This window comes from Leuresthes tenuis, unplaced genomic scaffold (genome assembly GCF_036924035.1).
Source record: "Leuresthes tenuis unplaced genomic scaffold, fLeuTen1.0.hap1 SCAF_4, whole genome shotgun sequence".
Taxonomy (NCBI): Eukaryota; Metazoa; Chordata; class Actinopteri; order Atheriniformes; family Atherinopsidae; genus Leuresthes; species Leuresthes tenuis.
Window position 1 is genome coordinate 18072032 of NW_027325358.1, and position 144179 is coordinate 18216210.

The 144179-nt window shown below is 42.6% G+C and overlaps 4 protein-coding genes across 5 annotated transcripts; 1 reads left to right on the forward strand and 3 right to left on the reverse strand.

Moving 5' to 3' along the window:
• Positions 1-15753: 15753 nt before the first annotated feature.
• Positions 15754-19273, reverse strand: lsm6 (LSM6 homolog, U6 small nuclear RNA and mRNA degradation associated). The gene is made up of 4 exons (XM_072383827.1): positions 19202-19273; positions 18675-18780; positions 18464-18577; positions 15754-15862 (listed from the first exon to the last, which is right to left on the reverse strand). The coding sequence occupies exons 2-4, from the start codon at positions 18766-18768 to the stop codon at positions 15828-15830; spliced, it is 243 nt and encodes an 80-aa protein (XP_072239928.1). The 5' UTR covers positions 18769-18780; positions 19202-19273; the 3' UTR covers positions 15754-15827.
• A 12853-nt stretch (positions 19274-32126) lies between these two features.
• znf827 (zinc finger protein 827) lies at positions 32127-96048 on the forward strand. Of its 2 annotated transcripts, XM_072384897.1 has the most exons (15): positions 32127-32449; positions 53677-54954; positions 57534-57706; positions 57989-58472; positions 64992-65270; positions 75144-75386; positions 77949-78003; positions 78172-78272; positions 82065-82202; positions 83456-83627; positions 84548-84714; positions 87019-87228; positions 88307-88484; positions 91183-91233; positions 91532-91743. In XM_072384897.1, the coding sequence occupies exons 1-14, from the start codon at positions 32407-32409 to the stop codon at positions 91229-91231; spliced, it is 3570 nt and encodes a 1189-aa protein (XP_072240998.1). In that variant the 5' UTR covers positions 32127-32406; the 3' UTR covers positions 91232-91233; positions 91532-91743. The 2 variants fall into 2 exon arrangements, with proteins under 2 accessions (XP_072240998.1, XP_072240999.1); XM_072384898.1 differs by lacking the exon at positions 91183-91233 and having other exon boundaries at positions 32130-32449; positions 91532-96048.
• Positions 96049-109511: 13463 nt separating this feature from the next.
• mmaa (metabolism of cobalamin associated A) lies at positions 109512-119789 on the reverse strand. The gene is made up of 7 exons (XM_072384902.1): positions 119777-119789; positions 118975-119401; positions 117914-118036; positions 117572-117742; positions 116916-117001; positions 114682-114831; positions 109512-110788 (listed from the first exon to the last, which is right to left on the reverse strand). The coding sequence occupies exons 2-7, from the start codon at positions 119378-119380 to the stop codon at positions 110492-110494; spliced, it is 1233 nt and encodes a 410-aa protein (XP_072241003.1). The 5' UTR covers positions 119381-119401; positions 119777-119789; the 3' UTR covers positions 109512-110491.
• A 2278-nt stretch (positions 119790-122067) lies between these two features.
• Positions 122068-140637, reverse strand: smad1 (SMAD family member 1). The gene is made up of 7 exons (XM_072384903.1): positions 140531-140637; positions 133472-134041; positions 127860-128123; positions 127654-127770; positions 125555-125776; positions 125085-125341; positions 122068-124716 (listed from the first exon to the last, which is right to left on the reverse strand). The coding sequence occupies exons 2-7, from the start codon at positions 133869-133871 to the stop codon at positions 124573-124575; spliced, it is 1404 nt and encodes a 467-aa protein (XP_072241004.1). The 5' UTR covers positions 133872-134041; positions 140531-140637; the 3' UTR covers positions 122068-124572.
• Between the last annotated feature and the right edge of the window lie 3542 nt (positions 140638-144179).

Genomic DNA, 144179 nt, shown 5'->3' on the forward strand with positions numbered 1-144179 from the left:
GGAAGAATCCATTTACAATGTGTGCTTTATAACATCTCCTTGACAATGCAGTAGTGGATTAGAGACATTTGTGATGAATCTTTTATAAAGACTTTTTCCCCCCATCTTTCTTTTCCATGTGCAGAGGCTTTCTGGGTCCTGGCGCGCCACATGCACATGTGTCTGTTCGGATGTCACCGCAGATAGGGAGAGGAGATAGCAATGGCTGCTTACAAAAAAGGAAAGAAAGAAAAAGGAAGAGGGAGAGTGACACTGACTCGTCAGAGTGGGGCATTAAAATTTATCTTCAAGTCACAATAGCTGCCACGATAGCGGCGTGAAACTTTCCTTTGAAACTGAACGTCACTTGTCCTCTCAGTCATCCACAGGCCTCACAACCAAGACAAGCGCTCTCTGTCCTCATCAATTCTTCACTGCAGTTTTGACATTCATTTCGCTCATTTGCATAACCATATAACTCCGTTTGAGCACAGCATTCCCTTTTACTCCACCTAAAAATGCAGCTTTAAAATTAATGTTAGGCCAAAGAAATATATAAATATATCCCAAAGTTCACATGATGTTGTTCTACATTATTCCCCTTGAAAAGCAATTTTGTTCATACTTACCAGCTACTCAGGCTCGACGGCTGTGGAGGTGCAGCTACACACTAACAAACACGGACATGGTTGTCTGGCTTCACCGCCGTCTGCGTGTCTACTCTGCGTTGTTACATTGCAAGAAGCAAACTGAAAGCTGCAGTCCTGAGCAACCAAACACACCTTCTTTTTTTAATGCTCAAAACTCCAGTGAGCATTCAGCAGACAAGTTCCCTTGTACCACAATGAGTTTGAGGATGATCGCCTTATTTTTGGGGTATTTGTGGACAATCTTTTTAAAAGCAGCCCTGCGTCATCTATGTGATTCGGTTTTGAATAAAAGCGGGGAAAAAACCCTGAATAATGAGTTTAATATCTCATCAATAAATTGATAATAAATAAAGGTCAGTGTGGAGCAGAGAGTCACTTTTTTTTTGTCATTTCCCTATCTATTTTGAATGAATCCTTTTTTCAGCTTGAGCTCAGATGTTTTCTTCTCTTCCATTTTTGCACTTTTAAACTCTCCTGCGTGCGTGTCCATCTGAAAGGGACAGCAGCAGCCCCGGAATATGAGAGCGAGTCAATGCAAATGCTGCATGGAAAAATATTAAAAATTGATCACCTTTCTATTTGAATTCAAGGTAGGCATCACTCTCCATAAGCAGGCCTGTCTCTTTAAATCAGAGGAACTGTCACTTGTCTGACTGCCTGTTTACAAAATATGAGGCTGAAAATGAGACCTGCTCCCTGTGGACAGGCTCCTTGTATGAATATAAATTATGAATATTCACTAAATAATTTCTGCCGTTTAATAATGTACAACTTGATGAAATTCACTCACACTGTGAAACTGGAGAATTTTAGTAAAAGTAGATGCAGTAAATGAAAAGGTACAATAGGGGTTAGAGTGTTGTGTGTGGCAGAGAGATACAGGACAGGTTAGAGGCCCCGCTGACCCTGTTTTCACCTCACTGAGGTCATACTGTGCAGGTGGTAATGCACTGGGTGGTCAAAGTCATTCTGAATATTACATTGCCTGGCTGCTACTATATATAAAATTATTATCAAATGATAAATTAACAAGTCCTGTTTAAAAAAATAAAAAGAGGGACTAAATAAAACTGTATTTACAGCCATAACAGATCATCAGTGGCATCGGTTACGGCCTGACTCTGTCAGGGATATGTGGCCTTGGGACTCTGGAGGAATCAAAGTGAGCACCACCGATGCTCTACTGCCTGGGTGTCTTCTGGCGAGAAATAGGGTGGAGAATTGATAAATGGTTCATTATGAAAATCCTTGTGCCAAAGCTAAAACTGTAATTAGCCTTAATTGGCTAATTGGGTAGAATTGGTGGATGGCATAAGCGTAATTACTTCCTCTTTCTCTAAGCATTTAGTAAAAAAATTGAGTATGTAGCTGTGACAATGACAACCAAGTCTTTTTTTCTCTCTTAACAGGGTGATAGTAACACAACCTGTTGTGAAGGGGAAGTTTTTTTTTGCTACAAGTTTCTATCAAACTCAAAATGACTACCTTGTTTTGTCAGTTCTGATTCTCACTTTGTTTTTCATTACTGCTTCAACTAGCTGTGCTGCAGGCAAATGGCTAAAACAAACAAACAAAAAAAAAACAACCTAAGGAAGTCCAGCCTTTCCTCCAACCTCCTGATTCACACCACTGAGATGGATAGCGGGAAGACCTTCCCTCTGGTTTGAGAAAGGCAGTTAAAACAAGAGTTTTCTGTCCTCCCCAAACCTCCTTTCTCTCTCTGAAACACCAACACAAACTCACACTGAGTATTAGAGCAGCTCGGCTCAAGGTGCTCAGACTCTCTGCTAATAACACCATCTAGAATTCACGCCCTCCAAATAGGTTAATGTGTTTTTGCCCAGAGGGCCCTATCTACTTCAACAGCAGAAAACTCTCTGCACTTCCATTAAGCTAGAACACTGACGCCTATTAGCTGCTTAGGTGTGTACAGGGCTGGAAGTGAGAATACGAGTAAAGACACAGTTTGTGAGTGTTTGTGTGTGCTTGCTTGTGTGTGTTTGGACCACAAAAGTGCTCTGCAGAGCTCTGAGGGTGTCACTACCTGGAGCTGCACAGTGTGGTGTGTTAACTGCTGCAGAACAATGTTGTGGCCCCTGACAGCTTGTTAAGGCTTCACTGTGTTGTCTGCTGGGCCGTGTATTAGCGCCCGGCAAAATAGCACATATATATATAAAATCACCCATACACACACAGTAGTTGTTTGTTGAAGAGAGAGTGTGAAAAGTGAGCTGCACATGGGTGAAATTTCGTGCTGAGCAAACCAATAAAATAGCACATTGCATTCGCTTTCAATGCATCGCTGATTTGTTTGCTTTTTTAAATGTCCAAATACTTGATCCCTGATCTGTCCTTTCATTGAGTAGTTGTAGTTTGATTGGTGATTCCATACATTGAACTCCGTGAAAAGAGTCAATATATGAGTTAATTCATCACTGGCGATTTTAATGTGAGCAAAAATATCTATATTGTTATCTTTTTGTTCAAAGTTTAGATGGTATGTTTTATATGCCTAATAATTTATTACACCTCCTTGGAATTAAGTGCTTTTTTGGCTGCAGTATGACAGCATTCAAATACTGAACGCTGTGAAGTAACAGTTTTTCAACCACCTTCATAGACATATATAGTAGTGCATTTATTTTTCACAATGACAAGACAAAATTGGTGGGAAAGAACTAAAAGTGTTTTGTCTGGAGGTGAATGAAATATAATGCAGAAAGGAGCACTGTTGGTTTGCATAGAAAGCAGATGTTGATGTCAAAGCTTCAGTTTACATGTTGGAAAATGTAAGAAAAAGGGTAGGTTCAGTTTCAATTTTACCTTCAAATTAAATCTTAAGGAAAGTTCAAATTAGAAAAATGACAAATTTGGAACATCAGAAGTATATTTGAGCATTATTGATATCCAATTAAGTAGTTCAGTTTTAGCTTTTTCCACTTTAATCTCTCAAGTGTCACCTTTAAAACAAATCTAAATCGAGACTCTCCGATCTACTTTCAAATACATTTGTGTTCCACGTTTGTCCATAGGAAGTTACAGCCATGAAGGGTGCTGTCAAGAGAGCACAATGTGGCTCTGTTTGGGAGGTAAGCTGAGGAACGTGCACCTTAAACAGGTGGTTCTGCCTAGCAGTCCAGCATAATCACATCTGTCAAAGTTAAACTCAAACAGTACACCTTTGTCTGAGGTCTCTGATTGTGTTTCTTTTTCTTGACACAAATTTTAACGGTTTTAAAGCTTTTTTTTTTATTCATTTGATTTTGTTTTTCACACAAAGATCAACTTTTCTCCCACCATCACTTTGGCATTTCTACTTTATGATCTCAACTTACGGTTCGTAATGCTCAACCATCTCAGTGTGTGCAAAGTTGTCTCACCTCCTATAGGCGGCACGGATGTTTTGTGTAAGCCTGACCCCTAGTGGACATATCCTCCACCCACGGATGCACAGCTCTGACTTCTACAAGAGCATGAAACACAAAACAGTCAAAGGGAAACATCTATAAAACTTGTATAAGTTTTGTTAAAATGAATAAATCATCTATTTAGATGTTTTTGATTGGATTTCACAGCAACACATGTTCTGAATTGTTTTGTAGAAAGCATTCTAGTTAAAATGCCTCAGGCCCTCCGCACTGGTCTGCATCTGTAAACATTTAATTGTATTTAAAGTAGTCTCAGACATTATTAATTTTGTTTGATACCGAAGTCAGTAACAGTAACTTAACAGTAACTTAATTCTCTGAACTGCAGATCTTCTGGCTTTGACAACAATAACTTAGACACTGAGTAGGCATTAAAATCTGAATAGTTCTCAGATATGCAATGCATATATTTGATGAATTCCATGACTGACTGGACCAGACTATATCATGGAGAGTAAAATAGATCTGACCAACTTAGAGACAGCAGAACTAATTAAATGGATAAAAGATATATATGGGCTCCTTAGAGTATCTAAAATTAATAGCAGACCAAAGAACTTGCCTCTAAGCCACTTCATTCAATCTGCAGCGTTTCCCTGCTACAGTGTGCTCAGTGTTGGAGGGCAGAAGAGGCTGACTTTGTGTTTGTGTAAATACTATACGTGCATTTAACTGTGTATCTGGGCTTGTGTGCGCAGCCGATGAAAGGATAAAATTTCTCTTTTGTGTGTTGCATTGTCACGTCTGCATTCATCTGCATGTCCTTTTACTTGATCTGCAGTATTACAAAGCCTCCGCACTCAAGGCGTATACAGATATACGTGTAAACACGAATAACCTCGTTGAATGTGCACATCTGACCTGAACACATGAAGGGGTGTGAAAAGAACTGAATTTAAAGTATTTCTTCTCAACTCTGTCCTGTATCCTGTCATTTCATTAACTACCAGAAAGCAATGCTTGTGAAGAGTGGAAAAACAGTAGGTACAGTTTAAAGGGAAGCTGCAGTTGACGATTAATTACTGTCACTGTTGATTAATATGATAGTTGTTGTCACTATTTTGACGTCTTAAGTAGGGGGAAAAAATCTATTTCAGTAGTATTTTGAACAATTTGATTCAATTCGACATTTGATAAGGTCTATTTAGCACATAAAGCAATTAACAAAAAAAGCATTTTTAAAAGACAGTTCTTATGATCAATGATCATTTCAGCTCTAGTCATGTGTGCTGTACTATAGATGTGCTCTCACCCTGAACTTGATTTATTTTAGGAAGAAAGAGAGTGAAAAGAGAGCCAAAGCATGAGGTCACACCAGTAGTGGGAGTACTTTTTGTTGACCCACTTTGACTTTTCACTTTTTCCCCGCGATCCAGTGAGATTTTGGATGACAGGTGCAGACTCGATGATTCCAACTTACAACTCACCCAATAACATTTCCCTTTATTAAGATTCCAAATGGTGTTGTGCCTGTTGCGAAACACTAGCTCTCGAAGAGGATAGGAAAGAAATCAAGACTTATTACTTATTATTGTGTTTCTGATGCACTGTGATCTCAGATACATCGTGTCAAGGTGCTCAGACATCTGACTGATAAATCCTCTGTAAAACAAGAGTTTTAGATATAGTATAATTAAACTATGTGTAAATATGCTTTTGGAATTGATTAAAATCACACAAATCATGCTCACAGACAAACATTTCCAGAAGGCTAGTCAAAGTCTTGTCCGGTAGGGAATCATATCTCTGCAGGTTTTGGTGTTTGTGCTCCCATCTGGTGCATTTTGTGCCTCTTGAAGAATAATTGTTGTTAACATAATCCACCACTAGAGGACACGCGTGTGAGAAGTCACTTCTGCAGTTATCAAAGGAGTGGCGAGCCCTGCCAACTTGCCTGGCCTTGACCGTGCACTTGGGAAGCCATCATTTATTTTTGGAGCCCGAGGCTGCATAGCTGCTCCGAGACTGGCAGAGGGTGAGGAGGGTAAGGAGGGAGGAAAAGATGCAGGGTGAGGGGAGGGGAAGCAGGGAAACTCATGCCAGCACCAGTGACACAAAAAGCATTGTCCTGATTTAATGGCTGTGAAGTCTCGCCTCCCACTGGTCCAAGGAGCTGCTGATGCTTAATTAGGACGAACATTCATTCAAAGACACACAACAAATGGCACGCATGCACACGTACACCTCAGCCACAGCCACGCCAGCCCTCTCCCAGCCCGGAGCAAAGATGATTCAATCCAGCACTGCTGTCACAGGAGATGAGTTATGAGGACAGGATGGGTTCCTGTTGTAGCCCGACGCAACATACTCGCTCTCTGTCCAATATGGAGACCATTAAATTGTCACCGGGCTTTAATGTGAAGAGTTAAACCTCTGATGAGTCATCAAGTGTAAAATCAAACAGGCCCATGGTCTATGATTCATGAGTGTATGGGGAGATGTTTCTGTAATGACAAGATTAAAAAGCTAAAGAGCAGCTAGGGAGAATTGATCCTCAAATATGCTTTTTATGCTGCCTGGTATAACACTATCACAGAGAGTTGATGACATACACAAATGACTCAACTGTTATGACTTATGCACTCATGGTATGTCATCTATTACAAGGTAACTGGAGAGAGACTAAATATTTTCTTTCGTTTTACTGTCGGAATGCTGTTATTCAATCACACTGGGTATAACACTTATTAAATCCATGGAGGGACACTGTATCTACCATGTAAATATATAATGTATTAATTGCAAAGTTTCATCTCTATTCAATCTTTAATCCAGCATGTTTTCATTGAATGACCTTGGTCATAATGATGAACATTGATTGCCTTGTACTGATAATGGGAACCTGTGAGCAGCACATTGAGAGACTGAGAGGAATAATAGCTGTGTGTCACGTGTCATATGACTGTTGGCTGTTTATTATTTTAATCCAGGGCTCAATCCAGGCCCCTTTTTGCACGGGTTTCTGTTGTCTTAAAAAGAGTATCCTGCTCATTCTGTTAAACACTACCGCAAACTACTATTTTTTTACGGCACCTTTACTCAGAGAAATGAGGATGCAAGGCAAACTCATGTGCAAACCCCCCACCCAGATGTATGCCAAAATGTTTCTTCAGTGGATTTACATTCAAATGTATTAAGATTCCCTTCTCCATTATCTGAAAATGCACATTTCTTAATTATTCATCGCAAGGCATTGAAGCACCCAGGTCTTTTAAATTTTTCATTTCTGTTCAGCTTCAAACAGGAGATCTTGTAGAAGGGACCCAGTTTTAGGGTGTGGGAATTGCTTCGGGGTGAAGCTGACAGGATTTTCAGTCTCGAGGCGCCTCTCGCTTTTTCATTACAGCAAAGCAAAGGAACAAATCCAGGTCAATTAAAATAAGGAGCAAGAGGGCTGAATTGCTGGCTGGGAGTGAAGTCAGCACCAATGCCTGCCACAAGAGGGCACAAGGGCCTTAGATATGTCTTGAGAAAATAAAAAAAAAAAGATACCTTAGGGTAATACAGTGCACCAGCCAGGGGACCGGTGGCGGCCTAGATAACATGCACGCAACCACAGCCTCACTTTACACTGTTAATTTGAAGGTTATTTGAGCTTCTCCGAGACAGAATATGACATCAGTTGTCACAATAAACAAAGGGAAAAATGATGTAAGAATATCTTTCAAGTTGTATTTTGTATGCAAAGATAAAAGCCCTGCACCATCACTTTTTGCTCTTCATAAAAGCCTATCAGATGGCTCCTCATGTAGGTCTAACCTTTATATGTGTGTTGCCTATAAAAGCTGCTCCTTCTATCCTGTGTGCATGTGTGTGCATGTGTGTGTGTGTGTGTGTGTGTGTGTGTGTGTGTGTGTGTGTGTGTGTGTGTGTGTGTGTGTGTGTGTGTGTGTGTGTGTGTGTGTGAGCCTGACAGCATCCCATCTTCACTTTCCATGATGGTCATTAAAAACTCTCAAAGCGACACGCCCACGTAAAAAGCATCAGGGGATAACCTGAGGAGAGTCACTTTGATTTTAATGGCCTCTTGTTCCTGCACTGTGCTGCACAGAAAATCATATCTTGATGTGAAAGGTGGTCTCCCATGTCTGCCTCTTAATATGTTGTGATGTAACTATTCATGTGCTGCACATTTTCTCTTCATCTGTCTCGCTCACACACACACAGCAGACAGAACTAACCCAGGCCCAAGACTGAAAGGCTGTAATTGTGTTTATGACATCGCCCCGACTCCGATGCTGGCTGTAGTCCAAGGTATGCGTTTGTGCCTAAGAAGTGCTCTCGTATTAGGTAAATGTGTGTGCGTGCAATTGAGTGTGTGACTGTAGCCTCCTTCTGACCTTCCTGACGGCCAGAGATGGGCTGAAGTCATAACTCTTCTGTCGGGCTTTACCCTTGAGCAATATCACTGGCAGGCTGAGAGCAGCAAGTCAAACCTTAGAGCTTCCCCTGCATAACTTTAGAGACCACACACATACTTGCATAGGCTCCAGAGTGGCACATGCAGTCAAACTTTCTGACAGTCAAAGCAAACTGGAAAGAAGGGGAAATAAGCTGCTGTTGGCTATAAGGGGCTGTTGTGATGTTTGAATTTTTGCATTTACTGTTATGATTAGATAGCACTTATGCTCCACTTGTCCTTATGTCCTTTTTTTTCCCCTTCTGCTAGGATTTTGCTCTGCAGATGTATGTAGGACCATTATTATCGGTATCTAGCATACCATGCAGGCACATTTATGATTTACGTACCATCTATTATTCCCTGTCTGTTAAGACTTAATCTAGAAAGGTAACAAAGGGGACTTAGTCAACAAACTTTGCTGATGGATGTGAAACTTTTGTCATTGCATTTTATGATTTTGGTTAATAAATTAAATATATTGCATCAAGAACATGACAACATGGTGCACGTTACTTCGTTCACTCGGTGAACTTAATATCTATTGGTACATATAGAAGGAAGTGTTAAAAATGTACTTAACAATTACTTCAATACAATTGTAGCAAGATAAACTGTATTAACAACAAGAGTGGGTTAGACATGTCGTGTCGAACTCAGTATAGATAAGAAAGATAAGATAGAGTAGAGTTAGAAGCAACTTGAAGGCGATCAGATGTGGTGTTAAAAAAGGAACAAAAAATTGAATTAAATAGAGAAAAGGCCACTTTTTAAAAAGTCGAGCTGGAAATGAGTCCGCTGAGAAATAGCAGTAATAATTCTTCATTCACAGAACACTGAGCAGAGATGCTCCACTATGGTAATAGATGTTTTCAGCAGACTCTGCTCTCCCAGCTTCATCTTGCACTAAGCCTGTCTTTGGTGTTGTCCGCATTCTCATAAATGTTGGACAAAATGTTGTGCCTGGACAAAAGAAGGAAAAAACAAACAGGCAGAACCCACATTTATTTCTGTCTGTGTGTAAATCTTTCACTAACATCTCGTATTGATGATGGTAGTGTCGGACCACACTTAAAGTCCTCTTTAGCACATTCCAAAGATGCTCAAGCTCTGGACCCTGCGGTGGTCAAAACCACTCTTTCACAATTTGAGACTGATGGCACTTTTATCTTGAAAAATCCCAGTGTCATCTGGGAATTTAAAAAGAAAAATCTATTCATGGGAAAACCTGGTCATTCAGCTTGTCACCTGACCTAATATTTTTAACCTAGACCTGATCAACTGAAGCAACTCCAGATCATCAGGCTGCCCCCGAATGCTTGTGCAGTAGGCTGTGCACCCATCACTCCAGAACAGGGTAAATCTTCAGATCACATGAGCTCATGGCTCCAGTTCTTTGTGTTTCCTGGCAAACTGAAGCCTTTCTTTCTATGAGCCTCACTGATAAGTGTTTTTTCTTAAGGCTACACAGCTATTAAGTCCCAAAACTTTGAGTTCTCTTTGGATTCCGTGTGTGTCTTACTTTGAGTAATAAACAATGATTTGTTTTATGCTATACATTATTTTCAGTTTGCTTTCATTAAATGTGAAGTGATTTCTAATCACCACATTTTCTTCTAGCCTTGAAGATGATGGTTCACCGCTACCCTTTCAGGTTGTGATGATTCTTTGGAAGGTTCGGATCCCAGTTTCAGAGTGAAACAGAGTTTCCTTAAACTCACTGGTTTAAGGAATGAGATACCTCTCACTACATAAGCTATGGTTAAATAACTTGCCGCCAGCTCAAACCCATTAATCACTGCTCTAATTTCCAGTGGGAGGCTCTTACCTATTTGCTTTGTAAAATCCAGGTGGTGATCTTTAAAGGGCTGTTTATAATCCAAATTGGAATACACAAAAACTTCCAAAACATTATCATTCTTGACTAAGCGTTCCCCAATTTTTTATTTTATTTTTTTTTAACTAATATCCCTGAAGAGATAGTGAAACAGCTCATGTGGACTGGACTGGTTTTACAATGTGCTCTTCTTATTCTTAGCGTGAATGTCACTAACTAAGTCTCTTACACACATGGAGACCTCATAACTATATTGTGAGAATGCAAACATCCATGACCTAACTCTACAGTCCCTCTAAGGACACGAACATACAGTCCTAATACATCCATTTTGGAACCGGTTTGAAATAAGACTTCTTTTTCTTTTTCCCAGAATAATGAGACAGAACAATGAGACAAAAGACCACCACAGAATAAATCATACACAACAGCGCCCTAAAAGTACTTGGATCGTAGCATTTGATTCTCCTGAATGCACAGTAAACATTTCCACTTCCTCAACATTTCATTCAGTGACACACCAACAGCCTTTGTATGTTAGTCTGAGAGGAAACTACAACAAAAGACTCGTGCATTACCATTATTACCATTATGGATGCTTGCCAGATACACTCCATATTACTTTGCATGACAGACAAATTGGCAATGAGAACACCAGTGTAATGAAGGCTAATTGCCCGAGTGCAGGGTTACTAGGTATTTTGTGCAAATCTTCTATGCACAGTAGTGAAACTTGGCTGACAAACAGGACAAGTAACAGATATTTTTTTTAAGCAAACTGTAATGGGAAATGGCTCTTTTACAAGAGCTGCTCACCTCACATCCACTGACTCCTGGTCACAAGCACTGATGAGCTCATCCCTAAAAGAAAGACTCAAGGCCACAACTGATGCAAGAAACCGATGTCAATATGCATTCATGACAGTAGACTTCTATTCTTTTATTGTCTAAATTGGACTTAAGAAACCCTAAAAGGTCAGCTAAACAACATTTTTGAAAATGATCTTTAAAGAATTAAATATCTACCGGAGATAAGGTCGTAGATTATCTAAGCAATTTGAGGCACGTCCAAGTCAAGTCTTGCTTGTAAAGCGAATTAAAAGTCTTTAGTGTTTATAAATTCTAACTATTCAAATGGCAGCATGTCTGGCCTTCAGTTGTCAAAGCTATTGTGAGATGATCTTTTTTGTAAGGTTGAGATGTAAAGCACTCACTCCTTTAATGATTAGGATAAAGCACTAAATATTTTATCAGTGCGACTATGAAAAGCCTGCCTGTTGCTTCTACTTTTGAACTCTGCCAGCTTCAAAACTGAGAGCAGAAACCATAGATACATTAATCTCTCATGTTGCCATTATCCATTTCTCAAAATAGCGACATGCATTACATGTGCGCACATGATGATCCAGCAAGCAGACCCTTGTGAGTTGGCTGGCAGGGTAGTGGAGGTGTAAAAGTCAGTGACCTGTTGTTCCCAATAAGAAATAGCGGTTTACTCCTGTGGATACTGCCATTCCAATGGCTTGTGAGTCCCATGCTTTTTTGATTTTAAATTGTCATTCTTAAGTTTCTTCATCAAAATTACTTGGGAAGGATCATGTTTTTCAGCAGCCTGGCATGCTTAAAGACATTAGAACATTATGAGTTCAAGTAGATTTTTGATCTTGGTATAGTTCACAAACTAATATCATCTTAAGATTCATGTAGTGGCAGCCATGTAGTTTTTGTCTATGTCACAAGTCAAGTCTTATGTCAGCGAAGGTCTGACTTGAGTCTCTTGCTCAACCCCATTAGATAACTAATTTAGTCTTATTTCCATCATATGAATTGAATAATCCTCAATAAAGATACAGCAAAGTATGTTAGAACACAAAATTAGCTAAACAATTTTGCTCTGTCTAGAAGAACGACTGTGACATGCTTTGTATTTCACAGCCATCCAACTCATTGTTGCTTAAGGAGATCAGGTCACGGTCAATAATACATTGTGTTTAACATTACTAAGCAAGTGAGTGTGTTTCCAAAATAGACCCTACTGTTTAGGGACAGCTGCAGGGTCTTTTGTAGTCGAGGTTCAAGGACTCATATGGAGCATATCATTCAATTTTTTTCCTGCCTTAATCCTCAGTAAGTCTGTTACTGCTCACAGCAACAGACGCACCCACGGTACATAGAGATTGCTACTGTATAGAAGTGAAATCATACTGGTCTCTAGCCTCTGGAGGAGCACCTAGTTACCCTTCCCTAACCTTACCATCTGCATCAAGCTGCCATTTGGAGCCAAGATAAATCGCAGAAGCCTCTGTCCGTGCTGGGAATAGAACTTTTCCAGATAAGGGGGTCAAGGGTCACATTTCTGGCCAAGGTTGACTGTCCTCAGGGTCTAAATAAAGAGCCTAGGAGTTGCAGAGCAACACAGGCTAGCACAGGCCCTCACACTCAATTAGGATCAAACAGCCATCCAACTTGAACTTAGATTGAGGCTCCTGGAAAAACAGGGAAGAAGAGCAGGCAACCTTGTGGATCAAAATGTCAGCGAAGCATGTAATGCACGCCTCGTCCTGTAATGTGGAGGGAAAATCCATCACCGATTAATGGATTAATCTACCAACAAGAGCCCTTTCATTTCATAATAAGAAGGAGATGCTTTAAAATTCAGTTGCTGGTTGTTAGGCTGTTTGTCAGGGATGTTTGTTTATTCTGCTCAGACCAAATAAGACCTCTGACCCAGCCTGCGGAATGCGAGAGCAGAGCCAGAGAGCGGGAGGTCACCGCCATCGTTTACATCCTAAACACATGACAGGCTGTCAGACGGAGGTCAAAGCTGGTCAAGTTCACATCCTTATACAAAGTGAAGAGGGCGGCCTCTTTATACATGCTAAGACAAACAGTTGCTCACGTCTATGCATGCAAGAAATCCCACCTCTATTGAGATTATTACAGTTTTTGCACAACATTTGTCAGATAAAGCGGTCACTTTTAGGGCCATGATTCATATGCAATGCAATATAGTGCAGCTGTATCATACCACAACAGAGTGTTTACTACACCATTTTGTCTCATGCAGGAAAAGTAACTAGAGATAAATTGCTTGAATGCCCCCCCTCGATATGTGAGGTAGTGTTCTCTCAGCTGAGTCATAAGAAAAGATCCACTCTGAATACATTTGCATTGAAGGTAACAGATACTTGTCCTTGTTCAAAAGAGAATCTAGCACAGCCAAACAAAATAACCGTACAGATTTTTGGGTTGTCCTTGTCATCCTTTGATCCCTTGTGAAAAGGCTGGAGTCATGCTGCAGTGATCAGTCAGGGTCAGATCCTACTCCACTTTCCCTCCCTCCTTCTCTCTTGAGTCTCTATTGTAGTTTTGCTGCTCTGGCAGTGGGTGGTGCTGTAAGACTTGAGTCTCCCCGCCACCATTTCCTCCAAACATAACAGGGCTGTCACCTATTCTACCCTCCTTTGTCCTCTCCATCACTCACCTCCAAACGTCAACGCTGAGCTACTGCAGCATCTTCCTTCAGCCCGGTATTATAGGGCGAGTGGGGCCAGTGCCCTACTCAAACAAGCCTGAATGAGAGAGGAAAGGCATCTTGCAAAACAACTACGTCAAGTAAACGAAGTTTGAGTTTTTTTTCTTTGTAATCATCAAGACACCTTATGTGTCTGATCTAGAAGAAAAACAAGAGGGTTTGGAAATGATTAATTAGGCTAAAATCAGTATTAATACACATGTAAATGCCAAATAAGGAAGTGGCTGCACCAATTCAAGTTTTTCATTCTAAAAAGCATAGTTTAATCGCATATCTGCCACGAGGTCTTTTGTGTGAATGATATTAATTGGGTTCCCGGCGAGGCCACACAGCCTGAAGCTCAGTTATGATTCCAGTGGGTAAATATTTGTCTGTGCTAACCCTCACTAGGTGCCATAATGATTCTTTGTGTGTTGCACTGTGTACAGCAGGCTTCCGTGTACATATCACTCAGTGCCTATGTCCGTCTGTGTCTGTGTAGCAGCTCAATCACCCCCCTCCACCCCAACATTTTCTCTACAGCTGCAGCCCGGCAGAGTTTGATCAATAACGTGTCCTTCATTCTCAAGTCAGGCCTGACCTTGGCAGCCTTTTGTCTCTTTCCAGGGGCCAGAGTGCGCATGTACAGGTTGGAAAACAAGGCTCTCAAAGAAAAGAAAAAAAAAAAGAAAAATGCACCCTTGGAAGAAGAATTACCCACGCTGCCTCCACACTACAGCCCTCTTATGAAGAACCTAATGAATCATACATTTACAGCATTATCTTTGCTAAATGAGGTGATGCTGCTTCTGAACTGATTTGCTCATTTACCATAAGCCACAATGAAATGGGTTAACTTCAGATTGCTTGCATATGCTGCCGCATTGATTTTCACAGGTCGAAGTCACCAGTGTAAAAATCCAAACCTGGCCAAACAAAACCAATGTTCAGCTACAGAGGACAAAGGGTAGGCTGTGGGTTCGGAGTCATTTTAAAAAGGGCTAAAAGAAGGAGGGCTGCTGCAGAGGCCAGTGGGAGTCAATCTGACAGATCCGTTTACATGTTAATTCGGCCTGACACAGCCTGCAGGTGGCATCATTTATAGATTAGTCCTGCGGTCACATTCTCCTCTGTACCAATATGCATTTGCATTGTCTGCAAGGAAAAAAAGATTCTCTGAAGATGGGTATCGGATCCGTCTGCGGCTGTGCACCGAAATGAGCAACAAGTTACATCTGTGTGACGGAGTGTTCGGTCACAGGCTAAAGCTCCTCGATTTATTCAGGCGGATATCAGCAAAGCCTTAAACAACGTCACTGGAACATTTTCTCTCTGTCCAACAAACGACGCTGACAACTTTTAATAATGTCATGAATGTTTTCCTTTTAAAATTAAAAGGCTGAATGAGAATCAAAGAAGAGCTTTGATTCAGAGAAAAATCTGTGTTTTTATTTGAGATCTTACAAACCGTCTAATGATGAGAGCATTTTCACGCGAGCCATTCGTTTCTGGTGTCTGAAAGCCAGCTGCATTAAGATTAATGACAAAATTAGCATATATTAGGACTGACAAATGTTGCTCTGATCCGCTTGGAAGCTCGCTGGAAAAGAGTCTTCGATTTGTACTGCTCCAGGAATAAACTGAGGGAGTTATTTAGCCAAAAAAAAAAGCTGAACCAACATCGTGGAATCCTGACTGGCATCAAGTTAAATCTAAAGAATTTTCTCTTCTTTTTTTTCTCCTGTCCGAATAACTTTAGGATAAACCATTGCTGTTTAAATTGTTCATCACTGCCTGGCTGAGGTACATCCACAAGATTATTCCATCAATATATGCAAGTTTGAATCAACGTCTTGGTTACAAGCAAGCGTTCACCAAATCAATTTATTAACTTCTTCCACTTTTACAAAATAAAAACTTCAGGCTTCACAAAACCAAAAATCTTAAACAGTCATCTTCTGAAACGTCACCAAAGGAAAAAAAAAAAAAAAAAAAAAGAAGATAACAACAACGATCTTCACTACATCTTCCTTTTCTGGGTACTGATGTACAGAACTGTGAGAGGGAGAGAAGAACAAATGAGGACAAAGCATTAGTTTGTGCACTTTATCTTTTGTGACGAACAGTCAGTTTTTCAGAGGTCGGTCAAGATTAAAAATGTTCAAGCTTTGAGTGATTGCAAGTAGACGCATTACACGACATTAAATTCAGTCTATTCTACATCACACAACATTCCTGGTGGGTTGCCCCACATAAACAATTTAATTAGTGAAATCAAATTCACCGCAGCAAAGAAAAAAAAGGGTGAAAAAAAAAACTGCTGCAGTGATGCGTTCGTATGGAACTGAGAGCTGGCTCCAAAATACAGTATTTTATACAACATCCGACTCTTGATGCTCAACACTCTTTGAAGACACCCCACCCTTCACTTCCTATGGTTGGCCACAAGCAGGTTATCTGTGGGAAAGCACTGACCCACAGCAGCACATCCCCCCCCCCACTTCATTCACATTTCTAATCTTAAGGGTAAATTGTTGAGTTGATTTGCTCTGGGCACAGGCTTCAGGCTGAACTGAAAAACAGACTGCTGCTCATAACTAAGCCTAAATTCATCCACCTGCCCCACTGTGACTAAAATAGTCCTATCTAGAGACCAAACTCCACTGGCCTGCATGATTCACATTCACGATTGAATCACACAGCAGATACAGTACCTGAATAGTGTCTGGAAAATGTAGAAGAACAGAGGAAGATGAGGACCACGGTTTAACAAAAAAAAAAAAGGAAAAAAAGCAGTAGTTCTGAGTCTTACGGGGAATCAAGAACTAATTAAACCATCTCTACCCACAAGATAATGTATAATTATTATGTATAACCTTCTAATAAGCTGATGCTGAGAGATTAAATTGAAAAGGGGCTTATATAAAGGGATTAAACAAGCTACAAACTATGTTATATTGTTGCTATTTGAAAGTCCCTGACAGAATTTTTTTTTTTTTTTTTTTAAATTGTGACAAAAATTATATTAGCGATAATTATGATAATAGTTTCTGGATCTTCTTCAAATATATAAAAACCCAAGACCCTCAACTAACCATGTCATATTTGACTAACTGTATATAGAAGTTGAGGTAGATCCAAAAATTCTATTCTTCAGAATCTTTCACTTAAATCATTCACAGCATGTGTCTGCAGTCATTCTTTTTGTTCACCAGCCAGATTAAATAATTGGTGAACAATGCTGTAAAATATTCATCCGATGACAATTATCTCAAAGTAGCATTTAATAGACCCAATTTATCGGTGGACTGAGTAATCACTTATCAGATCACGTGATGTCATAGCCCTGATTAGGTATTTTGTGTCACTGCCTCCATGTCTCCAGAAATTATACAAAGAAATACCGTAATGTTTCTGCAATGAATGAAGCCTGGGTAGATAAACACCATAAAGATACATGTAGAAGAATCTAAATCAAAAGCACACCTCAATGAAAGGTGAATAAAAAAAAATCCTAGCAAAAGAAATTAAATCCAGATCAAATGACTTCTAAAATGAGCCCCACGATAACATTTTAAGGTGACCTCATAGGCCAGTGATAATATTTTTCAAATTTGTGGGATTTGCTACAAGAGTTGCAAACTTGTTAAAAATTAACTATCAATAAAACGTTTAAATATACATCTTAAGAGAAAGAACTTGTGATTTAATGCTAGTGTCTCATCTGCCCAATCAGAGTCTATAAAGACGCAGCGCAGCCAACTCATCACATCAGAAAATTTCATGCAGGAAGAAAACAATAGTTAACATATGCAAAAGTTTTCTTTGAAATCAATTTAGCACAAAACTATAACAAAACTTTACTACTGTTTGTTGCACAGTGCCATGCCTACTACCTTCTCTGAAGGTGAGAAATCCCACTCAACTTAAGAGTGAATTAATAAATAATAGTTAGGAACATCTTATAACAACAGCAGCAGCAGTGTGCTCTCTCCAAAACACTGAACTAGCTGAGATAATGGCCTTAAGGGATTTAACCAACTGCTTTATATGCTCACAAATGTATGTGCTGCTAAAGGTAAGGCTTATTCAACATTATTTCTTGGTGAACAGGCGATGAAATTTATTGATCAATTTGATATTCGTAGAGTAAATTTCTCTTTAAACAGACATTGTTAATTTGCAATGATTATTTATAACACACTGATCGCAATAAATGTGAATTTTGTGCTTCTATAATCCCTCAGAAGAAAGTGAGACATCCGGTGTATTAAAATATTAACAGTGGTACACATTGCTGAGAAAGAGTAGATCATTTTACTTAATGAGTCTAAGTGTCCAATTCTTTATACTTTCACATTACCTCAGGTGCATGTGTGTAAAGACGTTTGTTGACATTCTCCACTGTAGTTTTGCATGTAGTTTTCAAATGTATGGGCTATTATGGAACTTGTATGCCAATAACTGTCTATGATATCAGGTTTTATGGCTGGCTGTGCAATATTTAATATATATATACAGAAAGCCTATACTTTAAAATCAAGAACATCTATGTCTACAGGAAATTTTAGGGCAGGTTGTCTTAGAGCACCACAGTGATAATCATTAAGACTTGCAGTGCCTCAAACTTTTAAGTGCCAAAATGTAAAATCTTACCATTGTTTCCTCTCAAAAAGGCATCCCCATACTTGTTCTTGAGCTGTCCATTGACATACTCCTCTGTCTGCTCTATGGCAATATTCATGTATCCATCGAGACAGGCCAGAACACCTGCAAAATGACAAACACAAGCAGTGGCTCTCATTAAATTCTCCCTTCAAGAGCATCGTAAAGAAAACATTAGGCTATGACCTACTAGTTTCGTTACCTCTGTAATCGACACCAGAGTTCAGTTTGACTACCACTGGTCTCCCAATTATCTGCTTTAGGAAGTCACTCGGGGTCTGCTTTCGAAGACTCATCTTGGCTGCGATCTGAGAAGATTAAGCACAAAGTCCTACAGTAGCAGTCATAGCAATAAGCTACATTAGCATCGTACGAGCTAATTCCCTCATGCTCGATGTGTGTTCGCTTCATTTATTAAACTAGATGGTTCATTTTCAGGGGAATATACAATATAAATAAATATCTCATAGTTTCATTTGAAACAACGTGATAATACTGAACAGAGTACTCTGAGCAAATGGGTAACGTTAACGGCAACTGCTAACGCAACTAACGAGCTAATAGATAACTCTTTAGAGTCTGCTAACATCTAACAATGTAGGAGGTTAATTCAACTTTTAACTACAATGTATAAGTATTGTGGTATCAAAACGAACCACCGTATAAGGCTAATTAAAAGCCTTTTGGCTTTAATAACAGGAGCTACATGTTTGCTAGCATTTCACTCACCCACTAGACGGTCTCCAAACGATTGTGTTTGGCGTGCTGCAGTGATTAACCAATCACAGACGTTTATCATACGGAAACCGCGTGAGGACAAACATGTAAAGGCGCATCAGTACCGCTATAGCTGATGTACTGAGGTAACTATTGATAGTTCGTTAGTCAAACACGAAGACACTAAAGGTTTGTTGTAATTTGAGAGAATAGCATATGGCATTGTGTTTAAGACTCATTCTCAGTAATTAGAATTAAAAAAATAAATTAGAATTGATCATTTTTTCAGGAAACTGTGATCAAATCCTGGATGTTTTATAATTTGGAAGTGAGTATTTTACATTTGTATAACTTGATATTCAGATCAATAGATCATTATGACATAGAGATGTATTTACCATCAAATTATACTTGGAAACATTAAAAAAAAACATGTTGGAGTTAGGGCAATTACGGCTTTAAGAAAAACAGGCTTTAAGGTAAAGAGTTACTGAAATGTCTTGGCGAGATTCACTGAAACAAAATGTTAAGTTTAGTGCACTGATTAAATGTGGCACAGTTGGTAACAATACAAATGTAACTAGAGAGATGGAAGGACCATTGTTTCACGGACATCAAGGTAATTTTAATGCAGTTCAATTTATACTGCATCAAATAAGAACACAAATCATCTCATGGTATATCGTGAGGTCAAGCCCTTATAGTATGATAGAGAGAGAGTCATTCACTCAGAGCAGCCACACAGCAGGCTCTGTATCTCATTATCAGATGGGAGACTTTGTCGCTTTGTTTCTGTATGCAAGTTTTTATAGTGTGGCATCCGCATAGCCTTTCAAACTTCACCTGCCTTTTATTGCAAACTCATTGCTGCTGGACAGATTCAGACTGAAAGTTGTCAACAAGCAAGTAGAACATGGTTGTAATGTTACTGTACAGAGAGATTCTTTTCCAGTTGTTTTGATAATTAATCATTTGAGTGCTTTTTCAACCAGAATTTGAAAAGAAAATTCCTAATTCAAACTCCTGAAATGGGAGGACTTTCTACTTTTCACTCAAATTTGAGTGCTTTGAGATGTGTGTTGTTGATTCTTTATAAACAGTAAAGAAATCATCACATAGTGTTGGGAAAATTACTATAAGCCCTATACATATATATGTAGACATAACAATGCAATTAAACGAAAGACTATAAAGTACTGTACCATTCTTTGTCAAGGAAGAGGAAAGAAAGCTAATCTCACGGGTTGTAAACACTCCATCTACTCAAAACAAAAATAAGCTGACCTTAAATTAAAAAGTGCCAAGCAAAAATCAATTATAACATTTTCAATATGATTAAGATTTTTTTATTTTTTTATTTTGCATGCAATATTTTGTTCAATTCTTTTTAAATCCCATTATTATGCTACTGGTAAGCTGTGTTGTGGAGAATAGGAAAAAGTCTATCACTTGATAAGTCCTGGTTGTTGGGAGCATGACCCAAACACCGCACAGCTTGGGAGGTACATGAAAAATGGTGTAGGGGGGTAAACAGGGATGAAAGGGTGAGGTGAAAGATAGAGGAGGATAGAGGGCGGGCGGAGGTGCCGGGACGTGTTAGTGGAGAGAAAAAGAAAGGGAGACAGAGAGAAAGAGGGGGGATTGAGAAAGGTGGAATCATAAAGTACTTCTTGTGTGTCTAGACAGGCTGCTTGTTAGCAGGGCATGGCTAGCCCTGTGGAGGCTAGAGGTTAATTTGGTATCTGCTGCTGTGTTAAACTAAGGTCAGTACTACAAGTCCTTAAGTCATAAACAAGAGTGGTTAAGAGCCGTGTATACACCTAGGCACCAGTTAATGAATATTCAATGAAGTTTTTTTTTTTCTCCCCTTGTCCACTGCTCCTTTTGTTGTTGCTCGCTTTGAAGAAAAAAATTTGGAAGGAAAAAAATATAAACACACTTTATCTCTTTGGCTCTCAAAAAATGACCTCTGTGCACTTATATTCATTTGTCCTTTGTTATCACAACATAGCTTTGGCTGTATTAAAAAAGTGTTTTTTCCTAGTTGAAATTTGGCATCCTTGTCACGGACTTCTGTCCTTGAATGAGCCAAATGTAACTACCTATCATTTGGTCGCTCAACACAATAAAACCAGTGATGTAATAATAATACAGTATTATTCCAAGCTGATAACTTTGTGGCTAAAATAAATCTTAAAAATAGAGCCAAGGCTGTATCCCCGTGCTTATGAGGTGCAGATCTTCTAATGTGCTGCTTTGTAACTACGCAGGCAACGAGAAATTGTTTTTGAAGTGAGCTCTCAAAGACAAATTAAGGCATCCAGTGGGTTCTGAGTTAAGTGTGTTTTCACTGTAAGCAGCAAAAAAAAAAAATCCTCATAGAAGTTAGCTGAAATTGGGGTTAATTGCAATCAATGACACTGTGATCTAAAATCGTGGTTAATATTGCATCCTATATTATCACAGATTGCATGTCAATGATGGTCATACATTCTGCTGCGTATGAATTATTTAAAATGAAAGTGTGTGGGAGTGCATATCTGAAATGCCAAGCCTTTTTTTTTTCCTACCCTGAAACAGATAAGTGCAAAAGCATTAGAAGACTTTGTCTTTGCTGCTGGGTTCAAATCAAAGTTGACAGGTGATTGTCAACATCTGAACTATATTGTGTATTGTCAAAAGAATGTGTGGAAAAACATTATGAGCATTAGTAACTATAACTATAGTCAGGAAATGAAACAAAGAAAATTTTTTAACTGTACGTCACAGAAAGTGTCTCCTCCCTGATTGTATTACTACTAGCTTAGTATAGATACGTTTTCTTTACAATGTATGGAAAGTTGAGAGTGTGAAAATAACATTTGAATACATTCTTCCCTTGCATTTCAGTCCTCATAGTGACCATTTAATGAATAAACTACAAAAAACGCATCCCAAATAATTTGGCTCATAGGTGTTGAAATGGCACCTTTGATTTAACCAGCTGTGAATGCGGAATCTTCACAAATCACATTCAAATTGTGATAAAAACGTTTTGAGACTCTAAAAGAAAGATATACAGATATTTGCATTAACTCAAAATGTTCCGTTTCCCTGTTTTTTTAATTGAATGTACCTCTTCACTTTCTTTTTTTTGGAGTAATACTCATATAAGATCACCCTTTTGCTAATCCAATTAATTATGTTACTAATTGTGAATACTGCCATATTTTTTTATTCAGTAAATGAACTAATTTATTTAGTTAGTTGACCTAAACTGGTCACCAGTGAACTGTACAAACCCTTCAATTAGTAAATAATTCATTAATTTATTCACTTTTATCCTCATTTTCCCATTTTCCCAAATCCAATTAGTGGTATTTCAATATATAATAAGATCACACTTTAGCAGATGTTCTTAGATAGCAGATGTTTTGTGTCAAAGTGCTTTGAGCAGGTTTTCTGTTTAATTGTTTGAAAATGTTCATCTTTGTCACGTTTTCTGTTGGTTCGAACTCTCGTTACTTTAAAGTTGAATTCAAAGCTGCTATAATCAAAACTGCCAAATTAGAAATGGATCAAACTGCTGTGTTAAAGACGAAATAGGTTGACTGTAATGACTAACCCCACAAAGAATTATTTTCAGGCTCTGCGGTTCCAATCAGCTTCGTGGAGGATTTTGCTCTCTTTCTGCTCGTTGTTTGTGTTTTATTGTCCACAACTAACTGCTCCTAATCAGCAGTGTTTTCAGTCGAAACAGATATCTGTGTTCCTTGGAAAAGAAGATTCTAAAAACCCACATATACTTTCTGGGAGTCTGTGATTGACATAAAGTTATTATCTAGATTTTATTCAGAAAAGAAAAAAAAACATTTCTAAAACTACATGAAAGAAAATTAGCATGAATATCTGTACAAACAGTGAGTGCACATTCTTTAGACAATGCTCTGACCACCCAGTAAAGAGTGCTCAGCCAGAAACCACAACATCAGGGCTGTCAATTGACAGACAAATCCTGTCTCCATCTCCAGACCCCTTAACCCTGAGGGATGGGCTAGTGAAATAGAAAGATTATGGTGACGGGAGATGCTATTGTAGGTGGGAAATGGGGGACTGGACTGAAGCAGGCGAGGGCTTTAGGTGAGTAGGAATAAAGAGGAGGGGGCACATCCCTCTTGTATCCTAAAGCAATATTCAGGACGGGAGGTAGAGGTGGGGGTTGGCGGTGCAGGATGAGAAGAAATTCTAGACTTCATTGACCCTTCTGTGGCCAGGTTTTCTCTTGAGGTCAAGCTTGATATGGAGAAGATAATGGAAAAGCTTGGGGGAGTTTTCAGAAAAAAAGAAAAAAAAAGATAGGTAGACAGAGTACCCCTGTTCTTGCGTCTGTGTAATCCCTTACTGTATGGAGGTAATAGCTTGGAAGTAATGGGAAACCTTTCTGCCAGCAAAAGGGGCCTGGAAACCTCAGTTGCATGGTTTGATGCTTGTATCTGTTGCTTTTGTTGCACCGAGGGTTGTTTTAAATGGCTGACTTGTTCAAAGCTCTTGTGAGTCTTTCCATGCTTGCCGCTGTTTCATTTCGCTGTACATCAGTAAAATGAACACCCACGGTAACCATTCTGAATCTCTTCACCATTGTAGGTAACTGCTAAAGTGTTCAAATTTGTATGCATTGGTACTTTGCCCACAGAGTGCAACGAGTGTCCCTGTGGCTTGGGTTTTGCTCCATATTATTTCCATGCCAATGACACAGCGCTCACTTAATAACTCAGCTGTAAGCACTGAAAGTTGACAGTGGTTGGCCGACCTAGAGGCCCCATGCCGAGTACAGGGGGTGGGCGCAGACTAGGTGGGATGTAATCACTCCCTGTAATTTGGAGGAAATCCACAGAGCTGTTCACAGTCAAGATGAAAGCCCTCCTCTTGTTCCGTCTCTTCATAGACACCAAGCTTCAGTGCTTCTGAAAAGAGTGGCTCAGAGAACCAATTCTGCCTGGTCGGTATCCCCTGAGGGTTAGTCCTGAGACCATCTCAAATCAGCAACAGCCCTGGAGCCATGTTCTTTCCCCAAGGAGTGCCACAGCAGCCAGACAGTCAGACTGCCCATCCTGCGCTGAATGGCCCAGGCGCAGCCAGCCAGCACACAACTCTCCTGAGATCCTCCTCAGTGGAAAGAGAGCTCAGTGGAGCTTATGCTGCAGACTCTACTTATATCAGGCTACCTGTCTGTCTGTCCTTCTGTCTGACACTGTCCCATGTTGCCTTATCCGCTCATACTTCTCTTTATTATCTCAAGCTGAGACAAAGAGGGAACGCAGCACATCCAGCATGTTTATTTATTTATTTATTTATTCATTCAGGGAGGGGACAATGATTTTTCTTCATTTTTCTTACTGGCAGCTATTCAACGAGCTTGTGCATTTGTCATACATTTGTCCGTTTACTTTATAGTCTAGATGACAGTGAACTTCACAAGAAAATTTGACTCAAGCCATGAGCAGATTGCCCAGTTTGATCACTTTGTCACACAACGCCATCCTACCAAGTTGTCAAATAGACACTGTAGTGGTTTTGCTTGATAGATGGTGAATGGTGCTTATACAAGGAGCCACTCCAGTGCGCCCATAAATATGCATCGTGACATTTGGAACAAAGCCGCTCGTCCTCTCTTTCCTGATGAGCTCTGCCTGCATACTATAACATATTGCCATACTGTCACACCTTGTGTTTCATAGCCAATCTCTCTGTTCATCAACTTGGCAGATAACCTCTAGATGCTGACAAATGATATGGGGGATGGCATTAGAGCTCTATTGTATGCAAAGCCAGGAAGCAGTTTTCCAACACTGATGCTTACACAAGTAATTAATGATTAATGCTTGTTATCCTATGATTTTTTACACTGTATAGTCATATGAATATTTTAGAAAATATAAATAAAAAAATAAAAGGTCACGGTCTGTGTGTTAATGGCCATGTTTTCCTGATAGCATGGGGAATAAGTCAATCAAATGCCTCTATTCAACAACAACAGGTTAGAGGTGGGAACACGTTTCCAGAGAACACTCAGAAACACTCCTCACTCTTCTCAGTGCTGCATTAGGGATATATCTGGCCTCTTTCTCCAAACACTTCATTGCTTTACAGGGGAATAAATATCCAAGACAGCCAGAAGCAGTTCCTTTCAAATCCCACACACACACATATCTCTCCCCTCCGTGTTTCTCTCTCGTTCGCTCCCTCTGTCATTTGACCAGCAGTGCTTCCTGCCACCGAGGACCTGTGACTCAACAGCCGGAATACAGCAATGTTCTTTTGCTCACCCTCTTGAATATTCATAGCAATAAGAGGACTGAAGCTCAGACCCATCCATCTTGTATCCATCCGCAATTATATGAAAAAAAAAATGAAAAAAAAAAGAGGCATGTGTGCGTGTGTGTGTTAGGGGGTTTACAGGCTAGTTCTAGATATCTAAGTGGGTGCTGTGGGGGAGAAGGGGGGTGGCAGGGCTGTTTTACACTAATTTCTTTATCCCTTTCACAGGAGTGCCATGTTACAAGAGAATTCCTGAGGCGAGCCAATGGCCCGATAAATCTGCCGGAGCCTCTCTCAATTTGTCTCAGTGGAATGTCAGCTGGCAAGTGCCCAGACTCTGAGAACCTCTTTTCACAATGCGCCAATCTAACAGACGAGATCCCATGTTGGAGCTACAGTACAAGGACTGGCATGGATAAATTGCCACGTGCCTTATCTATGTCTCTTTATGTCTAACTGTCTGAGGTCTCGCTCCTCTGAAGGCCACTTTCTCGCAGGCCCGACAGTTAACCTAAACGCCTGAGCGGGTGACAATGATAAAATGCAGGTGTCGCCAAAGAGGAACCCGTGATATGACACAGATGCTGTGTCAACCCGTCTCACTCCACATGACCTGCGGTGTGAACAGAAATTGCTCTGTTTGGTGTCGTTCATCACTGTGTGGCGCAGTCTCCCACATAGCTCGGTGTCCAGGTGGCGGAATGGCAGAGTGGGAGAACAGACCATGTTGGTGTGAAGATGCAACAACTCTCGCTCTCTTTTTCGCTTTTTCTCCATCTCAGTCCCTCCCTCCCCCCTTCCCCTCTCCCTCTCTGTATTCAAACAGATTGCTTTAGCACTCTTTGTGCTCTATTTAAAGGTTGTAGGTTAGGAAACAACAAGATGACACCCCACCTGTACCCCTAATTGAGTCGTGACTCATGTACGTATTCATCCGTGTATTTAAAATAGAAGTATGTGTCCATGTATACAGACTGGTAGGGATGAAGTTGGAACAATCCAGTTATTTTAAAAGATAGATAGATCGTTTTGCTAAATTAAGTTTAATCCAAATGTTTCATTCATTTCTCATTGACTGACGGCAGGTAAGTGCAGCGGGACATTGAATTGATTGCGTCGTCATACCATGCAGACATTTTTATTCTGTGGTTTTATTGTAGTACAATTGAATGAAAATTGAATTTGTGCATGTCTGTTTCATCAAAATGTGGCAATCTGAGCTTATTAAAAAAAAGTCTTTATTTCATCAAACAGATAGCATCAACTGATACGAGGCTAAATTAAAAAGCAAGTAAAAGCAACAACTCTGAAATTTCAACACCGCCAACCACACAAGCGTATTTAAGGGGTTCATGTTACTGCATGACAGTTGGCATGGCTGTTAAAAAAAGGCTTGTGCCAAGTGAAGCTGCCAATGCTCAGCATGGCTGGTTTTAATATTTTAATGTGCTTCATTACAACATTATGGTCCAGATAGCCTTTCTGGGGTCCAGACAATTGTCTGCAAATGAACAAGATTACATGACAAGCCCTAAATGACAGAGCTGCCCACTGTTGCCTGCCCCAGCCAGTTATCTGATGGTAGCCTAGCAACAGATCCCTGACCTGGCTTTGACCCTCACCGATAAGGTCAACACCTGAAGGCTCTCTCATTGGAGGGCTGGCTGGGAGAGAGGTGGAGCTTGGGGATGCAGGGAGACAAAGGACTCACAGAGCAAGGGCAGCCTCTTCTGCATATAGTTCCCTGCTCCTTGCTGGGGGAAAAAATGTGTGTGCAAGAGAAGGCCAGACCTCTTCACTCAGGTTCAGTATATCTGTCTTTATGTGTGAGAGTGCTTGCGTCAGAGACAAGTGAATCATACGAGACTGGTTAAAAAACAAAAGTATCCAAATTTAGACATCAGTACCTTATTTTTAAAAGGGTCAAAAATGTTTTCCCCACCCCTCCACAGGAGGAAAAACAGCAGCTGTAACTGATCATAATGAAAAGGGCTGTGGTGACAAACAGAAGCATCACATTATGAAGGAGGTGCTGAATGTGAAATTAATCGACCAGAGCATCCTACCCTGTCAGACATTCCCTCTTCTCTGTCTTCCGTGTGTCTGCACAGATACAAGCCTCACTTGGTTTAGCAGCAGCGATATGGAAGTTAATCCAAATTGTGATAGTGGTGATATCCTATTAGACCATGGCAATAAAATCAAGCTGAGACTGGTAACACATTACAGATATCAGAACATGTTCAGCTCACTCCATTACAACATGATGTGACATTAATCAGCAGGGGTCTTCTTACACATGCATAGAGGCAGAAAACAAACATGCAACTCCCACACACTGATGTGCAAACGCTGAGAGTACATCTCGAAAGAATACAGATTGGAGCTCAATTTGGGCTTGAAAATACACTAAAATATCACTGTATATAATTCTGATACACGGTAAATAAAACTTATAGTTAAGCTACCAGGAGCATTGATGGAGACAATGGAGAGCAAGGTTCTTTTGTAGTTACTTTTGCTCATCCATCACTGGGAATAAAACAACTGTTATGCGCTCCTAATGTTTTTTTTGTACAGTTGAGTTGGACATGCCTGCATTTAAAATCTGTACATCCCTCTAACTTTCAGATTAAGCGAAGTTTTGGCACGGCAAAGATGACTGTTTAGCCCATCAAATTTGGCACTAAAATAACTTCAGTCCCTGAGTCAAAGGACCTTCACTTCCCTCCAGGGCCTTTTCGCAAGACCTCTGCCCCAGTTCACTCAGGGCAACTTATGCTCCTCCTTTCTCTGCGCATGTGGAAGTGTGCATGTCTGTGTTTTAACTGTCTCCTTACTGCGGGGAAACTGTTGAAGGTCAAAGGGCAGGAAGTTGGCCACCTGCCTCTGTCACACTAGTAAAAGTAGTTGAGCGGTGAGAGAGGAAGTGGTAACAGGAGACATGGCAGAGAGTGAGAAAGCACTATACTGTGTGTGCACTCTTTTGTCTGACGACTGAATTTACAAAGTACAAAGTGGGTTGCAGCATAACAGCCTCACAAGATATCTTTTTGTTTTAATCTAAAATGTCCTGCTCTTTCTGATGTCTTCTCACTCACTTTTTTCTCTGTGTCTCTGTGAAAGTCTGTTTATCTGATCTGCAGACGCCATGCCTGATTAAACAAAACAACTGTGATAATCTTTTGAGTTCCCCGAGACCACTACTGAAATACCTGGTACAGGGATGTCTCCATTGGTATTTGCCGGAGGCGACAACTCTGCTCGCACCCTGCACAAATGTGCCAACCGAAGACGAGAGCATAGCAGGCCAGAGGGCAAAAAGGGAGTGAACCACCTGCTTCTGTCACACTGTCAGGATGAAGGCAGATGAGTGCAAATGGGGTGAAGAGTGTGTCTGTGTGTGTGTGAATGTTGGGCTGTGGATATAGTGTAGGAGGGGGACAGGTGGCACGCCGGACACCGCTGGCACCGGCCACCCCAGGATTTATCACTCAGCGACAGTCATGGCTGGGCAGGGGACAGATGTTTCTGTTTACCCCAGGGCAACATCTGACTGCCTGAGCCTAACGTTAGCCCAAACCAGCCTGTGGCCCGCACAGGACAAGTCCTGCAAGGACTCAGGAGAAAAAGAGGCAGCAAAAAGAATAAACTGGAGAATGCACAGTCCAGCCCCAAGGCACACAAGGAAGTTTGTTCATTTCTCTCCAGTCTGCTCTATCCTAAACGGAGGCACCTGAAACTCATTTAGCCTCAATAACTCTTGAACCACAGTAGGTAACCATTTTAATAAGTAGTACAAACAAAAACATCAAATATATGCTGGTACAAGAAAAACAGCGCTTGTTGACCCTGAATTTATTCTGCATTTATTCAGCTTAGCAAACAGAAATACCCAACCCCTATTCCATCATTTATGTACACATATATAAATCAAATGCAAAAGAACACATCTATACAAGAAGTTCAAGCAGGGGAAACTCGAGAGCATTTATTAGCAACATAGCGAGAGCACTCATCCCCGGACCACTGAGGAACGACCTTTAGGTTCAACCCTGAGTGAGGTCATGTCATTGTTGCCATGGCTACTATCAGCAGACTGCCCTGTCGCTTGCATTACCTCAGCTGCCTGGCATTGTCAGGGTCAGAGAACAGGCTGTGACCTCCCCATGGTGACAAAACTCGTTGGAGAACAAAAACACCACCAAGGCAAACACTGGTACCCCGCTATGGCTTATTTGCCGTTACTGTAAATCGTTATTGGAAACGATGGGGACCAAAGGCAGTAGTTTCATATTTCTGCCCTGATTTGTGTCTGGAATAAGTCAACCAAGTACACTGTGTTTGACCACAGAGGGAGTTTGCTGTCATTAATGATCTCTAATGTGGTGTAATAAGTGAAGGCTGGACACGCAGAGCTAGACTCAGCACAGATTAAGCTCAGCATGGAGCACCTGAAAGAAGAATTTCACTCGCAGGTGGGGCGTTTAATTCCAAATGTGGAAAGCATTGCTCAAATAAGTCAAGGAACACACATTTATCTGCGATTCCAGTGGGAAGTACAAACTGGAGGTGCAACACCACTGACTGTATGGAATAATAAAATGCACTGTAAATCACATATGCACTGTATCTGAACCAGAAAATGTCTTTGTAATTGTATATACTTTAAAAAAAAACACACCCTTTCCATCTATTACTCAATTATAGCCACTGTGTAGGACTGGGACATTTGAAGATAAAAATACCCCGAGAAGTAGCTTAGATTTAGAAATAAATAAAATACTGTATGAGTTATTGAGATCTTTTTTCCCGGGCCACCTCAAGGATTGTTAGAAAATGTTGTTTTCTGCGTACTTTTGCAAAGCAAACAGCAAAAGGCAAAGGAATCTAAAAGATTTTGATCTTTTTCTTGCACTCTCTGTTCACAGCCCCTGTCTACAGACTGTCCAATGGCATGTGCAGGTGATAACACAACTGTTTGCTCAACTAAACTAACCAAAGTTTAATAAAACAGCAACATAAATCATTGCTATGTTCAGTTTCACCGCCAAACATGATCCCCCTCAGAAATTAAAGCCCTAACAGGGATGTCTTCATTATTTTGTGCAGCAGATGCAATAATAAATCGCTCTTTGCTATTTGAGGAACATGCTTGTCCACTCTCCTCCTGATAGGCCCCATTTAATCATGTTGTTCTGTTTCCTAATTAGCAGAAATGCAAAGTGTCTTTGTCACCTGTGGACAGCCAAGAGGGCTAATTTGGGCTTTTCACTAATTGCCACGGTAACGAGCCTCCTGCGCCTCCGCTGGGGGTGGGTGGAAGGCATGGCAGGAGGAGGACTGGAGGATGGAAGGATGGAGGGATGAAGACACAGCTCTCCTCACACACGGCCGAGGTGTGAAAGAACGCGGCAGGCCAACAGAACGCAGCCTGGAGGAGTCCAACAGCAGGGAGTGGGGGACAGCCTGCGCTGTGAAAAAGCCCCAACACCCAGCCGAGAGGGAGGAGGATTCAGCTCTGGCCAGTCTCCCTCTCTCGCAACTTTGATGAGGAGATGACTGCATTAAGTTGGATAATTGTTGCAGATTTTTCTAGTGCTAACACCTGTGATTAAGCCCTCGTGATTTAAGAAAGGTTCTCACACAATGTCCTTTTCTGTTCTTATTATAGACCAATTCTAGGAATAACTCAGCGGGCAAGTTTTAAACAAACAGCTTAAGATGTATGAATCATGCGCGTGACAAATGAGTCTTGGATGAGTTGGACAAAAGGAAGTCAAAGCCTATGTGATGACAATGGTGATTTTCTCAATGAAGCCATAGTTTGGTTTCATGTAACTAGATACGTCGTAATTCACGATGAATTGAAGTAGAACAGAAACTTTTCAGGAGGAAAAAAGCTTGCGTGTGTTTTCTAAGACCCATAAACAAACAAAGATTAACAATAATACTGTTATTACAGATGAATCAAATAGCCTAATTATTACCATCACATGATGCACATAGCAGCAGGAATTCAAGGCACACATTTGCAAATTCTATCCGTCAACTTTAGTCAGTAAAAAGCCTGATATGCCTCCCCAGCGTTTGGATTTTATTGTGCAAGTGCTAATTTGAAATCATAATAAAGATCTAGTAACACTGGTGAGTTGTCTGTGAAGTGTTTCCTCGATGAACGCCAAACCCATGTCTAACATCTCACTACTTTATGCATATCAAAGGAGTCAGAGCTGAGATTACTGGCATCCTTTACATACATGATCATCGCTCCTCGGTGTTGCGCAATTTTATTTATTTATTTATATATATATTTTTTTTTTGAAGAACAAGAAAATCCCATCTTCTCTCCGTTAATGCGAGCCGACTCCATTAATATGGCCCCTCTGTTGAATAGTGTCTCTTTGCGTTTTCAAGTATATTTTCTTTCCAGCAATACACCCTGAAAGCTTGGGGGCACCTTGTCCGTACGCTGCTCTCGGGGGCGAGCTCCTCCACTGTGTGCGTGCGCGCGAGGCTATGTTTGAGTGTGAGAGAGCGTGCGAATGTGTGCGAGTGAGTGAGCGCGCGCGTGGTCGTGTGTGTGTGTGTGTGTGTGTGGCGCGTGTGTGTGTGTGTGCGTGCGTGCATACGCGCGTGTATCTGCTCTGCTGTTGCTGCCCTTTGATCCCTGCATTAGTGTTAGTTAGGGGCTCGGAGACACACTTGCACCGAGAGCAGCCATAGTCAAGACACGGCAACAACAACAGCGGCACCTCCTCCGCCTGTGTTCCCATTCCCCAACAATACACTTTAAACCGAGCAAAGCCAGGTGCACGACCAAGTCCCTGCCATCACTGGCGCCTCCAGTCTCAATGGGAAAAACCTTTTTTCTTCTTATCCCTAAACAAGGACGAGAATGTGATTAAAAACGGGGGAAAATGCCAAGGAGGAAGCAGGAGCAGCCCAAGCGCCTGCCTTCACGTAAGTCGTTCACTCGTTTTGTGCTATTTTAACGGCTCTCCGTGTGTTTTGCGCAGTAGTTTAGGGTTATAGAGGTGAAACAGACAAAAGACTCGGCGTAGGTTATTTCTCCCTTTTTAGGTCCGAGCAAGGCAGCCATGTTGTTGGCGATGGGTAACGTTAGCAAGGCAGTGAGTGGATAAATGATACGTGGCTTTAATAAGAGTAGAATCGATAAAGGTCCGGTTCCGCTAAAGGTTGCGGTCAGTTGGCATATGTGTCGGTTGTGTGTGCGGTACAACGGCCGAGCGTTTTCGGTAATGTGTTCGCCTCTGCTTGGTCGCTTTTCGGGTAGAAAGGGGAGGATCTGGGAGTCTGGCCGCAATAAAATGAAGGGTCAGTCGGATCAGACAAGCCAGACTCAGGCTACCCATACCCCAGTGTTCCTGGTTAGCAATAGCGCTATCTACCAACGCTTGGTAAACTTCATTTCCTCGGCTATAAACGTCTTAACTTTCGCCTCAGTTTTTGCTGCTTCAAATCGGGAACCGAATTCGCTCGCGCTTGTTTATGGGTTCACTTAAAAAAATTAAAAAAAAAATTTAAAAGTGTGGGGAGATTCTTTTCTTTCCAAGCCGATGTTTTTTTTTTTTGTTTTTTTTTTCTACCCCTCCCAGCTTACACGAAGGCTATGTCAGAGCCATGGTCGGTCACCTGAAGTTCAGGGTTTTTCCCCCCTTCCCTTTGCAGCCATTCATTGCAGACAGACTACGATCAATAACGCGGTTAGAAAAAAGGAAGCGACACTTATGCGCTACGACGTTGCATACAGCAACGCTGTGCCGGAGCAGAAAGCTATTATACTTTCCAAGTTGTTTATATTGGTCGAGGTTCGTACACTTTTGTGCATTTGACCCTCCGTATCTTCGATTTTGTCCCTTTATCAGCTCAGATAATGAAACGCTGCAATAACACAGCTCGGCCACTGGAGGATTCCTTAGATGTTCGTGGGTAATGACAACGATTATTAGAGTGACATGTTGTTTTTTTTTTTTGTTTTTTTTCTTTCTCTCCCCTTCTTCTCTTCATCAGTTCGGTTTAATACACGTGTAAAGCAAACGGCCCAATTAGTCACATTGATATGGAAATAGAATGAATAATTGAGTGGCTCGCGTCTAAATGAATGAAGACTTGATGCGTTTGTCGTCTTTATTTCTTAAATGTCACACCGCGCCAGCTGTTCAACATCATCGCTAATTTAGTGTTTTTTTTTATTTTTTTACTGCTTATCCAGCACTCAGGTGTTTGACCGGAGGTTGAACTTGGGGGGGAAATTGCAGTGGTTAGTTAGAGGCATAAAGGTGGACACGAGGTGACGGTGGATGCAGTGACTGGGTCTCTGTGTGAGAGTGTGTGACAGTGAGTCCTCTCTGATGTGCTGCATCAGAAGTGTGGAAGTCACACGGATGGACAGCAACCGAGCAGGGTTTGGATGTATCATATATATAAAAAAATAATAAATAACCCACTGGCTATGCTCATCATCTAGCTGACTGTGTCCCAGCATATTTAGTGCATGCTGGATTACAGAGAGAAGGCACGTTTTCCTTTTCTTTTTTTTTCCCCCCTCCTTCAGTCAACTTGCCTTGTAATTTCTCTGAATGGTTCCAGTTTGTTTGCGCGGCGTGGACCATTGATTCACATTCGCGTCCTCTTCCTCGCAGTAAATATTTGTTGTTTTTGTCAGTGGTGCCACTTCATTTACAACGTGTTGTCATTGTGGCGGTGGCTTGTGTACAGGTATTTGTTTTAGTGACATCCACTGCTCGCGTTCAATCATCAACCTTTTAATATTCATAGGGATCAAATCCTGATCCTAATGAGGCAAAGTGTTGTCTCTGGGTCCCCGGTCGAAGGTAAGGTGTGGAGTGTTGTGGTTAGGCTCAGGTTAGAATATATACACACACACGCATCATAGGCTTTTGTCTGTCTGAGGCATATGAATCATTTTTGTGATATGAATCCATCTTTAATGATGTTGCACATGTTTCAGTACAAAGTTCCCACCCAGGAGGGTAATGTTGATCAGTTCATCCATTCATTTTCTATACTGGCTTTATCCAATTCGGGGTTGTGCCTAACAACATCCAAAAATACTCTTTATTGACACTACTTTATTTCCCTGGAAAGAAATAAAGCACCACTTTTTGTCAATGACAGTGTCTCAGGATGGCCCTTGTTAGCCTGAGAAGATACAGTGAATATTTGCTGAAAATCAACTGAATTCTCAGTTAAGATCACTGAAAAGTTTCAACTTATCAGAAAACCGGTGGACCTAAAGTAAGAGCCAACAGCGAGACTGCATGCAGGAGCTAAAGTCTGTCTGATTTCATACGACTGTAATCTAAGAAGCTCAGGTGAAGTATGTACGAGTCAAGCACGAAGACCAATGCTTTCTGTCTTTTTCAGCATAAAAAAAAGTCTAAATAAACCCGTAACAATATTTCAATTAACCTGCTTCGTAACAGGTTTTGCAGATTGCATTCTCTTCACCCACGTATCCGTGCTTTTTGTGTAGGCATTGTGCCGGAGCGCTGCTGAGCCTGTGCTCATGAGTTGAATTAAAGTCTTCTGTGATTTTTTTTTTTTTTTTTTGGTGTTGTCCCCCTCCCCTCCCTCAGTCAACAAACTGTCAGAGAAGAGTATGAATTTGTCAAAAGATTTTTGCGCTTTGTTTTGGATCTTCCCACTCTAGAATGGAAGTGTCACCTCTTGCCAGCCGCTGTCAGTCTGTGTGTTTTCATTATGCAGCCAACAACAAGCTGGTGGTGTGCCAGCCAACAGGCACAGTATCGAGCTTCAAATCTCTTCATCTGTGGCGAAAAGGGGAAAGCTAATACACTGGTTTTAATGCAGAAGGTGCTTTATCTTCGCGAAGATCAGGATATATGGCTTGTGCTGCCCAGTGCGCATCGTGTTATTGTCAGTGGCACAGCTTGCGAGAAGAGAGACTATTCTTTAAGTCTGCAAGCATGGCGCCCACATGTAAAAGTAAACACACAACTCTGTGTGTGCGTGCGCGTCTATGGGTCTGTGTTTGTGTGTCTGAGGGTACATAAGCTGGCTATGGAGGTCACGGTACAGTATGGCGCCTTCACTCTGACAAGCAAACATGACCTTTGGTGCCACAATGGAAACTGCCATTCCTTTTGACCTTGCACCGTCTTATTGTTTGTGCAATTTTGCTGCCTTATTACTCACTCTTCGAAGTTGGGAATGTTTAATTACTAATGATTTAATTTGTGTGACTCTTTAGTTTAGAAAACAACAAGTCGAGTCAGTCAAAATCAGGCTAAACGATCGGCATTGTTTTGTCATGTTACATGGCACAATGTGCAAGGACGGGTTCTGGGTTCATTAGATCGAAGGATCCCCTTCACATGTTTCTAACGGTCAGGACCATTCATACCACGATCCTTGGTGTGGATTGTCTTTACAATCTTGGAGAACAACTTGTGTTCTTCTTCTCTGCTCCCCTGATTATCTACATTTAAATGGAGATGTTGGGGCATTTCAAGACATAATTCTGCTCCTTTTCTGTCAGCCAATAGCTCAGTGACAGGGTGGCTCTCCACCTTACTGTAATGGTGGGTTGCTGGCTCCCTTCCACTTGCTATGATTATAATGACCTTGGTGGGACTGGGGCTTAAAAACATTGGATTACGGGGAAAGGAAAATGAGAGGAGGTTTCCATTTCCCTCTTGGCATAAAGTCTTCGGGCACTTTCTGCCAAGAATCCCCACCTCACCACCTCGGCCCTGTCCCCCTCCCTGTGATTTTGATCGGGCCGGGGCGCACCGGTGGCGTCGGGTGAGTCGAGCTCAAGCGAATAATGATACACAGCCTTGAAGTTGGAAATGAATTACAGGGGGGGATGAAAGATGCTGGATGACTGGAACTGTATATAGTCTTAGAGAACATAGAAATCTGTTTCCAATAAGCAGTCATTTTCTGTGGGCAAACTCGACTCTGCCATTTGTATTGTATTTGAAAGTAACGGGAAACACAGACTGATGTAAATGATGTTTGTTCGGTAGGGCTTAATTGGCCTGCTCTCGCAGAAGTAGCTAAGCCTTAGGGCTAGGATCAATATTTATACATAAATGTTAACCTTATTTGCTACTTCAGACGATTGGCAGGGCACACAGACAAAAGCTTTTATAGCACTTAGAAATAAAGGACTTTTAAAAATCAAAACCTTGTCTTAGCTCGTGCTTTAGACAAGAATAATGTAGAACATGCTTTTGCAAAATAACCCGCTTCACATGAGTGTTAAAACCTTTATTTGAATTGGTGTTGTACTTGTATAATACTAAGGCCTGAAATAGGTCTTATATGGGACTAAATGTTGGTGCAGAACTGAGGTATTGAGCCTGTTTTGTTTAAGTTTAACTGTGTAGCCTGGCCGAATTTACAGTGACGTCAGTAGTAAAGTAGAAAGGTTTGTGCATCAATAACCAGGTTCTTGAGCTTCAGCGGGGAATTCCCACAAACTTAGCTTTCATAATGGTAAATGGACTGTACTTGTGTCGGGCTTTTCTTGTCTAGTTGACCGCTTAAAGGGCTTTTACACTACAGGCCACACTCACCTAGTCTCACACACATCTTACAGACAACACACACATTTCATCACACACACACCGATGATCAGAGGCAACGCAGAGTCCAACATGTGGGGATATGGTGTGAGGGAGCCGGGAATCGAAGCTCTGACCTTCCAATTGGCGGACGACTGCTCTTCCCCCTGCGCTGCAGTCACCCCATAATGTGAGAGGGGCCTGCACACATTTACAGCGATTTCATTAACGTAAAACAAACAGGCAAGGTGTGCAGAACGCAGAAGGAGGGAACAGAAACACTGCAAGATGCACGGGTTTTATCCGTGGTCTGAGAGATTCTGCTGCTGTTTCAGAATCGCTTCATATTGTACAGACAGGTTTGATGGATATGAACTTGAAGGCTTGGGTTTTGTTAGGCACGGGCATCCAGAGCTTTAGCTCCACAAAGAAGCAGCAGAACTATTTACTAGCTGGAGCAGTAGACTGCGTTTTGCCTGGCACACGCATATGTAGAGCACCGCGACTGAGAGAGAGCGAGCATGGCCGGTCACTGTTAGCATCGGATGGTAGCTACGTTGTGTCTGTGGATGCAAATGTGGTAAGGTGCGTGCGAAGCCACATGAGGTGAAAGATGACTTGTGTCATGTTGCTGCAGCAGCAGATGAGACGCGATAGAGCTGCCGTTTCATCTAAAAGCTCTGGTTAGTGAAGGAAAGAGCTCTTCTCAGGTAGCTAGTCCACCTCTGTGGTTCTCACACATCTTTAGTCACAATGCACATGAGTAATGAAAAGATCAATTGCCAAAGCACGCCTTTATAAATGTGTAAAGACGGATTATCTGAGGTTGGGAAATTCTCATGCTACAACAGTTAAGTAGAAGTGTAGATAAAAATGAACCAAATAAACCAAAAAGAGTTTGATGAAAAATAATAGCTCAGAAAATAAATAACCCAAGAACACACAGCAGTAGTTCAGAATGGTTTGTTCACTGAACACAAATCATAGCAAAAAGTCAGTTTAAGGTACACTGTTGGTTTGCGCAATTAAATGTTTAAGTGTTCCATGCCATGGACATGAGTACAGAGGGTCCGCCGGAAGAAAGACGAGCTCTTTGATGCAACTCAGAGAGATGAGCAGCAACATGCAGGCACAGCGAGGTGCGTCAATCTTTATGCTCAGAGTATTCCCAATGATGTGTAAAAATCGTCATATTGCCCCTACTTGGTCATGTAATTTTAACTACCTTCTTATATCACGTGTGTGTGTGTGTGTGTGTGTGTGTGTGAGCGCAGGGTGTTTGTCTGACTGTGGCTGGAGAGTAAACGTGATGCTGCTGTCATAACATGGGAAGTATAGACAGTTCTGCTCGGCCTTTTGAACTATTGCTAAATTCCTCTTACGAAAAGATCCTTCGGATCCTCCACTTACACTGCAGTTCAAAATCTGAGATTAGGATAAGACCAGGAATCTGCGGGTGATCTCAGTTTGAAAAAGCCAGTGGAATGGTTCCGTTAATGTGGTTGAGATGTTGCAAACAAAGGAACGCCATTTAGAGTGTGTATGTCTCTCGGTGTTTTTTTTCGAACAATTGCAGGGGAATCCAGTTTGCCAACTCGACTGCAAACTCAAAGCATGAAGCACTTGTAAAGCACCCTAACAGCGTGAAGTATAAACTAAGCGGGGACAGATGCACTGATGGAATTGCAGCATGTCTGCCAGCAGCATTTGGAAGACAGGAATCTGCTAGGAGGTCTGCAGAAGTGAGTGAAATTACAATAAAATTCCACACAGCCGACCATGTTGTGAAAAACAAGAGCCGCCATTCGCTAAATTCAAGGATCAGATATGTTGGATTCGGAAAAAGAAGCTCATCGGCGGGAACGCTGATAGGTCGGGCATTTGGAACGACATGCATGTAGCAAACTGATTTATGTGATGCTTGTACATTTTGTTCAGTACTCCTAAAAGCTTCAGGAGTGCTAATGGTGGGAAAACTTAGCATGGAGCCCTGTTGAGGTGGGACATCATCCTTGCAGATGCACAACCATTGTTTCACGGTGTCTTCTATTAGGGGTGATATTCAGTGGGGAGTGTGGAACGTATGAGCTGCATAAAGGCGGTCTGAGCTTTGAAGAGCAGACCTCTGGCTGTCACCTAAAGTATGCGAGTCCAGGTAGCTTAACTCTTCTTTCAGTAATTACTGCTATGAAAGCAGATGAGATGCAGAGCTGGAGTATCTTTCCATTTTTTTTGCACCTCACCTGTTTGGGGTCATTATAGATTTCTAATACCAGCTCACAGAATGAAGTCGTACATTTACCCGGTCAAACCCATTATTAAGCTGTTAAAGTTCTTTATAAGTTAGACAGAGCTGAAACTGCAGTGACTTTTTTTTTTCTTTTTGGTTAATTCCTGAGCAAGAGATAAGTGTGTTATAGCAATCCACTGAGCCAGAGCAGCAAGGGGTCTTTCTTCCTGAAGCATAAAGTGCACTGCACCAGCTTCAAGATGTTCTGCTTTAGACTTCCCGAGTGAACTCGGAGGGGGAAATTTTGTTAAAACGCAGACAACACTTCTTTTTTTTTTTTTTTTTTTCATATCAGCAGTATGGCAGAGGATCAAGCTATTGCTTACTTATCTTTAAGATGAGCCATGCTCCAAGCAACACCAATGACAGATGTGACACCGTGTGCAGGCAGCTGTGCAAGGGAGGGAAAAACAAAAAGGAGCTCCATTAACCTACAGCTCTTTGAGAGAGGGACAAGGTCCTGCAATCCTGCAACCTTGAGCAGTTTTAGGAAATTAATTAGTAGCCACTGTTTATCACGAGCAGGCAATTGACATTTCTGAAGAAAAGAAACAGAATTGGTTTGTCTGAAGATAAACTTGTTCAAGAAAATTGTTGCCGTTGGAACATCTCCAGTCCCAGGTCAACCAGTTGTGGGTCTTATGTACGTCTAGATAGAGATGCCTGATTTAGAAAAGGTCAAAATAAGTTATGTATGTGCAAAACGATTGCATGAAATAGGCTTAGATGTTTGCGGTGGCATGACCCTACTGAAGGAAAAAAAAAAAAGAGAGAGACTGGGATTTAAGTCACTTTGTTGTGGTGTAAAGGCTGGGTTTGGACAAGAGCCGCTGTAACAACATTAAGTGAACAACCTTTTTCATTACATCCATTATAAAGTAGTTCTAAATCAATTTTGGTCGATCGGATAAAAACTTTGCTCAACTTGTTTTTACCTTTTGCCATGAAATCATGCAAAACCGAGAACTGAAAACTGTGAAATCAAACTCAGGATTGACTTTTTTCCCCCTCCTTTTGTAGACAACAACTTTTCTTTGTTTCAGGCCACTGCAAAGAGCCCTGAATGTTTTCAGCAGAGGTATTGACAGAGTGTGTTTGAGCGGCTAGTTCCTTTATTTCTACCTGAAGTTGTGTCTGTGTTGTAATAAAATCTTTCCCAGTGGCAGCAAAGAAACACGAAACTACTTATTCTGTTAGTCGTGGCATTACTGCTGGCAACTTTAGAGCTACATATTAATGTTCCGTTGTTAAAGTTGAATTCAGATTGCAACAAGACAAAAGAAGTTACCTGTCCGTCATCGAATATTTTCAAAGTTCCTTCATTGAGCAGATAATCCTCTGCCGTACCAAACCAGGCAACAGGAGCTGTCTTAAAGCCTCCTGTACAGTACCTGCCTGTATGCCTGGTCGCAATCAGAACCCCCCTCTGTGTGGAATGGAAGTGCCTCAGTCTCGGTAACGATTTTTTTCCCGTGTTGACAAGTCACAACATGGAGATCTACAGCTCGGAGAGCAGCCCTTTGGCTACGCAGAGCCCTGCTTGCACTGAGTAATAGCAATCTCACAGGAGTAGCAGGCTTTCAGCTGGCAGCAGTTCATACGGAACAGCTCGCCGGTGCAGCTGGGAAAGACGGAGCAGAGTGGAGAGGGAGAGAGGAGCTGGTGGTGGTGGTAGCAGTGGAGATAGAGGGAGGGAGGAAGTGGAGAGGAAGAGCTGTTAAGAGCTTTGGGCGGTTTCTCTGTTGTTGTACCACACAAGTGCATCCAGGCCCTGCAGGACAAGCCTTTAACAGGCATGAGGGATGGAGAGCATGAGAGGAGTGGAGGAGGCGGCAGCGGAGGAGGCGGTGGTCTGGGCAGCTGAAGCCGGCCAGTCGTGCCAGACGCCTGCTCTAAACAGGGATGTGATTTATTGTTTGCCTCTGTATCACGTTTCACTCTTAGAAAGACACACTGAGAGATAAAGAACATTCTCAATTGTTTTAAAAGAAAGAGCATCCCCTCTGGGCTGTGGAGAAATTCCTGAGCATGTGGTACATCATTAAGTAGTGTTTGAAAATGGGAAAAATTTGGCACAAGATGTTATGGTTTTCACTTTTTGATTTCTATAGATTGCCCTTTGATTATTGCTATTTGACTGTATTACTTGCTACATTGGCGTAGTGCACATTAACTGTCCACAAAGCTGCCTTTGAAACATTTGAATTTAATGTAGGTCATTACTGTACGTATATTTGCTAAGAGGCTGGCCAACACGTCGATCTCTGTCGCCCTCGCTGAGCACAGTTTGCATGGTGCAGTGCTATGAGATGACCTCACTTCCTGTGTGGGTAGAGGAGAGGGCAGGAGGCCTCTTATGCACACATGCACACACTTTTCCCTCCTGAAGCACAGCCTGGCTTCAGTTAGCCAGACTAACCCCTCTCTCCACTTTGTGTGGAAGCATTTCAACTTTGCACTTTGAGCCAGACAAGAGTAAGAGATGGGCTAATGTCTTCAACTAGTTGGGCTAACAGCTGTGTGTCTGCAGCTTTTCTGGACATAGGACCAGTTCACTCGAGAGATTAAAAGTACGGAGAAGGCTTACGGCGTGGGTTTGGGGGGGGGGGGGGGGGGGGGGGTTTTCTGCTGCTACAGACACACACAGCATTGTAGGGCCATGAGGCAGTGACAGCTCTCTAGGGAAACAATATATCACCTCTAAAAGGAGAGTGGAAGTGTTTGGCTGCGGGACAAAAATTCCGAGAAGTTAAAATCATTGACGTGATGTCATCTATGAGGAAGCTATTGTCAGTGCAGTGTGAGATTATTTATGATGCTTAAAACGCAGGTGAACATCTTGACCGATCCAGTGTTGCACAGGCGCCGCCCCCTGTTGCACACTGTGCCTGTAGCATCTCGTGCTGCATTGAAAGGAAGATGTGTCTCTGGTCTTACCCTTTCATTGTTTACCAAGGACATTTGATCACTTGATTTTGCCCTTGTGATGCTAATGAGATTAGCTAATCGCTGGATATTTCTGAGTGAGGAGCCCTTTGGCTTATACTTCCTCTAAGAACCAAAACCATAAGCATGAACAAATTAGCAAGTTAATGTGTGAATGGACATAGGAAATCACTCTTAAAAAGACCTGAATCCGAGGGGTCAAATAGTAACTGCCTATGTTTTCCCATACCCCATGAGTGTTTTGAACGAGGGCCATGTTAGTTCAGATTGCTATGTCATTAATCCCTCGTACTCTACAGGGGAGTGGTCAGTGGCAGATGTATTTGCGCTTCCTCCAGAAGGTTTTCTAGATTAGCACAAATCCTCCCAGAAAAACCGTTTAAAAACCACATTTGGCACGCACAGCCAGACTTTGTGCTCATAGCTGGCCAACGACAACCATCCCTCCCCTCTACATCTCATTCTGTCAGACTCCCCTGATTTTTTTTCTTCTTCTCCTTTTAATCCCCCACCTTGTGGTTCCCAGAGTGTGGCCCCGTGTTGATTTGGACTGGGGAGTGTCATTGTTTGGAGATTCGGTTCTTTCATTTGCATGTAGCCAGCAGCCACTTTTCCAGTTTCAGTGGTTTGACCTTGTTGTACCTGCCAGCCAGAAATGAGATCATCAGAAGAGTAGACGAGAAGCTGACATCTCTCCTCCACCTACCCGTGGCTTTAAGTGATGGTTGTCATAGCAATCATTATGCCACAGAACAGACTCAGTGGGTGAAGGATGGCTTTGAATGCGCCAGCCTCAGGTCACAACCTGGTTATGACAGTATAGATAGACCTGTGAGGATTGGTTGCAGTACATAGTCTGCACAAAGTAAACAGCTGCATATATAGCTTGTTATGTTTGTAGATTTCATATTGAGTTTTAAATTATTAAGGCAATGCCGCTTTTTATACCACTAAGACAGGAAATGCAGGTATTGGTGTAACAGAGAGGGAAAAAGCAGCATGGGGTGAACAATGCCTCATATTCCCATCATCTGCCCCAGCTAGCATTTAACATGGAGATTGGAAATGGAATAAGCCCCACCACCCCCTCCCCAATTCTCCCTGGACCTGCATGTAAATGAGGTTAGCGGTGAGCATTTCCTGCTGTGCCACAGCAATTTTTCTCCCCTTCTTGTGCCCTCCTTTTTCTTTTTTTTAAATAATAGCCCGAAAGTGCTCCCCCTGTCCTTGGGTAGGGACCAGTACCAATCCTGATTAGTGTCCCTGTCCTAAGTGACAGGCTAAAATCCAAGCAGGCAGTGCCTTGGGCACTTCTGCCAAACTGCCGTCAAACCAATACCTCCGTGAGAAAAGACACCAGCATTTTCAAGATTCCCTCCCTCTTTCGTCTTTCTCACTACTCTGCTCTTTCTCCCCTGCTGTTCTTTGAGTGTCTCTGATAGATGCTGCCTCTATCGCGCTAACAAACTGTCCTCTTATCTACGTACATGTACACATAGAAATACCTCTCACTCTGCCTCCACCTCCCACTGGACCTTGCTTTGTATCGCTGGCTTGTGTGGCTGCCATAGAGCCAAGTGTCCCTTTTACCAGTAGGGTGATTTACAAACAATACATGGACGTTGCACACACCCACCTTCCACCCTCCTACTCTCTCTCGCTTCTCTTCTACAGGCACACAATCACCCCTATGAGGAGCTTCAGTATGCCAAAAAACTACACAGCAGGGTGATGGCCTGTTCTTTTCACACTTGTTCTAAAGAATGTACCATGTCTTCTTGGGGAGCAACATCCACGTCCACGCTGAGCGAGCCTACTTTGTGAGGCAGCTGGAAAAAAGAAAAGAAAAATCGATGACTCGCCATCTAGTTTTATCAACTGGCTGATAATTACGAGCTTTCAAATGAAATGAGTTTGCCTGATACAAAGCAAATACACAGGGGAGCTGATTCAGTTGCCACGTCGCAATGTTTGGGAATGTTAAAGAGTAAAAGCCGACTGAAAATTATGAATAATAATCATGGTTTCTAATCAGTTTTACTATGTGGAAAAGAGTGAACCTGTGCAACTGATCTGGATTTGTCAATCAGTGTGGAAGCAAGCCAACACTCTCTTTTTTGAAAGTTGGAAATGTGTGTATGCACAGATATGTGGATAGCATATCTAGCAGTTTTCACATTGGCTTGTGGAGCACTGAAGGTTTTTTTTTCACCATATGTGGTCCTTTTTAAGTGTCCAGCACATGTTTACTTGTATTCAGCTTCACAAAGGATCCGTCACACACGTGCCTTGTGTTCCATGTGTCTCTGCATGAGCAGCTCTTCCTCACAGAGGTAAGAGAGAGGCCTGTGAATCATGCCATTTGAATATTACACTGGCTCCCGTTTACTGGAGAACAAACAGGAGGAATTTTTTTTCCCCCATTCAAACACAGAACGGGTCCATTTGATGTCCATTTATTCTGAAAAACAGAAGAAAAACAAAACAGAAACGAAGCTGAATAATTTCTGATATAGATCTTCCGGTTTTAAGTGATAATTTTCAGTAATTAGCTTTTAGGTCAGGATTTTAGGATTCATAATTGACCTAAGACTTCTCAACAACATCTTTCTGAACTACCGGTTGCTTTTTCACAAACAAAAGAATTGAATTTGTGCTTTGGCTGACTTCACACAGACTTGGCATCTGGCGTTTACTCTCAGACACATTAGGATTCATAATGGCAATGTATGAGGCAAATGTTTAGCAGACTATGGCTTCTGAATACCTTCCCCCATCTGACACAAAGTAGGGCCGAAGGGACACTGAAGGAATAGAAACTATATCACCAAATAACTGTTCTTTTGTCTTGTCAATGCCGGTCCTCATGGGTTCAAAAACCAGGGCCCTTATGTTTACTACTGAACTTTTATACAATTAAAATCTGGGACCTGTGCCTGTACTGAAAAAGAGAAACGCCAGAAAATCTGGGTAAAAGACTTAAATGGCAACACTTTCACAGCTTATAACTAATAACAAATGAGTTTTGATTCATAAGTTGTCAAAACGATGTTTTCTGTCTTACATAATGTGACATTATTATCCTTCACGCCTGTGTTTGCCTTTGACAGACACCAGAATCTGCCTTCCTCGCCAACAACATTTGTCACTTAACTCCAGGTTTTCTGTTAGTTATCTGTTATTACTGTCTTGCTGATTGAAACGCATTATTTCAACTTCAAAAATCCACTTGAAATCTTAGTGGCAGTTGACAAACGTGACTCATCGAGAAGCAGCATTTTGAATTATAAAGATAACTGAGTGTTTGCAAGTTCTAACCATGAGAATGATTCATCAAGGTTCGATGCCTCATCTGCTGAAAATAGCGTAGTTAACTTGCTGTCCTCTAAGCTGTAATGTGAGACTGACCTCTGCTCTCTAAGCTTTCACATCCTCACCGTAAACACCGCCCATGCCGAGACGTATCATTTGGTTCCTCCGTTTGGTTACAAATCCTCTGTGGGGTTTGCTTTCGTCTCTTGTTGGAAGGCACAACACAAGCCAGTAAATCTACAAAATAAGATAACCGTTATGATCAATGTCGTATTAGCAAGTTTTCCTCTCCGCTCGTATCCATCCATCCATTTTCTATACCTGCTTCGTCCAGTTCACGGGGGCTGGGACCGATCCCACCTCTTCACGTCATGTTCAGCAAACCTGTGGTAATTGAATGGAACCCATGGAACCCATATAGAGCCCAACTAATGGTATAATGTCTGGTTCTGGCAGACATTGGGAAACTTCTGCTCTTCAGCATTTTTGTGCACTTTAAACCCTAAAGTGGTCATCTATTTTGAGTGCATTTGATTTCACAACATTGGATGGAAAGTATGGAGGTAGTTTTATTTTAGTTTTTATTCTAGAATGACATCAGGAAGCAGGTTTTCCCGCACAATGTTAATATTTATGCGTGCCGTTCAGTTTTTTTCTTTAAAAGCCGCGCACATATTTTTATGTTTTCACACACACACGCAAACATACCAGATCAAGGCTCCGTGACGGTAGGAAACCCTCGCTACCGTTGCCAACTAGACGTAGCAGCTTTCAGACCGCTTTCCAGAAACCTTCAGCCAAAATCGCCCCAGAGAAAAATGTGGCAACCTTTCGAACAAACCTCAAATACTTTGTGTGCAAAAGTATCTGTCTCAGGTGCTGCTCCTTGTTGCTTCAAGCACAGAGGAGGAGTGCTGGTATCGGAGCATTAGCGATGGTAAGGACTTAAATGTGATGTGGTGGCTGCCTCCTCGACCGCAGTCTGTTCATGGCAGAATGAACGAGGAGCACACGACCGTTGACTTATCAACTTAATACTGAATTGAAATATTAATAAGTAAAAAGTGCATTGTAAGCTAGTGTTGTAATATACAACCCGCCTCCCACCTCATACTGCTACAAATATAAACTCATTCTGTGGGAAATGTACACATTTATTAAGAAAACAGTTGTTGATGTCCATTAACATCACTTTGTGAAGGCTCTGCATTGTACATTTGAACTGAATCAGTTCACACATATGCAAGCTCTCCATACCACAGATACACGACCATCACAGATACACAACCATCACAGATACACAACCATACGATCACAGATACACAACCATACCATCACAGATACACACTATACCATCACAGATACACACTATACCATCACAGATACACAACCATACCATCACAGATACACAACCATACCATCACAGATACACACTATACCATCACAGATACACACTATACCATCACAGATACACACTACCATACCATCACAGATACACACTATACCATCACAGATACACAACCATACCATCACAGATACACGACCATCACAGATACACACTATACCATCACAGATACACACTATACCATCACAGATACACACTATACCATCACAGATACACACTATACCATCACAGATACACAACCATACCATCACAGATACACACTACTATACCATCACAGATACACGACCATCACAGATACACACTATACCATCACAGATACACACTATACCATCACAGATACACAACCATACCATCACAGATACACACTACTATACCATCACAGATACACACTATACCATCACAGATACACACTATACCATCACAGATACACACTATACCATCACAGATACACACTATACCATCACAGATACACAACCATACCATCACAGATACACACTACTATACCATCACAGATACACGACCATCACAGATACACGACCATCACAGATACACACTATACCATCACAGATACACACTACTATACCTATAGGGTACTGGATAGTGTAGTGGTATGATTGCCACCTTTCATGTGGGAGATCTGGGTTCAAATCCCTTGCATGAAAGGTACTATCTCCAGTAGGGGTCCTTGGGCATATACCATCACAGATACATGCATTTTTAACAAAATGCTGGAGGCTAAACATGCACGTGTCAGCTCAGCACCTGTGTCATCTAACCAGCCGACTAATTTCTCTCACCAAGGCCAAAAATAACAGGATGAAAAAGAAAAGAAAAAAGCTCCATTTCCAAATACAGTAAATGAGAAAATATATTTCTGCGTGGAATATTTTTCCTTCAAGTTTGGCTGTCATTTATGAGCTTTAGTGAAGTTAGCTACATGTTGGCAGGCTATTGTTACAAAGCAGATGAATGCCATCATAAGTCATCACAGCCAGCGCATCTTTAATCTGACTCTACATGTGAAATCAACTGCACAAATGGGTTAAAGTTGAGATTTCAAAGGCTGAAGAAGATAATACAGCTAGCTGTAACAGTAGCTTTTCAGAGACTGCATCACCTTCCACACTGAGGTCTTTGAATGAAGCTTGGGATAAAACGTAATGGTTAAACAAACCTGTCCATAGAGTTTTCTCAGGTTTCTCATTATAATTCAGATTTCTTTGGTGTCTCTTCACCTTCATTTGTATACGTGAACCACTTGTGTAGCGTTATAGATAAGCAATTCTATATTGTCTACAGGTAGTTTTAGAGACCTCATTTGAGGTATTTAACTCTGCAGTCGTTGTTTGAGAACTCGTGTAGTTTGGCCAACATGCGCCATAAAACGCCAACATAGTTCTTATATTGACACACGAACGCACCACTCTGGCAGACTTTTCATAGTTCTGTCTTTTTCGATCCTTTTCTTTGTAAACCTTTTGGAAAAAAACGAGACGTTAAATGCACAAACATCGTTTAACATCTCTGATAGCATCGCACCGTGATTAGAAACTGTCTGCCCTTTGTCCGCCCAGTTGAAACGGGGACTGGTAGACAGAGATTGGATTTGACATTTTCATGTGCGATACATATTTCAAATATTCTGATGCAGTTTTTGGGACAGTGATAGACAGCAAGCGTTGGCCCGTTTTTCACTCACCTATTAGTGTCATTAGCGCTCTGATGCTGGTTGATTTTCAAGCCCGGCATGTGAAATACAGCTGGAATGATGATCGGAATCATTTAGTGAGAAGCTTTCTGTGTTTAACACAGTCACAGGGTGTTGCCACAGTGAGGTGAATTGTTATGGTTGTGTTTTTTTGGGTGATTTATTTATACAGCTCAATTAGTTGTTAGGGACACATCAGTGCAGGTGAACTGAATTCGTGGACTGTGCTGCTTGGCCGCAGACACATTTACGTGTAGTGTGTTTGTTTTGGAGAACAGGTTTGGAAATTGCACTCTTTTCAGATTCAGTTTTTGATAATGGGCCCCATGAGCAGCTGTTCAGGTGTGTACGGCAGGTGTACGGTCCACCAAAGTTTAGTAAACCAACGTTGCCAAACACGTGTTCAGCTGGAGATGATCTGATGAAATCCTTTTTTAAAAACGGCTGAACTTAGTGTCACTTTTTTTTTTTTTTTGCTGTTGCACCTCAAAGCGGCTGACACGTGATATTTAATGATGAACTTTGTAACGTTGCGGTTTTATGCTGCTCAAATGCAGTAGATGGAGCGCCTCTCTCCCTCGAGCAGTTTGGGCCCATTGATTTGATGACACATCTGATGTTATGAGCAAGCGCATACATTTTTTTATTTATTTTTTTTGTAAATATGAGACGCTAAAAATGGAAGTGAAAAATAAACCATGGGGTAAAGTGCACTTCATCTGCATTGAGGAATTTCAGAGGTCTCAGTCTCTCAGTTGTCTCATTCTCTTCCAAGAACACTTCTCCTTCCTGTTTCACCTCTGGCACGCCGCCCAAAGTACCCACAAACCACGGAGGCCAAGGCTGAAAATACACACATGGTAATTTGCACTACATTTCAATACGACTCAACCACCAGTATATATAGCCCTGCAGCCTGAACCCTGATCCTCGCCGAGCATATCGGCTCACCTCAGATTCCAACTCAAAGATGAGCTCTGAGTGTTTTTGTCACAGATGCAAGTTGGACGAAATAACCAACGGTTGAACAGAAATGTTAATTCAGACTTAAGAAAATTTGACAGCGAAAAATTTGAATGTCTTAAAAGAACACGGATCAAGACCTGGTAGGCTTAGCGTGTCAACAAAATTTATTTAAATTTTCAGATATTTTATAGGAAGAACATGCCAGCTTATCAGACTAAAGTAAAAGTGGATATAAGCTTCACATATTGTTAAGCCCTGCCAAAAAAGGGAGTGCTGTTGCTTTACAACATTATAGACAGGCCATCAAACCATTTCTAAGTTTATCAAAAGTATAGAAGTTGTCCACTGTGCTGGATAACATTTGGCCTCGTCACTTGTCTCGCTCATGTGTCATCAGCTACCAGCGGAGGTAACGCGATTGCTCCTGATGAGAAACGGATTGACGGCCTATCCTTACAGTTATTTATTGATATATTTTTGCATAATTGCATTTTCCTGTCATGGAGAGGGAGAAAGGGATTTGAGTGTGAGAAAGGAACAAAAGAAAAGCATGTTGGTGTAAAAGAGATCAAGGAAGTGACAGATCATGCAAAGAGGAGAGAGATGTGATCCTGATCCAGTTTGTCCCAATTAATGGAATTACCTTCCTCTTCGGGAGTCTTAGTCATTTGCTGAGACTTGAGCCAGCCAGTGGTGCATCTCTCCCACCATATTGTCCAGCGAGTGCTTAATAAGGCAGCCCTGACCGCTGGGCGTTCTCATTAGCATAGCCCGTGGCCGTGGCAAGCCCCGCCAGGGCTCAGCCGGACACTTAATTACCAACACAGCTCCTTCTTCACTTCTTCACTTCTTCCATGCTCACTGCTTTCCTTCCTCCATCCTTACCCTCTGCTTAAACCCCTTAACCCACCCATAAAGACACACACACGTACACGTACAATCATCACCCACCGAACCTTAGCAGGGAAGAAAGGCTAATCATTTTGGTGATGTAAATGTGATGGCTTTAGTCTGAGTACGTTGTGGCAGTCTTTTATGTTGCCTCACTTTGTAGGGCTTTGCGGTCAGCAGTCTTTGAGATTTTAGTGACTCCCTGACCTGCACTACTTCTCCCTCCATCTCTCGGTCTCTCTCTCTCTCATTCTTATATTAGCTCATGGGCATGACTCTCCTTTTGACATCGACGCAGTATTGATGCACCCCCATCCAACCTTAATCGGCTAATGGCCTCTTCTTCTTGCCTGCCCAGCCAAATCAACCCCTCCCTTAACCATCCTTATATCTGTCCCTTCCCTCCTTTCGCCTTCTCGTTTCCTTCGCCCTACACTTCTCAGGCCTGGGGTCAGTGATGGCAATTTTCGTGCTCGGCTAAGCAACAGAGTAGCTTTGTGTGTGTGTGTGTGTGTGTGTGTCTGAATGAATCAGTCAGCATCCTTCCTCAAGTCATATGATGGATGACCCCTTGACCTACCTTTACCTCTGTCTTTTGCTCTTCTTTCCTTTCTCTAATTCACACTCTTCCCCGTTCTATTTTATTAAGATAAACTAAAATCTGATGGCTGTACTGAACTTGTATATTTAAGCATTGGCCAATATAATCTTGCCAAGTTCACAAATGGGGATTGTTGAGAGCACTGTGTGCTGAAACAGCCTGAAAAGTCCAACTGCTTTTAGCTGCAGTTCCTGACTGTGAGCTCCCAGTTCCTTTTTCTGACTGATTAATGCAGTAATTTTCCAAACACTGTGAGTTACATAGATGCTTCATCGAGATGTCTGGTGTGCATCTCTGGTCAAGCTCAAGACTTCTTTCTGGCCTTTCATTTATGTAGACTCAGCCTGGACTTAGATGTCTTACTTTGTCTATGATATGGTGGCACCATACATCTCTGTCCTCCACGGCTGCACCAGTGAATCATTTGTGTGTGAGTGATAACAGATCCAGACTGCTGAGCACCCTGCAGCTGTTTGTCTCAACATGCAAGTCATCCCCGCCATTACACCGCTAAATGGTCCCCTTTCAGTGGCAGACGCTTGCCGCCTCAGCCTGTATCTCCATGTCTCCATCACTTTGGGGGCTGGGGTAGTTACTGTCACCAACCCAGCCACTGTTCCAGAGGCAAAGCAGTTGACTGTGTCAGAAACAATGCAGAGGAGGGAGGACTTAAGTAAGTCATTTTGACTATGCGTTTGCATTTTCATTAAAAGTTTGCATACGTTTTTCCCGTTGCATAGGGGGAGCTTATGGCGGAAGTGTTGAGCACAGAGCTCAGATGAAGCCGCCTCAGAGGTTGGGCTGGAGATCACGACCTTGGAAAATGTCATTCTGCCCACGGGGGTGGCTCGCCTGTGACACATAGAGCCATGGTAGTGGAGTTCATCACTACACTGTAGTACTCAGCCTTGTGCTCAGCTGCACCTAACCCCAAGGTTTAAGAGTGAACCTAGGAAGCAGGAAAGTTCAGCCTCAGAGCTGAAACCTTGGGTCAACAATATAGCGATTTCCCTCTAACCACATTATAGCCATTAGTGACTCTTGCTGCTTTTCACATGTCACATGGAAATGGGTCAAGCCCTACCCTGCAGGACACACTGGCTTCTACTTTGCTTTATTTCTGTTAACCCTACTCAGGTGGCAAAATGGCTTCAGGGGTTATGGGAAATGGGGTTTACAATCAGTACATTTTGGTGTTTTTGTTCACCTTTATAACATTTATACGAATGGAGAAGTGTCCTGCACTATATGTTGATCAGACTATGCACTACAAGCAATGCCCACTGGAGTGAGGTCTACTAGAAGTGGGCTTGTGTAGAAAGCCCTAAAGCTTCAAACACAGCCTGTTACTTTGGCTTGTTGTGTTACTATGAAATATAAGAGGGCAGTGTGGATGTATTTCGGAACTGTTCAGCGTTGAGAAGATATACAGAAGTGTTTGATATCTGTTGCAATAAGAGAATAGTGGTTATGGTGGGTTGTGATTTTTGTACACCCTCGTGGACCACAGTGAGCCACGCTGGCCAGATGTCAGCCAACTTTCATAATCCCAACAGGTTGCTGGGCTGGGTTGCTTGGCAACCCGTTTGCCTATGCCTGTAAACAGAGAGTAAACCCACCAGGCCTCTGTTAGGGTCATTAGGGTGAAGACAGCTTTGGTGTGAGTAGATCTATGTATGTTTGTGTTAAGACATTTCTCGTAATTCTTTTATTGCTTTATGAGTACGCATGAGTACCCAGTTTTCTCATAAATCTCAGCCTGCTTCTTTGTATCAGATGTTTGGGAGGTTGTGTACAGTAATGCAAACAGAAAATGTCAGTTTTGACATTTTGTTTCACCCAGGCTTGGTGCTTTTGACATATTCTTATGGAGGTTTGTTAATATGTATCAGGAATATTCACTTTTCTTTGTTCGCCCTTGTCTGGCAAGCTGTAATGTTTTGCTTATGAATATTGATATATGAAGTGTATATTAATGACCCTTGGTGACCTTAACCCTATCCTTATTGGCTCCCTGGTGGTATCTGCAGGCTCATGAATATTAATCTAGTTCTGTAACCTCCATTACCCTAATCTTTGCTGTCTAGCCTCCCAGAAGGACCCGTTGTCATGGTAACCCCTTTACTAGGCTCTTCCAGACCAAGGGTGGGAAAAATGTGGTTTAAAAAAAAAAGGGACAGAAAAACTAAATTACACAAAACTCTTGTGCCATGTGGAAAGCTGCCATTACATGTAAAAAAGGGTGAAATTTAGACTTGGAGTTGTTTTTACTGGTCTCCTTGTTCAAGCTTTAAACGTCCATTTGAATAGTGTTTTGTAAAGTTGTGTATGACAGTTGAAAATAGTACACTGCATTGTACATTTCTCTTGTTGCTCTTAAACAATGTAAACATGCATTAAAAACAAACTTTTAAACTGAAGTATTGTCAGCACAGTACTTGCACAGCCACTTGCCACTGGATAAATTGTTTAATATTTCTCTCTTCTCATAGATGTGGACGGCAATGAGGAAGGAGGGACCGATGGCGTTGCTGTTGATGAGGAAGCCTGGTTTGGGAATGCCTCTGACACGCGCTCAGAGTCGTCATCTTTTGGAGACACCCAGGATGAGCTCCTCCTGCACAGGGGCTCCTCTCCTGATGAACAACCTGGGGTCAGCGCTGGGTCCGGGGATCATGATACCTGTGGAGTTGAGAGCTCACTGGGTTGCTCGACACCCATCCATCGTGCCTCTTTGGAACTTCTGGGTCTGGATGGAGGTGCATTCTCGGCCCAGGACACACTCTCCTCTGTGGTATCGTCACTGTACGGCGAGACAGCATCTCGAGCCCTGGGAAAGCCCCTTAGCAGCAACCTGCGGCGCCTCCTGGAAGCTGGGTCGCTCAAACTTGATACTGGGGAGGTCCTTGGCCGATCACCCAGAGGAAGCGCTGGGGGAGAATCGCCTCCAATCGCTCTAGCCCCACCGTTGACCCTCTCCCCATCTTCCCACCATGCCCAGCAGTTAAGTGCTCTTGCCCGAAAACTGGCCAATAACAACAACAATAGTGGCTCTGCCTCACCTGCCTCCTTGGCACCTTCAGTCACCAACATTAAGCAAGAGCCCCATGACCCCTTTAACTCTATCACCCCCAGCAATGGCAGTGGCTTTGTATGGGCAGGTGTAGCAGATAAGTGGCCACCGGCCACCTGCTCTACACCCTGTGGCTCCAGCCTGTCCCCAGACTCTGCAATCCAGAAGTTAAAAGCAGCAGCCAATGCTGTACTTCAAGACAAGAACGCTGTGGCTTCTTCCTCAACGACATCTTCCTCCTCCTCTACCTCTGCCTCGTCTGCAGTGCCCACCCTGGGCGGCGGTGGTCGAGGAGATGATGTTGTGCGCTTTGATGCCTTCAACTCTCCGTTTAGCCCACAGTCAGCTAGCTCTACCCTCGCTGCTCTTTCCAAGAAAGTCAGTGAGAGGAGCCAAGCATCGTCAACAGCCAGTGCTGCTTCAGACCACCAAGCCTCAGCAAGTTCCTTTCTCTCTCTTGTGTCAATGACCTCCTCTGCTGCCTTGCTAAAAGAGGTGGCAGCCAGGGCAGCAGGAAACCTGTTGGCAGAGAAGAAGGACGGTTCCCCCTTGGCACCTGCAGGGGTCCTCCAAGAGGATGTGAAGCCCCTGTTGGACAAGAACCAGAAAGCATCCACACCCTCTACGCCCACCCAGAGCCTAGAGTTGTTGATGCCCTGTACTCCAAAGGGCAGAAGCAAACCAAACAACCAAGCAGGTAATCCAAATGTCCAAAGAAGTAATTGTGTATGCATAAAAATCTCTGAGGTGACTATCATCATCATGGCATAGCCACTTTATTTTCGAGTCATCATTGAGCACATTCACAAGTGTTTTAAAAGTCAATTCTTATTTTTCGTGGAAGGTAAAGATATGACCTGACTGTCTCCGCCCCTCACTGGTTTGTACGTGTTGCCCTCAAAGAATCAAATGGTTAGGTTCACGCCTGAGATTACGTGATTAAGAGATTAAGCACTCGTTCTTTTTTATACTTACTGTTACTGTTGGAGAGCAACATAAGACATGTGGCAATGTGCATAAACTGCTGGCCTATTTTTGGGTTACCTTAAATGACAAAGTACTCAGAATATGCCACTGTTTAAAACACAAGGCGTTTATCCTTTGCTTGACAGTGCACTAAAATATTGCCCTAAATTAAGAGCATACCCACCTCTCGAGGCACCACTACACCACCGGATGAAAATTATTGCACATAAATCTAAATAATGGTTGCACCAACAAAGAAAACAGCCCATCTTAGCTGGGGTACATTTTTAGATATTTTTCCACTCGAGATATTATTTCTTGAATAACACACAGTTGTGCCTTGTGATAAACACACAGTCGGGCTCACAAAGTTGCTGTACTAAAAATAAGTGATGCTATGTTTGTTTGGAGATACATTTGATTATATTTATTTGAAGAGATGACAAATGTGCAAGATAATCCTCCTCTTCACTTCATGTAGGGAGAGGTTTCCTCCTCCTTCAGTCAAGAAAAAGTGGTACAAATTGAATTGAAGATCAGAACATATAGTGCCTTATTAGGCTCTGTTCCATTCAGTACTTGCAGATGAAAAGTAAATTAAAGCTATTAATGCTCATGGATAAGCACTAGAAGAGTAATGTAACCACAACTCCAAAAAGATTACATGTCATCAGAAAAGCAGAACTCTGAACCTCAATGTTTTCTCCAGCTTTGCAATAGTTTTGTTCTCACCTCACGGGTGCTGAAGTAGCAAGTAGTGTAGCCTCAGCTTAACTGTCAGCTGAGCAGAGAGCATAACCGAGAGAAAACAGCCCTGGCTGGCCTTCTAGTCTGGGAAATGGTCTGTGTGCTCAACGGGGGGGTTCCGACTGAGACCTCACTGCCTTCCCAAAGCAGCTCGTTTGTGCTCGGATGTGTGCACTGCCAAAAGGGGGCCGTCAGTGTGTGCTCGGCACAGCGGGAAACCCTGGAGTCCATATCCATCTCAGCAGCCTCCTCCTGGCTTCAGCCCCCGCTAACCAGAGCCCTCTGCACTGATCAGCACAGTAGACTTAAGGCCAAACACATCATACTTTCCACTGACTGGATACAGATGCGTGCACACACTCTTTTTCCCTCTCACACTTTCTCCCCCTCTCTGTGTTAGTCACAAACGGCCATGCAGAATAATACGCAAGCATGTGCTCAGATGTAGACATATAACCTAGACAATGGTGCACACAAAGATCTTTTATATGAAGAGACAGCTTTGGACTCTAAGTAGTCTTAAGGGAGAACTGAATGCTTTCAGAGAGATTGATGGGCACTTTTGAAGGATTGTGTCGCAACCCCGCCAAACCTAAAATGGCTGGATCAGATTGACTTCAGACCGATGAGGCAGTCGATGTAATATTCTGTGATCTGCATGCTAAAAAGGGGGGTCTGCTCTAACCCAGCGTGCTGTCAAGGTCGGGCGGCGCTGTAAAAACGCAGGTAGCTGTTTGGTCGCCAGACTGAAAAATGTGACCTTGATTATTGACTGTCATGTCTTGTTTTATTGTCATTCCTTGCCAGTTAGAATACAAAACTGTCACAGAAAATGTTTGGTGCTCTACATGCTTACGGAAAACTTCCTTTTTCTGATACATGACTGCAATTACATGGGAAACAGACTTGTTAAACAAAAGCAAAAACGTACCAAGCGCACATACTCACATCCCAGCCTCCTGTTTTATTTCGTTTTCATTCGCCTTGACTTCAAGTAAGCAGGAGTAATTTTTTGCGTTGTGATCTCTGCAGAGCTTGGAGAGGTTGGGCCGCAGATGGTGGTTTATTGTTGCAAATAGGCAGTCTCGAGGTTTTACACCTCAGGTCAATGAATGGCTGAGCACAGTAATTTCACCAAACACTGATTACCAGATGTTTTTCAAGGAACAGCACTGGAATACTTATGAAGCCATCCTGACAGGCCCTTGTAGAATTTGTAATGCAATCATGCCTCTTTCTAATAAGACCAATTAAACAGTAATGGATGCCGGATATGAAGCCAACAACAATAATCGAGATACTAAAACATGCCTGAGTTTTTACTTTCATTGTTCCATTGCCTCCAGCTGACTTCTCCCTTGATAGTTTTCATCATTAGGTGTGCAGACGTTGTCCCTCAGAGATCTGAGCAAGGTTGAGAGTTGCTTCCTTATTTAAGGGATGTTTTCAATTTCTTTACACAAATGAGGGTGCATTTCTGGAATAACAAAGACTCAAGTATAGATTCTAAACCTCAACAAATGTCCTTTTTAAATAGTAACAATGTTCTTTGGCTCCCTCAAGGCTCCCCTGAGGATGGTGGCAAACCATTCCAGTGTCCTGTGTGTGGACTGGTCATCAAACGCAAGAGCTATTGGAAGAGACACATGGTCATTCACACGGGCTTGAAAAGCCATCAGTGTCCACTGTGTCCCTTTCGCTGTGCTCGCAAAGACAATCTCAAGTCCCACATGAAGGTTAGAGGATATGTTTTTTTTCCCCATCTCGTGTCTCTGTGTCTCTTACCCCCAGCAAAGTTACTTTTGATTGGTGCCTATTAAAGCTCAGGGAATATGATTGCCAACATTAAAGGAATTGCATGCTTGTGTTAAATTCCTCACGCATTCCACGTCTGATTGAACACTGCTGCATGTTTGTTGTACTATCTTGCTGGTGCATTTAAATCCTGCTGCTGTCCTGTAGTGCCAGAGAGAAGGAGTGATTCGATACTTAAACTTGAACCTGCCCTCCTTCTGCAGGTACATCAGCACCAGGACCGGGGTGAGACGTTTCAGTGCGATCTTTGTCCCTTCACCTCCTCCCGACATTTCAGCCTGAAGCTTCACATGCGCTGCCACCAGCACTTTCCCCGCACAGACGTCAAGGTGAAAGAGGAGCTCACAACCGACACGGAGGGCGAGGGCTCCCTGTTGGGTGACAGTGGTTCCACAGACCTGAGAGCAACAGAGGTGTCTCCACTGCACTCAGACACCCAGCAGCAGACTTCCCCTCCTGTCGAGACTTCCTCCAATCATGTCCACATCAAGGAGGAACCACAGGAGAGAGACCTGTCCGTGCTCTCTCCCTTTAGCATCTGCAGGGACCGTGCCAGCAGCAGCGCCAACTCCCTGGACCTGGTTGGAGTTGGAGTGAGATCAAGTCCGAGTGGTCCAACCACAGCCTCCATCTTCAGCCCCGACATCACTACCAAAACGGCCACTGACCTGCTTATGAAGCTTTCAGGTTAGTTTATTTATATATTTGTTTAAAAAAAGAAAAAAGAAAATGATATTCCATCTCTGCAGTTAACTATTTTTGACCCTCAGTCAATCTACAGGAATGCCAACAGATAGCAATTACATTCCAATTCCATTTTTCTGTAAGTCAGAAACCTGAAGATACTTTTTAGACTATCAAAAAGTAGCAACTAGTGAGCATTTGTTTGTAGAATAACTTCAGTGGATATATATATATTGATCAACTAATTGATAAGTTTGTTCATTTTGACTCTGTAATCAGGACAGTGCATGCAGTTGGCATCTTAATGAATACAAATACATAGAAAAACAGCTCCGAAATCAATAATTGCTTCACTGCACTGCTCTCTTTACTCACTGCAGTTGCAACTTGAATAATGGAGACATTCATGTTAATCTCCAGCAAGATGTTTGCCTAAAGTTATTTGAGTTATTAATACTTTTACGCTGTTATCAGAAATAACTTGTACATTTCAAGTCAAGGCTGCAGTGTGTCTTTGAGCTGTTTTTACTGCATTTTGAAATGTCTGGAATTCAGTTCGGCCATGTTGTGAATAGTCAGGAGTTATTATTTAAAAAGGAAGTGAATAGAAGGAGTTCACACTGTCCAAACCGAATCACAGTGCACAGGTTGTGCATGAGTAGATCCAGACAAGTCACTAAGCTGCTTAACTGTTGTTCATATTGAAGATATCACGCATGCCTTCACCGCTACACTGGATCATTCCCAACTTTGCAAACAGAATATTTACCATGAGTTTTTTTAATGAAGTAGATGGTGGACTTTGAGCCTTTTCACCTACTTCCTTCACCTCGTGACTTTAAACTGGACACGACTGCACCCGATTGATCAAAATCAGCTTTTAGGTTGCTCTCTGGATCGATTTGATGAAAAAATGACACGCTTTGTTCTGCACTTAACAGATTTGTTTCGCCTACAGGTAGCCTTCTAAACAATAACATCTGTCATGCAGAAAGAAAGACGAACATCCTAATCACAGCTGTTTGACACACACAAAGAACTGTGACCATTTTAGTTACACAGTATTGGGAGCATGTGGATTCAGCACTAACTTTCCATTACATACAGTATGATCATAAAGCATATACTGTGTATTATGACTGTTGCTGGCCTCTGACTAGCTCCACTAAAGCAGCCGGGAACTAAATGATTTGCTCAAGGGCACCTCAGCAATCGCTGTGGAGAGATTAATTCTCGTCACCCACATCCCGTCACTTGTCAGCGGAGTTGAAAAACTGTAACCTCCAGGCATCTTCCTCTTGCTTTCAGTTGTCTTTGTCAGTGCGAAGGGGCTATTTTTACTGACAAAATGGTCACGAATTTTAGTCCCAAGTTGCTGTGGTGACACTAAACGAATTAAGGGTTGATTTCTAACTCTAGAGATTTCCTCACGCTGCCTGTAGTTTCAGCTTTTCACTCGCCGAAGCGAATGTCACAGTTACAGTCATGTGAGACCGTATTTTTCTATCATTCGTAAAGTTGCAGTGTGACAAACTATTTTCCCCAGCTTCAACACACCAAATAAGCTCTACAAATATGCTGTTGTCAGGTATACAAGGCCCACTCCATGTTTAGATGCATTTTGCATGTTGGAAAATATCAAAGGATGAGCTTGGAGACAGTAGCGAGATTGATGGAAAAAGGTTAACCGAGGTCGAGCGCCAGGGTCGAGGCTACAACTGCCACTCTCCCACTTAATGCTGTGTAATTAGATTGAGATCTTGAGCAAGGATTGGAGGGGGAAAAAAAAAACCCTGAGAACATTAGATTAATTAAAAATTTATGCATAATTCATAATTAAAAAGGAATTCATAATTTGAAATGATTAGCGCCCTGAGCGCCATCCTGTGACCCCGCCAGGATGCAGAGGGACTGGGCCGGCTTAGTTAACTCCCCCACAATCTTGCACGCCCTGGCTCCACATGGATGCCCCCTGGGTGCCAGTCTCACTTCACTCCCAGACTGCACAATCAAGCCCAGGCAACTCCCAGAGGAGCCAAGATGGCTCCTTGCAATGTCAGTCCAGTGTCAAGTGGCGGACATCTTAGTCAGTACATCATTCAAGGAGAATGAGGCGAGACGAGAAGATGTCGAACTTGAACGATATGATGTTATGTCTTAATGAATGCTGCTGCTTTGATCACAAAGTTTTCCTTTTGCTTGTGGGTGGAGTCAGGGTTATGGAACCCTCTTCAGGTCTTTAAGGCTAACCGATGACACAGAGCAGCCAGGGAGGCAGAGGTGAGGAAGTTGCTCCAGGGAACTCTAGACTCTATTTCTTCTGACCTCTCTGCCAACCTAGATGGAGTGTGTACACGGGCATCTCATCCCTCCTGCTTTTACGCTGCTGTCTCAGTGCCTTAGTCCCACAAGGCCTGTGAGAGGCGATGGGGGTGGTGGTGGTGAGGTGTTTAAAAAGCTGCAGAGGGAATGAAAAAAAAAAAGCTAAGTGACAGCAACTGAGTGAGGCAGAGTAAGAGACATAAGAGGGAGTTGCATCGTTTTCCCCAGGCATAACCCCCCCTCCCACTGCACTCTTTCTGACCTCTGACATAATGTGCATATCTATTTTTTGGGTCGCCCTTCTTTCTACTGAGTGTTTTACAGATAGCCTTTGATTTTTATCCATACACGCTGACAACCGTTGGCCATCCAGTGTGATCCACATTTTGATTAAGAGATGAAAGCCACCGAGGCACTTTGAAATGCACGGCTCCTACCCTGTGCCCAGTGGACCCTGAGTTAATAATGACAGTGGGCACTGCACACCCTCCAAGCACCACCCCCACCCCCGCTGCGGTGACACAGGCACAACGAGCTTGACCCCGGCTGGGTGTGAATAATTGCCATGCGGGGGGCTGTGGGAGGTGTTGCATCTGTCATGATGCTTCTGCCGTTGTCTTATTTATCTTTTTCCTAGGAGACTATCTTGCATGCATTTCTTCTCTGAAGTAATACAATAGATCTGCAGTTTATTCAGGGTATAAAAAACCTTTTTTTTTTCTTCATTTGAGCTATAAAAATCATTTTTGTGGTTGCGATAATGGAAAAAAAATGGAGGTCTCACTCTGTATGTCACTGAGTGAAGGTACTGCAGTGGATTTTCCTCACAATATATATATTTTTTTTATTTATTCTCCTATGTGAACATCTAGATTTGATCTGATGTGTCTCTTGCTTTCCAGCTCTGCATGAGCGGACACATGCAGGCCTTTTGTGCGTGACCTCTGGTCCATACATCCCCACTGCAGCCATCAGTATCACTGTCCAGTGGCTTGCACACTGTCAGCTATTGTTCAGTTCTCAACCTGCCCCACGTAGCCCTGTGCTCTTTTTTTTTTTTTTCTTTGGGAGAAAACGGCAGCCAATTGTCAGAGGGGGAGCAGGCCGGCGTGACAGAGGTGGAAAGCTAATGAAGTTATTTGACGGCAGCCCTGGCCACGGAGCGAGAGGTGAGGTGGAGTGGACAAGCGCCTGGCAGTGAGACGGATGAGGCGCAAGAGAGAAGCGCGGCAAGGGGGAGAGAAATAAGCAAGAGAATAGGGACGGGAGTACTGTTGGTGGCAGGTGTCAGAAGGGTGCGATAACATGGAGACATACTGATAGCATCGTCCATCCTGAGCTAGAACCAGCCTTGCAGTATCATGCGCAGAGAGCTGACACAGGCCTTGGTTAGCACATAAACACACTGTCAGGAAGCTCACAGAACAGAAGCTCAGTCACCCAGAGATGCCCGGCTCTTCTGCAGATCTGTATACACAGAAAAATCTGCCAGAGACTGGATAGTGGTGATGCTGTTGTGATTGTGAAACTTTGACAGACAAAAGGCCAAAGTGTAAGCTTGGTGTCGCAGCAGGGCTTCTTGTTGGCGCCGTCTTTTTGCTTTTTGCACTGAGCCATCAGCGCGTAGGAATAAAAAAAAAATTAAAAAAAAAACGTGCCTATTGGATTAGGCTACTAAATAATTCAATGGGCTCTGTAACAGAGATTCTGAGTGGAAATACATGCTATTTATAGCAACAATCTAAAAGGTCAGTGGAGTGGTGTGACTGTGTGATTGCATGTCCTGAAGTTGTTTTTGTTCTTGTGAGGCCACAGGGGAGAAGAATTTGAGAAAGTTTATGTTAAGCATGTATGTGCAATTGGCTTATGTGCACCTCGAGTGTGTCACAGCATGCATACTGTTGAACTTGGCAGCACAAAGAAAAGTTTTCCTTGTGTTTCTGTGTTGATTAAAAGTGTATTTTATGTGCGTTTGTAAGGCGGTGACCAAGTGCGTTGTCCCTGTCTGATCCGACATGGCCCAACACGCTTCTAATTAGAGGACGTCCTTCCAGGTGCTGACCAGGTTATACTTAGCCTGCCCGCTGACATCTGACAGTGTGACATTTCCAGCTGGTGCCGTGTGTGACCCTGCGCCACTGCCCCCCGAACTTGAAGGTCGCTGCCCCTCCTCTCCCTCACCGCTCAGCCTCTTCCTTTTCGCCCTCTTGAACTGCAGCCCCAGCCTGCCATGGTGTGGCACTGTGGCATCATGGCATCACATGGGTGGTCAGAACACCAGCACCTGTCCCCTTTTCCTGCCCCGCATCCCTTGTCCCCGAGCCCTTCGGCACGGATCATCATTAATCAGAAGAGCCGGAGCCGGCACAGATTGATGGTGCGGGCAGCGGGTGGCAGGCCTGTGGCGGTTAGAGATGTTAGGTGTGATGGTCGGGTGAGGAGCAGAGCAGATCTCTGCTGGGGCCAGAGGAGACTGGACAGCAGTCTGCCCAAGAGTGATGGCCTCTGTTATATCCGTGCCCTGTGTGTGTAACAGTGTGTGTGAGAAAGATTGAACACACTCTCTGGGTTGTCTCAGACTGCTTAAGTGCCAAGGGTTGTGTGAGCAGACTTGTTTGTTAGTGCCTCACAGCATTACATTGAAAATTCTAGCGAATGGAAATACAAAAGAAACTATGTATCGCTAATTAAAACTTGTGCACTTGTAACATCTGCGTGACTCCTTAGAAGACCCAAAAATATGGTGTAATTAATTTCTTTCACATTTCATGACCATCTTTTTCACTGCATATAACAAATGTATTTCACTGTGAGGTAAAGCAACTCAGTGGTGTCTATATCTTCCTTTCTTTCCTCTCTGATACAAGCTAATTTATAGAAAGGGGGAAAAAATCAGCATGTGCCACATTTGGTCATCAATATCATATGTGACGGCCTTCCTTTTAATCTTTGCCAAGATTACAAGGTTCTTCTTCTTGGCTCGCAGTTTGAATTGGTCCCAAATCACAACTCCGTAGCTGAGGTGCGAGCACACTGAAGCATTCATGTAGCCCATCCTATTTATGATTTTAACAAATAAGATCAAGGCAACAGTGCGAATCTTCATAAAAGGTTTTACAGACATTCTTAGGTTAATTATGTTTGCCTTCAACCACAGTGCAGACAAGGGAGCGAAATGGAACATATGAAATGGCCCTGGAAACATACATTGTGTGCTGGAGTCTCCTGCAGGTGCTTTTACAGACCAGTCTGCATCGTGACATTCTCCCACTTCTGACAAATGGTGCAGTGAACCTGTACTTAATCATTAGTGTATGATAGCCTTCCCTCTTGTTCCCAAAGCAAAGAAATCACCTTCCACAGATAACTTAAACTGTCTATATTCTTAGAGCTTCTTTTAATGCTTTTTAGCCACAGCATCGTAAGCTACAACTTATATTAACGATCATTTTCTTTAGCACAGAGAGTAGTGGAACATACTGACGGACACAAAGAGAGGCGCTTAGCTTGCTGTTCTTTTCTTGGCGGCTATCGGAAGTTGCTCCATGTCTAATTATTAATTATTCATCTAAGACGGATTAGATGTGGCCCAGTTTCTCTTAAAGATGACTTTAGAACAGAGCCATCCATGTGACAGTTCACTAGCTAACCAAGGCTGCACACTGCAAAGATGACAGATCAGGGTTCAGCTGATTGCTGTGCAGTTATATGCAACTGCTGGAATTTTTCATGTCCTTCTGTCTGAGGGGGATTCAGATGAGGTCAGAAGCAGTATAAGATGAAGAAGGCAGGCTCAGGGTTGAATTAAGCAGCAAATAAGGTGCAAAGAAATGAATGGGAGTAAGGGTATGAAGGGGAAATAGGTAAGTAGTGCGGTGATAAGATATCACAAAGCTGCGACCTCTATGTTAGCCCTCAGCAGCTGTGGTGTGCTGTTCTGCAGCACGGCAGGGGGAATGTTGTATGTATATTTATCTAGTCCTTTTCACTCTAATGTTTTACTTGGGGAAAGAAAATAATGATATTTTGATGTCTTGGAGAAAATGGAAAGGATTCCATCTTTATTGTGATTTCAGAGTTAAACGTATGTCTTTCAACTCATCGTGCACCTCTCACATGCCCAATAAGCCTCACTTGGGTGTCGCTAGTTTCTTTTAATCATTCTTATTCTTTTGATCTCTTCTTTCCTTACGACTGCAGCGGCCAACCAGAGGGAAACACTCAAGTCTCCATTCCAACTGAAGGAAGAGCCCAAAGTGGAGGAGGCGCCGAGCCCCAGACCGTCCTCACAGTCTCAGAGTCAGGTTCAGCCAAGCTTCCCTGCGACTTTCTGCCAGGACGGGCCAGCGGGTGCTGCAGCATCCACAGAGCGGCCAGGGTCACTGAAACCGAGGGAAGGGAGCCCCATGGCTAAGAACAGCTTGCTTAGCCAGGATATCAACGTTAAGGTGGCCTCTGAGCTGCTGATTAAGCTTTCAGGTAGGGTATGTTTTATTGTTTTTAGATCAACCTCTGCTAACAATGTGCAAAACATTGAATCCGATGTCTTTAGAGAAATCCACGACATTTTCTAAGTTTGTGTTAAACAGTTAAAGGAAACATACTTGAATGTTTAAAAAGATGCCACACCCAAGCATTTTAAGGAAAGAACCGGCTGATATTTGTTGAGTTGAGGTGAATTCTGGGAAATGAATTGTTAGCCAAAGGTTGTGACACTGATCACCATTTAATGTAACTGATGTGTTTGCATTCAGACCTCATACATGTGAACCTCTCAAAAGTGAGCCAAACCTACCTGTGTGAAGGAGCAAATATACAGTAAAATAGTCTCTTTTTTTTATATGCTCTAAATGGTGACTAAGAAACCATAAAAGTTTCATATCACTTGGCTTTTATCTGCACCGTTTTATTACAGCTTGTTGAACAAAGTATGTTTTTATCATTTGTAGTCCACTGTTCCCCTCTGCTCTGACAACAAGGCCAGCTGATGGCATGTAAATATTGTATCTACTTCCATTATTGAACTGAAAACTTAAACCTGACTTTTTCCTTGTTCTGTGTCAGACATTTAAAGCAAATTTTCTGTGTGTTTGTGCCATATTTCAACCTATGTGGCGCACTCTGATACACTCGGGCGCAGCATGATTTAGCCTTTATAACTACTGCTTTGAACTAAGCAAGCGTGTAAGTAACGAGTCCTCAGGCAGGGGCTCAAACTTAGCTCCGTACTTTGTGGTGCAGCGGCTGTGCCGTTGCTCTTGTCAGTGCCTAAACGTTATCATAGTTTTTAGCTTCATGCAGTTTGTGTGTTGCCAAATTTAGTCGTAGCACAGGTGCTTTTTTAACTTCCATCAAAATCACTACTCAATGCCAGCTCTACTTCAAGTACATTGTGGACTGGTGCTTGTTTATAGTGGGCTGCTGGAGAGCATATCTCAAGCACTTAAGAATGAAAACTGGCTGAAGCACCAAGTGTGTGAGCATATACTGACAGGGCAAGCAACTTTAGCAATGTAAAAGGCAGAATAAGTTCCTTTCTTAATGAATTATTAATTGCAATATAGTATACATGTGTCGACATGCTTGCTCTACATTCTTCGACATTAATAATTAGTGAACTAAATTTGCAATACAAATACAGATGGATTACAAAGCTATTGGGATATTTCAGCTAAAACTGCAGTGTTAAAATGCACATTTTTCTGCTTTCGCAGTGCTTTAAAAACCTAAAGCAAATGGCCATTCGATGGTGGTGCAGTGGGGCATTGCTTCACCCGCAGCTCTTCATCCTCTGCCAAAGTGTGCATGCTTGACAGACACCTCACACACCGGTTACCATTGTTCTCTCTAGGTCGACTGGTGTTCACAGTGACTCATGCTGGCTGGTAGCTCTGTGGTACTACACGTGTGCTGCTCCACTGCCTGCCCCCAGGTCACGTTTCCCTGTGTGTGCGCATGTGCTCGTGTGTGTGCGTGCGCGTATGTGAATTCAGAAAAGACAGGAATAACCTAATGTAGGTTTACGAGTGCAGACAAAGAAATTGATAAAATGATGGGGGTGGTGTATATTTCTTTCACCGTACTGCATCCACCTGAATTCTTTGTTTTGCAGTCGAGCTTCCTCTTAATGTCTCCTCTTTTTTTTTTTTTTGGTCTTTCTGGTCCCTGCGCTGACTTAATCCTGCCAGGGTTTTTTTTTTTTGGGCTTCTAGCAGCTTGGCCAGCATTTATCCACTCCCATTACTTACACTAGCTCTGCCAGGTTGACCTAGGTTAGGGAAAGATGCTGCAGCGTTCATCCGTCCTCCGGCTCCCTCTGCCCCTTCACACAATCCTTGGAGCGCAGTGCCGTCCATTGCCATGGAAACAGTGGGGGCGGTAGATGGAGAGGGCTGTCTAGAGTGACAGCCTTGACAAGAGTCTGGACCCTTAAATGACCCTGGGGGGGAAGGGAGGGAGGAAGATGGTGAGGAGGAGAGGAGAAACCAGGGAAAGGTCACTGCCGTTACAGACGTGTGATTACAGTCATGAGGTTCAAGGGCACCTACACTGTAACCTCTCTCTGTCCTTTGTTAAAGGTCAGCCCCAATAAGCATTCTTGAATAGTAGAAACGCATTGAGAGTTTAGACTAAGCATTTTCTTTCTTCAAAACACCCCTCGCTGTCTGTCTAAGTGTCTATTTCCTCATTCTTATTTGGCAGCGCAGCAAATGAACACGGCCTAATTAAATTTCTGCTGCTCATCCTGCCTCGGCCGTGGCGTTGGACAGTCGGAGCAAGTGGGGTTGTCATCATTACTGCCCATTGTGCTGTAACATGAGTTGCATCATCCCTTTAACTAGGTCGTTTCTTCTCTTCTCCCCCCCCCCCCCCCCCCCCCTCTCTTCTTTATCAAACGTTTGTTGGTGGTGTTGAGTCGCCTTGCTACTGCTACCTCCCCCACATCTGTTTAAAACCAGGCTGCTGGTGTCTAGGGGCTAATTACGCCAGGCTAAATAGTCCCCGGCGCCAGCGGCTAACGTGTCCTAGCAGATGGGCACTGGTGTTGCAGGGCATGAGGAACATGGCGTCACAGGAAGGGAAGATGAAGGGGGGTTGCAGGGCTCTAGGTGGTGCCCTGGCAGACTGGCATCGTGTGGGTAACAGCCGTGCCACCCACTCACCATCCAGCCACCCTCTCTATAGGTGTGAAATCACACTTTGTACTCACTTAGCTCCCCTCTGCAGTGCTCGTTACATTGCTAAATCAAGTTACACGAGGGAGTTATGAACTGTGGAGCAGAAAGACTTTCAACTGAAGTAACAGCAACAGATATTAAAGAAAATCTGAAGTGGTTATTTTCTGTTGATATCATTAAAAATCCCACTCTACGTGCAGAAAAGGAGTGCTGTCACTAGCCCATTCAAACAGTTCTAATTAGCATTGACATGTCGATTAAATAAGAAAGTTTTCCCTGGTTCAGTCCACCACATCTGCTTAAAGTATATTGTACATTGTGATATTTGAGATTTACTGCTTTGGCTTTGTCTAATTAGCCAAATGTGACAAGAAGCTGGAAGGTCTTCTGGTGGCTGTTTTTTTTTTTTGTAGCAATGCCTAAATCTGATTGATTTGTAATTGCTGGCTAAAACCAACCGGTTTCTCATTATTATACTTGACAAGCCGTGAGCTGAGTGGCACAATACTGTTAGCTTACAACACCAACCTCGAGGATGGCTTTTGTCAGCTTGATTCACCAGCAGTTCACCCTTCATCCCATCCGTTTCTCCAGAAAGAGAAATTGAAAAGCCTCATCTTTGCTCTTTATTTTTACTGGCAAACTGCAGTTTCGTTCTGTTCTTCTTGAGAGCAGTAACTTTCTTTCTAGTCTTTCACCAATCATATCTGGGATTTATTTATTTTCTAATTGCACATGAACTTTGAAATCAACATGACTAGAATTACTGACAGATCTCGAGGTGATATTTGAGAAGGCTTTCTTTACGATTCTCTTGGTTCATCAGTGCTGTCGGTGTGTTTCCTTTACAGTGGAAGGATTTAGTTCAAATACATGCTTTTTTTTTTAAGATTCCATGCAAGACTTAAAAGCATTTGCAGTCTCTTATTCAGAAGGCCTATAGTGCCATGTCGTTCGTCGCCATTACATCGAATAAGACCAGCAACTGAATTGGCCGCAAGGGAACTACTGGTTTTCTCACATGACTGTATGCTAAAACAGAGCAGTTTGTTGTTGGTGTTTTTTCCTAAGCGCTGTTGGGTTTTGTACATGATTTCCTCCAGGTAACAGCCGTGGATCCCCGTGTATTATGCCTCTGCTCTCGCAGAGATTGTTTACACCGAACGTATTCTCTATCTGTCTTACTGCCTTCTGGATTTAGTCGGCTGAAGGCTTTCACAGAGGCTAACAGCTGTTGTTTCTGACAAAACTCAATCCATAGCTCAAAGCAGACTCGTTGAATTTATACTTTGTTTTGTTTTGTTTTTCTGTTTATCCCTCCCATTGTTGCCGTGTATTTCTACCACACATTAGATGACAATAATAACAACTCAAGCGAAAGAAAGACACAGATGTTGCTGTTGGGCTGGAAACTACCTTGATCATAAGCAGCTTGCATCTCATCGAAGTTTGCTTTCCTCAGTTCTTGGAGTGTTTTTTTGGGGAAAAGAAAGCACAGAACTTTTGTTTTTATTATTTGGTTAAAATACATGTGGAAATGCTTTTTCATAGTAAGTCAATTTGAAGTTCATCGTTGCTCTTTACTCTGTATAGCTTATCCCAGCATACTGTCTGAGCTGTTCACCAGCTTGATCCACAACATTGGTGTCATTTTGCAGTATTATCTCATATTAAGCTGCGGACTGCTCTGACAGTGTCCTCACTGTGACCCCTCAGAGTGACCGCTCGCTGACCTGTTTTACTCCCACCCTCCCTACCTTCTGTCTCACTGGCTCTTCATCACTTCCTATAGTTGTATTTACAGAAAATGGAGAGAGTCTTTTTGCCCTGCACTGTTTGTTTTGTCCCTGTAGTGCCTACTTTTATATGCAGGAATGATTGGCAGAATTACTCAGGCAATCAATCACCACCTTTTGTCTTGACCTTGTGTGATAAAGCTGCAGTAGTCTTAGATTAGCTCCGGCTTGTGCCGAATGTTTTTTTTTTTTTTTTTTTTATGCTTAGGACCACTTCATAAAGGCAGCATCTTTCTCCTTATGGGCTGTTTATCAAGCACACTGCTCAAGAGTCAGATGTAGCTGTAGTTTGTAACCGTTGGAAGGTTTAACTACTAAGCGCTGGCTGGTTGAGGATCAATTGTAGCAGCAGCTGTCTGTGAAGTCTGCAGGCAGGGCTGCTGTGGCTCCCACATGACATGCAGTCTCCACACTGCAGCCTTTGAAGCGCCTGAACTCTTCACCCCTGTCTGAGCAGGTCGGCTAGAGAGCAGGAGAATAGAGAGATTGAGAGAGCGAGGGATGGGGGCAGGGATGGAGAGAGATGTGGAATAACAGAGCAGGGAGAGGAGAAGACAAGGATAGCAGGAGGGGGAGAGGTGGAGAGTTGTCATTTAGGCTCTAGCCCACTCTCATCCTTCTGTCCTCCCCCAGCTCTTCTCTCTCATTCTGCTGTCTTCTCTTCTATCTAACCCTCCGGTGTTCTTTTTCTGGCACTCTTCTGACAATTTCTTCCTTTCCTTCACCCCTGTTCTTTGCCTCACCCCCTGTCTTCCTCACAGCCCCATCAGTCCAAGAATCCTTTTAGATATCTTTTTTGCATCAAAGTTGTTTCGTGACTCGACTTCGCTTGCATCGAATCACTAGTTGTATGTTTTTTTTCTTTTTTTTCCTCATCTAGGGGTGATTACAAATCTTTGCTGAGTGTATATTCTCAGTAGAACGGGCTGTCAGGTCCACGCAGATTCAAGCCGACACCTGAGGTCAAAGTTGATCACTAAAAACAGAACATCACACAAACCCCAGTCACTTTCAGTCTCACTCAAATCTTAAGTGGTGCTGCATAAGGGGGTAAGATAGTTACAGTGCGCCTGTGTTAACAAAGCAATTTCAAGCACATTGTAAAGGAAAGTGCGGCACGGTTTCCTTTAAAATCCTAACACAACTGACGCGAGCTTCCATTTGTAACCTTCTCCGTGGGTGATGAGCACATTCGAGAAAGTTTCAACCAAATTAGTCCAGAGCCGCTCCACAAATAGGACCCACATGAATTTGTTTAAACAGAGGCATGCTTGAACTTAACCAAACTGAGACTATCAGGTCACTGCTTATTTTAAGCAACAGCCAGAAGAACAAAGATGAGCGCTAAGGCTTCACTAAAAGACTTCACTTTCAAAATGTGCAGTATAAGTTAAAAAAAATGCTGATTTTAAAGGAACAATAGACCTTTTAGATATTGATGTGAGGAACTGAAAACTGTTTAGTTATATTAAACAGCACTGTTGTACTGTTGGTGACATTTGAGAGCGCTGTCCTAACCCACCGATTGAAAATGTAAAGTTCAGACGAGAGCCTGCGAAACTCTGCAAAGCATTTTCTGACTTTTGTAGGAAGACAAATATTAGATCACCGGTAATGCAATAATACTGTGGAAATCAGTTTCCCCAGTTTACTTACTACCACTCAAAATATTATCATAGACCTGGCTCCTGCTGTATACATACCATTACCGTGTTTTAAAAAATGTCCTTAGACTTTGAATTTGTTGAGTTTTGGGGTGATTTACAGAGGAACTGGAGCATCAGTGACACCAAAGGAAGGCTATGATATTTATTGAGAAAGGGCAAGTGCACTTTCCACACGCACGCTCGTGTTAAGGTATTTTTCCAAAGCAGATTCCGTGGCCTAATGGCAGCTGCTGTATCACAGAGCAGGGCTTCAGCACTCGCAGGGATGACACACACACACACACACGCACACACACACACGCACGCTCTCTCTTTCACATACAGCCACGAGCAGACTGAGGGCTGCTTTTTATGGCTTCAGAACATTAGGTCATGACCCCACCCAAAAAGCCACAGCTATTATCAGCGTGGGAGTGAGGCCATATTTTCATTTTTTATTTTGTGACAGGTAGACTTTTCCTTCTGGTCTGCTGGGATGCGATGCTTTCAGTGCGCTTGAGATCAAATGTTTTCTGTCAGTGTCACCGATCTCTCTGTAATGCCTCTTAAGGATGTTAGCATGTTTGTTCTCGCCCTGCGAGCTCAAGTACATATAGGCTCCTTTAGAGCCAGGATGTGTTTTCGCAGCGCGGCGGATCTCTTCGCCTCAGTCGCTGGAGCGGTGATCCAGTGATGGAAGCTCATGTGTCCCTTGGTTGACCCTTTCAGTGCAGTGCACCCCCACCCCCCCTTACCCTCTTCTCACTCTGCTTCTCCGTCAGCCTCTCCCAGGTTACTCGGCCAACTCAAGCCACCTGATTAAGGGATTAGTGGGGCCGATGGTTGTCAGTGTCCTCCCCCTTGCTGGTTACTACCAATAAACCAGACACCTGGCTCTCAGGAAGGAGGCAAAGGGGGTGGCTCTGTTTTAATTCATTCATATGAGCACAGTAGTTTACACAAGCGCATGTTGTAAAGTAAATGCTCTTCCATCCAGTGAGCTGTAGGTTCAGTCTTTGTGTCTCTAGTTGGACATGTGGAGCAGGGGAGTACAGAATGGAAGGGAAGGGGGGGTAGGGTTAACACAGTGTTTCTGTCTTGTATCTCCCTCCCTCCTCTCTCACTCCTGCTCCTCTAACCTCCCCCTATCCCTTCCTCTGCTCCCGATGCCCAGCCAAATTCATATATCCCATAATCGTGCTGAGTCGCAGTGTCAGCCACACTGCATCAACCCCACTGCTTTGTCCTGCTCCTGTTTGTCATCACACTGAGACTCTGCCTCCCGCCATCAGACTGGTCAGAGATCAGCTAAAGATTTGCCGTCCTCCCTCTTTTTATTTCTCTTTCTTTGCGTGCGCATGTGTGTGTAGACTTTGATCCTAATGATTTACTTAGCTGGAGGTACAGCAGCTGTACTGCGAACGGTTGCCGTAAAAATGAATTTGATATTGCACATTTCTTACACCTACATAGCTCCTCATCAAGATAATACCTCTTGCATCCCAGTTTCCTTTTTGACGGTTTAGAAATGTTCATGGTAGCCCACAGCTTTTGTTTAATATCCATAGATAGAGCAGAGTCAGTGTTTGACACTGCAGATGAGCTCGGGGCATTCCTAACAGCTGCCGTCTCCCTCTTGACTATTTTTAGCCTCTTCACCATTTGAACCTTTCAGAAAAGTGAGTCAATGGCTATTCTCACCTTTCAGACCACTGCTTGTGCGCGTTTTATTTGAATAAACGCAGGAGAGTATTTCCTTAGTTAGGAGTTTTTAACTGCTTGCTTCAGTGAAGCCACATGGGCTCCTGCAGTCTCCTTCCAGCAGCAGCGTGCCCTCCCTGTGCCCCCTTTGCCCTAATAACGACACAGCTAGATGTTAACCGGCTCAGCTCAGCTTTAAAGACGATGCTTGTGTTTTTGATTGATTTGAAGTTGCCAAATTTCCTTCCATCCACGCCAGTGTGTGTGATGCTTGCTCCACTTTTTCCTTTCACTGTGGTTTTGTTTTGCCCGGGCCAGCGAATGGGAATGGAAGTCTTGTCGTCGGTCCACCTCTGTGTGTTCTGAAGAAAGATATTTTAGTTAAGTCTTACAGTCGTTGGGCTCTTGGAAACCATTTGTAAAACTTGGTTGTCTTGTACAAAATGATCTCTGACAGCTGATTTTACAAACGCGCATGGATAATTAGCCATAACCCTTCACTAAAAACTGCAATCCAGAGGTTTTTCATGTCATTTATTGATCAGTTTATTTTGATAACCACAGAACAGCCAAGTCCAAACCTTCTTGCTGCATGGTTTTTACTGACCATTAGAAGGTTTTTCTTTCAAACAAAAGTCGATGCGTTCTTTGCAGCCTTTTCTTGCACACAACGGGCAGCTGAGACTTTGAAGACACTGAACCCAGATAAAATGAAAGATAATGTTTTACTAGAACTAACAGCTTGCTTATAAGTGCAGTGACATGTTGTGGTAAGAACTCGTGACCTCTTGTATTATACCCATAGTTAATTTACACTAAGGAATCATTTTGCACTGGCAGCCAGGTACTCTGAATTTGTCTGAATGTGAAGAACATAAAACTGACTAAAGGGCACGTTCTTTATGAAAAACTTTCAGAAGAAACTTTCAGCAGAAGAGAGTCCTCGGGACGTGCTCGCTTGCTTTTTCCCTTTTCACACTTTTCTTTCTCTGTGCCCGTCTCCTGATTTGGACCACAGCTCGTGCACATTTGAACTGGCCAGTTCTCTGAGTGATCAGAACAGATGCATCCAAAATTACAGCGCAGTCATTGCCCTTGTTGGTTCAGAGATTTTTTACATTGTTAGACATTGGTTACTAGCTTCAGATGAACTCTTGACTTGATCTCAGACTTGTTCCAACATCTGACCGCAGACAGAAAAATATCTAGATGAGAACCGCTTCATTTGGAATTCAGCTCTGTTAAAATACATGAGAACAGAGAATGTTAACATATACTGGGTATTAGAATATTATATAATAATGTTGAAGGAATTATCATACTAAATATTCAAAGAAAATATCAAGATGCGCATAGTCTATCGCTATTACACGAAATACAGTTCACACAGACAGTAATAGTTAGTATCTGTCACTTTGTACCCAAGTGTAAATCCAGCATTCAAAACACACAGCTAAGAGCTGCATCTAAAAAAAAGCCATCAAATTCAAAGCCTATTTGAAGAGAAGAGGTGATGAAACATACATATTTTTTCTTTTTCTGAACTTTCCTCATTAATTTTCTTTTTTTTTCTATAGTATCGCTTCACAGGCCCGTTTGGCCTCATGCTATTATTTAGATAAATCCACCTGAGAGGATTAGACGGGGAAATCATTTTGATTGAATGGTTACAGTAAATCATTGGCATCCAGGGGGGCAGAAACCAACACTAATCTTTATTTAAGGGGCAACAAAACAGAGAAAGGCAAGGCAGCGCTTGTTTAATTTTAACAGCGCTTTGTATTTGTGTCAGACACTGATGTTTCTATTTCCATCAGAGGCTGATATAAAGGCTGAAATAAAGGTTCTATTAAACGGTGACGGTTGTCTCCACTTTTTCAGAAAGCAAAAAAAATCTCATTTAAAAGGCTTTGTGTAAACAGTGATTTAGTTTAAAATAGCTTCCTCTTTTCTTTTTTTTCCCAGGTCTAAACGGGTTCAATAATCTGCATTCAGATGAACGTCTCACCAGTAACTGCTTTTCTTCCTCAGAGAACAACAAAGATGCCCAGTACCAGAAGGTGAAAGTAAAGGTGGAGCCCATGGAGGTGGACCCGCCGCCTGCAGAACTCACCCCACCCGTCTCTCACCTCCTGGCCTTCAGCACTTTAGGAGCGAGTGAGAAGAGCGAGCCAATGAGCAACCTCCCAGAGACGTTGGCCTGTCCCCAGAAAGATCTCTTCTCCCAAGACATATCGGTCAAAATGGCATCGGAGCTACTGTTCAAGTTGTCAGGTATGCTCTCGAAAGACACGTGCACTGTTGTCAAAGAGACTGCACGCACGACCGCTCGCAGTATAGCGTGGTGTGTTTTATTTTTACTCTCTCACTGCAGCACTTTGCTGTAAACCTTACACATTTTGTAATACTGGACTACAAACCAAACGTGTATTTCAGGATATCTGCCATGTATTGACATCCTGTTTTTTTTTTGTTGTTTTTTTTGTACCTGCATGGCCATGGAAGTGACACTGAGGCAGTGGACAGCTGTTTGTATTGCTAGATTAAGACAGAGCTTTGAGGTGTATCCATCGTCCCCCAGAGAAAAGGCAGAGAAGTGTGGAAGGATGTGTGTGGCCAGGCTCAGTTCTTGTCCAGAGTCTGATTTGCTTAGTTTAAATGCCACATAGACAAACAAGCTTGTGACAAATCTCCCTCCCTCCCACTTTTCTTGCTCTCACACATATTCACAAATTCACACATTGACAATTCTTCTTTCCCACACTGTCTTTCATGCACACCTTTACACACTCCCACAAGGCCCCATGGGGAGTGGTGTCTGCACAAATGCCCCCTTCTTCCCTCCTCCCTCTTCTTCTTTCCCTCATTCTCTCTTCTCTCCCTTGACTCGTTTTCAAACATGCCAGCTCAAGCACACTTGGCTGCACATGCCCCCCCCCCCCCCCCCCCCCCTTCACTTCCCCTCCCTTCTCCCTCCCTTTACATTTCTCCTGTGCGGCATCTCCATGGCAACGCGGAGAGAGACCTCTGTCCTTGGCGAGCAATGTGACGGAGTGGGGTGTTTTGGGTACGGGGTTGGTGTTGGCTTGTAAGGAAGGGGGGGGGGGGATAAGGCGAGTAGAGAGGGCAGCGGGGTACACGACATGCCCACCAAGAGAGGCCAGGGCATCGCTGGCCTGGCAGCAGCGACAAACACCCCTTTAGAACTTGGTTTGAATGTGAGGGGGACTGGAACAGAGTGGGCTGCTGTCACACAATGAGCAATCAATATGAATTACCCAGAGCAGTAGGACCTCTGAGACACATCAGCAGCAAGGTCGCTCTGAACACTGAGATGATTGCAGCTTTGAAATTCACTTCAGTGCATCGCCTTGAAACTCACACATATGGTTCCATTCTCAGTCATTTTGTATACTGCTCTACGACTAGTGAACCCTGAGAAGCCATGATCTATGATTCAGGAGTGGCTGATTTGACCACTTCTGCTTCATTTAACATTTAGAAACCTCTTAGAATTTTTTTTTACCTAGATAGTAAACTTCCAGGATTTCTCAAAATGATCGGGATTTTCTGTAAAACATGATAACCGGTCTGAATTAATGCTTTTATGTAACGTACATTTTCTCAAGATTTCCTGCAGCATTGAGCAGTGAAGACGCACTTCCACTAAGGTGCAGTGAAATGATTCCTTTTTTGCGAAAATAAAAGTGTCTGATTTGACTCAGGAGGTGAGGGGCTAATCAGTCATATGGTGCCGTCACTTTACCGCCAACAGTCTGAAGAGCATTTTGTGGAGTCAGCCAAAGAGAAATACTTTGGGGGTTTTTACAAGTTGTGAAAACTACACACAAATGTTGCCACCAGTCACAGTAATGAGTCGATGTAAATAAATAGCGTACGGTCCACACTTACTGTATGTAGCATCTTTTAACCCTGGCAAATGGCGAGGTGTTACAAAGCTTTACAGTGCGATTCTCAGACAGCTTTTTATTGTATACAACAAGCACTTTTTTTCCCCCACACACACACACTGATGAGCACATCGAAGTGGGGTACAGAGTCATACCCATCATACACCTGGAGGGGTTGGGAATCGAACCGTCAACCTTCCAACTGGCAGATCGCTGCTGTAGCACCCGAGCCACAGCCGCTAATGTAAAAGACAGAACAAAATAATCGCACCACCTCAGACTTATCAGGCTTGATGAAAGACAAGGTAATGCTGAGAAATACTTGAAACACTTAACATACTTTCCTCTGGGCTCAAAAAGTTTTCAATAGTTTTACACAGTGAGCACTTGGTAGATGTTCACTATGTGATGCAGTTAACTGAATTCAAAAACCTTGGGGGGAAAATCTCACTGATGATCTTTACTGATGTCGTGGGGATTCAGCTAACTATTTGAACCCGTGGTTAGCAGAGGTGTTCATCGAGATATATGTTTCTAATTTATTATCAATTAAAGGAGTGTGACACACACGTGCCACCCGAGAATGGCAAATCTATCCAGCAGTAAAAGAAAGGTTATGCGTTGTTGGGATAGCTTGCAGAGGACAGGCCTTCGGACCCACTGGGGAAAAAGCCACTCCTGCAGGTGGCTGCTGCTCCCATGACGAACACCAGCCGAGCTTAACCTTGATAGATGCAGCGGCGATTCACATGTATCGTCTCTCTATCTGTTCGCTGTTAAAAGCTGTTTATTTACCGCCAGACCTTTACTGAACTGACCTGAGCGTGACATTTTTTGGGAAAAATTCCACCTCCGCCGACCTCATTTAGAAACGTTCCTATATTAACTGGTTTCATGGGATTCTTCTTCTTGTTGTCATTTCCAGAAAAAGTCAGCAAAGCCAACAACCACAAAGACAGCAACATGGTTGGAATAAACAGGTAAGTTAGTAACACCTGACATGTTTTAAAATGTATGAAAAACACAGGTTTTTGGGGGCTAATTTTCAAATGGTCAGCAATCGATTACATGGTTCAACTACAGCCTGCACGCGTGTGTGATTTAGTGGCTGTGGCTGTGTCGCTAACGTCATCGTGTCTCTGTTTCAGTCCATTCCTGGACGATTGCTTCAGACAATCACCCTTTAACTCGCGCTCCAAGAGCTCTTCCCCCGCTGAGGCCAGCTCCTCTACCAGGGTAGTGTTCAACGGTGAGACGCATGTTACACACACACACACACACACACACACACACACACACACACACACACACACACACATACTTACACACACATATATGCAGTAAAAAAAACAGCATGAGAAATAGCAGAGACACAAGGACAAATCAATAACCATTGCGGAAAGCCAACTGTTGAAGTGCCATTATGTTCTTTATATTGTCTTTCCAAGTGGTTTAAGGAAAATGACTTTATTTTGATAAATAGCTTTAATGGTTCAAATCGTTTCCTCTGTTGTTTTGTGGCTCCTGCCTTTGCAAATGTAAATATATGAAACGTATGACTCGAAGTGCTCGACACAAAGCAATGTTTAAGAAATAGAAATTGATATAGAACATGCATAGAAAAGATAATTGTCGTGTTGATCAGAGATTGGGGGGGTCATACTGGGATTTATCCATAGATGCTGACAGTCTTATACGTACTGTACACGTGCACTGCTCTCTGTTCAGACGCTCCGGTTAACCCCCTCTGCCTGGTTCATATGTAGCACCTCATCTGGCCTTTCTGACCTCTCACGTATCTCCCCAACCTAAAGGCTCTGCCCAGGGCATCGCCTGTCTCCCACTTGTCCCTGGCATCCCAGAACTTCCCTTCATGTTTCTTTGACAGTGAGAGATTCAGAGGTTAATTAGCTTGTGCCAGCTTTGCCTGTCCCTGCCAGTTAATGAAAATCTGATTGGCTTCTGGGTGTCAAGAGTGTGTTGAAAGCTAATTCGCCAAGGCCTTTCCCCCTGTGTGTTTAAGCCTCACGTCCAGCCTCTGTTGCTTTCTTCTCTTACACTTGTGTTCTGTTTTACTTCTTTCTCTCTTACACTTTTGCCCATCTCCTCTTAATCCTTTATTTTTTTTTCTCTGTCTTCATGTTCTGTCCTACCCCTTTTATCGGCCCCTGATCTAAACATTTGTGAATAGCTGCAAGGAGAAAAGAAAATGTGCTCTGAATGGCACAATGGACAAATATATCCAATTAGCACTTACAAGTGGAGTTAGGATTAATGAGTTCCCTCAACTGCCTGCTCCTATGAGCGGACAACGCGTTGCTTGTAAGTGATGTGTTACAACCACAGCTGTATCGTGATTGGTTGACAGCTGGATATGACTTTGTGTCTGCATTTAAACAGGCACAGATAGCGCTAAAAAGTGTGTGTTTCCCTTTAAGCATGAAAGAAAGAGTTGAGTAGGAGTTTGTGTGATACCAGTGTGACTTCAGGAGTTCAGTGTCTCCTCCTTCCAGTCTGGGCTTTAGCACACTTCTTCATTTCTTGTTTGCGTCCCCCTTCTCTGCTCTAAAAGCACTAATTAAACCATTAACCACTTCAAGGCCATACACCCTAATTGGCTTAATCATCAGTGTGTCTGCTGGGTCATGGCTTTCGGTTCCAGCTGTCTGACTTCTCACCACCCTGAGTGACTTAACCAACACCAAGTGTCACTTGTGAGTTGGACAGTTATTTCTTTCTTTTTTTTTTCTCTGAGAGCTTCAGCCACAAACCTTCTGAGGCAGTCAAAGACTTGCAGAACAACCCATACACAGAGTTTGGAGGAAAGTTGCAGCAGTTCGTACCAGAGGTCAGAAAGCCCTCGATGTGCTGAGATGTGATGAGAGAACCATCACAGTTTTGAAACTCGAGCTGCATTATTTCCACTGTATGTCAGTCTTTCTCTGGATTAGTCATTTAGTTCTGAGTTTGGTCAACACAGCATCGTAGTAATATATTCATCGCAGTTTCTTCAAGATCATAGCGACATCTTTAATGTTTTGTTAAGTATTAATTTTACTATGAAATAGCAGAGAAAAGCAGTAAACCTGAGAAATGTTTGCCAACTGAATGATTTACAAGCTACTGGTTATGTGATGATTAGTTGTTCAGCTTGCAGCTGCACTTTAAAGTCATTGAAAAGCTCTGCTGATTGAAGACCTCATTGTCTGTTGTCCAATGGGAGAATCGAGTGTGTGAAACGCTGCTAGAAATAGTGTAGAACTAGGTTCACAAAAATCTAAAATGTTTGGGGAAAAATCAGGATTGCACAGGAAGTCATTTAATTTCTTATTACTAGTTCTTCAGAAGTTAGTGACCATAGCACTGCTGTGGTTGCCCAGATGCATCCCGCCCTCATTCTATGTTGCTCCCCTCTACTTTCTGAAAAACTTGGGACGACAAAAAAATGGGGACAATTTAACAAAAGCACCCAACACAAATTTACTAGTTTCCATTTAGAGGGCAAAGAGGCAATTAAGTATGTGAGACAGATCCAGAGAAAAATGCTCAAGGTTGTGTGAGTCAGCGCAACAGCGGCTGAATGTCTTCTTACACCACCATCTGCTCATTTCCACTGGCCACAAAAACTGCCCCAAATGCCAGAAAATATTATTTGTTTTTCCTTCTTAAGGCATTCAAATCCTCAGAAACACCTCACCAGCCGGCTAGACAGGGAACTGAAGTCATTTAAAGAGCACCTTTCCCTCTCTGTGATGCTGTACCTATAGCAGGTTTTAGTCAAGGCCAGCTTCTGAAGCCCGAACAACGTAGAAACTTTATCTTTTTTTTTTTTGCTTCCACCTGTAGAGGTTCAACAGCAACTCCTTGTTTTCTCCTTATTAACTATTCTGTGCGCTACTCGTATAATGAGGGGGAAATTCAAAGAAGCAACTTCAGTTCTTGAGGGTTTACCTCAAAGTATCTGCGAATAGCTTTTCCCATATTTTCAGTTCTCTTCGGGGTGGATGGAGGAAGGGGATGGGCATACGATAAGGAGAGCTGCAGTGTTTGTGTAATTATGTTGCAGGCTTCACAGTAAAGCACTGCTGCATGCTGTTGACACTACGAATGCATTTACACTGCAAGACCCGCAGGCTACATAAGGAGCATCTGTCAAATGGTGCCAGACAGGTTTCAGACCTGTGGGTTAGCAAATTAGCCTACAGTGAAACAGTTGTTCAGCTGCATCACTGAAACGAAAATCACTTGAGCTTTTCCTTTTTTATGCGCCAGAAAATGTGGGGGAAAGAAAGAGAACTTTAAATGTTTGTTTTGTCAGTATTTTATGCCGTGCCCTGATTTACATGAGGAGACTCCATGAAAGCTACACTGTACTGCACACATAGTGGTGGTGTTAAAGGAGCAACCGTTCAGTAATGATAAATCATTCTCCTTTTTTTAAACGTCATAGGTTTTTTTTTTTTTTTTGTTCCTGTCAGTCATTCATAGTTTGATAACGTCCGATGAAATGATCACAGCGAGTTAGAAGATGTTTTATGTGCTTTGATAAGCCAAAACAGTATGGCCGCACCTGACAAATATGCTGTCGCTGTACTCCGGCGTCCTGCCGTGATTCTAAAATGACCCTACAAGCCAGCACGGTTGTTTGTCTCGTTTGTGTGGCCCTGTGATGAACTATTGACCTGTCCAGGGTGTACCCCGCCTCTCGCCCAGCGGCCGCTAGGATCCAGGCTCCGGCCTCGACCCTGAATCGGATTTAATTCAGGAAATGTGCACGAAATGTGCACATATGGAAAACTGATGGATGGTACCACAAAACAGCTTTAAAACTGTGTGTTTTCGCCACTGCTGTCGCAGTTGCTTCCTGAAGTCCCCACTGGGCTGCCATTTCCCTTGTTTCCAGTCTTTACGCCAAGCGAACTGAGTACAAGTTGACAGCGTTTGGTCCCTGTGCAGATGTTTTGTAGCTGGTTGTGGTGGCAGTGAATGATGGCTATGATTTTTTTTTTTTGTTTTTTTTTTCTGTCTCCGTGTGTTTCAGACTCAGAGAAGGATGACGGCGAGCCAGGAAACGGGATCGCTCAGTGGAGAATACACGAGCAGCTCTTCCCCTGTCCCGTCTGTGGCAAGGTGTTCGGCAGGCAGCAGACCCTTTCTAGACATTTGTCTTTACACACAGGTAAACTCCCACCTCATTAGTATTCGTGCACACCACTCCTGCAGATCTAGCTGCCCATTTGCATCTCTTTGCTAATGTACAGATGTTAGGTATTGTGTTTATACATGTCTTGTTCGTGCTGCCCACAGTAAATAAATAAGGTTGACCAGACTAGATTACCCTTCCTTTAAAGAGATTACTACCATGATTAGTCTCACTGGGAAAACTGCCCGTCTAATTACCCAGCTCGAAGGATGCCTCACACGGTGTCTACACACTCGCACGCACACACTTGTAATTCCGATACAGCTACGATTGGTTCGCTCATTCACTTTCTCTCACACACTCACGGACACGGGAGACTCCCCCACTCCCCTGTGACCTGATTACACTGCGTTTTCAAACTTGGCCTCTCTTCACTCCCCATTGATCCATTCAGCCCCATCACTCTCTTCCACTATTCCGCTCTCAGGCCTTGTTAGTTCAAAATATGACACTTGTCCTGCCTGCAAAATTTTGTTTCAAGCAAATTAACTCTGAACTCGAAATGAATGCAACCTTCTTGGGACACCAGACCAAATCACTGAGCGCACGAATGGAGAGTCGTGTACAAAATGCCCCCACACAATTGGACATGCTCTCACATTTCGCGCGCACACCCGCTACGTGACACACACACACACACACACACACACACACACAAACACCATCTGAGAGTGTTGGCTGTGAACAGCTTGGCCACACCACAGAGAGCAGAAGCAGGGGCATATGTCAGTGTGATGGTCTTTTTGGTTTCCCAGGCGACATAAAGGTTGCCTGGCTTTGTGTCCTTGGGGCAAATGGTGTGTGCGTGTGTGTGTGTGTGTGTGTTAGCGTGTGTTTGAGGAGGGGAAGCTTGAGGGGTTACATGTGTTGCTATGTTAATTTGTTTTTGGATAAAAGGAAGTGTGTTTTTGCATAGATTCTATAGCGCACACAAACACGGGGGGGGGGGGGGGGGGGGGTATGTTTACATGTTTTCACTGTCGAGTTGCATCTATGGAAATAATCTTGTGCTTCCCAGAAAAGTGCATTTTGTGTCAAATATCAAAAGTTTAGTTTTTTTTTCCTTCATCATCTGGGGATCTAATTGAACGTTGGGGCATTAAAGGCATTAAAAAATTAGATTTAAACGTGTTGTTACGCCTCAGGCACCGAGCACAACTTAACAAAACATCCTCCGAGGTAATGTTGACTGTAACCAGGCTCTTACGTCCGTGTGTGTTGTGTTGCAGAAGAGAGGAAGTACAAGTGTCACCTGTGTCCTTACGCAGCCAAGTGCAGGGCTAACCTCAATCAGCACCTGACCATCCACTCTGTCAAGCTGGTCAACACAGACGCCGAGCAGATCGTCAGCGCTGTTACAGCCGACTCTGCTGAGCGCAAGAACTGCCCTTACTACTACAGGTAGTGATTACAGAGCAAGCACAAGCAATACACCTACTCAAGATGTCACAAGCCAATAATAAGGTTTGGAACTGGAACTGGAACTCTTTGATTGACGCGCATCTGCAGCCTCGTGCCGTATTTAATCCCGGCACATTTTTGAAATCCTAATCTTACTGTGTTTTGTGTGTCAGTGACCCGTGTCCCCAAAGGAATAGTTAAACATTTCTGTAGATATTGTTTGCAGATGATGGATTAGATGAATTCCACTTTCATATCTGCCTTTTGAACTTGAAGCGACAGGAAGTTTATGTAAAGAGTGGGAGGTGGGTGGGAGGGGGCAGATTTCTCTAAAGGTAATAGAAAATGAGACTTTAAAGCTCACTAATTAACACTCTGTCTCATTTGCTAAAAACACTAAATATACAAAAAATGCTTTTGATTTCCCTGACTTGGGCTTGTTGACTTGCACGACTCCATGGATTGTGTATGAAACCCTGCAATGATTATAAGAGCCATTAGTGTTATTTAGATCTGCCAGTAGTTGAGGTTTTAAAAATGCGAGAGAAGCAGGCCGTCTCTTCCTGCCTCCTGTTCTTATGTGAAGCCAAACGAATCTCGTCCTGTGGCTTCATTGTTTTCAACTTACAGACTTGTTTTCACTCGTGTAACTCAAAGAAAGCGGCTATGTTTTTTCCAAAATGTTGCTTTATACTCTTATGTATACACTGTATATGTAAATTCATATATTTATAAGTCAAACCATCTCTTAATTACAAAATAAGTCTGTTTATCCAGTCGTCTCAGTCTTATTTAAAGAAATGTAGATGCACCATACCATGTGCCAATTTATCCAGGCAGAATGTAACATAAAAGCTGACAGTCTCCCTCCTCTTTTTCTCACTATCTTCCTTCCTTTTTCCTCTCTGTTCTCTGTCCAGCTGCCATGTGTGCGGTTTCCAGACGGAGCTGAATGCCCAGTTCGTCAGCCACATGTCGCTCCATGTGGACAAGGAGCAGTGGATGTTCTCACTCTGCTGCAGCGTCTGCGACTACGTCTGTATGGAGGAGAACGACATGAAGAGCCACATCAGTACTGGACATGCAGGTAGAGGTGGCTTGCTTTTGTTGAGCTCTCTAATACGTGCTATTAACCTGTCAGTTGTCCTGAGCGGTACCGCGGTTTATAAACACAACTCCCTCAAGCTGTCTTAAAACATGAAATTAGGCCATTTATTCTACAATTTCTTGTAATTGGATAACAGGATCAGAATCAGTTGATTCTCTCATGATTTCAGCTTTCGTACAACCTTCTCATTCCTTTTGTTCCTGAAGCTGGAAAAAGTGCACGATTTGATTTCTCCAAAATGATTTATGGAGTTATTTTGAAAATTACTCGCACATGTAAGAGTGGGCGGTAGCTCACACGCTGCGGTTCTTGTTCGTGGCTCGGAATAGAAATGCAGTGCAATGTTTGGACAGCACCATATTTTCTGTTGTTTTCATTCTGCACACCAACACATGGAGCTTAAATTTAACCTGTCGGGTTAAACGGCTGACTTTTAGGTCCAAGGGGTCGGAAACATTGCAGGGCTGCATTTCTTTTACTTATGGTTTGCAAGCATAAACTAAGTAAACGACTCAAAGTGAACATGAGAGCTTTGAAGAGATTCCAACATTTCAACTGCTTCTACCATAAAGCATTTTTATGTTTCATTGTGGACAACAAATAATGATCAGCTGTAATTGTTTTGGTGCTTGGAACCATATAAATCATCATAGTTCAGTTTCATTTCAAATCTGTTATATTGAAGGCATGGAGTGATCTTTTCCTAAATATATATGGTCTGGACTTAGCATGGACTGTTTAAAGCAAATCCATAACGTGACACTTTAGTAACACACAGTCAAAGATGAGTTCAGAGGAGCCGAGGTAAGACGAGCAGCAGGACTGCGTTTCACAAACAATCCTCCTCTAATCGACTGTCTTTAGACTTTTAGAGCTGCTGGTCTGAAGCCCTGCTGGTCGATATGAGTGTTTTTGTCTAAAACAGCTTTGTCTAGTTTCTTGCTGACGTTTTGCTCTTCCACTGAACCGCACATTTGTTAGTTTTTGCTTTGTGTCGAGTATGTGGGTGGGTGGGTGGGTTTGTCCGGCCCAGACAGCCAGGGGTCTTTCATAGGCCACAGTGGCCTTGTTTATCTGAGAAGGTTGGCCCTTATCGTGCCTGAGGGGGGGAAAAAAAATCAATAGGCCTTGGGTCCTTCAGAGACGAGCTGGGTTTACGATGCCACTGTGGCCATCTTTTAAGTCTCCCAGCCTGGTGTGGCATTTATCTCTGTCTCAGACAAGATGGACACCACCACCAAATGCACAAATGTAGAGGATTGTGGCTTCTAGTCACCTAAAACTCCACAAACACACCCTTAGCCTTCACTTTGAGGGTTTCAATTATTTGTCAGGGTTAAACCCAGTTTGGTGGGGTGGAAAATGCATATATGATTAGATTGGTACAGTTCCATCAGTTATACTGGAGGCCGGATGACCTGTGTGGACACACCAAGGTAAAAGATTTCAGCAGGTTTAAGCAAACTGTAACGAGCATAGCTTCTTTGTTAAAAAGTGTTGTGTTTTTTTTGTTTTTTAATTAAGTCCCACTTTAAAGCGGTGTCATTAGTTTTGCTTCCTTTGCTTTGACATTAGCCTTTGGGATGGGTCTAAGAGAAGGGAAGGAGACGATAAACTCTGCTGCAAAGGAGCTAGCAGGTTTGTGCAGAGACCACGCTGCGTGCGACTCTGGCGTATTTTCATTTCTTTTTCCTCCGTTGGAGAACGATTTCCCTGTTGTTAAAAAGCGCACGCGCTTGCATGTGTACGTCGCTGAACGTCTTTCAGCTGTTTGTGTGCCTCTGTTTGAGAAGATAGGTCAACCATTTCAGGACTCATGCAGGGCTTTCTCCCTCTGTTCCCTCCCCTCTGAGTGAATGCCCTTTGTTGAGCCCTGAGATGCTCCCGCCATCTTAGCTCCTTCAGCCATGACCCGTGCTCCTTGGTGCTCCATCCTGCCCCCCTCCCCTTCTTATTCCCTCTCTCTTCGCTGTAAATTGTGGACTTAGAAAAGGGGATCAATAAAAGCACACTGCATCTCGATTGGGCTGGCAGCAGGGCCTGAGTCGAAGCTGCCTTTCTCTTTTTTCTATTTTCCGCTTGTCAGTCTGTGTGTGAATGTAGAGAACATTGGGAGGTGTCAGAAACAGATTGTCTGCACAATGCACAGCCCACAGTTTGTGCAAAAAGTATCCATGCCCATGTTTTTCTTTAGAATTGATGCTGGAACAAATTCCACTCGTTACTAGTTGTTTTTTATTCATGTCGATGATCATTTCTTGCTTTCTGTCATCTTGTGTCCAGCTCTGAACTCAAGAAGTCCCCTCAGCGAGACCAAGAGCACCTCATCATCGCTATCAGCCCTCAGCGATTCACTCAACAGCTCCGAGGGCGGAGACCTCACCCACGGTAACGAAGAACTCAAGAGCCTGCTAGCCCCACCCTCCTCCGCAGGCAGCCAGGCCAGCTCCGGAAGTCACTCAGGATCAGGAACTGAGGACAAGTCCGACAAAGGCAAGAACTGTGGCCAACCAGAGGCACTTAACCGTTAACCAAGTCAATACAGCAAGCAATATTTACGCTCACATAAGCCACAGTCAAAGCTGTAAAATGTCTTTACTTATTTATCACAATTTGTCCTTTTTAAATCTTTAAAATTAATTTGATCAGCATCGTGAGGACTGAGGTGAGCTTTTATCAGCCTTGAATTACAGCAATTAAAGCAGACAGAATGCTTTTTAAGCTCACCGTGTCATTTTCAGACCAGTTAAGAAAGCACAGAGGTAAAAAAAAATCTCAGTCAGAATATCCTGTGTTATTCCTCAAAGTAAGCAGCTGATTGGAAACACACTTTTTTTTCTTCTAAACTGTAATGAAACTTTAAAGTTTCCTGTCAGGAACCTGCTCGCTGGGTTCAATATGAGGCATTAGATAGATACTTTATGATTCTGTTCTTCAAAAGCCGTATGCACATGATTCCAGGATAGTTGCATAACGCTGCATAGGAGTTCAACAGGGACATCGTTACGTGTTAGCTTCGTTCACTGAGTTATATTTGGCCCAATCCAGGCTGTTCTTAGTCATGTTTCTGCTTTCTTTAAGTATCTTAACATATTTAACAACTGAAGATTAGTTTACGAGACACAAGGGGTGCTTTTCAGCCAGTTATTGGAATTGTATAATGTTGTTTGAGGCTGCCGTGGGATTGTCTACAGTCTGAGAAAAACAAACTTCCATGATGTTATTGGGGTTATTTCGGCTTGAGCTTAGACACTACAAATAACTAACTTAAAGTTTTTGTTAGAAACTGGAGTGTGAAGTTGTTGTCAACGTGGTCATTTCCCAGTCAGGAGGACCTAAGAAAATATCAGGATTTATTGTGGGATTTGCAGGATCTTGTGTTATTAGAGCTTGAGCCCCGGTGTGGACTGAAGTCCAGATATCTCAGGCTCTGCTCTTTTTGTCAGGAAGTAGGTGGGCTTCTTCTGAGATTTTCTGTCCAGCTGAGTCTCAAATCGCTTAAGACATCCAGAGACCGATGAGCCCGGTTTTAACTCGTGCGTTTCCTCTTTTCCCCTCACTCTCTCTCCAGGTTTTGAGTGTGTCTTCTGCAATTTTGTGTGCAAGACGCGCAGCATGTACGAACGGCACCTCCAGATCCACCTCATCACTCGAATGTTTGAGTGCGACGTTTGCCACAAATTTCTCAAGACGCCCGAGCAGCTGCTGGAGCACAAGAAGTGCCACACCATCCCCTCCGGAGGGCTCAAGTAAGGAAAGCAAGTACAGACAGAGGTTCCTAACTACACCAGTCCTTCCCCTCCCTCACCCTTTCAATTCACTGCACACATTCACAGACCTACATCAGGGGTGTGCTAGCTTGATTATTTAAATTTCACCTACTTTTGAAAACTGAAGATCGAGCTGAAAACTTGTCCTTTGAACGAATGCTGGAGGTAGAGGGGGTGCATAATTGTATAAACACCAAGTTAGTTGACACAATTACTGTCATTACTTACTAAATAGAACAGCACATAGATGACACACCCTCTGCAGAGACCAATAACCTACTTTGTCATTTAGAAATCGAAATTAAAAGGCCTCCTCTTTTTTCTTTTTTTTTTTAACACGTCAGACCAACGGCTCCGATCACATAAAACTAAGAACTTATGGTAACAGCCACACAGAAGACACCTGTAAACTTGGATTTATTGGACAGATGAGCACAGATGCACGCTCAATTTGAAGATTATTTTAGCCATGTGGCTTTAATCAGTTAACCTCACTTTTATGTTCGTTACCTGGTGCCAACAAATTAAATGAAACAAGCTGTAGTTTTGCTGCTCGACAGCTTCTCTTGGCAGGTCTGACTTATTAGGCAGTGGTCTGTGGGTCTGCAGTGGCTGTTCTGAACAGAAGGGAGAGTGGAAAGGAGATGGAAATGGACTTCCCCTCGGGGTCTGTTGTTTCTCTGCCCACAGCTAACAGACATGCCAAAGAAAAATATCAGAGGAAAACTGCATTCCAGAAAGCCACTCCCCCCCCCCCGTTCAAAAGCAGACACTTATGATATTATAATCTACAGCTGATTATATAAAATCTGTTAGCACAACCCTGGTACCCTCACATCTGCATCATAACAAAACACAGTCAATTTATATGCATATTTGCAGAAACTATATATTGCGTTGAGGGTGATTACACACACAATTTATTCATTTTTGAAAACAAATACATGCAAATTGGATATATATTTTATTTTAATATATTCTGATAAGGCAGCTTTGTTTCGTAAATATAAATCTAGCTCTAGTCTCCTCACACGCCTCCCTCTCCCATCTCCATATTCCAGTCCCGAAGGAGCCTTTGTTGTACTGTGACACATTTTTGTACCATTTCAGGCCTGTCGAGCTAACACAGACTCATCTTGACGGTGGTTTGGTTTTAACTTGATCATACAAATATTACTTAAACGCACCTTGCGGAGAATTTAAAAAAAAACCAAAAAAAAAAAAACCTCAAGACGTGGGAATATATGTGGAAAATTTAGAAAGTCTGCAGTCGACAAACTGCAGAGATATTTTGGAAAATTTCATTTCAAGTAACACAAGCCATGTTTTTGTTTTTACGCCGTTCACATAACTCCAGTCTGTGCATGTGCAGAACCATCGAATATCATTACGATTACCACCTCATCATGTCATAAACACAAAACAAACTGTGTTACATATAGCTTTCTATGTAGCCATCAGTGGAGTTAGCATGTTCTCAACTCGTATAAATGTCTGGGATTGGTAGCATTTCACTGAATGATAGCAGGAAGCTGCCAACAAAGTTACACCGACTTCTGTCATGCAGAAAACCCGCAGATAAATGATAACAGCGAACACAAACACAAGAAGCCCCTTCGTGGCTCAAAGATCCTCACACAGCATCTTGGTTTTAGCGTAGCGTGGGTGAATAAATGTGAAGGAGTTTTTAAATGTTTCTTCTGTCTGGTGTAAATGTTTTTGAAGGCAGGTGGATTCTTAAGAGAACAAGTCGGGTCGTGTATGCTGTAGATTAATTTCCCTCAATGGAGGAAAAGAGAGGAACTACGCTGCTTTGATGTTTTTATTTTGAAATTGAACTGCTTCGCTGCACTGCCGCTTTTATGCCATGTGGGTTGTACTTCAAATTCTGCCAGCTGTACACTGGGGCCGGGTGGTATACCAACTTTTTAAAGTCATATCTATCCAATCAGACAAACCCTTTTTTTTCCGATTTGAGGTGACGTTGTCTGTTTTCCCTGTGAAGCCGCGCCAACATATTTCTCCTCGCTCGTAGCGTAGCCCCTTCTTTCTTTCTGTGTTTGTCAGAAACAAGGTGAGCTGCAGATGTAGTTACTTCTCTTCATTGTTGCCGACTGAAAGACCCTGTTTGTCTTTAAAAAAGAAAAAGAAAAGTTAGCCTATTTTGACCATGATTAAATTCTCTCAAGGGGAGTCTCTATTCTTCCCTCACCTTTCAGCAGAGTACGTACAACGTATTTTCAACCAAAGTACAACTTAAATACAACAAGTACAACACAGACTTTGTTAACAAATGTTAACAGCTGGCACTGGTTAACGGTTGACAATTGACAGAATGCTTACTGGTCTATACTACTGTAATCAATCAAAATAAGTGAATATTTATTTAAAAAAAAAAGAATACCAATAAATACCATGTACTGCCAGTCTGTCTGAAAACACCAAGCTTTTATCTTTTTTGGTCATATCACTCAGCCCTAGTTCTCGCAGTCTTTGAATTGACCTGATTTATCTATCCTGTCCAAAGCAGGCAGAACCTAAACAGGTGCAGACAGATGTGTACATGTATATGCACATGAGCAATGTGAAGTGTTTCTCTATGTGTATAGGAGTGTGTAGAGAGGTAGAGAGGGCCTTGAACATTTCGAGGTTTTTCTGAGGTGATTCTGTTCTGCAGGGTTTGTGAAGCGCTTTGGGGCCCAGAGCAGATGAAAGGTGCTATTTAAATGTAAGTGCCACTCATTCCTTCATTTCCCTTCATGTCTTTTCTTCAGCCTGTCACCCTCCCCGACACACACATATACCTGATCACCTCAATTCTTCCACCATTAAACTGCCTCACATACCGCCTTGAGCACACGAAGCTGTACATTATACACAGTTTTCCTTTATCTGTCCTCCTCTTCATCATTTTGTGTTGATGTCAAGGTGTGTTACATGGTTGTGAACGTACTTTCCTTTCAACTGTCCTCTGCTTGTGTGTGTCGTGTCCTCCCTCCTTCCTTCCCCTCTGTTGCATTAACCAGGTGCCCTTTTTGCATCTACTCCACCAATCGTCCAGCGGCCATGGAGTGCCACCTGAAGACGCACTGTAAGATGGAGTACCGCTGCCGCATCTGCCAGGGACTGTGGCCCGACCAGGCCTCATTGGAGGCCCACATGCGGGGGCACCGCTTGGGCAACCACTACAAGTGTGAGCAGTGTGGCTACCTGTCCAAAACGGCCAATAAGCTGATCGAGCATGTGCGTGTGCACACGGGCGAGCGTCCCTTCCACTGTGACCGCTGCTCTTATAGCTGCAAGCGCAAGGACAACCTCAACCTGCACAAGAAGCTGAAGCATGCGCCACGCCAGACTTTCGGCTGCCAAGAGTGCCCTTTTACCACCACACACCCCTTCGTCTTCAGCCGTCACGTCAAGAAACACCAGAGTGGAGAAACGGGGGTGCTGGACGGAGGTTTAGGAGGAGGAGAAGAGGAGGAAGACGAGGAGGCAGGAGGAGAGGAGCTGCAGATAAGGGGAGCATCACCGGGGCGTTCGCCATTTCAGAAGAGCCAGGAGGGCTTCTTGTTCGGTGGAGGAGGTAGCAGTGGGGGGAGTGGGAGTAACAGCCCCCTCATGAGTCTAACAGCGTCTCAGGCGCTCCAGTCCGTGGCTCTGTCACTCACGCTGGGCAAGTCCCACCAGTTTGACCCCACCGGCCCTCTGCACAGCACGGCTGGCACCAACGGCAGCGACACCACCAGAAACTGCTGCAGCAGCAGCCCCTCCCTCTTCCCCCCCTCCTCCCGCCACATGTTGGAGCAGTACAAGAGTTGCGACCGGGCCCACCTGATCCCCCTCACCACCCTGTTCACCCACAACAGCCGCTTCACATTCCACTCACACCTCCACTCCAGATGGCGGCCAACCACATCTCCTCTCCTCTTCTTCTCCAACTCAGCATCCCCCTCTTTCTCGTCCTCCTCGCCCTCCTCCCACAAACACTCCTTCCTGGCCTACCTTGGACTGATGGAGAGGGCCAAAACTGTCTGACCTCGCCCACCTCCTCTCCTCCACCTCCCCGCTCTCTCCGCTCACTCCTGGACGGTGGCGTTAAATGACACTCGACCACCGCAGTGGGAGCAACGTCTTTTCCAATCAGACCAGCAAAATAAGCTGGACCAGAAAAACATATTAAAGAAAAGGTTAAAAAAAAAAAAAAAAACATTTATAAGAGAAAAACGCTGTACATGCTAAAAGGCATTTATATCAAAAAGCTGCTTTTCTTATCAGTTCTATCAATTGAATTATTACTACTTCAAGTACTACACTCTATTACCTTTTTTTTTTTTTTTTTTTTCTCTCTTTTTAAGCATCTGAATGACCTGGACCCTGTCGCTTTATCTGATGAAACTAACGTATCTCGGTTTTATAGATATTTTCTTCAGTCGTTTGACAAGATAAAAAAAAAAAAACAAACAAACAAAAAAAGTTGAAAAAGACTAAACGAACCTTGCAAGTGCTATAATTTAGTGCATTTTTGTCCCCTTGCTCTTATGCATTGAGATAGCATGCCTGTTTCTGTGTTTCAGCTAGCTTTGACGTCATTAGGAAGCTGAATTGGAGATATCCTGAAGTGTTAGCGGTGCAATGTGGACAGAACCAATGAAACGGAACGATTTTCATTGAAAAAAGGCCCGTTTCCAAAGCAACGCCTCAGACCACGCACTTACTTATTTATCAACCTTGTACATAGTTTTGTAGCCTTCCCTCCTCCCATCGGTTTGACTTCTGTTCTTTTTTTTGTTTTTTTGTATAATGGTGAAACCGTGTTGTGCGTCTCTGCTGACTGATCTCACTTCTGTCTCAGAATCAATGTAATATTAATGGTTTATTAGATCGCTCTAATAGATTTGTTCTTTGTTTTTTTTGTTTTTTTGAAGCTCACAAAATAAGCTGTGATATTGTAAATATCCGAATCTGACCTATCATTTGAGGGTATAAAACGATATAAATGCAAAGTATCGCCCATGCATTTGCACTCACAGGTGAATAAGCAGACGGATCTTGTAAAGCAGGGTTCCCTTTTTTTTTCTATTTTTCCCCCCAGCAGAACGATTTTATACCGACAAAACTCTTGTGGGATGAGGGAGGGCACCTAAGACTGCCCCCCCCCCTCCCCAAAAAAAATAAATTGAGCTCCCTCCAAGAGATAATGGCGGTGAAGCATTTGACACCCCCCAAAGGGTCTGGTCTGGTTATGTTTGGGGGACCCTTGTTCTACACAACCAATGTGTGACCATAAGGACACACGTATTCATTATTTCTGAGACCAGGTTGAAATTAGCACAGCATTATATGCAGAACTGTGTATCACACACCCATACTTAGGAGAGCTATATGAGATAACTGTTGTGTGGAGGTGACCTGCTCTGGGTTAGCGAGCTACCCACAGCCAGGGTGACCACAGGCCGATTCAATGGTGCTTTTTGGAGCTTTTTGTAATTTTTGTGTACAAAAAAAAAGAAGAAAAAATGTTCCAAAATGACTTGAATGAATGTATTTTTGTTGATGTACATGGAAAAAGAAGCGGCGCAGGAGTGCGAACGGTGGGGGTGCGTCTTCTGTGCCGTTTAAAGACGGGAAAAGTCGGTGTGTTTTGGTGGCCTTTCTGTGTCTTTTCCTTTTTGGATTTGTTTTTGTCTTTCACTTGTTTTTATTTGGACTTTTTTACTGAGCCTTTTACATCCTATTAAACATTTTCTACTAACATTCATGGAGAGCCCATGGTGAGAAAAAAGCTCCTGCAGGTGCAATGAAGAAGCAAGGCCGTGCGTTGGTGCAGCTTTGTGTTCGACGGCACCGGCTTCTGTTCGGCTGGCAGACACGGTACTGTGTGTGTTGTTGTTTTTTTTTTGTTTCCCCCTCCCTCCTTCCTTCTGTCAACCTTTTTAAGTTTTAATTGCACTTATCGGTGGTTACTCTTCAAGCCAAAAGCACTTAATCCTTTTGTTTTCCTCTTTTTTTTATTTGATTTGTTTTAAAGTGCAAACTCAAATCCACCAACTTAGCGAAATATCTTGCTGGAAATGACTTAATCAACACCCAGTAGTTTCTAGTAATGCCTGGTGGTGCAGGAGGGTCTGCCTCTGTGAAATCGGAGAAAGTAATTGAACACAAATTGCATGAATTAGACAGTAGAGGTCAAGCCCCCCCCCCCTCCTGGGAACTAAAGGTCCCAGGCTAAATTGTTTTAGCCAATTTTGCACAGTGCTGCACTTTGATTATGAGAATATGTATTTATCCTGTAAGAAGCTCAAACAAAAGAAAAAAGAAGAAGTTTGTTTTGCAAGATGAGGCAGCGTAGTTCAAGTATTTCATTTTGAAAAAGCTTTACTTGTAATCGATTGCGCTTGTGTTCCTAAGTGGTCTTCAAGCCAAAATCCCTTCTTTGTAATGGTGTTTTTTTTTTTTTTTTAGATTTTTCCTTATCGCTTCCAGTTGTTTATGTTTTACTGATGCATTTTTAAATACTGTTGTTGGTTTTCTTTTGTTTTTGTTTTTTTCTCGTCAAATCAAGTCAGGAACATGTTTCTTGGACAGAGATCATGAATTGTTAAGACCAAATTGTGACTCGCCACAGGATGCGATGTTAGGATTGAATCCGTCACGTCCTGCTCTGGAGCAATGCCTCGATTGTCTTCTCCCCTCGACGTCGCTGTTTGTTTAATCCTTTTTTTGCTCTGTCAACTCCAGCATGCTGTTTCTGGAAAGAAAGGAGCATCCCTCCCAACACGCGCACACACACACACACGCACTCTCTCCTTGTACTATCGATGTTATCTTTTATACTCTAGTGCCACTTGGTGGAAGGAAACCACCTGAGACTTCTGAGAATGAGTCAAACTAATTATCAGGGTCCAGTAGAAGACAAAAGATAGAGAGCAAAAGAATGTGTCCACCCTTGACACCTTTTTCAAATGTCTGCCTTTTAAATACATCGTAATCATGAATGGCTGCACTTCTTTACCCCCCCTTAGTTTGAGTGTAATGTTTTATTAAAACAGGTAACAGGGCTCTATCCGTTAGACAACCAGTATTCTTGAGCACTTACCCAGTTTGTTTTTTGCCCAGCTGTACGCAGCACACTGACCTTTAAGCTTGACTACCTTTACAGCACTTCAGAGTATGCATGACATTGTCCTCGCTGGTCCTTTAGCACTTATTTGTGTTCAAAACTAACTCCCCTGGTTAGCATTTATTTAGCACCACACTGCACTGTCTACAATCAGTTAGCTTTATGTTTGGCTGTATTTCATGATTAGAAAAAGGCTCAACTATCTTAACTTTTGGCACTTGGTAAAGATTGGTATGTGCTGTACAAAGCTTTTTTTTATTACTCCATTGTTAAGGCTGTACAGGGTTGTGACGATAACTGGTAAATAGATCATTTGTACTTTTTTGGTTTTGTATTTGTTTTCTTTGTTTGGCATTATTTTATGTTCAACTTGCCAGATCTAAATGTAACAGGATTTGAAAGTAAAGCTTACATCAGATATTATATCAGTCGTCTGTCTTTTCTTCTGTCTTCGTTGGATGGATGATGTATTTCACATGTTCCCGATACGTAAACCCATATTGCTGCTTTTATTTTTGCAGCAGGTAATATGCAGCATTATGACCACTGGCAGGGGCAGCGAAAAACATGGAAGCAGTGGCTGGGATATATCAGGAAGCAAGTGAGCATCCTGTGCTTGAAGTTGATGTATTAGAAGAAGAAAAAATGAGCAAGTGTGAGGATTTGAGTTTTTGCCAAAGGCCAAGTTGTGATAGTTCGACAGCTGGGTCATAGCATCTCCACTACCGCGGCTCTTTTGGGATGTTACAGGTCTGGAGTGGACTGAGCAAGAAAAACTGATGAACTCGTGACAGGGTCATGGACGGCAGAGTCTTAGTGATGCACGAGGGGTTGTTCAGTCCAAAAGAAGACGAACTGTAGCTCAGATTTGTGAAGAAGTCAATACTGGCTCTTAAAGGAAAGTGTCAGAACACAAACTATATTGCAGTTTGTTGCACATGGGGCTGTGAAGCCACAGTCTGGCTGATCCGTGTCCACTGCCAAAATGCCCAGGCATCTGAATACTAAAACTGAACCACGGAGCAATGAAAGGGTGATCAATCACATTTTCCTTTACGTCATTTGGGTGTCCCTTAGCTGAAGAAGATGTAGCCCCGGGATGCACCAACCTATGATGGTACCGTGCAGCTGGATGACTACTTACAGCAACCTATGAAATAAAGGAAAACCGAAACAAAGGCATAAACATTTCTTGACAATCAATTAAGTTCCACATTTTATTGCCACCTGTTATTTGGAAACACCTCAGGTACGGATGAGACACAGCAGGTACGTGTCAACTGGTTGTTTTTTTGTTCTTGACCCTAGGAATTAATTCCAATAATCAGTTACTAGTTGCAGTTCTGAGTCCTACTTCTGCAGCCTTTCTGTGTGGTGGGAGTGGCTCCCTGTGTCTCGCCTTATAGCAGCTGATGCCACTTTTCTTCTTTTTTAACACCACGAAAACTGCGATAATACAAAACTGTTCACCGAACATCCGTGACACACATTTATCTGGTAAAATGTCAAAGGTGACATGATCCAGGCAAACGCGAAACAACAGACTGTTTCAAATCTCTACCTCGGCAGCACAAACACACTCTCAGCTTTCCAGTTTTATTCTCATTTACAGGCGAAAATTACCTATTTTGTCTGCCTCCCCCCACCCTGTATTTTCTGTTTTTTTTCTGGTTTATGGAGCGATACAAAGAGATATTCGAAACCCTGCTCGAAACACCTTTGACTCTCACATATTTAAGCAAATATGTGAATATCGGCACATTTTAACTGGACATAATACATACTTGTATATTCAAAGATAGAAAGTCAGGCAAATCTGGTATCCCGGTTAGTAAGAGGGTTGACCAACATATTCATTTGTGAAGTGTTGTGACGATCAGTTTTACCTTTAAAGTAATTATGTGCCAGAAAATAAGACTGGATCTGTCTCAGAGTTAAATTAACTGCCCTTTTTCTGAGTCTGAACAGGACAGAACGTCTCTATAAGCTGTCAGAGATGGAGAAACCTGGCTGAAAGCACGAGAAGAAGCCATTAAGAGGATGCTTGGTTAAGAATTTAATCAGGAGAGCTAAAAAATGGGGAAAAAACATGAAAGATGACATTATGAGCAATCATAAAGCATCAAGCATGAATCTACACTTAAAAACTAATATTTTCAATTGTAACATTGTGATAAAAGTCATTTCGGCAGTCATTACAGTAAGAGCATGGGATTATTATTAAAGTATAATCCATGTGAAAGTTGGGTTAAAGGTGCAGTTTGTAGAATTTAGTGAACTTAAAAAAAATTTTAAAAAAAGGTCTTGTTTTTATTGATATTGAAGCCACTTCCATCATGGTGTGCACTATATTTGGGCTTTCATACCGACTCAAAATGGACTGTAGAACACAACAATGGACACTGCCAACAGTTCATTCATGTGAACACGTTCCTCACACGTCATCCCATCATAAAGTAACCGCATATGAACTACTATTCATTAGACCCTTAAATGACTGGACTGTTTTCTACAACATTTATGCCTCATACGCAAGTGCTGTGCGTAAGCAGGTCCATGTGCAAAATATACCGTTGGAAAGGTGAGACTCTTGCGATTCAATCGATGCAAAGGATTTTACAATGAGGAAACAATCAAAGCAAAACTGACGAATTGGAGGTAACTGGAGCTCCCAGTAATCTGCGCTGACAGTCAGATTTCACACACTTTTGTGTTTTCTGCTAAGGTCCAAAAAACTAAACAGTGTCTCGACATCCCATCTCAAAACACTTGGTGTGTTTTGTTTTTTTTTAATTAATCCCTGCTGAGTTTCTCAGATGTGCAACAGAGCTACACAACATAACTTTTATTGTCTTTTCTTTATTTCTTGGTTACAGCAGTTGAACATAACTCACCTGTGAAACTGAGGCCAGCAAACTACCAGCTAATAATCCCATGGCTGAAAACTCTAGACTGTGTTTAGTCTGTGATGTATGTTTCGTGTCTGTTATTGAGACGTTTCCACACCTCCATTATACAACAACGCATCCGGTTTACACTATTTTTTTTTTCCTTTTTAAACAAATTTTTCAAATTGTTTATAACATTCTCACGTACTGCCTGAAATTCCAAATGCCAGAAAAGTTGCCGTCTCCCAAAAAGGTGACCATAAGTGTGACAACAAACTGTAGCTGTTTGGTATGATGGAAAGCTCCTGAACTGCTACTAAATGGGCCATGTCCTGAACTGTTTTCCCAGCAACAATTAACTACGCTCAGATTCCTCCATCCCAATTGAGTAAGGATTTCAAAGGCCTTGATGCCTGTTCAATATTCCTGTCAGAGGGAAATAATATTAATGGAAGAAGTTAAAAGAGACCAACAGTTTGTTTTTAGGCCGATAAGAGCGGCACAAAGAGCTGATACCATCCAGCAGCGACACGCGTTGAGGAATGTGGCATTCTCCGATTTATAACAGTGGCATGCCATTATAATAATAAGGAATAGGATCTGTCACGGTGTCTAGCTGGTGTTTTTTTATTAGACCGATGGGAGGTCTCTCTGTCTCTCCTTCCTGTGTTGTAGTAATGAAAGTTACAGCACGTTCTCGCCCAGCCAAAGGTTGGCCCTGCCTAATGAAAACAGATGAAGCAGAGATAAAGTGTTTGCCGACATTAAGGGACTCATTTATCACCGTTAGGCCCCGAGCTATAGAACACCTTGGTCTGGAGCTCTCCTTTAACAGGCCCTGCCTCTCAGCACCCCGGTGTCTCGCTGCAGCCTCCCAAGCACATGCACCCCTCCGTTTTTTACCTTTCTTCCCTCTTACATTTGTTGCACGATTTCCATCATGCTCATAGATAATTCAACAGTTTCGTACACAGAGTCTCATCTACAGATTTTGCGGAGTTGGTTTTAACAGCAAATACAAAAGAGTTTTAGAGAGCGCTTTATCAAATCTAAAGGATTTGGTAGTCCTTGCGGGACATCCATCACCACACCCTTGATGTTGACCCATGCGGGTTCAACAGCCATCCAAAGCTGAATCTCCTCTGTGGAGGAGCCATGTTCTCATCTAGCTGCTCATCTTGCCTGTGTATTAATGAATCTTTTCGGCTGTGTTTAAAGCTGCTTAATTAAGTTCAAAGCAGCGCTTGGGGCACCGTGCGCCTGCTCAGCTGACCTCCCTATGAGTGGAAGTGTTGATTAGGAAGTAAAGAGACATGGAGGCACTGCAGGGGATGGCTATTGATTGGAAAGGATAGAAAAACTTAATCTGTGTGTTTTTGTTTTTTTTATTGGAATATTACTTTTTTAAAATTCATTTAACTGAATAATAACAACTCTCCTCCTGCGCTGACAGTTTGCTGAAATTGCAAACTAAGTGAGGAATTTCTGAGATGAGAGCAAACGTCAGAGTTTTCCCTCTTCCCAATAATAGCCCTTCACCCCAAGCCGAGCAGTCTGCACAATGTCGACCTTTCGACACCACCTCGCCAAAGTTGGCCGCTGTCGATCAATAGCGTGTTAGCTTTTTGTTTGTAGGTTCAGGCTGCCTTGGCTTTATTACAGCTACTGAGAGTCATGAGGGAGTCGTGCACTGCTTTGTGAGAGAGGAGCTCCCTCTTGTTTGCCAAAAGTGTAATCCCGCCGTGACCTGCCGCAACCCTGCCCTGAGAGGAAAGCTGCTTAGACAGAAGTGTGTGTCTGTGGGAGCTCCCAGCTGCCTGGCCTTTTTCTCTGTCTCCTATTTGCTCAAAACATGTATCTCACTCTTAGTTTTTGCCTTTACGGCATCATATCACGTAGTCTTCCTATCTCACCGAAACTCTCCTTTCCTTCCTTTTCTCCAGAACGACTCACCTTCTTTTTCTTTAATTTCACTGTGAACTCCATGCAAGCCTCATTCAGCATCTGTACCTCTAACACCCTCCGCTTCTCACTGTTCATTCATCCACCATCAAGGCTTTAAGCCTGTGAAAGAGCCAAGGATTTGCTAAGTGGAGACAGATCTTGCTTCTTTTTTTTTCTTTTTTCTTTCCCTCCAACAGAGAAAATAAACACACAAAGTCTTGCCATAGATCACCTTCGGTGCAGGGCTACAGAGCAGGACCACTGGTGCACAGGAAAGAGAAAATGAGGGGAGGAAAATGACCTCTGGAATCGATTTGGTTTGGGTTGTAGTAAGGGCTAAAACTGCGTGCAACACAGCCCCGCTGAGGCAGCTTGTTGAAAGAACAAGATTCTGAGATGAACTGTTGAATATGAAATTCCATGTTTATTCAATCCGTGATAGTCTGTGGAAGTTGTACAAGTTTGCCCAAGCTGCTGGGAGCACACACACTTTTATGCGAAGGGCGAGAAGATGTCACGTTCAAGCTTGTGCACAAAAAAAGGGGGGAGGGGAAGAAAAAGAAAAAACAATCTCCACCTGATGTACACCTCGGAGAGAAGCGGTGAGAAATGATCCGAGGACTCGTGTGGCGTGTCACCGACAAAAAGCTGGACACACATGGTGGGACATGTATTTACATGCATGTTTGGTGCCCAGCCCAGGGGCATAGCATCACTGCCTGCCTGCTCCCCCGCTGCGCCCGCTCCCCATTCTTTTGGGTGAGACGTCACTCGGCAGGGGTCAGCAGCAATCTGATTCAGGAAGCGCTGCGGGGGGTGTTTTGGGTGGAGGGAGGGGGAGGGATTACCCACAAGTCTCTGGGCCTGGCATATCTAGACTTAGGGCAGCCTGAATCAGCAGGGGGGGGCAGATCATACCCCCCCGCTGGCTGCTGCCTCAAATATAAAGCTAATGCTTGGCCATTTTAACTGGATGACAAACACAGAAGAGAAGAAGAAGGGGGCAGGAGGAGGAGGAGGAGGATGGTAATGGGCAGAGAGAGAGCAGCTTTACTTAAGTACGGTCATGTCTTTGAAATAGATAGGAAATAAGCCTGCCAACTCCCCTGTTGTTAGGTTCTGCTGTTACCATGGCATTCTGTGACTGTCACCAGCCATAGGTTACTTAGTTTCTATGGGTAACAATCAGCGCTGCACTTCACATCTACACTGGACCCACATATATCGCCCAGCAAACCTCAGCAGCTTAACAAAAGCTCCCGATTACAAATATTACCATTTCATTTTGAAACATTCCCCCTTTTTTTTTACCGCAGTGATTTCAAGTGATTTGGGGTCCGCGGAGTTCTAAAGTTAAGAGATTTTGTTAACAGAAGGTCAAGCCCAAACTAATAAGCCCCCTCATTTCTCTGGATGGAGTAATGAAGTAGAACCTGACCCCCAGCTGACCCCGGGAATCCAGAGAGGAGAAGTGGCCTGGAGACCAATTAGCCAAAAGTAAACTGAAACATAAAAACAGAGCGGACATTTATTAATAAATAGGATTCGAGAGTCACTAAAAAGCAGCTTCAAAGTGCCCCTATGTGAAAAGAATGAGCTTTGATGTTTTACACCCTCTGTCATAAAAAGTGAACTCTTGCAGGATAACAAGCTTCTTTTTCTTCTGCATTCCAGAGATGAGGGTTGATTATAACCTGGTTCGCTCCACTAATTATCTTGTGCACTTGAGCTTTTAATGATTTCCATGATTCAATTATCCCTAACCGAATTCCTGTCTTCAATCAATTAAAGCCATAGCTGCACGCTCATCCATCTTCTAATCAGGACACCGGGAATCCCTCCATCCATTCTCATTTGAGGAGGGACTGGGTCAAGCAAATTAAAAGAGTTCTGCATCCATCTAAGTCCTCTCATCCTTTTTTTTTTTTTAAGAACAACATTTTCTACCCTCTTTCTGTAGAAAATGAGTGAGTTTGGCGAAGGCTTGTTTGGGAAGGAGAATTGTTGTGTCACGCACACTGAAAATAAAATGCAGCCGAGCATTTTTAACCGACAGATGTTGAGCGGTGTGGGTCTAACTGCTGCCGCCTCGAATAAGCAAATTTGAGCTTTTTAAGCCAAAAAGCATGTGTCCCGCAGCACTCTGCTTGTGCTTCCTGATGTGAAGAAAATGAGTGACAGAGGCTGTTGTAGAAGACATTAACACCACACAGACACCAACATTCGTACATGAGCTCACACTGTTTGGCACCATCTGCTGGAACCCTGAGTAACACTTAGCCTGACTGGATTTTTTTTGTTTGTTTGTATGTTTTTTAGTCAAATTAAAGCAAAAGTGTTGATGGATTTGAGAAAAATTTTGAGGAAAAAAAGACTCGAATAATAATAATAATAAACATGATCCGTATCTAACGACACCGCAACAGTGGATCTGTTACTTTTGACAGAAAAGCTACGTCTGACTGATGAATGCAGCCTGTTTAGCCCGTTCACAGTCAGATTAGGGGAGGAAGAAGAAGGTGGACAGAAATGGTTGCCAAGGTGCTCGGATAGTCATTTAACCCTCATTGGTTGAGAGGGAAGCCAAGGGCAGCGCAGTCTTTTCTCATGCTGCTCTTTCCATCCCCATTATCTCCTCTGTCTCATCCCCGCACCCACCAATGTGGTTTCCTTGAAAGGGTTTAGCTTTCTGTTAAACGAAAATACCAAACTGTGCTCTCTCTGCGCAGACGCACACAGGATGTGGGCTAAAGATTAGGTTTGATGTTTTATCACCACGGAGCCTTTCTCCTCAGCAAAATCATTAAACAGCAGTGCCAGCTGCAGAGCAGAGCGTCAGGGGCAGTTTGGTCACATTTAACATCGAGGAAGATCAAACACAAATACAAGCCTGCAAGACTGCAGCGGCCTTGTCCGAGCGTCCCACTATGATGGGCTCTGTGGCAGAACGGCGGCTTAAAACTTCAATCTAATCACACGCAGCAGCAGAGTGCAACTGGGAAGCTTCAGATGTCTCCATTCAGAGGGTGATCTTTTTCTCAGAGCACTTGCTTTTCTTTTTTTTTTTTGGATGGCGGTGAGTGTGCATTCCCTGGCACAATTTTCAATAGAGCTCCCCCTGGAGTAGCAGCAGAATGGCTATCACAACAATTACACTGACAGCCCTTTTCTAAAGTGCACTTGATTTATTTGATTTAGCTAAGATTAATGGCCCTACCTCCAAGCGGGCCTGGATGAGATGTGCAGCACAACCCAGGCTTTCCTGCCGCAGACACACAGGTGTGGGGTCGCATCCAAACGCACACGTGCACACACACAAACATCATCTTTGGCCATTATCATCGAACAAAATCTTTCCTTGTTATCATAAGAACTGCGACTTTCAAACATCATTTCCCATATTTGGGATATTTCTTTAGATTATTTACTGTTTAGAAATTATAGGACTTGTATAGTCATATTGAAAATGAGTTCCTCTGTATTCCAAAGCACTTCTATAATGTATGATTTTGGGTTGACGTATAAATTTGGTAGTGGTTCCAAAATGGTGGTCCAACGTCTCACTGTGAGAGAGATTCTGAGACATCTATCTCGTGACCATAAAGAGCCTGAAACTAATTGCTGTTTGATGTACGAATAAAGGTTCATTTGTTTGCATTTGAGTTTAATCCCCTCTGAATCATAAGCTTCAACTGACTGGAGTTGCTGTATACCTGTTCTTCGGCCCTCTGGTTAACCTGTTAAACAATCAGATGAGATACATGTCACTGTTGTTTAAAAGTACACATACAATAATGTGTTTTTTGTTGACTTCTTTAACCAGATTTACTTTCAGTATTGGCAGCAATAAAACTGTTGTGCATAACAGTGATCTAATTTCGGCATTCAGCAATAAAATCATTGCTAACTAAATCGGTGTGCTTCGATCTCTTTTTCAGTCTCACATGTTCCAAAACTGAACACAGACCCCAGTGTTGCCTGGGCTCACTGCTCAGAGCAAGACACCCACCCCCCTCCACTGTGTGCCAGGAAGCACTACGTCTGGCTATTGGCTGGCTGTTGCCAGGCCAGTGGTCCGGTACACAGTCCAGTGCAGTTGGCACTCATGCCTGCCCATCTGTCCGAGTTGACACGTTCGCTCCCATACCACTTGTCTGCGAGGATGAAATGTGCACTGGTGTCCTGGCAAGGCTCCCTAAAATGTCAACCTGGCGTGACAAACTCATGCCGCCCCTTGGACCTCACAGGCCTGGTTGTGTGGGGCGCTGCCCCGAATCAGACAGGGAGCCAGGAACACACCACGGTTACAATAACCACTGATGGACTGCTGTGGCGCTACCATCTTGTCCGGGGTGGATGGAGCTTGTTCGGTTGGGGTGGCGGATGACATGTTCTCATTACAGGACTTAAACCTTACAAAAGTTGGCTACTAATGAGCTGAGTGTGAGCCACTGGAGGGAAATTAGGCATTGTGAGGGTTTAGGACCCTTTGTTGATGCATTCTCATTAAAAAATTGTTATGAATTAAACAATTTGTAACTTGGCATCTCCTCTTACAAGCCAAAAACAATGCATGTAAAAGAAAAACAACATGCACGACATATTTACTGTTGTCTGAGCAGATGGTCTAAGAGGTGTTTTGAGGGTCCAATGTTGGCTGACTCTGGTCCTGCTGCCCCTCAGGCCAGTAACTGTAAGTGGTCATTAACACGAGGAACAGGCCATGCCAGGAGAAAAGGGAGTCCAACAGTAGTTAACGGCCACTATCCAGTTAAATCCTCCTCCTCGGTGCTAAAGACCAACAACTACAGCCTTTCTATTGTAAGACCTTGAGGAGAGAAAACGCCATAGCTTTGCAAGCAAAGGAACATAGCGAGTAGAGGTGTATCTCTGTGCCTCACGGCTCTCTTTCGCTGAATCTAAGGTTACAGCCAGAGCGTCTGGCAGTTATCCATACATGGTGAATCATGGCATTTGTGTGCCTGTGTGTGTGTGTGTGTGAACATGTGCATGTGTGCGCGCAGATGAGCTGTGGACAGGTATGACAGGCTGACCTCCACGTGTTACCAGGAGAGTGTGTGGCCCAGTGTTACCTGTCAAAACATGGGCTGCCTGGATCCCTTCAGCACCAGCCTGACCAGGCCACTGGGCAGCCAGAAATAATAGAGACTGGCAAGAGGGCAATGATGGGTCAGATGGAGGGAGAGAGGAAGAAGAGGCGGGTGGGGGGGAGGGGCATATGACAGGAGGATTCATGGAGGCAAGAAGGCAGGAGAGTGATGGGAAGAGAGTACATAAATGTTTACTGTAGTGAGAATTATGACATGGGTGTAAGTGGGTCAATCAATGTGTAAAGAGTGGACTGCAGGGAAGGTGGCGGCAGTTATCTCCCACTGAGCCTCTTTAGAGAGCTAAAAATTACAAATGAAGTAAGTGAAGAAAGACAGGAGGAAATCTCTCATCTCAGTCGCTATCGGTCACCCTCAAACGAGAAAAATAAGCCCCAGGTCTAACGAGGCAAAATCACCTCGCATCGCTTCCCATTTGTTTTTGAGTCCCAGTTTAGCTTAGCGAGTACATATCGATGTGCAGCTACTCGCCCGCAGAGATCGCAGAGCTGAATTCACTCAGGCAGGCTTGGCCAGCAATTAAAGTGCTGGATTAAGAGTGATTGCATTTTATGTCCTGAGGAGGCGCTGCCTGCCATCTTGAGAGGTCTCATTAACATGGCTGCCGTGGGCTGTACTGAGCACTGCCATAGGCAGTTAAAAAATAATGGACACATCATCAGCGTTAATGTCTTGTACCTGGAGTGGAGAAGATTTTATAATCACTATTGTGAAGGGCCACCGGCTGCCAGTTGTGCAGCAGAGAAAGGCTGGATGAAGATAACCCTTTTTCCTGACCAGACCCCTGTGTGTGTTTTTTTGATCAGCCACTACACGTGGGGAGTCTGAGCAGCTGGATTTCATTAATTGAGTGCTGGCAGCGCTCTGCTCTGGCGGCAGGGGTGAGTCACACTGGTGGGATTGGTCTCTCTCTCCCTGATATCATCTTCCAACCATAACTACAAATAATTATTCACTCAAATCCATTACCGGGGGTCAATCAAGTTCCCCAATCTGTTCTAAAGTCCAATTACTGGCGCCAAGGCTCTATTCGCGCCTTCCTGCAGATGAAGGCCTTACCCACAGGCTGCCCTGTAAATTACACATAGGAAACAGCGGAGTGTGCATGTGTGGGAGACTGAGCCTCCTCAGGTGTATAATAAAGCAGAGGTACCTACTGGTCTCCCTGGGGCATTCTGACCGAACCATCCAGCAATCTTCACCAGGTTAAACAGAATTAGCCCATGCAATGAGATGCACTTTGAACACCAACTGTGTCTCATCGCTCTACAGGCTAGAGAGCACACAGCATGCGCAGCACAGTCTGGTATTAACATCCATCTCAGCAGTTGATATAATAAGACATGTCGCTATAAGGGTCTTCTTATAAAGAGGCTGCACGGTGACCCATCAGAGCAGAATAATGAGTGGGGTGCTACATCTACAAGCGTGTGCACACATACTCAGAGTCGAGCTGCAGCTCTCCAGTCCCATTAGCGTGTGGCTCACTACATCGTTTTGTGGCTGTCTTGAAAGTGAGTCCCAGCTTGGAAGAAATGCTTCTCACACACTCATCTGTCACAACAGAGGGATGGCGACGCAGCCAGCCGAGTCAGAGCGGCTGGGTGGGCAACAAGGCAGGCTGTGTAAGAGGATGCGTGTGTGTGTGTGTGTGTGTGAGAGAGAGTGAGAGTGAGACAGGGGGATGGATGCCTTGTATGTACGTGCAAGATGTGTAGGTGGAGAGCTGCACGGGTGTTCATGTGTGTAAAAGAAGGGAAGGAGGATGGGTAAGTGAGATGCTATGGGCTTGTGCGGGGGGAGCAGAGCAAACACAGCAGGGGCGGCAGAGGGTTTGTGGATCAGCAGCCCATGACCGGTTGTCACACACACACACACACAGTTTCCAAATCAGCCAGGTAGCAGAGCCAGTCTGACATTTTCCTCTTTGTCAGGCTTCTCTCACTCTCTGATCTGAGAGGAATCAACCAAACTCTTAACACCGAAGCAACCAGAGTGAATAAAAAAAACAGATGTCTGTCCAAGCTACGACATGCATGCTTTGCTAGCATTTTTAGCGGTCTCGTTTCCTGGCGTTCTCTCCAGACTTTGTGAGGAAAAAGCAGAATTTTTTTAAAAATCAAAACAATATGAGGGCATTGTTTAGACTGCAGACTGCTGACACAAAGAAGTTCTGTCAATCTAAGACCCTCCATTAAACATTATAACAACCTCATCAAAGAGCCAGCCTCTATCCCCTGCTTACATTCAAAAGATCCAGAAAAATGCCAAACACATGTGCACAGGCACTGTGTTTAGGCTAAGATGGCCGAACACAAGTCTGCTGCATTTGAGTTAATCTTCCTTATTGAAACCGTATGGTGTTGTTTACACTGGAGACAACTGAGTGCATATGTATATGCCTTTCTGTGTGTGTGTTTGTGTGGATTCAGAGTTGCAGAACTCACTGTTCCCTTTTGCAAAGCCAGAGCAGTTACAGTGTGTATGTGTTCGTGTCAGCATGATGGAGGAGAAGGGAGTTACTCAGACCTAATGAATCCATCTGCATTCAAGGGGCATTCTTCCTCTCGTATGCAGGCGGGAGCAAACGAGCAGCGACCTGGGAGCCCGTCCAGCGGTCAGGGGGTGGATCAGACTCAGTATTTCCAAAGCAGACTGGCAAGGACAAAGACGCACAAGTATTGAATTCACCTGATTTTTTTTCCCTTCAGATACAGGCCGCTCTCACATAGAGGACTGAGGTAGTAAGCTGTTCAGTCACACTCTCAGCCCTCCTGTTCTGTGCTGTAGGAGGCAAAGCTCCTGTCTGTTTTACAGTGAGAATTGATGTAGCCGAGGTGGGGGGTTCGCATATACAGAGAGCTGAGACGTGCTACAGGAAAGTGGCAGCTGTTGATGTCCTCACCCCTGAGTGACCTGGCACCCTAGGCAACCTCCATGAAGAATGAATGGAGGGCAGGAGGCGGGGGCGTGAAGAAGGGGAGGGTGCTTGGTGCGGAGTGCCCGTTATTAGGCTAATGAATCCAAAAGGTAAGCAGTATTTGGGAGACCTCTAGTGGTTGAAAACTTACAATTTATCTCAAAAGGACCATACAGTCATGTGAAAAAGGAAAGTTACACCCTCATCAATTCTAAGGTTTTATTCATCAGGATATCATTAAAAAAAAACAACATCCGGTCCTTAGCAGGTTGGAAAATTTGGTAAACATAACCTCAGATAAAATTCTACACCTGACATATCACGTGTCATTATTTATCTGACATTATTTAACTGCAATGCAGATAAAAATAACATGAATGCATTTGATAATATTGAACCCATTTGTCACCTTTGGTCTGCCGCTGATGTGGGGAAAAGTCATTCATGCCTTCTTTCATCTTTGCAAGTGCTAGAAATATAGCTGCTGGGCTTTTAAATAAGTAAATAAAAGAAATTGCCACTAAATCTTTTTTTTTTTACACTCAGGGTTTGAAAAAAGGTCTCTGTCCTGATCTAAAGAGGGAAGAGGTGATCCTTAAATCATCTCTTCCCTCCAAGTTAGGTCTAAACCGTTGAGCTGATTTATCAGTTACACGATCTTCAAAAACGTAATACCTTTTGATTATTCACACATCATTAAAATCATTTTTCAAGTAAAAAAAGCCTTACATTTATGGGTTCCGACTCCTTTAGGTTAATCAAAGAGAGGCAGTCCTCAGATAACTTTGGACGTGAAAACTTTGGACATGATTAATTACGGACCATTTGTCACTTTTTAATCAATCTAAAGATGACTCGCAAACTGATGGATGAAGTTAGTGCCCTACCTTTGCACAGATTAATGTTGTGATTGGGAAACAACATTTTGACATGCATCACTGACATTTGATTTTATTGGGACTAATACAGCCCAGTGCAGCAGCTGCGCCGAAGTTATGCGGATTCTCTTTGCCTTCAGTTCTCCGGTGGTGTCCAGGTGCATTGTGAAGTTAATTCTGAAAATATTAAAGTGTGTTTTGCCTGAATTAGAAGCAACCATATAGCTGACTCATTCAGAGGAGAGCTAGCGCGGACATCTGTGGCTCCACAGAGAGGAAAAGAAATTTCATTAAACCTCTTGACAAATCTCAAGACTAATATTCATAGAGGTAACATCGCGGCCCCCTTTTTTCATATCGTGAGCAAACACAAGAAGAGAGAAAAACTTGGCAGTGGCACATTTAATGGTATTCACTGATCTATTCAGGATTCATTTCACTTTTTTTATGCGTACTCTAAAAAAATTTTAAAAACCAAACACCAAGATAAAAATGTGTCCGCGACAGTTTGACAAGAGGTGCCACAATAAATCCCATCTCCGTCACCCTGATTTTTTCATTAACACTTTTATTTTTCACTAGGAAAACTTTTCACCACTGCATTAATGACACCGGTGCTGTGAACAAGCTTCAGCTTCACAGTTCAATGATGCCGTTGGTAATAGTGAGGGGTTTATGAACAAAGTGAGCTTCAACTGCAACAGCATGACCTTAAAAAAAACAGCTTTACACGCCTCATTACAACAGTTTGTGAAGGTCTGTCGCGTTCATACGAGAACACAAACCAGGTATCTGCTTTTAGGCAAACGACTAAGTAGCATCTGATACCTCGCGACACAAATAAAAGTTTCTTTTTGCCCCTGGTGAATGTGTCTTTCAGCTGTGACCGGAAAGTGACAGCAGCTGTCCGCACTCTCCTCCTTTTCCGTTTTGGATGAAATCATTTAATGATTAAGATTTCTGCAGTGGGCTGAATTGTATCTCGGGTCTTTCTAAAAGTAAGAAGAACAAGGCTGCTTCTCTTTGTACAAACCACAAAATAAATCGGGGTTACACATTTGGTTCTGGTTTTGTTGGCACCTCGGCTCGGGTCATCCTTCTCAGTAACTATGATGATGATGACGACGTGGTGAAGGCTTTGAGAAGCATGTCAGCAGCCAGTCCAGGAGAGATGACTCCTCTAGTGACCTTCTCCTCGAGGCCAGGAAGAGCCTCCCTGACGCTCGGGTGGTTTTGGAAGTGGCAGAGGACGTTGTCCTGGATCAAACTCCACATCCAGACCCTCTGCTGGGCCCTCCGCCGGCCCTGCAGTTCACCGTTGGTCAACATGGTGTCCCTGTACGACTCCATCTTGGCCCAGACCTTTGGGATGCCCTCAAAGGTTTGCGAGGAGGCCCGCACCACCTGAGGATGGAGTTTGGGATGGGGTGGGGATTGCATATGTGAACTTAAAGCCTGAAACACTGAGCTGACAACAATTCAACAGTAAAACCTGAGAATGTCTTCATCACAGCACACCGACGTCCACACTTTATGACCCTACGTAAGAGAGGAGTTCTCTCTAACTCAGAAAGTGCTCTTTATACGTCATGAAAGGCACAAAATACCTCATTTTTCCAAGGGAGAAAATGAAATTGAAAAAACATGGTTTAAATGAGCCTGACACAGCAGAAAGTTAACACATCACCATAACATCCCGAGTTTGGTTCCAGCTTGCATCTGTACTGTCAGCTATCCATTAAATGACAACATGTTAGAGACAAATCTGCTGACATGCACTTCTGTTATGGGTCGACTCATTTAGTGATACTTAAATTTGATTGTGTTGTTTATGACTCAGTGTGCGTGTGCATGGCTGTTTTTCTCCGTGTTGGCCCTGCCATGGATTGGTGACCTGTCTGGGGCGCTCGCCGATAGCAGCTGACATAGACTCCAGCCCCCCTGCCACCCGGAACTGGATTAAACGGGTTTAGAAAATGAGTGGATGGATGGATGTATGGATGGATGGATGTTCATGACTCTCAGGAAATTAGATGCATCTTTTTTCCTCTGTTTACTGGGATGCCAGTTTTATTCCTTTCACTGCTGTTAAGTGAAGACAGCCACATTTTCTATAATGCTTTAAAATGCCAGGGTTGATTAATATGCAGTGTATCCCATTAGAAACAAACACGAGCTCCTGAATATGCTTCAGCTGTTGTGTTTAATGCTGTATATGAAAAGCTGACTTTTCATCTTTTTGAGCCAATTAATACCAACTGAATCCGAGTCCTTTTTCTTTTTTCCCCTTTTTGTGTCAGTTTAATCTGTCCAAAGAAACTTTACCCAGCCAGAAGCCGCCATGTCCCCCTACAAAAGGGAGCATGAGTCTCACTAAAAACACACGGCGCACATAATCAGTCTTTGGGCAAACGTCACTTCCGTGTTTAGCACTTCAGCAAGCGACCATACGTCTCTCTTTAGAGGTTAATGAAAAACCCACGATGACTCACAGGGGGCAACATTTCATTTCAAAGCAGACACAGGGGTGCCTCGGATTTACTGAAACACGAAGAAGCAGATTCACGTGTAGGTTTAAGTCTTCAAAACGTGCCTACTGGAAACCTACGTTTCTGCATTTTGTTAGAAAATTCCACACAAGTGAATGAAGACGAAGACGGACTGAAGGACGAAAAGTTGGAAAAAAAAAAAAAAAAAAAGCTCCAAACATCCTCAATTAGGAGATGATTTGATAGCTCTAGAAGAATCAGACAGCCTTGCAAATATTGGGTGAAAATACTGGGTGTCTATGTTTAACAGAATCTGTGGATTTTGCACTGAATATTCCTCTTGACTCGGTAACAAAAAAGAACAAAGCAACAATGGTTTCCTTCTAATAGCACCTCATCAAGCAGATATTTGGTTTTTTTCCCCATCTCAGATAGCACAACCCATCCCAACAGAGGGGAGAGAAAGTATCAATAGCTTTAATCTCAGGGTTGCTGTCACCGTGCCTCCGACTTGGCTCAGCTAATCCACGACCCTTCCCAGTGTGAGTCAGCTGGACCGGCTTTTTCTCAAGAAAAAAATTAATAAAGAAAACAACCTGGGCGAACCCTTCCGAGAGAGATTATCAGTAATGTAGTACTCCACCTGACTGGGGAAAACAGAAGGTGCTACATCTTCTTTTAAAAACATGCTTGTTGGAGAGCTTTCTGAACATTTCCTTTATAAGTTTTTCATTTTGTGCACTGTTTTTCTTTTTCACCCCCGGATGTTTTGTAGCTTTTTAATCATCCAGTTTTTATTCATCCTTCAGTCCTCGGTGTCTTATCATTTCCACGTGGAAAAACCAAGTCCGCAAACACGTACAATATCATTTCGCTGTCATTCACCCCTCACTTTCACCACATTTCTATGCATAAATTATAGCTCTTATTGGAGCTTGCATCGTAAATCTGTATCCATTATGTGTTTAACTGTCCTGTTAATCATAAAATAACCATAATAATAATAATAATAGGTAAAGTTTGATACGATTTAACATGGATTCTTCTCATCTGGAAGGACGCTCACTTTGATTAATGACTATTTTCAAGTTTATTTTTGCCAAACGTGCGCACAACTGACCTATAGTGAACTATAAGTGAAGCCAACATCCTCCTCTTCAAAATATATAGACCTTCTCCTCTTAAATCCATTTAATCTATCAGAAAGTTTCCCTTTTGGTTTGTTTCCTTGTGATACAGCGAACAAAATTCAATAATCAGATAAGGGTTTTAGTTTGTTTTAAAAACAAAAAAGCATCTTTGCAAACTGCAACTCGGTAAAATGAATAATCTACTAGATGCTTCTTCTGATAAAAGAGAAAAAAATTTAAATGCAAATTCAGTTTGTGACTAGTTCAAGTACAACTTTGTTTCTAAAGCAAGATTACAGAGTTTTCTGAATATGTGATAGACTTATCTAATAAACAATAAAAAAGAAAGACAATGAAGCATGAAGAACAAGCGAGGGACAAGATCGTGTGATAAAATACTTGGTATTTAAATAAAACTCGACATAAAAACTAAAACCACCTGCCGTGGCCGTAATGCTGACTGTACCATCTCCATTCTGGATACTTCAACACTGAGAGCTGCCCTGCAGCACACGCTGCTTAACGATGCTGTTTGCAGGAGAAGATGGTCAAAAAATTAAAAAGTATTAAAAACTGGTACTTGAAGCAGTCGTGATGGAGTAAACAAATGAAACTGAGGAAGATTAAAGGAGGACTTCACAGTAGCAAGTGCAAAGCTGACATCTGGACAATTTTCTCAGTTCCAAACACCTTTATTTTAAATTAAAGGCAAGAAAAGGCATAAAAATAAAAAGAATCAATCAAAGAATTGTGTGGATAGCCAGAATGTGCAGGTGGTAAAGCTCAGAAGCCTGTGAACTCTACGCTAATTTCTACAAGAAATGAATTAATCAGATGGCGAAGAGACAGAAAAAGCTACCAAAACAACTATGGTAATCAATAAAACCTTAAAAAGTAAAAGGTTTTGAATATTCTCCCGCTTTAAAATATTCAAATGTTGCTGCGCTGGTCTGTTCACTCATTTAATAAATTAACCTCAAAGTTTCAGTTAGTGGAAACGAAGTCTAAAATAATCCTGAACTGAATTCAACAAACCAAAGGACTTGTTGACTAAACCAGTTGGTTGTGACCGTTAGCCTTATGTTCCCATCAGTTCTCACATATTACTCACACATCTGGCCCAAGAACTTGATATTTGTCATGTATTCATGCAAAGACAGAGACAGTGAGGAAAAAATACGCCATAGATCGTCCTGTTGGCCAAACGCAAACACATACAAGGAAGCAGAGATAACGATAAGTAAGAGTGGCTATAAGAGGAGCCCTTCAGCTTTTATGCAAGTGTGCAGGCTTCTAATCAGCAAAAAGCGTGACACAGCAGCCGAGTAGTCAGAGCGAAGGGGGGTGGGGGTGTCCTGGCAGCTTGCCCAGAAGGCAGATTCTGCACTGGCCTTAGAAAACAAAGGGAGAAGGCTATTCAGCGGGTGGGATGGGATACGCAGGGCGAGTGAACCACTGCAGTACAGAAAACACGATACTATGACGACGACATCATCATCTGCCCTTCCTCTTCTCATCCTGGGTCAGCTGACCTCACTGAGATCATCATCAAGCAGTAAATACCTCTGCAGCTGCCCATGTGTCTTTAAACGCTTCGGCGTTGTGTTGTTGATCCCTGCCCTCACTACGCCGTCTTAACACACATACGGGCAACCAGAATCTTACCCACAGCACCCACCTTAGGGTTCCAGGACTTCGACTTTTTCCTTAGCAGCTTGAGTGCACTGATGTATTCGGCCTGGATCCTCTTGGCCGGCACCACCAAGTCTCCGTCAGACTTCGTCACCACCACCAAGTCTGCCCTCTCGATGATGCCCCTTTTGATACCCTGGATGGAGATTTTGGCATTAGAGAGGTCAGTCACTAACTGTTCAAAACACTTTAAATAAATCTGATGTCTAGACACTCAAATCTCCTTGAAGCATCTGGGATGGAAGTGTGGTTTCCAGGCAGCAAGTTCACTTGTAAAAACAACCTATAAAGTCTTTGACATTCATCACTGATTTCCCCGTCTCAAATGTTTTCAAATGGAAAATAACACGAGAAGATCTGTGATGTGGGAATAAAAGTGACAAGATACAGTTGCAGCAGTAATCATTTGCTTTCTCTGAGCACAAAACTACAACATCCTTTTACAGCAGAACTTGAGAAGAGGCCCGATGAAAGCTGCGAGTGCATTCAGTCCGGTGATGACACTCGGATGCATTTGGTCTGGGCTCAGTTCGTGGCCGGCGTGTTTGGCCAAAGCTAAAAAGCAAACGGAAAATCCCAACAGTTGAAGCATGGAGGTGGGAGTGTGATGATAACTGCACGATGAGAAGGTTGCACCAAGACATTTAAAACAAAAAAAAAAAGGCAACATGAATGTCTGTAGCAGTGCCAGAATACCGCCTCATTTTCCAGCAGAACATTCCTCCATGACAGCAACTCAAAGTACACTGAAAACAACAAATAAAGTGAAAACTACGACTTGTTCAGGTACATAACCTGAACCGAGTCCAACCGAGCACCAGTATGGAGATATAGTATCCCTCTCTTTGTGAGAGTGGGGAAAAAAAAGGGGTGTTATTCAGGAAAAGCTCAAATTCAAGCTGCTAAAGAGAGGCGGATGGATGGATTCACACAAGTGTGGGTGTTCCTTAATACAAGGCCGGACTGTCTCATGACAACAGAGAGTGTATCTGTGCGAGGGAAGAGAGAGAAGGGACATGCTGCCATATCGTCACGCAGCACGGAGGTGTCCGTTGCTGTAAAGCGGTTCATCGTTTTTGTTTTCTAAGTGGGGCTGTGTGAAGCACTCATGAGGAGTCAGTGTGTGACATACAGCAGGCAGCGGGCAGAGCGTTCTCAGTTCAGAGCATCATGTAGGACTTTATCAGGACATGTTGGGCAGCCACAATGACGCAGAGCAACACAGACGTTCTTCGATTGGGAAAACAGTGACAAAATAAATGTCTGATGCAAAAGTAACACTTTGTAAAATTCACTGCAAAAGTGTTCAGTACAACTCTAATGACATTTTTGAGGTTTGAGTTGTTTGAGACGGTAAATCTTTGCTCTTCTGTGACCCTGTTGGAAATTCTACTCCGTCCACTGCAGCGGAGACACTGACAGGAGAACTTCCTGCAACCTCAGTTTGGTGGAAAAAAACAAAAAATAAAAAAAACTGGTGATCCCTTAAAGGTTTACAATAAAAACTACTGGAACGTTAAAGCCAAGGCATAGCAGCACAACGTATATGACATACATGTGTTCAGTACACAGACTGTGTTCAGTTCGGCTGTGATTCATATGTAATATCTGATGTAAATGTGCCGTCACATCAAAATGCAGTGAACAGTAGCTCTTATTATCATCAGTCCAGAGTAAAAGGACACAAGAACTAATATGACAACAGATGCCACTTCAGTCAATTACAGTAGTGTGCCACCATGGTCACACTAATATTAAACAATATCAATAAGATGACCTTATTAAGTCATCAATCTACAAAAAATTGCACCTTTTAAAATAACAACTATGTCACTAATGCATTTTTAAGCAATAATTCAGTTCTAATTCTAGATGGTCTTTATTTGCATCATCATATACACAATTACATGATTCAGTTCAGTGTATATGTGGTGGAAAATGGCAAATTGAGATTAAAGATCAGTTTTACTGAACATTTTTCAAGAGACCTGGGTTTAACTGAACTTTATTAAAAGGTTTGAATATATTTTCTTGTTCTCGTGTCGTTCTATTCACACAAGAGGTGTGAAGATATGTTGCAATGACTGGATATTATGTGGGTATTGTTTTCATCTTGGTTTTGCAGGACTTCTGAAGCCATTAAACAACCGAGCAGACGCTTTTTCAGCCCCAAACACACGTTTAACGACTTTGTTCAAGTTCCTGGTGCTCTTCACTGACCTGGAGTTCATCGCCCCCTGCTGGTGGAATCAGAAGCACAAACATGTCAACCATGTCCGCCACTGCAAATTCTGACTGGCCAACCCCTGAAAAAAAACAACAGAACATCTCAATCATCGCGGCCAAGCAGCAACACAGCCAAGCATGACACTGAATCATGCAGAAAATCAGATCAATATTTAAATGAAGGACCACACAGGCCCCAACCTAAAGCTAAATGCACAGCGTAAGTTCTGCTTTTATAGTCTCATATCTAAGGAGGCCACAATAGAAAGTTTTTGGTGGGGACTTGTTTAGCACTTGAGAAATGCCTTTGAATAATCATGAGTTGGGACAAACTTGAGATTGCTCGCAGTGAATAAATTCTATCCTCGAAATGCGAAGCAGGTGCGTGATGAGAGGATCTGGGTGTCACACTGAGCAAATTGTGTTGAAACCACTGACGATGAAAAAGTGTGTGGTGGCAGTTCCAACAAACATCATCTGTGACAAAGCATTACAGCACAAAATACAAATGCAAGAACTTGGAACTGCACTTTAACACAATGCTTGAGGTCTAGTCTTTTGTGCTGGACGGAAAATAGGGCTTTGTGACACCATCCGAGCAAATGAACCCAAGTAAAAAAAGGGTTTGCTATTAAATGACAGAGCCTTACCGACAGTCTCCACAAGAACAATGTCATATCCTGCCCCCTCACAGAGAACGACGGCCTCATTGGTCGTTCTGGTGACACCGCCGAGTGTCCCCGAGGCTGGTGACGGCCTGATGAAAGCGTTCATGTCTCTCGAGAGCTCAGTCATACGAGTTTTATCACCCAGCAGAGACCCTGCAACAGGAGGGATCAGTCAGCTTGCTGCGCCCTCACAGTGTGCGAGAAATAAAATAAATAAACGGAAGAGGAAAAAAAAACAAAAAAAAACAAAAAAAAAAAAAACAGCGCACAATAAAATAGATTCCTCTGATACATTCAGATACAACAAATTAGATGAGCCGTTACCTCCCGTGGTGCAGGAGGACGGGTCAACAGCCAGCACTGCCACTTTATGCCCGCGTTCCGTCAACATCTTTCCCACCACCTCGATGAAGGACGACTTTCCAGCTCCAGGAGGACCGGACAGACCTGGCAAAAAAAAAAAAAAGAAAAGAGAAAGACACACTCATCAATAAAAGCCAGCAAGAACTAAATGATCCAACCCGATTCGACGATATAATCAACAAGATGTGGTGCAGACGGGGATATATATATGCAAGTGTTTAGTTCTTGTCTGATGAACCGCCCTCACTCCATGTTTGGAAGATGAAGTAAATTACTTTAACAGAAACAACATTGGAAGGAAAACACGCACAAAAGCAAGAGATACGATGCTGCTGAATTTTTTTTTTTTATTATCTTTATTTCAGCTCCTGTGTTCATGAGCGCACAGAAGCTGTGTCCAATGAGACTTCAACAAACTATCTGACAAACACTGAACCTGGAGTTATGTGAATTCCATGCATGGAGCACTTGCTGGAGGGCAGCAGATGGAGACAGTCACTCGACACTTTTCTACCACAGGTAGTTACTCTTTTGAGAAACTAAAAATTCCTCTAGCAGCACTGACCGCAAAGGTACCAGATTGTTTAAATTAAGGTCCAGGTGTATTGCTCCAATGTGGCTCTTAAGGCCCAGACATAGATGTATTACCTCATTGTCAATCTGTCAGTGGATTTTTATTTTTATTTCATTTTTTAGGTAGATATGAATATTTGTCACAGATTGTCCCAAGAGTTAAAGGAGTATCCAAACCAAATGTTATTTAAACAGTTACTCCGAGTAAATGTATCCTGTTGATCTCTACTTTGTCCCTTCTATTCACTCACTGAGACAAACACAAGGTCACACACATTGGTACTGAACTACCACGCCAGGCTTCTTAACAGAGGACTGATCTGCCTACGCCTCCATAAAAGCACATCCTGCACCTGGTGAGCAGCAGCCTCAATACCATACCCTTCGACAAATTCTTTTCAGACCTATCCACAGTTTACACCAACACTCTCACGTTCAAAAGCACCCACCTACTCTGAAGGCCAGCGGCTTCCCTCCATTATGACTCTCCTGCTCCCTCTTGTATGCCAGCACCCTCTGCAGCAGCACCTGGGCCAGCTCTTTCTTTCTGGGATGCTGGGTCTCCACCAAAGTGATGGACTCAGCAAGAGACGCCCGCTGTCCTGAGATCAGTCCATCATACAGTTTATTCAGCAGTCTCTGCTCAGGCCCGCTCAGGTCCTGTATGTGCTGGCTGGCAGCCGCGCTGCTCACACCCCGCCAGTGGTGGCAGCTGTGACCCGGGACGGTGCTCCTGCTCCACTGGGTGGAAACTGTGAAGCCGCCTTGGTGAGAGCAGCATGTCCTGGTGACTGGGGGGACTATTAATGGACCACGGGAGATGTGGCGGAGAAGACAGAGGCCAAACCGTCTCATTTTGTGACCAAAGTGGAGCTTCTAGGAGAAAAAAAAAAACAAACAAAACACGGAAAAAAGTGCGTTGTTGGTTCGTTTATACTGATGAGCATCACCTAAAATGTCTCTGTAGAACAACAAAGTTAATTATCTTTTCTATTATTTTCATGTTGTGAAGATTAGAGCTACTTTAAGGTGAAAAAAAGGTGTTTTAGCCATGAGACAGCTAACGCTGAGTGCAAAAAGTTCCGTTTAAGTTAAACAGTTAACGTTTTCCATTTTAATCATTCTGGTATTACACCTCACATGAAGCCAGTGGTTTGTAGCTAACGTTAGTCGGTAAGTTAGTGAGTTTAAATGAAGCTGTCAACTACCCAAACAATCTATCCATAAAGTCAGAAAGCCACTCACTCTGACCTCGGACCAGCTGCACAGTGTTACGGATTACATATCACCCATGTTTCATTCATTCTCTTCCTGTTTCCGGTGACGTAGAACACCGCCCACAACTAAATGGAGCTAGTTCGTTGAATTCGTCTCCAAAATTAGAAATTATTTTAATTTGGGGGAATAACATAGATATCTAACAAGTAGGTAAACACGACTTTGCACTAAATTAGTTTTTAAAAATAAAATATTTTTGGACAGACCAGTAAATAAAATAAAAGATCGCAATAGAGAGTTTGACCCAGCAGAGGGAAGCAGAGACTAACGCTCACAGTGCATCTGCTCCAGCTGGCAGCAATATGTTGTTGATTTGTGAAATTTATGGCGGAATGTAAGTACATTTACTTTTGTACTGTACTTAACAGTTTTGATGTAGTTCCGTGTGCTTTCTACCACTTCTCTGCTATATTTTAGAAGCAAATATTGTGCAATGTAGCTGCTCAGCTGGTTACAGTAAGTTTTTAGAGCCTTTCCACAAAGTTTCAGCCCTTCCTTAAGTTGAATTAAGATAATATCTATTCTCATCAATCTGACAAAAGAAATGTGTATATTAAGGCTGCATATAAGACCACTGTGTCTCATTTATGTGAGTATTTAGACCCTTTGCACCTCTGGTATAAATAACCCTCAAATATAAAAGGAAAAGTCTTGAAACACAACCACAATGGATTAAAGAAATCAGCTTTAAGCTCAAGGAGCTGTAAAAAATCTCCACAGGCATTTTATTTTCAAGCTTTACTAAATATTTGTCAATTATAGATTAAGCTATGTCGCTGCACGTGGAGTAAATAAAGGCTCCGGCTGCAACATTACAGAGATGTACACAAAAGTTTGAAATCCAAATATCTTCATATATTATAAATGCATAGTTAAGACTTTTACTTTGTCTACACTGAGAGCATGTATTCCAGCACAAAGACTTATATGCAGGATTATTACTATAGTTGATTAACTAATGCTGCTTATGTTGTGATTCCCAGACTGATTGTGTCCCGTTTGTGAGTGTCACAGCCGATGCTTTCTCTGACAGCTCAGGCTTACAGTGCTCGGGTAACTTTGACCAATTCTCCTGACAGTAATTGTAACATATTCTAACACACTATGTTCGTTTTTCCCCTCTGGACCCTTACTTACTCAGACATGTCTATCCCTCGTCTTCCCATTTGGGAAAAAAAACAAAAACTTCATATCATCAGGTCCCACAAGACGACGGTCAGGGATGTTCAGTACCTGGAGAAACATTTAGTGCGGCAGTGGAAATGGAAGCGTCAATACCAACAATAAATTATACCGTAAAATGCGAGAAGAACATCGGGAAATGAATTAAAGCTCCCTCTATAAAAATGGATCTTACAATGAAAACAGCTTTTATCCTTATTCATTGTTTGCTCGGGAGCTATAAAGTAAAGCGAAGCTGGACATTTTCTGACCAGCTCACACATTTATGGCACGCGCACATTATCGAGTGCCTTTTTAAACTGCGTTTTAATCTGGTCAAAGTCATCCTGGCCTAAGCGTTTTTCATCTTATTCTGCAGGCGGCGCTTAAAAATCCTTCTTAAATTCAATTAAATCAACTCGTTGCAAATCCGTCTACAAACTCATCTCGTTATGTTCTAGGCTAAAAAGGAGGGAGGTGCTGACAGCATATTTTCAGTTCCTCACAGGTACAGTAACACACGGATGCGTTTTATGTACCGGTCGTGCTCACCTGAGGAATTTAGGATAAACCTGCGAGCTGTAGAGAGGCGGCGGTTCAACCACACCACACATGAAACCCCTGCACTAACTATAACGCACAGACACACGCTGAAATGAGCGACCTCTGAAATACCGTTATTGGAGATTGTGGAAAGGTTTACACTGCTGTCATGAAATGAAGGAAACCCACAATTTCATGCATTTCAGTGAAATTGTTTTTTCAAATCATAACAGTTTTAGCAACATTAGCTGTTCAACTCTATCCCCAACCTAAGGCCTAGTACACAACTTAAATCTCTATTTCCACATTATGGGGACTTTGGGCCCCCAAAGAGATAAGTCCCCAGATTGACTGTTGTAACATAAAGTCGTGTCCCCACAAGATCCGTAATACAAGTGTACACACACACACACACACACACACACACACACACACAGCATTTGATGGTTTTAAAAAGTCCCCGATGTGCACAGACATCTGTGTATGGGTGGCCAACAATTCAACTGACACATGAAAGTAAACATGTCAAGACAGTGATCACAAAAGAGAGAGAGAGAGAGTTTCGCAATTAATGAAACAATTTTATTCAATCTTCCAGTAGAGACTTGATATTCATGGAATAAAACTGCTTTTCTGGGAGTTTTACTGAGCAAGACAGGAAAAAAATTATGAAGAAAGAAAGAAAAAAAGAAAAAGCAGTGAGGCAAAATGTGAAAGTGCAGAAAAAAAACCCAAAACATGTTTAAAAATACAAAAAAAAAAAGAAAAAAAAAAAGAATGTAACGAGTATAACAGTTCAGTAGCAAACGGGACCGCTCAAAGAAAGAAAGTGAAATTAATTGTTAAAATCTGCTTTTTGTAAAAAAAAAAAAGAAAAAAGAAAAAGAAAACTATAAGGACATCAGTAACTGACACTTTTCTCTGTCAACAATTAAAATCTGAATGCTCAACATTTTCCCTTAAAAGTCATTTTGCTCTGTCACTGAAATGAGAGAATGAGGAAGTCACTAAAATATTTACACCATCTTTCAAAAGTTTCAGAACAACCACATTGTTGTTTTCTCTAGGCTTTAAGTAGTTTTAAGTCCAGCAAGTGACCATCAGTTGTTATGTCAAACACACAAAAAAGAAAATCTGTGTAAATATAATGTAAATCAGGCCTTTTTGAGAAAAAAAAAAAACAGTTTTCTTTCAGCTTTCCTGCATTAATGGAGCTAAATTAACTCCTCAAACTTAAAACACACAATTACTACAGATTCCTCTTCTTTTAATCACTTAAAACAGTCTCTTACGTGCACCTGAAACGTTCCGGACATGTTCTGGAGGAGCTGCAGGTGAGAGCGCAAATATTCACGACATCAGTGTGTTCTGATAAGAGCTGCTGCTTCGCACTCTTCTCAGCTGAGCTGGATGTGGTTTGTTACTACTACACATGGTACTAAACTCATAAACAGTCACTATTAGGGATTGGCAGTGCAATTCTCGCCATCTTTGCGGTGAACTTTTAACACCTCTTGTACACTTTATTTAGAGGCCAGAGTATTTTACGTTATGAGAACTTCTCCTCAGAGGAGAAAGCCTGGACCAAATTCCCTGTTTTACATGTGTGTCGACTGCTTTGCAAACCCTCTGTCTGTATGAACTCTTTGGCTGCACCTTAGATGCGTTATCAGGACAATACTTTACTGCAAGGAGTAGAACTGTACACAGGGAAAACCTGAGAAGCATCCAAGGAAAGCGTCGGATGCCTCAGGTACAAAAAGAATCCCATCAGCATTCGGAAGATCAATTACAGCCTGAAGCAGAAAGCCATCAAAGGCAACAACAAACGTGCTTGCATCAACAGCGTTCACGAAGCTCACTAATATTCCACGCTGAAGGTTTACATCAGAGATGGAAGTTTCAGCTTTTTGTCCCTTAAACAGAAATAAACTAATAAGAATGAAAATGTTTATTTGATTTCTCTGCACTATTGAGTTGTGCTGTACATTAATTTCAGAGTAAATGCAGATGTGACGTTGTGGAAATATCAGTAACGACTGGAATCATTCCAAAACTTTTGAAAGATGGCGTCCATCCACAGTGCAACACCGTCTTCGACACGTCTGACCCTGCTGCGCGGCGAGCGGCAAACTTCACTTTTCTCGTGTCTGCCTCGGCTTTGTGTCACGTTAAGCCTTAAATGTGCAACACTACACTAACCAAACTATGCTTCGCAAAAAACAGACCGCACGGCACATATTCTAATAGTGAACATGTCTAGACACTATTCTTATTTTCTCTGAATGCATTTGAAACAAAAATGTAACATAAGATGAGCAACACTGAAACTTTAGTCTTTCATGTCTGAAATGCCCTTTTAGTCCCATGCCCCACACTAAACCTACACTTTACAGCCCCCCCAATTTTGCCCTTGTGTAACTATTCATGATTTTTGATCAGGGTTTTTTTTTTTCTTCATGGTAGAATAACTGTTTATTAACCTTTATTTAACATTATGAGACGATAGTCTCTACTAATTTTGTACGTGTCGTGTCATTCCACTTGTAGTCAGACAGAAAACATCAACCAACTGAGATTTTGGCGACCTGGAATGTGCCATAATTATTGTAACTACACAAGTACAACTGGATGTCTGCGGGAACATTTAGTTATGAGTCAGAATAATAGAACAATGGGGAAAAAAAAAGAACTTGGAGCAAGATCAGAGAGGAAACTTGCCTCGTGGTGAGTGTGATGATCTAATTATTACAGTTGGTCACAAAGATCAAGTATCTTCCAGTTGCATCACGCTCACTTGGCTTTACTCCTCTCCCAGTCTGTATATGTGCCCAATTCAGATGTCCTTCAAGTAGAAAACAAACCTGCCCGTATAACTGTCTGACCATCCTTAAAGGTCTCAGATCAGTTTGTGTTTCAGTCGAAAGCTCCATCAGTTATGGACAACTAACTAAACCACAAATTAGTCTGGGACCGGTTGGCTGCTATTCTCGCTACTTAGACCAAAATGCTGGGGGTTGGACAGCTACGGGGCTGAGGACAGTGAGGCCTGGGGACGATGAAGCCTAGGAGACAGAGGATATAGGGTTTTGGGGGGGGCCCATCTGGGTTATCACCTTATCCAACCACTGCAGTGGACCATGCAGGTGAATCTCAATCCAGCAGGGTGTGCTGGTCACATCTTGACGGTGGTATTCTGCTCCCCAGCCCTGAAACGCAGGAAAACACAGAATCTGTAATTGTGCTACACGACTGTATCGGTAAGTATATGTAAGATTAATTTTCAGCGGCGAGTGTAACTGCTAGTTTATGAGTTAAACACTGGATGAGATTTTTGCTTTTAACGCCTGTTATTCGATCGGCCAAATATTCTTTTGAAGAAAAGTAGAAACTTGTGTAATGTTGTCAAGTATCCAGATGCTGTTGCAGCCACAATTCTTCACAGAAAGGGGACCTTTTAAACTTTAAAACTCAGCCAACAGTTTACCACAAACAAGTTGACTGTCATTACTGAGACCGTTCATACATGTAACGCTGCTCTTTCATTTCTGTTCTCAAGGAAATCCGAACAGCTTACCTTAACAAAGCTCATGCGGATGGTGCACATCTTGGTGAGCTCATAAACAGCCTCAAAGCCGTGGTTCACAGACTGGGCCAGCAACTCGGCAAACTCCTGATTGTTGAAAATCTTCAGGCTACATCTACTGGGAATCTTGCACACAGTTGTTGGATGGAAACCATGGTGGTAGTTACAGTTACGACTCTGGACGAAGATACTGCTGTCACTCAGACATTCTGCATACACCTCCCCTCCAACATAGTACAAATGGACACCTATCAGGCAGCAGGAGAGAATGCAGTTAGTCAGGTGATTTAAAGGGCCAAACCCTCACTGTGATGAACCTTAAATCAATAGAGTAAAATGTTAAGTCAATTTGTTGTTATTGTCCTGATGCACTTGGGTCGCCACTAAAAGTATTCAATTTGATTTAATCTCATCTATTGGGAGTCTGTGCATTACTGTCGGTGAAACAATCGGTGCTGGACCTTTGCCGATGTGCCGCCGGGTGTTCTCAATGGTAGAATTGCGGTTGACGTTGGAGAGCAGGCCGAGGCAGAATCGGTTGCGGTTGTTGGAGGGGTCTGTGAAGCCATCGACCAGCACACTCGTGGAAGAAGCCTGGAACGCTTCACCGACGCGATTGTTGAGCTCATAGTAAACAATAGAGCACCAGTGCTTGGGCTCCTCATAGGCAACAGGCTGCACATCTGCAAAGGAAACGCATTAACAGATCACAGGAGTGAGCAGAGAACATTGTGAGGACGGAAACTGACTCAAAGCACAGTCAAGACTCTGCGTGCACAGATGGCAGCAGGCTCCTTTCTAAATCTTCCTCATCCACAAAATGATTCCATCAATAATGTCCCATGTAGCCCAAAGCGATTAACATGTTAGATCCAGTAGTTTAACTTCTGTACATCTGGGCAGATCAAAATCAAAGCACACAGACTGACTGTAGTCTGTGTGCCAGCCACTGCCGTTCCAAGCTGGCCTCACCCTTTTGGAGGGAGGAATAAATCATGTTTATCTAGGCACATACCTCTCCCAAACTTCCTCTGTAGCGTGGCACTGGTTGACAGGTGTGTTTTGTCTGTTCCCTTCCCAGAACTGGCCTACAATAGAAACATGCTCCCCTGTACAGGATGCAGCTTGTGGAAAAGAAGAAAAAAAAGTCCCCCAACTCCCACTTCCAGCTAACAAAACTTTCAACACCTCTTTCTGCTACTGCTATCACTAGACGAGGACAGAGTCTGAGCCATGCGAGCAATAATGATACAAACTACAAAGACTTTGTGGGTCATGTGTGGAAACAAAAGCTCAGATCAACGTCTAACTGTTGTGTGGTGAGATCAATTTAACTGCAAAACAACGATGCTTTAGGAATATATGCAAATCAGTGATCTCCAGTCCCAGGAATCTTATCATAAGAGGAAAAACAGATGATAAAAGAGACAGAGGAGGAAGAAAATTCAATTCTATAACCTCAGATGGACGTTTACATCAGATGTATGGAGTAAAAAAAAAAAAGTTTGGTTAGCCTGATGGTTTGTTTGCTACCCAGCTTCATTTGATCACTTCTTTTTATCATATGATGCCACGTTTCAGGTCTTTGCACTTAATTTGATGACAATTTAATATTACGGATCAAAAATGTGTCTGAAACTACAAAAGTAGAAGCCTTTATGGCTCCTAATTAGGTGGTTTGGATCCTTACGTGCTCTTACATCCAGACATAGAGTGCTCAAACGCGTCTACCTTGCACCATAAAACAAAACCACAACGTTGAGATAGCAGCAGTCATTACGCCACATTTCAGATTTCAAAATTGGAGGTAATTAGTGAATGTTATCTTTAACGAGTTTCAAGTCATTACCACAAGAAGAGATGACATAAGCCACAGTTTTTACAGGCCTCATAAAGCTGCTCTGGGGCCTGCTTTAATTTGATGAGGCTGAGCTTCCTTTGAGCTTTCACCCACAGACAAAATCCCACTGTGAACTAGCAGACCCCAGATTTATCTACCCAACATATATACCTCTATCTGATCTGGTATCTCATGCCTCATGTAGTCTGATAAGCATTTAGCCGCATTCTTTTAACGGTATAGCAGTATAACAGAGTTTTCACGGGGATGCTTCAAACGTGGACTGTAAAAAGAAGCATCCGAACTGACCGAATGTATTGTTGTAATGTACGTTTACCGTAGTTCTGCTCCTCACAGCTGCCGGGTGTATTAGCTCAGTTTAAATCTGGTCACAATGCATCTATAATAAGCACAATCATTTAACTGATCCTTGCTTGACATGCCTGACAGCAAAATCAAATTAAAACAACATTTAAATCTTGTCAGACCGAAATATTGAATTAATGTTGATGTTTGACATTGGAAACTTACTGTAAGTGCTTCGTTGATGTAAAATAAATGTTGGATTGTCATAACTGACATAAAATCAATCACTCAACAGTCTATTAAATGTTGGCATTTTAATCACCAAAATGTATCACTGGAAACCATAACGCAGGATGATGTCATGTCCGAACAACCTCCTGTGTGTGCAGGACAGATCAAAACTGCCATGGTTACCTATCCGGTTGTTACTCTGTAGGGGCAGGGGTGGAGCCATGAGGTTGGTGTCCATCGGCTGGGGGCAGTCCTGAGTCATCTGCTCCTCTGGGGGCATGTAGGCAGGTGGGGGAGTCTCTGCATCAGGACACAAGACCACTTAAGTTCAATGAGTTGGGGTTAAGCATGGAGGAAATGGAAAAGTTTAACGCACGACGGGATCTTACCTGGCATCTGGAATGGACTTCCGGGGTCGGAGCTGGATGGCGAATGAGGGAAGGTGGCACTGCTGCCACTTCCAGGGGAGTTTGGGAAGCTATTTCCAGGTGAATGCGGGAAAGGAACGGTGTTGGCCTGAGGAAAGGATTCTGGAAAGGTGGCATTCTGGGGCATGTGTGGCTCGTTCTGTTGCAGAGGGTTGCGGAACCGGGGCAGCATGGTATGCTTGGCATTGAACTCGCTGTTCCTCGGTACCAAAACAGGAGGCAGCACTGAGGAGGGCAAGAGTCAAGAGCACAAAAGTTAAGGAGTGTATAAATAAAACTGTGCTCCACCCATTAGTTAACAAAACACTAAAGTGAGGAAGGTTTTGCACTTTTTTCCCTTTTTAGCAGCCAGTCCACTGAGCGCTGAGGATGGTGCTATAATGATATAAACCATGAGATGATCCGCATTTGTCAACAACAAACATTTCACTGCGCTCCATGCACCACCTTTAGCATCTCAGACGGCGCTGTACCTAAATGTGATGAACCCCTTTCCCCTTTAAATCCTTGTGGATTATCTATCCGGTTGTAAATTATGGAAGAATTTATTAGTCATCCAAAAACATGACAATCCAGGGTTGAGACCAGGATGCAGAGTTGTAGTCTAACACACTTCTCTGCGGCTTCCCACCTGATGCTGCCCCCCCCTCAATCAAAAAACACAAAAGGAGCAAATCATCTTGTGCAAAAAAAATTTAAAACAAAAACTTTAACTGAACAAAAACATCAAATTATTAAATGTGGTTTGCTGAATATTAGATCTCTCCTTTCGAAGTTTCTGTTAGTGAATCATTTGATCTGTGGTCATCATATTGATGATGACCTGGCTGCAGCAGGAGGATCATGTTAGCATTAATGAATCAACTCCCTCTGACTATATAAATGTTCACGTTCCTCGAAGCACAGGCAGAGGAGGAGGAGTGGCAGCTATCTTCAGATCAGGGTTACTAATCAGTCCTCAAGATTAGTTTTAGCTCTTTTGAATCTCTGATTCTCAGTTTTTTCCCACCCAAAGTGGAAATCACAAAAACCTCTTGTGTTTGTTGTTGTGTATCGTCCACCTGGCTCTTAGTTTCTGTCTGAATTCTCAGAGGTTTTTATCCCAGTTAGTGCTGAGTACAGATAAAGTCATTGTAGTGGGTGACTTTAATATTCATGTAGATGCAGTCTACAAGAAAGCTGGAGAGACAGTGGCGTTCCTCTAATTTAGAAGAGTCTCAATTAGTCTGGAAAGATAGTTTAATAACGTATAAAAAACCCCTTCGTAAAGCAAGAACTGCTTATTATTCATCATTGATAGAAGAGAATTAGAACAATCCCAGGTTTCTTTTCAGCACTGTTGCCAGGCTGACAAAGAGTCCGAGCTCTGTTGAGTAATTTATTCCTTTAACTCTCAGCAGTGAGGATTTCATGAGATTCTTTATCAATAAAATTGTTTCTATCAGAGAGAAGATTAATGGAATCCTTCCCACTATTATCACTGATGTATCATCAAGTGCAGCAGCTATAGAAGTATCTTTAGAACCTGATTTGTATTTAGACGGCTTCTGCCCAGTTGATCTCTCTGAGCTAACAACAGCAATAGTCTCTTCAAAACCATCAACTTGTATTTTAGACCCAATCCCAACCAGACTGTTCAAGGAGGTTTTCCCCTTAATTGACACTTCCATATTGGATTTGATCAATCGGTTTTTGTTGACAGGATATGTACCTCAGACTTTTAAGGTTGCTATAATTAAACCTTTACTTAAAAAACCTACTCTTGATTCAAGAAGTGTTGGGCAATTATCGACCCATATCCAATCTCCCTTTTTTGTCTAAAGTTCTTGAAAAAAATTGTTGTAGCTCAACTTGTGATCTGTCAACTGTCAACTGTGATCATTTACATAGAAATAATCTGTTTGAAGAGTTTCAGTCAGGATTCAGAGTGCATCATAGCACAGAAACAGCACTGGTAAAAGTTACCAATGATCTCCTCTTAGCCTCTGATAGCGGACTTGTTTCTGTGCTTGTCCTGTTGGATCTCAGTGCTGCATTTGATACGATCGATCACAGCATTCTGTTACAGAGACTTGAACATGTTATTGGGATTAAAGGAACTGCATTAGGCTGGTTTAAGTCATATTTATCTGATAGATTCCAGTTTGTTCTTGTAAATGAAGAATCTTCCTCACACATCGGAGTAAGTCATGGAGTTCTTCAGGGTTCTGTGCTTGGACCAATTCTTCTTACTTTGTACGTGCTTCCATTAGGTAACATTATTAGACAGCATGGCATAAATTTCCATTGTTATGCTGATGATACTCAGCTGTACTTATCTATGAAACCAGATGAAACCAATAGGTTGGTCAGACTACAAGCATGTCTTAAAGACATAAAGACCTGGATGACTCAGAACTGTCTGCTTTTAAATTCAGACAAAACTGAAGTTGTTCTCTTTGGACCTGAGCGCTTAAGGGAGAAATTGTCTAGTTATACAGTTACTCTAGATGGTATTTCCTTGGCTTCTAGTTCTACAGTGAGGAACCTTGGAGTTATTTTTGACCAGAATTTATCATTTGACGCACATATAAAACTGGTTTCTAGGACTGCCTTCTTTCACCTTCGTAATATTGCTAAAATCGGGAACATCCTGTCTCAGGGTGATGCAGAGAAGCTACTCCATGCATTTGTTACTTCAAGACTGGACTACTGTAATTCTTTATTATTGGGCTGTCCCACATATTCTCTGAAAAGCCTCCAGCTGATCCAAAATGCTGCAGCCAGAGTTCTGATGAGAACTAACAGGAGAGATCATGTTTCTCCAGTTTTAGCTTCTCTTCATTGGCTCCTTGTTAAATTCAGAATAGAATTTAAGATTCTTCTTCTCACATATAAAGCTCTTAATGACCGAGCTCCATCATATCTTAAAGATTTTATTGTAAGGTATTTTCCTAACAGAGCACTTCGCTCCCAAACTGCAGGTTGAGTTGTTGTTCCCAGAGTTTCTAAAAGTAAAATGGGAGGTAGAGCCTTCAGTTACTAGGCCCCTCTCTTGTGGAATAATCTGCCAGTAAATGTCCGGGAAGCAGACACCCTTTCCACTTTTAAGATTAGGCTTAAAACTTTCCTTTTTTAATTAAGCTTATAGTTAGGGATGGCTCAGGTAATCCTGAAACATCCCATAGTTAAGCTGCTATAGGCTTAGACCTCATCTGTCACACCTTTCCTCACTTTGCTCCTTTTTTCTTTTTTTAATTTCTCAAATGATATTATGTACATGTGACATTATTGTGGTCATTAACTTGTGTTTCCCTGTTCCAACAGGTATCCTTTGAATGGTGTTATGGTGTTTTTTTCCCCCTTCTTTTCCATCTTCTCAAACCCCAGCTGGTCGAGGCGGATGGCCACCCTTCCTGAGTCTGGTTCTGCCAGAGGTTTCTTCCTGTTAAAAGGGAATCGTTCCTTTCCACAGTCGCCTCAGGCACGCTCAGGATGGGAGATTGGACTGAAGACAAGTTTTGGTGCAATCTGTTGGTTTCCTTAGCTAGAATATTGTTTTTTGAATTGGCTCTATATTAATTAATTGGATTATTTTGAAATTCATTAATTTGATTTAATTGGATTATGATAACAATTAATTGAATTCCAATTCACTTGAATTGGACTATATTATTTAAGTGCCTTGAGATGACAATTGTTGTAATTTGGAGCTATATAAATAAAACTGAATTGAATTGAACAACTTGTTCAGGGAAGTGAGTGAGCAATCTGCAAAGGGACGCAAACACTGACAATTACTCCTAATCAACTAATAAGCATCTTGATGGGAACAAGTTCCAGAGTAACTTATATCTTAATGTTGTTCACAGTGTTTAGTGTCTCGGAAGTGGAAGCAAAGACGTGGCTGATGTAAAGTTATTACATCGTCTCTCTCTGACTCTTCTTTGTTCTTAGTTCAGACAGAAAAAGCAACTTATCACCACTCGGGTCCATTCATCGAACATAACATTATAACCACAGACGGGTCAAGTGAGTAACACCACTGCCCCTGCGTGGCAGCAATGCACCCCAGAAAAATCAAGACTCTTTGTGGGGAAAGAACGTGATTAAAAACAAAACAGTGAGGCGTTCAGCTGACCTCCAAACCTTTATCTGAAACCATACCTGAGCTTTGGATTGATGAGGAACATAAACTATATCCATCTAGTGATTAACAAAGTTTTTTCAGCATCATGCGCAACACAAATATATACATACAAAAATAGATGCAAAGTCAATAATAAGGTTATCTAATTGCAGCATGATAAAAAGTCATTCTGGCACTCTTCATGACTCGACATTCTGAGCACAGATGTTGCTGCATTTTTCAAATGTCAGCTTCCAGCCAGTTGGCAGTTGGGCTTAGCCAGCAGTATTTGGTTCAGACTCTCAGGTTTCTGCTCTAAAAGACATTTCGAGGCAGGCCGTTCTTGTGGAATTCATCACTTGGGGTAAATATTCTGGCTGAGGGCTGTTCAGGTGCTGTATAAACCACAGTGATACGCTCCACTTGTGTCTATAAATACCTCTGCAGATAAATAAAGCTGGTGCTGAAATTTTAGATGAGGCTCATGCTGCTCTGAGTGTTTGCAAAGGTAGCCCATGTGTGCTGCAACAGTCTAATACATCAATCTGGCAATTTATTTCAAAGGTTAAATGTGGAGCAGGCGGACAGCTGTGGCGTTAAGTAAAATAGTGAGGGGAGATTGACAGGATGTGTGTGTGTGTGTGTGTGTGTGTGGGTGTAGGTGGGTGGGTGGTGTTTCGGGTGGAAAAATAGACTGTGTGTGAGGAGGGGGGACTGGTGTGGACAGACAGGTGCTGAGGGGTTGAATCACCTTAGCCCTGTGTCTTCCACCCGCTGCTAAAACAAAACGTGTGCGAGGCAGGCAACAACTCTTTCCTCCCATTGTGTGTGGGTCTTCCTGTTCCAGTCATCCTCAGAGAAACTGGGCCTGCATTCGTCGGTGTGTCTGTGCATGTGTGTGTGTGTGTTTCGAGTCTGTGCGTCCCTGTTTTTGTCAAATGCGTGCAAGTGTAAGAGTGTTTGTGCCTGTGTGTGTCAACATGTGTGGAAGAAAAAGAAGAAAAAGAAGTGCCTGCAGTACAGGGCATGCCCAAAACAAAGCCCTCGTTCTCCCTCAGATGGAATTTCCTGCTTCATACACACATGAATGAACACACACACACACACATTTGGCCCTTTACAAACTTAGCACCCTGCACACAGTTGTTTTTATCTTGTCAGCTGACCCTAATTTTCTCTTGAGCATGAGGCTAAATTGGATTTGTTTTAGTCCTTACTCCTGAACCAAACTGATACAAGCATTATATATCTTTTTGTTTTGTTTTTTAAAATCATGAATAAGTGCAGCTAGACTCAGGGTTAAACCCACAGGATTTTATGCAAGAGAACACGACATTAAGTACTTTATCGAAGTGTCTGAAGGAAAGAAGGTTTATGTGATGAAATAATAAAACTGACAGTCTGTAGTTTCTGTGGATCAGAGGCTGATCGGCTTGATAAGGTCAGATAAGATTATATCCCTCACCTGGACTGTCCACTCGTTTGTAGTGGTAGGGGTTGATACACACGTCTTTCTGCTTGGAGCCAAAGGGGTACTCGCAGCATTCCAGTGCCTTCAGCTCATGGTGGGACTGCAGGTCAGGCCAACGCCACACCCGACAGTAAATGACATGTGGTAGACCTTTCCTGTGGGACACCTGTAGCCGTCCATCCAGTGAGCGAGGAATTGTCACACAGTTACTGGGCTGACCAGGGCAGCTGAGAGCCCGCTCCAGCTCCTCCATGGCTCCCTTCTTCTTTTTCAGTTTTTTAACCAGAGCATCCACGGCCTTTTCTGCCCACTTCTCTTCCTCATCTCCCTGCTTCCAACCCAGCAGCCGCTTGACTGCTGGGCTGGTGAAAGAGAAGAGCGAGGTGACATTCATAGTGGACTAACTGTCCTCCTCCACTCTCCTCAAGAAAGCGTGACAGGTGGTGGGAGACTGTCCAGTCCCAGAAGACAAAGGGCGGAGTATTATTTGAACCTTTGAGATATTTTTTTTCTAGGTACTTCTCAGATTCAAAAGTTTGTAAGATCCGATCCTCTTGAAAGTCACTAGAACAAAAGGAAAAGACACAGTGAGTAAGTTAAAATCTCCCATCAAAACATAAGTGACATATACAGATATGTGCTGCGGCCTGAATCCTATATTTTGCAAAGTTGCAGAAACCACCTAATTTTTCCTGTTTTACTGCACCGGCATCAACCATGGAGGCTGCCGTTCTTGAAGAAAAGAATGCTAATGTCACCACAACAGCTGGTATGATCATGTCACTCATGACTTCTGAGAAACTGGCCTGACGGTCACTCCAGACACCCTCCTGTAAACATCAGCCCCAACCAGACATTCTTCAGATAGCTTCCTGTCTGTATGGATTGTCACATTACCACCAATTACTAATGTCATTTACAGCAAAGGACTTCACATACTATATGCAACCCGAACACCCTTCAGAAAGACTGTGATAACGGATTTAAAAAAAAGGCTAATATTTACTGAAGGATTTTGAGAAAATACCTTAATTCTGTGAATTTGTGTTTGGAGATCTCTGTCACTGACCAACAAATACTGATTTCAGGCAGGAATCTGTGCAGTACAATAAAAGGGAAGTGCATGTGGACCCCAGGATAAATGTGCCTATTCAATCGAGTCCCACAGGAGCCATTCAGTAGCCAGAAGGTACGCACATTCTAGCTTTTTAAGAGGGAACACAAAAGCACATCCGAGCGCTTTCTGTTCCACCTTCTTTTCATATTCTGTCCGAATAAAATTAGGGGGATGAAATTTAGTTAAGGTCGAGGTTTGGCTGATGCCATCCCTGAATCAAATAAACAGCCTGTCAGAAATGTACCAGCATTTATAAATTCTGACTCATGGATGAGGATGCATCGCTCTGACAGTAAAGCCTGCAGTATATTGGATTTCATACAACCAGGAACAGATTGATCATTAAGACTGCTCTGTAGTTATTCCTGGCCCTGCAGATTATGGGATAAAGAGCAATTTATATCTTTGCCAACTACTGCATACGTGAGGTACATCATACAGGCAAACATCTCGGGCGAAGTGCTCTTTACGCTGAATGTGGACACTTAAGATTAGAAACCACACTGACTGGAAAGCGGCAAGTTGCAGCTGTGACTATCTTAGTCATTTCAATAACATCTAAGAAGCGACACCAAGACACACAAGCAGGAAGAGAGCGCATGTGGGTGGACTACAATGTGTGTGAGATCAAAGAGAAAAAAAAATACATCAAAAACTGATATCTCTGTGACTAAGGGAGCTCCCTCCGCAACTCTCCACCAAAACAGAGAGGAAAAAAAAAGACTCTGGAGGGATGTCTTCACACGTGAAACAAACTATTTTCTGTGTTGTAGCTGTGAACTAAACATGCTTAATTTAATTCAAATAGTTTTTGATCAAACACTGAGTAGACAAGATTGTGAATATGACCAGACTTCCCATTTTTGGATCCTGGCAGCTATGACACATTTCTCTCGGCCCCAAAAATAAACAAGTTGTGCCTTCTATTGATGCTGCTGTATCTGCTATATTACAAACGGATGATTTACTTCATTTTAACACGATTATTGCATTGTGTCATTACAATGTGAAATGCTTAAAAAAGCAAGCATTATCTCTGCTTTGTGACCTTGTCAGTGTCTGCTGGATAAAAATGACACAGTCAGCACTCCTTCACACAGAGAGAGCGCGTACTTCAGATGTGGAGTACATGTAAATAATCTTACTTGTAAACAATTCAAACGGCAGCAACGTTAAATCTGCACCAGGGTCAGCACCCCAGCACATAAGAAGTCAATGTGATCTACATTGAGCTGCAGAGCTACTGTGAGGACTTCTCAGTAACAGCCAGCACCATCAGCACAATTCAATACTAGCTGCACAAAAAACAAACTTTAACCCATTTCACGTGGTAGATTCCTAAAAGTACTGTATCTAACATCTGGAGTAGACTTAACAATCCTGCTATGATTCAGCTGCAGCTGGAGGCCATGCCTTTGAGATGTTTCTAACCCTGACAGTCAATCATATCTGACTCCTTGTCTGACCACATGCTTATTTAAAGAGCTTGATATGGCACAGTATTACCTCTTGGGACAATGCTAGTTTGGAGTTGTCTTTCGAGGTAGTCAAAATATAAAGGCGCCAATGTGCCTTGCTCTTCCTATATCTATGTATAGACTAGGATGTCTGCATAGCATAACAGTCTTATTGTCCACCAACTTTCTTAACAATTCACCAACAAATTCCACAGCAAAACAGCATTTTTGTGTTACCTTCGAGGACATAGATTTTAGCACTTTCACTTGGAGAGTAGTTTGAGAAAGTGTCGGGGGGGGGTATATTTTGGATTTGTTGTGATTCAAGGCCCACCGTTCGTGGTGACCAGAGTATATCAAGAGTATTTTCTGTTTTGAGAGCCTGTCTCCAGCAGACAGCTGTGAAGTCCATGTGTGAACAACAACTGCTTTGTTACAACTAATTTTTGCACATTTGTGTTCATGTGCGAGACTATTTTTTTTTCCAATGAGTAGCTGCTGTAATCTGATGTGTTTCACTTTCAGCATTTTATCTTTGTAATGACCCTGCAGCATTCTCCAAAAAGAAAGTCGAATACACAGAAAGAAAAGCTTCAACAAGTCAATAATCAGTCATTGCTTACTGAAAATTGCATTTATTTCTAGTTTCTAATCATCAGTCTTTCAATACAGTGACAATGTTCATTTACCTTGAAATGTGGGTTGTACTAAAGGCGTAAAGCACAACTGTTGTGGAACAGAAAGAAAGCAGCAAATCTTTACAAAGGAGAGGCTGATATTAGTCATTTTTGGCTTAACTTTAAGTGACCATTTTGTCTGAGTGAAAGCTCACATCTAATCCCATTGCCTTGCTGGTAAGGATCTTTCAGTGAATCCTCTGATTACACATATCTTCAATATAACTGATAAACTTCAAAGAAGTAAGTCAAAGATGATGCCTTAAAAAAAAGAAAGATTACAGTCAGACAAAAACACCACAGAGTCCTCATAATTGAGCATCTGGAATCAGTCATTACCTATTTCAGCCAATTATCACATGAATTTCTAATTTCATCAATTGTCCTATTACTACCTTATTTTGGAGACGGATGTAGTGCTTCTACTTTATGTCTATTTTCAAACTACATTTGCTCAAAAAGCACAGATTTCTGTATGGAGCCTTCAAACTTCGAGCTCCGTAACCTCATGTCTCATGAACACCATGAGCAGTCACACAGATGCCTGCAGTGGCCTTGGAGCAGCTCTCTTCCCTATAAAAACTGAAACACACACACCATCATTTACACAACAGCTCCATAAAAACCCTTCTGACATTCTCTACAGCTGAGTCTGGGTGCTGCTCTCTCGCTATTGCGTTAGCGGTAGCTTATTATGGTCATCAGTTAGCCCAATGGACAGAGACTTAAGCTAATGGGAGCACAGAGTGGGATCATCCGACACTGACAGGCGAGGGCTTTGACCCACCTGGTGCGAGCTGTTAGCCACTACACTAGCCACATGGATCATTTTGCACCGCTCCAGTGTCTGTTAATCAATTTAAGCCAGGGCTGTGTAGGATGAGGAGGCAGTAATGATGCTCTCTAGACCCTCCCCAGAGATGGGGCATTATGAAGAAGCTACATTATTTATCAGCAGGGTCCTGGATGGGGCCTCCATTAACCCCCGCTCAATGGAGTCACTGGCTATAAACAGGGGAGTGCAGGAAGAGAGAGGGTGACAGATAAAGAGGAAGAGGGAAGAAGAAATGGGAAATGATGCATCGACAGGAAGAGAGCAAGAAAGTAAGAGTGATGGTGAAGCCAGAGACAAACTGGGTGTTTTGTAGAAAAAGAAACTGAGAAACTAATCTTGTGTTCCGGTCTCAGTTTTATAATGCTGCATTTCTTGAAAATTATGTTGCTGCTCCTGTGAGCAAACCCTTATTCTCTGTTGCATTAAAAAACGTTTTCAACAAAATAGGTAAATCTAAACCAGGGGATTAAAACACATATCCATGCCAGATGGCAGGAACAACAATGTATACTGGTGGTTGAACGGCCATCCCTAGTAGACAGCAAAGGCAAATTCTTTTTCCATAGCCACTCCAGTCAATACACTAGTCTACAAGCATAGCTTAAAAATAACCACAGACAGACATGAGGTGTTACCCTTACTGACTAGACATGTCATTGACCTGGGAGGGTCCTTTGAGCAACTGGGGCCACTGTCCCTCACAAACATATGCACAGATCCGAGCCAGTAAACATTACACCGCAACACAAGCGGAAGAAATCAGGCGAATCACGCGTCCCTTGCAGCGCGACACTGAAAACGCCAGGAAACCAACTAAACGGTTCGCAGTATAGTCCCGACATCCAGGAGCTGGAACTGGAATTAACTTCTGTGCGCCCCGGACACAGCGGTGCGCACGCGACCACAACACATGGGTTTTCCAACAGACATCCCAAACATGCCTGGCACTCAGTGTTGGGTTTGTGTTGTGTTAGGGTGGACACCTCATCCCGTCACATTGAGGATATGTTATCCAGACCATGCAAACACGCAAGAGAAGAGCTACAACTTACGGTTATATATTATTAGTAAACCAGCAGATGAAAAGTTTTCAATTTTTTTTCAATATTCACATGACTTTGTAATAAGTTTCCTTCCGACACTTTCGTTTTGCCTGTTTTTAAATCAAAATAAGAATAGAAAACATCTTTCTTCAAGACGGAAACTCATAGTTGGAGCTTGTTTTTTGTTATAGGATACAGGAATGCCGCTGACCTATATTTACACCTTGTTGTCGAGTTGTTTTCTGCAACTGCAGTGATGTCCATTGGACAGACAGACTTTCACAGCAGCGCACTGTTTTGATTAAGGTACACTAAGGCTAAATTTAACCTCCCCTTCAGTATAAATACAGGAAATAAGATAATAACATCTGACAGTCGCATCTGTTTTTTTCATACAAGCAGTTTTACCCTCATTTCAAGGCAAAAAACAACCAGAACGGTGCTTAAAGCCCCCTACCCGGAGAATGTAGAAAAATAATACAATTGGAACTGCACCACCAACAAGGACAAATCCCTGTCCTTTAGGTAATCTGATATGTCATCTTCAATAAAGTCAGGAGATCGAGCCTTCGCTGCTGTGGGTCTTTCACTCCACTCCCTCTTCTTCCTCTTGCACAGAAACAAATTCACAAACAAATGGGCATAAATAAACACCTGCAACACAGTGTACAGCTGCTGAAACAGCCACAGCGAGTCCATGCTGAAGTGTGGCACACGTTCACTTTACAACTACAGAGGTGGAACGTTTCGGAACAATACTTCCTTATCAGTTAAACACTGTCAAATGGTTGTATGTGGCATAAAGCATGGGGTTTGACCCATGTTTGGGTTTTCTATTTTGATCACCGGGGCTCATTGTCAGGCTTTGCAGTGTGTTGCTTACTTATTCATGTCACCGCTGCCGTACTCAGTTTTTGTTTACAAAGCCAAATTGTCAACCTGAAATGGATGAAAAATGAATTTGCTCCAGTTTCCAATGGCAAGAAATGGCTCTTTTCCCTTTAAGATGAACCGTTAATGTGTAATGTGGTGTATGGAAACAATGGCATGAAATTAAAAAGAAGAGAACAACTGCAAAACTGCTGTTTTTGGTAAGATAAGTATAATCCCTTAACATATATTCCTCAGATTGTGAAGGCTCTGTGATGATTTCAGACCACACAGACTGGTCAATCACCTGATTTTCAGTGACTTGGGGAGCTTTGTCACATTTTCAATCATTGCAGTCATTCATTATGAATAAAGCTGAATATTCAGAGTATTTTCTCAATGTGAGAAGGATGTGCTGCTTTGCTGTTACAAATCGAAATAAACTGAATATTTCTTTCTTCTTTAAACGCCAGATAGTCACAAACATCAAGCGATCTGAGGGCATCGCCTTGGCTTGTGGTGGCCATTTTTCACGTTTTGACGTGTTATAGATAAGTTAACTGATTAATTGAGATACAAACCACTCATTTGTCCATATATAACTCTTAAGAGTTCATGCTCTCTAAGATGTGTTTTATTAGAACAAAGTCGTCTTTATTTCCAGCTGAAACATCAAATAAGAGCTTGTACTGACGCTTGTTTGAAAGAGATTTTAAGGCAATTAACTCTGTCTTCAGCGTAAAAAGGCTGCTTTGCCAAACAAAACTATCTAGAGTTTTACAATACACAACAAAGCAAACATAATATACAGCATGTTTGCTTCTGATATTACCAGGTTATTGGAGAAGCCCAGATAACTAAACGTGTCTCTAGTCTGACACTGTAAGTGAAAGGAAGAAAAAAGTTTGAAGCCTCAAACTGACACACTGCTCAGCTCGTAGCCGTTGGGATCTACTTCCTTACAACCACAGCCATGTTCAGTGTAACGACAGAAAATTGTGCTAAATCAACTTTTCATTTAGGAAGTCATAGAGGCAACAAAAGTTTACCGTACCTTTTCTGGCTCTGCGGCTCTTTCTCTGTGTGTGTGTGCGCGGCCCCTCCTGCGTGCTCCCTCTGCCTGAGCTGGGTCTGCTCGACCTGGCGTCAGTGAGTCGCGGAGCCGTCTCACCCTCCGCTGAACGCCAGTATCACGCCGCGGGATGCAGCCCCCGACAACAAGAAGACCTACTTTTTGCACTTCCAACATCTTCATTCACTGCGTGAAAACGGATTATGTAATTGTGAAACAATGCGATTTTCTCGCTGATTTCCAAGGGCCTGTCCCCTGCTTGTATATCAGAGCACCCCCCAGAACTTCCTTGTAAAATCTTTATTTTATTCTGCATAATTGTGCAGTCCGGTTATCTAAGCAACAAAAGCATCTTAAATGATTATTATAATGTCAAAACTTCTCAAATGAACCCTAAAAAGTGTAAGTTTACTGAATGTTTCCTAAAAGTGAAATAAATTAAAGGGTTGGAACTAGATTAAAAAGGGTGTCTTCAAGTTTACCGACCATTCATTTGTGATACTTTTAAATGACAGCCAAGTACCGTATCTGTTGTGAACTCTTGAACTGCAACTTGTTAAACCTTCCTCTCAGCTTGCTTTGGGTTTGATATGATAAGCGTTACTCTTTCTGTCGGGGAACAATGTTTTTTTCAATCCATCTTTAGAACAATGTTTTCACATGCAAGACCATTGATTGTGCGTGAAAACACAGAGCAGGTAGACGACATCAAGTGTCTATATCATGGTGACTTAGACAAGTTAATGCATCTGCACTGTGAGCCGTATTCAAGTGGATTTGGAGCAGCTTGTGATACAAAAGGAAACGTAGAAACACCTGATCGAAACAGATCACACGAAAGCCCCATAAATCCAGTTTGAAATTACGCAGCAAAAGCTCTGAAAATACTATTGAATGTGAAACTCGTATAAAACAGAGGTATTATTCTGTGAACATTGCAGGGTCATTACACAGACATTGTCTTTAATTATGTCTGTACTAAATAGCCAATTAACATCACTATAGAAACTATGGAGTAGCATAATTGAGTGCTATAACAGTCTTCACTTTCGTGGCTTCCTCGGATAAAAGCAATGACAGCACTTTTACCTGTCCATTGCTCAAGTTCAGAGTTACCGCGGCGAGAGGGACTAGATTCTCTCTTAAAACAGGCGGAGGGAAACGTTCAGAGCGGAGGAGGCTCCTGGCGCAGGTGACGTCACGGCGCTGGCGACAGAATGTCTGAGTGAGGCGGGCGCGAGCTGCACGTGAATAAATCTGGGAAAACAGTGCGCGAGGGGGTTGGTGGGTGGGAGGGAGGGGCGTTGATGATGAAGATGATGATGAGTGTGGACAGGAGGAAGGCTGCCCGAACTTTTAGTTGGAGGATTCCCTCTTTCACTCACACACAAAACACAACACAGGCACACACACTTACACATGGCAGCTGCACATTCATCTGACCACACAGATTTATGGTCCTATTATGGAGATGGGCCCACTGAGTTTATATAGACTCTATCGGGCTTTGTGGCATTTATCTCATTATAACAGTGTAATCATCACAGCAGTGCTTTCTGTTTGTGGTGCATTATTGAAGTCTACATTTGCTCTGTTTCACGTTAAATTCTAGGCCGAATTTACTTTACAAACAGGAATTTAAACGAATGTCTCTTCAGTCTATATTTATCAAACTAGTTACCATAGTAACCTATCAGATTTTTTAATACACAATAACTCACCTCAGAAAATACTGTTATAGATATGCATTGTTATGTTATCTGATTTTAAAGTGGTTTGATTTAGCTCCACCTCCCCTAGGCACAATTTGGAGCACATTGAGAGTCAAATTTACACTTGTATTGGAGTATTTTTCAAATGTTTTTTTCTCACATTAAGGACGTGAATGATTTTTCCACTACTGTTCCTGTAAAAAATCTTTTTGCGAAAAGGAACTCCAGAAATTCAAGCTGCAAAATGGCAATTAGCAGGACAAACACTTTGTAACTTTTGTATGATTTTTATGAACAAGTGACAGTCTGGGGGTGTATGGTGGTACACACTGTCGCTTCAAAGCAAGATAGTCTGGCTTTTTTAATTTTTTTTGTAGTTGAAAATGTGTTGTGTTCATTAGCGATTCCATCATAGGGATGAGTGTGAGTTTGCATGGTTATTATTGTCAACCACTACGCTGTTACAGGCGATCTGTCCATCTAGGATAGGCTCCGCCTTCCCCTCCCCCATGATTGTTCATCTATTATCATTATACCGCTAAATTGTATTGCATATAAGTTCATAGCGTCAATTTGGACAGTTTAAATCTCTCCTCTCCAAAATTGTATCTGGAAATCACTGAAAAGGGCAGAAACAACACGCTGCAGATGCTCAAAAAATTGCTTGCAAATTCGATTACTTGTCAGAGAAGGGTCAGCCATGCTCTTTTTTTGCAGCACAAGGCAGGCACTATGCAAATATTTGCATTTTAACATGAAAAAATTACATTTGTGATCATACATTTCCACTAATGCAGTACCGTGTACTGAGATCATGTGAGGACTAAACATGGAAATCAATTACCATTGCTTATTTACCTTGCCTATCTTCTTATTGAATTAGTGTCAAGCAAACAGCTCAAATGCTTATCCTCCTTAATCCTTTTAACAGACAGACAGTACTATTCATGCTGATTTTTCACATGGATTATGTGGAGCTCATACATATTCAGGACAGACACAGAGATGCTGCTGTTATTTCACATCCTCAGACTGGCTCTGTAGCGAGGAGAACTTAGTGCAGATTCAATTAGATGGCAATCCCCATTACTGAGCCATCACACAGCAGGATATCAGCTACTACTGGAGACAAGAAAAGGCCAACAGCAGAATTGGCTCCTTCCCATCTTTCTGTTTTCTTGCACACTCACTTGTAGTACATGTCCATTCATGAGCCAGTCTTAGTAAGGTAACCTGTAGCTGCGGAGATAAGCATCCTGTTAAGCTAAACCTTTGGCAGAATGTGGGCAGATGTAACAAATGCATACATCAATAGCACGTCATTGTTGCATTGAGGGTTTAGCTGGAGCTATCCACATTGATGGTGCTTATTGGACTGAACACTGATAAGTGGTTGTAAATGGTTAGTATGCTGTCATTAGTGTCATGGTTTCAGGTTTTTTTATTTGTCATTTTTCACAGGTGGTCACGCCTCAAGTATGCTGGTTTTACCTAAGGTGAGGTGCAGTGATGGCTGGTGCCTGAGAGAGTAACTGGAGTTGTAGACAAATTTGAGGGGAGAATACAGCAGATGACTGCTTAAAGAGACATTTATTGAAAGCTGGATGCACAGTGAATGCCAGTCCTCACTCCTAAAGTGTTTGTGTCGTCACAGTCTGTGTCTTTTCCACAGACTTCCAAAGTCTGTGCTATATTTGTTAACCTAAATTAACTGCAACCAATTGAACAATCTGTGTGCAGCTGATATCACATTAGGAGACATTTCCCAGCTGAATGGTTTACATTGCAGGTTTAAGTGGAGCAGGAGCAAAATACTTTGTTTGGTTTGTTCTCATTTCCTTTTATTCATTTATATAAAATCACAAATCAAACTTTATTCTTAATGGGCTGTGGAGTGCAAGACATTCTTCCCAGTTCTT

Excerpts from the sequence above, each read along its gene's own strand:
- lsm6 (XM_072383827.1), bottom strand. The coding sequence starts at position 18,768 with ATGAGTCTTCGAAAGCAGACCCCGAGTGACTTCCTAAAGCAGATAATT. Across the intron at positions 18,578-18,674 it reads CTCTGGTGTCGATTACAGAG|GTGTTCTGGCCTGTCTCGAT; the intron begins GTAACGAAACTA and ends GTCATTTTGCAG. Across the intron at positions 15,863-18,463 it reads CTTTTTGAGAGGAAACAATG|TTCTGTACATCAGTACCCAG; the intron begins GTAAGATTTTAC and ends TCCCTCTCACAG.
- znf827 (XM_072384898.1), top strand. The coding sequence starts at position 32,407 with ATGCCAAGGAGGAAGCAGGAGCAGCCCAAGCGCCTGCCTTCAC. Across the intron at positions 32,450-53,676 it reads GCCCAAGCGCCTGCCTTCAC|ATGTGGACGGCAATGAGGAA; the intron begins GTAAGTCGTTCA and ends CTCTTCTCATAG. Across the intron at positions 57,707-57,988 it reads ATCTCAAGTCCCACATGAAG|GTACATCAGCACCAGGACCG; the intron begins GTTAGAGGATAT and ends CTCCTTCTGCAG.
- mmaa (XM_072384902.1), bottom strand. The coding sequence starts at position 119,380 with ATGAGACGGTTTGGCCTCTGTCTTCTCCGCCACATCTCCCGTGGTCCA. Across the intron at positions 117,743-117,913 it reads GTCCTCCTGCACCACGGGAG|GGTCTCTGCTGGGTGATAAA; the intron begins GTAACGGCTCAT and ends CTCCTGTTGCAG. Across the intron at positions 114,832-116,915 it reads CAGGGGGCGATGAACTCCAG|GGTATCAAAAGGGGCATCAT; the intron begins GTCAGTGAAGAG and ends ATCTCCATCCAG.
- smad1 (XM_072384903.1), bottom strand. The coding sequence starts at position 133,871 with ATGAATGTCACCTCGCTCTTCTCTTTCACCAGCCCAGCAGTCAAGCGG. Across the intron at positions 128,124-133,471 it reads CAAACGAGTGGACAGTCCAG|TGCTGCCTCCTGTTTTGGTA; the intron begins GTGAGGGATATA and ends TGCCCTCCTCAG. Across the intron at positions 124,717-125,084 it reads TCCGCATGAGCTTTGTTAAG|GGCTGGGGAGCAGAATACCA; the intron begins GTAAGCTGTTCG and ends CCTGCGTTTCAG.